At 40.8% G+C, this 144,179-nt stretch overlaps 8 protein-coding genes and 3 long non-coding RNA genes across 14 annotated transcripts in view; 6 read left to right on the top strand and 5 right to left on the bottom strand.

Moving 5' to 3' along the window:
* Positions 1-13,028, top strand: part of LOC124286784 (microspherule protein 1-like) — a 13,836-nt gene extending 808 nt beyond the window's left edge. Inside the window, exons 2-13 of the mRNA XM_046723216.1 lie at positions 81-451; positions 1,397-1,438; positions 2,614-2,694; positions 3,136-3,245; positions 3,825-3,933; positions 5,097-5,241; positions 6,869-6,944; positions 7,456-7,484; positions 7,705-7,797; positions 8,384-8,466; positions 9,027-9,242; positions 11,078-13,028. Of these exons, the coding sequence (XP_046579172.1) occupies positions 81-451; positions 1,397-1,438; positions 2,614-2,694; positions 3,136-3,245; positions 3,825-3,933; positions 5,097-5,241; positions 6,869-6,944; positions 7,456-7,484; positions 7,705-7,797; positions 8,384-8,466; positions 9,027-9,242; positions 11,078-11,170 (1,448 nt within the window). The 3' untranslated portion in view covers positions 11,171-13,028. The remainder of the gene's footprint in view (positions 1-80; positions 452-1,396; positions 1,439-2,613; positions 2,695-3,135; positions 3,246-3,824; positions 3,934-5,096; positions 5,242-6,868; positions 6,945-7,455; positions 7,485-7,704; positions 7,798-8,383; positions 8,467-9,026; positions 9,243-11,077) is intronic.
* Positions 13,029-15,475: 2,447 nt separating this feature from the next.
* On the top strand, positions 15,476-31,570 carry LOC124286783 (cytochrome P450 3A29-like). Its single transcript, XM_046723215.1, has 14 exons — positions 15,476-15,780; positions 16,557-16,653; positions 16,771-16,820; positions 17,853-17,949; positions 18,454-18,570; positions 19,248-19,336; positions 20,442-20,593; positions 23,609-23,745; positions 24,249-24,363; positions 25,095-25,252; positions 25,502-25,590; positions 26,932-27,069; positions 30,159-30,312; positions 31,183-31,570. The coding sequence occupies exons 1-14, from the start codon at positions 15,707-15,709 to the stop codon at positions 31,258-31,260; spliced, it is 1,545 nt and encodes a 514-aa protein (XP_046579171.1). The 5' UTR covers positions 15,476-15,706; the 3' UTR covers positions 31,261-31,570.
* On the top strand, positions 19,345-20,069 carry LOC124286787. Its single transcript, XR_006901117.1, has 3 exons — positions 19,345-19,617; positions 19,924-20,001; positions 20,051-20,069. It is a non-coding gene; the product is annotated as an uncharacterized LOC124286787 (long non-coding RNA).
* Positions 28,457-30,152, top strand: LOC124286788. The gene is made up of 3 exons (XR_006901118.1): positions 28,457-28,507; positions 28,652-28,751; positions 29,469-30,152. It is a non-coding gene; the product is annotated as an uncharacterized LOC124286788 (long non-coding RNA).
* Positions 31,571-33,207: 1,637 nt separating the features above from the next.
* Positions 33,208-41,128, bottom strand: LOC124286801. Its single transcript, XM_046723237.1, has 5 exons — positions 40,974-41,128; positions 37,519-37,684; positions 34,865-34,998; positions 34,250-34,382; positions 33,208-33,562 (listed from the first exon to the last, which is right to left on the bottom strand). The coding sequence occupies exons 1-5, from the start codon at positions 41,017-41,019 to the stop codon at positions 33,373-33,375; spliced, it is 669 nt and encodes a 222-aa protein (XP_046579193.1). The 5' UTR covers positions 41,020-41,128; the 3' UTR covers positions 33,208-33,372.
* Positions 41,129-43,889: 2,761 nt separating this feature from the next.
* On the top strand, positions 43,890-45,597 carry LOC124286793 (vegetative cell wall protein gp1-like). The gene is made up of 2 exons (XM_046723230.1): positions 43,890-43,968; positions 44,968-45,597. The coding sequence occupies exons 1-2, from the start codon at positions 43,932-43,934 to the stop codon at positions 45,489-45,491; spliced, it is 561 nt and encodes a 186-aa protein (XP_046579186.1). The 5' UTR covers positions 43,890-43,931; the 3' UTR covers positions 45,492-45,597.
* A 21,538-nt stretch (positions 45,598-67,135) lies between these two features.
* Positions 67,136-75,655, bottom strand: LOC124286797. The gene is made up of 4 exons (XR_006901120.1): positions 75,551-75,655; positions 75,417-75,442; positions 68,496-68,551; positions 67,136-67,874 (listed from the first exon to the last, which is right to left on the bottom strand). It is a non-coding gene; the product is annotated as an uncharacterized LOC124286797 (long non-coding RNA).
* A 1,005-nt stretch (positions 75,656-76,660) lies between these two features.
* On the top strand, positions 76,661-96,744 carry LOC124286808 (transcription initiation factor TFIID subunit 5-like). The gene is given in 20 exon segments (XM_046723241.1): positions 76,661-76,788; positions 81,169-81,281; positions 81,738-81,816; positions 82,006-82,084; positions 82,744-82,867; positions 83,547-83,585; positions 83,587-83,663; positions 84,069-84,146; positions 84,843-84,946; positions 86,014-86,105; positions 87,172-87,291; positions 89,663-89,808; positions 91,032-91,169; positions 91,610-91,691; positions 92,163-92,274; positions 93,428-93,541; positions 93,942-93,996; positions 94,265-94,373; positions 95,323-95,433; positions 96,050-96,744. Coding segments are annotated over 20 exon segments (1,989 nt in total). The 5' UTR covers positions 76,661-76,689; the 3' UTR covers positions 96,168-96,744.
* A 1,706-nt stretch (positions 96,745-98,450) lies between these two features.
* LOC124286819 lies at positions 98,451-100,707 on the bottom strand. Its single transcript, XM_046723259.1, has 4 exons — positions 100,569-100,707; positions 100,273-100,385; positions 99,849-99,897; positions 98,451-99,611 (listed from the first exon to the last, which is right to left on the bottom strand). Exons 2-4 carry the CDS (start codon positions 100,379-100,381, stop codon positions 98,981-98,983), a joined length of 789 nt encoding a protein of 262 aa, XP_046579215.1. The 5' UTR covers positions 100,382-100,385; positions 100,569-100,707; the 3' UTR covers positions 98,451-98,980.
* Positions 100,708-121,984: 21,277 nt separating this feature from the next.
* LOC124286794 (N-lysine methyltransferase KMT5A-like) lies at positions 121,985-130,668 on the bottom strand. Its single transcript, XM_046723231.1, has 6 exons — positions 130,589-130,668; positions 130,308-130,397; positions 128,731-128,839; positions 125,890-126,028; positions 123,447-123,645; positions 121,985-122,469 (listed from the first exon to the last, which is right to left on the bottom strand). The coding sequence occupies exons 2-6, from the start codon at positions 130,386-130,388 to the stop codon at positions 122,437-122,439; spliced, it is 561 nt and encodes a 186-aa protein (XP_046579187.1). The 5' UTR covers positions 130,389-130,397; positions 130,589-130,668; the 3' UTR covers positions 121,985-122,436.
* A 1,241-nt stretch (positions 130,669-131,909) lies between these two features.
* LOC124286817 (histone-lysine N-methyltransferase EZH1-like) lies at positions 131,910-141,803 on the bottom strand. 4 transcript variants are annotated; one of them, XM_046723251.1, is made up of 9 exons: positions 141,672-141,803; positions 139,997-140,087; positions 138,844-138,988; positions 137,987-138,182; positions 137,100-137,196; positions 136,541-136,685; positions 133,976-134,171; positions 133,497-133,595; positions 131,910-132,540 (listed from the first exon to the last, which is right to left on the bottom strand). In XM_046723251.1, the coding sequence occupies exons 1-9, from the start codon at positions 141,750-141,752 to the stop codon at positions 132,379-132,381; spliced, it is 1,212 nt and encodes a 403-aa protein (XP_046579207.1). In that variant the 5' UTR covers positions 141,753-141,803; the 3' UTR covers positions 131,910-132,378. The 4 variants fall into 4 exon arrangements, with proteins under 4 accessions (XP_046579207.1, XP_046579208.1, XP_046579210.1 ...); XM_046723252.1 differs by having other exon boundaries at positions 133,521-133,595; XM_046723254.1 differs by lacking the exon at positions 133,497-133,595.
* Positions 141,804-144,179: the final 2,376 nt, after the last annotated feature.

Here is a 144,179-nt window from a genome sequence, read left to right as displayed (position 1 = left end):
CTGACTTTTGGTGGGGCAGGAATGTTATGTCTAAATTTTGTCATGAATTTTGTTTTTGTGTAAGTTTATCATTTGTTTAGGTTCATCAACCCCAGTGACACCCCAGCCCTCTGCTGCACCATCACCTGTTCAAACACCAACCCAAACTCCATCGTCATCAGCAACCAACACACCTAGTCCAGCTGTGAAGTCAGGAAGAAGGATGCCTATCCTGGACCCAAGGAATCTGATTCCAATTCGGAGGAGCTCAACCAGATCAATCAAAAGGAAAAAGTTTGATGACGAGGTTGTCGAGAGTAGTCTGGTCAAATCAGATCGTGGGCGAATCAAGATAACCCCACCCCAGCCTGAAAAGCAAGAACCAGTTGTGCCAGAAGAGAAGGCACCACCTGCTCCACAACCCGAGAAGAAAAAGGAGCCACCAAAAAGACCTGTTGGAACTAAGACTATGGTATATAATCTGTTATATCTATTAAAGATCTTATTTTAAGCATGAGTTATGTTTGCACTGTATTAGTGACTAGTCACAACCATATGCCGCTGTCATGAACGACCTTCACCTTGGTGTACCGCTAAGTATTCTTACGTGAATGCTCGATTCTCTTCAAATAAATTCAAGTACTAGTTGCTTCTTTTTTAGAGTAATTTTAAGAATGACATTATATGATAAAGAGATTATTAGCCCTTGTGTTTTGTATCATTAATATCATATATTAGGAATAAAAATTATGTATTATCAGGGCTCCAGATAATTTTTCAACATGAGGAGTACATACTCCTTATTTTTTCAATACAGGAGTACGGAAAATAGTTAGAGTACATATAGAGTACTGATGGAATTTAATGGGAGTATCAGTAATCTTGTGTTTCGTTTCATGTATGCACCACAACATTGCTAGTCTTGAGTAAACAGGTCAATAAACAATAAAACAATACTTTTTCAGATAAATACGTCTGTAAATGATTCTAAGACTGTACACCATTGTTATGGTGCGTATCTGCTTCGTTTTCAAAATCCTTTCCTTCCGTATCGTGCATATTTTTTATCCGTACATATCGCCGATACGGCCCTTATCTGGAGCCCTGTATTATGCTCGCCAAAGGCTCGCATGATACAGAAACACACTCGGTTAATAATCTCTATATAATATACTGGTGAAAATAGTCAATAGAAGAGCCAATACAATTGAGCTTGTAGGAAGAACATCTAAATACATTAACCCCAGACAAAACACTATTTATCTGATCAAATGCTGAAAGTTTTGGATGACAAAATACTTCCATTATCATGATGTTTATAACAGTTACAATATGCATCTGAATTGTTTTACGAAAGGTACAAGTGTCAAATACTTTGTATGTTATAAATGATGACGATGATTATATTCTGTTTCAGCCAACAAAGTCCTCCTCCTCTAAACGAAACAAAAAACAAAAGGTAGGGAAAGTATTTTGTCTATTTTTGTGTTTGCAGATGTGGCGGCATGCTGTAACATGCCCTCACTCATTCATTATGGTTATTGCTTGGATATGTAGATTGTAGATGGAGTCATATTGCCAAATTTGATCATGTTTTTCTACCTGTCCTATCATAATGATTACTACCCAGATAGTTTTTAGGTTGTTGCAAGTAATGCTCTTAGCAGGTAGAGAGTGAAATAGATCACTCGTGAAAATTTTGCTGTTAGCTGCTGATTATGGATAGGGTGGGAATTGAAAATTTGCCCAAGCTATTGTCCTTGGTTTGTCAACATAATACACATGATTGTGGCCTTCTCTCAAATAGCATCCCCGACCGCATCATACCAAAAGACGTTAAAATATGGTACTTGTTGGTCCCTGCCTGGCGTTCAGCATTAATGGGTACAACAAGGACTGGTCGGCTCGGAGTCAGTATAATGTGTCTGAGTAGGGTATTCATGCTACACTGCGGCATGGTATCTCAGTTGGCTAGCACTATAAAACCAGCTGAAGTGTGGGCTAGTACAAGCAGCTGCGCATACACATACACGCATGCACATAGTCATATGAGCGAAATATTCTCGAGTACGACGTTAAACCCAATATCACCTCACCTCACCTCTCTCATATAGCAGATGCCTAAAAACAAAAACAGATGTATACACATGAGCTGTCATATTTGGAAAAATAAAGTTCAAAGCATATTACCTCCTTGTTCACCAAAGTTCTTGTACACAGAGTTCATACACATACTACAGGTGATATAGGTCATTGCTACTGGCCAGTGTAATATGAGTTTTGAAAATATTTCAAGTCTTGAAAATCTGAAAAGAGTTTGGTACATACAAGTTGGCAAGGAAATGATGGCAGGCTCATGAAATTCATTTTCTTAACTCCTGAAGTTGCATGTAATGAATACTGGATAATTTTGCTCTCAATTATTATGAACACAATCAAAGGTACTATGCACTGTTTCCATGTGACATGTGTCCTGGTCGATTTATGTTACACTGCTATCACTCTAAGGTGCAGTGCAGGTATATTGGCTGAATGATATCCTTAATTTTATATTTGGAGAAAATGCTCGAACTATCTAGGAGAATTTATCAAATTTATGTCAATACTGTTTAATTCAGTCTCCTTGTATTACAGACACAAGCCCCAGCTTCTACCAAAGACCTGGGACGATGGAAGGCTCAGGATGACCTGGCCTTGATAACTGCAGTTCAACAGGTATGTAAACAGAACTAAAGAATTAGAACTGAAACATCACATTCAAATAGTAATATTTTATCTATGTTTCAATAATAAGTATTTATTTTTCCTTATCCTAACTCATATACATTACTGCTTATCTCCCTTTTCAGTAAGACTACAGAATACCAGATACCTTCTGCTATCTTTGAAATCACGCGGGTTTACTTAGGGTTAGGTTAAGGTTTAGGGTTAGGGTGAGCTTTAGCATTAGCGTTATGGTTAGGGTGATGTGACACTAAACAATATGGCTGGTAAGTATCCGGTATTCTGTAGGTGTACCCCCTATCTTCAAGGTGCAGTGGAAACCTCTGTCCTATTGTTCCCAAATGAACAGTCTAACAATAGCTCAGAATAAGTATAAACTATTAATTTTAACTAAATATTATATTTCTTGTTACAAATCTTGTTTCCTTTTAGACCAATGACCTGACCGGTGTGTACCAGGGAGTGAAGTTCTCGTGTAGATTCACCCTGAAGGAAATCCAGGAGAGGTGGTATGCCCTGCTGTATGACCCAGTCATTTCAAAGTAAGTGCACTAGCAAAGCTGGCAGACAGGATATGGGATTTCTGTATCTCGAAATCAAACATAAACACAGTTTAAAATGTAAAGCTATGATATTATATTGTGGTGGATATATTTATCATCATGTCGTTTCTGAGCATCATGGCACCTTCATTCATATGGATGTACCATGAAGGGTATATTGTATGACGGGTATAATTGTGCTGTTTTCTTTGAATTGTTGTTCTTCTTTTTTAAAAGAGGTGTTATTTCTCATTCGGTTGGCCAGGCATTCATATAAGCATTTTCAATTAAATACCAATGTGACTTTGCTGTTTGGTCATGTGGAACACATAACCTGTGTACATATAAGCAGAGAGTGCAGCAGATGGCAGGGGAGGCAATTACATGTATGCCGTACAGGATGTGTGAAAAGAGAAGTGGAGAATACAGATTGGAGGGGGTGGAAGATGGAAGATTACATGTGTTCCATGTGTTGTCTATGAATTACTTTTTCTTTTTTTCAAACATTGAATTTTGAAAAAGGCATCTAGCCTAGTCTGTAACTAAAATAAGGTCACAACTCGCACCATTGTTTCACAGACTTGCTATTCAAGCCATGAAGATGTTACACCCCGATGTGGCAGGGGCAGTCCAGGCTCAAGCCCTCTACAGCACTGAGGAGGAGAAACTGCTGGGAAAAATACCATCGGTTAGTGTCATCTGTCAGCGTGGCAGTGGAGAACTTTAGTAGGGGTAAAAACAAATACAGTTAGACCTCGTTAATACGAACACTTTGTTTTTTTTAAAAAAACGTTCGGATAGTGAAACGTTCGTACTGCTGAAACCACAGTATATGCACCGAGTTACTTCCCCTTGATATCTTTCCTTACTATCGATACGTGAAGAAATCAAAACAAAACATCAAAGACAATCACTGGATTTATTACACATTGTTTCACTCAGACATTTTACTTACAAAAGTAGTCTTTAATGGTGGGCTGCTGCAAAGGTTGTTTTTTCACCAATCTGGGATTCTTGACTTCACAGAATTTCGACATGCTTGAAACAGTTCTTGATCGTCTGACAGGAATCGCAAGGCTTCTCTTAAGTTCATACACTGGGGTTTGTGCTCCCCGTCTAGCCGGCAAATTCAAGTTCTTTGACGCACTTCACTAGGCAGAGAGGCACAAGGGATTTAGGCATAAACGAGGGTAACGAGGGTAGAAACTCAACCTATTGGTAATTGTAGGATGTAGGCCTTGGCTGGAATACGAGTTTATTCACATGAACTAGAGTCGCTAAGTCGCTAAACAAACAGCGTGTCACTTTGGGTGGACCAGTCAGCAGCGCGGTCAACTTCAATCGTTCGGATTAACGCAGCTGTTTACAACTTAATTAGTCCAATCCGTTCCGACTGACCAGCGTTCGGAGGCGGAAACTGAATCATCGGACTAACGAGGTGTCAATTATATACAATATATAGGGAGATGATTTGGTGCCCAGTGATTAGGGTTCGGAAGTCGGTGGATTCGGATTAACGAGGACCGGATTACCGCGGCCTGACTGCAGATGATTATATAATGAATAAGACCAGACGATCAGTCTTTCAGCACTTAGAATGTCAGTATGTGAAAAACAAATAAAACAATGGTGTACTTTCATGGCTATACTCTAAAATCAGGAAGCATTGAAATACCAACAAACGGTGAAACCTTTTTATATCTTGTTATTTTATACATGTTACACTCATATCACAGAAATAAAAAGAAACAGATCTCGAAGAGTTGTAAACAGCAACAAGCCAGCTGAAACTAATGTTGATTTACAAATGTACCAGCATGTGACTTTGACTCCTCTCTTGTCTCTTTGAAGAACACTCAGCCCCAGCCTACGCTGGAGGTGTTTGAGGACCTGCTGGACAAAACCCCAGACATCTTCCATCCTGCAAGAACTGCAAAATCCCTGCATAGCCATTGGCTGCTAATGAAGCAGTACCACCTCCTTCCTGACCAATCAGGTGAGATCTTCCTCCCGGCGCGTGAACATACAGTATGCGCTCAAGAGACGCTTTCATCACATCATTGCAGGGATGATTTGTTCACATCATTATTCCTTTATAAAAGTAGTCTGGGGTTTGTGCTCCCGTCTAGCGGCAAATTCAAGTTCTTTGACGCACTTCACTAGGCAGAGAGGCACAAGGGATTTAGGCATAAAGCGAGGGTAGCGAGGGTAGAAACTCAACCTATTGGTAATTGTAGGATGTAGGCCTTGGCTGGAATACGAGTTTATTCACATGAACTAGAAATTAAGCTAAGTAAGCTAAACAAACGAAGCGTGTCACTTTGGGTGGACCAGTCAGCAGCGCGGTCAACTTCAATCGTTCGGATTAACGCAGCTGTTTACAACTTAATTAGTCCAATCCGTTCCGACTGACCAGCGTTCGGAGGCGGAAACTGAATCATCGGACTAACGAGGTGTCAATTATATACAATATATAGGGAGATGATTTGGTGCCCAGTGATTAGGGTTCGGAAGTCGGTGGATTCGGATTAACGAGGACCGGATTACCGCGGCCTGACTGCAGATGATTATATAATGAATAAGACCAGACGATCAGTCTTTCAGCACTTAGAATGTCAGTATGTGAAAAACAAATAAAACAATGGTGTACTTTCATGGCTATACTCTAAAATCAGGAAGCATTGAAATACCAACAAACGGTGAAACCTTTTTATATCTTGTTATTTTATACATGTTACACTCATATCACAGAAATAAAAAGAAACAGATCTCGAAGAGTTGTAAACAGCAACAAGCCAGCTGAAACTAATGTTGATTTACAAATGTACCAGCATGTGACTTTGACTCCTCTCTTGTCTCTTTGAAGAACACTCAGCCCCAGCCTACGCTGGAGGTGTTTGAGGACCTGCTGGACAAAACCCCAGACATCTTCCATCCTGCAAGAACTGCAAAATCCCTGCATAGCCATTGGCTGCTAATGAAGCAGTACCACCTCCTTCCTGACCAATCAGGTGAGATCTTCCTCCCCGGCCGTGAACATACAGTACGTTCAAGAGACGCTTTCATCACATCATTGCAGGGATGATTTGTTCACATCATTATTCCTTTATAAAAGCAGTATGGGTATTTTGTATTAAATAGTTTGTTAATGTAACACACTTGTCTAAGATCTGAAAATGGTGTGACAGTATTTCCGTGTACCTTCAGTATTTGATTTGCTAGTTGATGCTCTATACTTTACCCCATATCATCGTTTGGTGAGTATTTCATGAGGCCCTGGGTGACATGGTCGGCCCAGTCGTCTCTATGCCTATGAAGTTCTCTTTGCAGAATCCCGTCCCATATGCTCGCCAGAAACCTATTATCGAGGATTCAAATGTCTACTGGCCAACCTGACATGCAGTGATGTCACTGGAATACCACTGTTTTAAACCCACTTCACTCACTGAGTTTCTGGTTTTGTTGAGATCTGTATGTGCCTCAGAAAGTAATGATTACGTAATAAATTTATTATGGCCGTATCTGAATCTGATCACATGCAGCATTAGTCCACAAAATGTGATCTATGTGATGTTATTGTCTGTCAGAGCACACACACCAGTAACTCTCACATATGTTCACAGTTCAGCCCATGCCACGAGGGGACCATGTCCTCAACCTGTCGGATGCAGAGGACATGCTGAATGATGATGACTTGAAGTTAGTGTTGTGTCATGTCTGTACAATGAAACTTTGCTTCTCTATCTGGCAGAAATATTGCTGACTCTAGTGTAATTTAACAACCACTAGCTGAGTTTTCAGCCTGTGTACAGGTACACTATGTTAATAGTAACTGTCTTCTGGAGAAAGGAGGATAAGATCAAGTCAGTTTGATCATTCATTATTCAGTTTTGTTTGTGTATTCTTGTGAATACCTCTCCTCACTGTTGTCAACCTTGCACCGTTGAACTAGGATAAGCCTTTTCAGAAACAAGGAATACTTCTAGTATGGAAACTCTTCTTTTTAATATATAGTACTTTTGGAGGAATCCCTCACTTTTCCAAGTCACCCTGTCAAAAAAAAGCTGGTGGAAATGTCTGGGTAAATGCTGGCATAATGTTACAAGGTGAAGTGAAGTATTTAACAATGCTAAATGAGTTGCCTCCCTTTACCTATGTCTACTTGTGCATGGTAGTCTATTCTGTTACATATTTACATTGCTATTTTCAGGGATGGTAGAGATGAAATACTCGAGCATGGTAAGTGGATTCTGTCTCTTTTACAGTAAAGAATTTACTTGGAAAGCTAATTAAATAAATAACCTGTTTTTCTGTGATCTGATCTTTCAGTGGGATTATTGAAATATATAATTTGAGATGTGATCGGAGATAATATATAAACGCTTTCATATATTTGAATTGCCATGTCTATTTTATGTATACATGATATACACTGAGGAAACCTGAAATCTACCCCCAGAACTGGCAATAGCTGACAAACGGAATAAGCGTGAGATTCGTCACCTTGAGCAAGAACTGCCAAAATGGCAGGTGCAAGTTGACAGCATCACAGGTGAGAAACACATTTGTTTTTCAATGGCAAGAACTTTAATATGATGGTTATTCTTTGGTTTACAGATATTTGTTCAAATATTTTGTCTTCTAAAAAATAAAAATATCTGAATTTAAAGACAGTTGTCATATCAACCCAAATGGTCCCCAAAGCTGCATGTATGGGCCACATTCTCCGCCTGATGGCTATGACTCTTCAGACCATATTCTCACACAGAATTTTGCATGACTGACATTTATGTATTGTGTTTTCCACTTTTCATCACTTTACTATCTGTGAAACTATTCCTCCTGTGGGTACTCTTCAGCAACTGGGCTGTTCCCACTTTCATTGTTGGGATGTGGAAACATCACCTATGTGCACTCAGCCATTAATTAATGCGTCTCACAACTTGGAGGATACCTAGATACCAGTTGCATGCTGACAGTGATTGGAAAATGATTTGTAGATAAATAAGCTTCGATAATTTCAATACAAAACACATGTCAATCATTGTTGAGCCTAGTGAACTATTCTATCCCTGCCATAACAGTAGTGTGTTAAAATACCAGTAATAGCTAAAATCATCCTGTATTGCAATTTGCAGGCATCAACCCCCAGGACTTTGATAACCAGACACTGGCAGTGCTGAAGGGGAGGCTGGTACGCTATCTCATGAGGTCAAGAGAGGTGAATATCCCTTGCTGTTCTATAGCCCTTGGATATAGACCTAATGCATACACAGTTCATTAAGGTTAACTTGAAAGTTTGCTGCGTTTATTGGATTAAGATCAGTGCTTTTATCTGAGTATGTGCTTTTATGGATCTGATTTGAGTATCTTTTGATAAATTTGTAGAGCTGTAGAAGGCTTGTCGAGGAATATTTAACCTTATTGAGAAGCGTGGATATATTTCATTTCACACCTTGGTGGGATACTGTTTGTCATCCACTTTCGTTGTTGCAGTTATTTTGTTTGTAAATGGAAATAGCCAATGTGTTGAGTGTAAACAGGCAGTGGCAGAGTTTGTTTGTATATTTGTTTGTTTGTTTGTTTGTTGTTGTTTAATGTCACACTCAGCAATATTTCAGCTAAATTGTAGTGGTCTGTAAAATCAAGTCTGGTCCAAGCAATCCAGTGATTGACATAATGAACATAAATCTGTATAATTTGGATGCGATGATACAAGACCCTGACTGGTTGTTGTGGGAGCATTGTTACTTGTAAACCTCCATTATTATACCATTTTAGATCACACTTGGCCGAGCCACAAAAGACAACCAGATTGATGTGGACTTGTCATTGGAAGGTCCTGCAGCCAAAATATCTCGTCGACAGGGAGTCATTAAACTACGAAACAATGGAGATTTCTTCATTGCTAATGAAGGAAAAAGGCCTATCTACATTGATGGCAAACCAGTGTTAGCTGGGAACAAACAGAAACTGTTCAATAATTCTGTGTTAGAGGTAAATATGATTCTTAACTCAAGGTTGAAAAGGTCTTAAATTTTCCGAACCTACCTCAAAATAATATACAGTCATGCCTTGCAATAATGGTCTTCGCCATACCGCAGATTCAGTTAAATCGCGAGATAATCTGTGTACATAGAAATGGACAGTTTTTGTGTTTTAGGGTTGTTGTTTTTTATCCCCTGCCGTGCGTTTAGCGCGAAGCGGGGATATAGTATTAGGCTCCGTACGTACGTACGAATTGGAATATCTTAGAAACCGTAGACTAGATTCTTTTCATATTTGGTACCTAGGTTCATCACAGTAAAAGAAAGGTCCCAGTCAGGTTTGGTGACCTTGACCTTCATTTCAAGGTCACAATGGGACTTTAACGTTTTACCCTTGTCAGCGAGATATCTCAAGAACAGTTCAATGGAGTTTCTTCATATTCAACACCAAGCTTTTCTAGGGAATGCGCAGGGCCCAGTTGATTTTGGTGACCTTCACCTAATTTTCAAGGTCATGGCGACACTTTGAAGAATTCAGCATGTTAACCTGCTTGTAAAGATTGTCAGTGAGATATCTCAAGAACAGTTCACTGTATTTTCTTCATAGACTTTCAAGACTTCCCTTGAATGTTTTTCAATAAGCAATTTCTTTAGTACTATTTTTGCATATTTCATACACTAAGACATTCATGTCAAGGTCAAAGTGAGTCTTGAAAATATTTGTGTGTTTGAACAACTACAGAGCAAGATATCAAGAGAGGTTGACTGGTCATGTTTTTGTTGACATTTAACTTCATCTTAAATTACGACCTTCACTTTCATTACTTTTTAAGTTTGATTTGATAATTTCAGGTGGGTATTATGTCACCTTAGTGACTAAACACCCATTTGATATCTATTGAAATTGACAGCAGATTCGTGTTCCCTCCCCTGAATGGTGGTTGCTTGGTGAGAGCTCTGGCCTGGAATAAGGGGGAAGGGACATTGAAAATAAAACTGACTGAATTTAGGTACTAACCCAGTAACTTTACATTTGATGTAAGACAAAAACTATGCAGGGCCCCTGCCCCTCTTTGTAAGGGAACAGTTGGTTATAAAAAACATCATAGAGGAAATTGATGAGAAAGAACTTCTCAAGAACTTGGACAGTTATCTCCCCTGGGTTGTCCAGAGCCTCTGACAACTCAGGGACTCAGAAAGAAACCTACAAAGAAATGAAAGTTAGCAAATGATAATCATCAGTTACTTCAAAGCTGACTGGCAAAGAGAGTTTACTTTACCATATTGCCTTAGTAATGTCCACTGTATCGATATCAACAAGTTATAACACTCTGTACATGTGCTTGATGTAAACATTTTATGATTAAAAATCAACAATCGTGAAGGAAGTAGTTTGTATAGACTGATATACAAAAAGTTTGAAATTCTCATGAGTATTTTAGACTGAAAATGCTTGAAATATGCAGGATTTCTAAGTTTTGGAGCTTGTTCAAAATTGCCTCTGTCCACCCAGCAGTAAAACTGGGTACCTGGTATGATACGATGGTAGTCTGAATTTGAACCTTGAGAGCCTGACAGGCGACCAGTTGTATTCTCCACAGGGAGTGTTCTGTACTCGTTGACCAGGGGTAACATGTCAGCGCTTTGAGCATGCAATGTGCATGGATAAATGCGCAATATAAATATACTATTATTATTATTATTATTATTTTGAAGACAAAGTAGATATAGATGAAACTTGCCAGGACTAGCAGTTGGTGGGGCCTGAGCTTCCCCTAAATATATGACAGAGCTGTTTACATTGTAACCAACTGTTGACTTATGTTCTTTTGTCTCCTTTTTCAGATCTCATGTTTGCGTTTTACATTTTTGATGAACCAGGATCTGATTAATGTCATACGAGCAGAAGCTCAGAAGATCACGCCACCAACAACATGACCACGTTCAACATCAGCTTCATCCTCTTCACATTCATCATCATCTACAACATCTATACACGATGTGCAGCTCTTCCCTACCTGGAATCACCTTTACAATAGTGTGGTTATTGGAAGCATCAGAATACATATATCCCTGAAGTACTATTGCAGTGCATTTGAGATTGAAAGCTGTCATGAAGTGGCCGCAGCAATCTTTTCTGCATAGGAAAGTGAGGAGATTCTTGAGACAGCTGTTTTCACAGTGGTGGTGCTGTGATCTCAGTGAGCTCAACTGAGTTTCTTATCAGTTTTCTTATCTGGATTAAATACCAAATTTGCCATGATTGTGTTCGTTGGTGTACTTGCACCAGATCTGCAATCTTAAACCCTTCTTTCAAAATGTGTTCATGAATGTATGTAAATGGTGTGTAACATGCCTAGATTTAAGAAGAGAGAGCATTGAGAGAGTAAACATCCTCTCTACACCCAGGTGCCCTGATGGAGGAATTATACTGACTGACTGAGTTTGGTTTTACGCCGCTTTTAGCAATATTCCAGCGACATCACGGCGGGAAAAACCAGAAATGGGCTTCACACATTGTACCCATGTGGGGATTTGAACCCGGGTCTTCGGCGTGACGAGCCAACACATTAGGCTACCCCACCGCCCCGGAGGAATTATAAGTGCACATGGTGTTTTGGTGCTAGATAAGGAAAAGCTGACACACTGCCTTTGTTGACACACTTGTTATCTGTTATTGTTGAGAGTATTGTATCTGGTGTATGGAAGGGCATTTCATGCAACTGACATGGTTTAGACTACAGGGTGTCATGAATGAAAGCTGCCCTCTAAGGCAGACTGACTCATGCATGTTGTGAGCATTAAAATTGATCTTGGGAGGAATGTTTCTTTAATTTGTTGTATAAATGTCATTTTGTGGTAATGGGAAATTTGAAACTATGTTACCATATTTCCTGAGGTTTTACATCTGTGACTTCCCTGATGGAATAATGACCTGAGTGAATTGTGACACTATTTTCTTAACAGTTAAGTGGATAGAACACTCCCATATGTGTTATTGAGTAAACTCTGTGCTTTGTCAACATCAGTTCATCTAAACTGTTCATGCCTCCTTCACATTTCAGATGCTCACAGAAGTATTATATAGGCAAAAAGTGAAAAATGTTTAATGCATTGTCTTGCTTTTTATATCTTTTTTGGTCCATTTTGCAAAGGTCACAGTTCCTTGTTTACTGACAGTTCTCTAGGAAACAGTCTGCTGGGATGACTCAGGTTTTGTCAGTACACCACTATGAAATCATGTAATGGCCTAAACAAAGTTTTCACTACTACACAATTCCTTCTTTGTGAGCATTAGAACTTATTAATCAGCCCTTGTACATCCCTTAAATCTTCATTGTTACTGTTAGAATGGCGTCATCCTTGAAGCTATTTTAAGAACGATGATAAGATCAAGTAAACATCAAATTAGAGTTATTAAAAAGGTTACCATGAATGTTTTCATGACTGAAAGTCTTGGCTTGCCTCTCATGTAGTTAATGCTAAATAGCCAGATTTGGTCCCCCATTTAGGTACAGTGAGAGAAACTGTAAGTTATGTTCTCTGTTGACTAAACATTGTACACAGTAGCATAAAACATTGTTCAAACAGCATCAGGAAACTTGCCCTGGTTCGTCTCAGTGTTTGCTGTGTGGTCACATTTATGTGAAGATAAATGAAACTGGTGTAATACTATAACTGTGCTGACACCGACCTCAACATGCCGAGTGGAAGACTGTGGAATGTGTGTGGAAGAAATACTGCCTTATTGAGAAATATTGGGATATCATTTTGTAATAAACATCTTTATGATAAATTGTGATATTGTTGGTGTCTAAGAATCGATATTTCACTGTACAGTGATGAGGTTTGAATCACGGATTCATCATGACTGGCCCTAGGTTTGCCTACACCATTCCCGTGTTTGTGGTTATATAATAAGTCCTGCACAATTCTAATCCCACATCACCCTGACACACGTTGATATGACTCTCTCTGTGTGTGTGTGTGTGTGTGTGGTTGGGTGGGGACGCTATGATGAGAATGTTTAATGTTGCATTCTGCCAGATCCCTTTTTGCACAGAATCTATTTCATAACATCGCTTCTGTGCTTGGTTCCAACATTTGTGGGATATCAATTTCTTCCTTTGTAGATATCCAAACATTCTTTGACACACCTTCATCAGTTCCAAATGCCGTTCAAAGAACGTTCTTCTGTGTTCATCCAACGGTTGTTTCAAAGGAAGGAAAGAAACTGATAGAGCGTATGGTACAGCACAACCAGAAATTATTGAGAATTTAAAGATTGTAATTTTTTATTTTTTTTCACTCATTACTCACGTATTAATGTGAATATTAGCAGAACATAACTCCAGATTCAAAGACAGGTGAACAGTTAGTATTTTGTCAAGTCACCATGGACAGCAATGCAGGCTTCAATGCGGCGGGGCATACTACTGATCAAAGAAGTTAGAAAGCCGTGGTCCATGCTGTCCCAATATCGGACCACCTCTTCTTTCATTTCAGCAATATTTGTCAGATTTTTCTTATTGACACTTTCCTTCATAAATCCCCAAACATTTTCTACATGTTTTGGGTCGTTGTCCTGCTGGAAAATCCAAACATTTTCATAGAACACGTGAGCAGATGGAAGTAAATGTCCCTCGAGAATATCTGTACCGCTCACTGTTCATATTCCCTTCAAATACACAGAGGGGCGTTGCCCCTAACACAGATATGCCACCCCACACGTTAAATTTCGGACTGTATTTGGGCGCTGATACAAAGGTTTTTCAGTTGTTTGGTCCAGAATTTCAGTGTATTAGGAAACAGCCACACAGAACTTTCATCTGCGAAAATCACATTGTCCCAGTTAAAATTTCTATGCTGTAAGCACCAGTTCAACCTTCGCTCCTTTTGTTCAGGTTTCATGATCGGTGATGGAATTCCTCGACTTTTCTGCCAACCCATTGCTTGCAGCTCAGTTCTAATTGTCTCCTTACAGACAGCAACAGTTCCTCTATCAATCATATCCAGCCTTACGTTTTCTAAACTCCTTCGTTTGTTTTTAGAAACAAGAATACCAAGCCGCCTCCTGTCACCGACAGTCAATTTTCTGGGCCTACCTGCGCCTCCCTGGTGCTCAATTACATATCCATTTGCAATATTTTTCAAAACACGATAAACAGTGGACAAAGGGATGCCTGTTCTACTTCAAATCACTTTAGCTGATCTGATGTCCTTGTTATAATACTCTAAAATCAACTTCCTCTTCTCTAAATCATCCATTCTGAGGATCACTGAAAATGTCGTCTGCTAGGAAGTAAACAAAGGGGGATAACTCTTCACAAACTAATGAAAAAGGATTAACGGAGTTGTCTCTCTTGCATGAAACCAAACACTTGATAGCTGGTCAAGGTTGTTTATACTAGACATTCAATTAAACATATTCCTAAAATTCTCAATAATTTCTGGTCATACTATATAATGTGCTACATTGTGTTATGACACTGTCCCCGCCACAAACGACATAGATGACATTTTACAACATAGAATCAGATCTGCCGAGTCATAACGTAATTACATGTACACGTATGGGTTTTCAGCCGACATTAATCTTTGGACTGCTATGTTGATAATCCACGTGAAGGGCAATAAGCAGCTTAGATCGTTTGGCAGAACATTAATAAATAAACCTCAAACCAGCCATCCGTTTCTGATGTCCTTGGAAAATGTAAACATATATCAAGGTATCGTCTCAAAATAAAGCAGTGCATTATTTCGTGATATGTGCAGAGTGAGTAAGTTTAGTTTTACATCGCTTTTAGCAACATTCCAACAATATCACAGCGGGAGACACCAGAAATGGGTTTCATTCATTGTACCCATGTAGGGAATCGAACCCGGGGCTTCGGCGTGATGAGCGGATGCTTTAACCACTAGGCTACCACACCGACCCTATGGCATGTGTAGAGATACAACAGAACAGTGTAAATATACAAGTGCAACTCCATCTTTCATATACATGTGTGAAACCCTGTCCGTCAAATCGGATATTAAACACATATATATATTTAATACTGAGGCACACGTATTGAAATATATTTCAGTTCCCATAGTATGAATTTATGAACATCTTGCTAAAAATAGAACATATAGGACAGACGAAGGAAATGTCTACCAAAATAAGCATAAAATAGTTCTTAAAATTTTGACACTACCCCCCGTGTGCCCTTTGCCCTTTAACCAGTGAGTATATGGGTCAAAAAAGAAGCTTTCTAAACAATGACGCAGGAAAAGCGGCTGTCAGTCAGCGTGTTTGAAACAGCTTGAGTGGACCTTGCCTGGATCATTCACTGGACAGGTTTCACCACTTCCTTCATGGACCTTGTGCTTTAAGAAGTGTTGCAGCCGTAAAATCGACACCCAACACAGGGACTCTTGACACTGACGACAGGAACTGCAGTGTCATATTGCCTCTGGTAACCGTCAACAATGGAGTTACTTGGTTTGATAAGTATACCGCTCACGTGGACTCTCGTTGCCGGATGTGTCCTGCTGATCTACCTGTGAGTACACACCTGTCTGTTTGACGTCGATTGTCATATCTGAGTTTGATCAGTATGGTGGGTGCAAGTCGACATCTCATTGACCACAGAGAGCGGGAAGGAATATTACCGTATTTCCAGCAATACGCGCATCGCGGCCATAATGGAGTCTCGACTTTAATGTTAGTGACGGCGGTGCATGACCTTCAGTGACTAATATAACTGAAGTATATTTTCATGATACATAAAGTGTATTTAAATCTAACGTAGACGGTGCTTATTGTGGTGATTGCTGCTTTGGATTTTTGTTTTGTTTTGTTTAACGCCGCACTCAGTAATATCGCAGCTATATAGCGGCAGTCTGTAACTAATCGATTCTTGACTTGAAAATCCCGTGATCAGCATAATGATCATCCATCTAAGCGCTTGGGAAACAAAGGAATGTGTCAGCCAGGTCAACCGCCGATCGCATTATATAGTCGCCTCTTGTGTAAAGCACGTACTTAAGGCCAATTCTAACCCGGAATTTTGGAAGCAACGTGTATTAGAAACAATATGGTATATCTGTTTCTGTCATCGTGTCGAATGCATTACTTAAGAAGTACAATGTCACTTGTTAATCTTGAGTGTCTGCGCAGTATGCTTTTAATTTTTTTTAAATCAGTTAATTCCATACAAAATAAGCAAGTCAATATATTCCACATATGAAATCAGCAGCAGAAAAAAAATAAAATACTGATAGAAATGTATTGTGTCATAGTTTTACTAGCATTAGTATCTGTCTCGCACATTTTCAGGTACGGAAAGAAACGGAACCGTTTCCTCAGCGACTATGGGATACCTGGCCCAACTCCAGACATATATTTAGGAAATCTTCGTCAGGTTGTCAAAATGGTAATGAACTCGTGACCGTGTAATTTACTTAAATTTATCACTAAGATGTAAAACATTTAGATAAACAATGTTATGTATTTTTGTTATTTGATATTTCGTACTGCTATATATTTTTAGGGCGTTGACCTCGACAATAAATGGGGACAGGAATTCGGCGACGTGTACAGGTGAGGCTATTTCATATTTACGACATCGCGGACATATACAAGTGCATTATATATAAGCCACACATCATACCCGAGTTCACTAGTCAACAATTGATCAAGACGCTGTTTATATTCTCATTTGTTTTTGACTGCATATCTAGAAGAGCTAGTTCCGTGACATTATTTTTATATTTAGATATTTAATTTTCCGAGAAGATGAATATAAGATATCAATGAATAAAAATAGTGGTATCATAACATGAATTAGTGGTTAGATTGTTGTATCAGTATATCATGTTTAGATATCGTAAACGAGTTATATTTCATTCTCAGAGTTTAAAATGGAGTGTTCAAGTTCCCACGAGTTAGATGTGTGTATCCTTATCACGGTGACATGGCTAGAGTGTTACTGGAACCATACACACTCACGGTGACATGGCTAGAGTTGCTGGAACCATACACACTCACTACCTAAAGGTTCCTACCAATATGTGTTGGTCGCACGAGACGAAATAATCGATCCTGTGGCCAGCCTCTGTATCATGGCTGACTCCGAGGGTCGTTGCTCGCAGAATACCAATCACTGGATTTTCTGGTCCACTCTCGTCTATTTACTGGCCGTCTAAAGCCTGAATATATAAATGATGTGGTGGTAAACAACTCACATACAACGACAGAATGAGATGCATTTTGCAATTTGGAAAGTCTCTTTCAGGAATATATGTATATGCTGAAAATATCATCTACGAAGTTGTCATGTGATTACTTTTTATCTACCGGTCCACCCATAACATTTCTGAATGTATAAATTTAAATATACATGTAATACAACAAGGGCACACACCTACCAACTCCAACTCCGACTATAAAGCAAGTCTAGAATTCCTCAGGTTCATCGCCCATCTCACTGATGCTTCTTTTCAATTTACATGGATTCATTTGTTACTATCAAAATTATATTCAAAGACTAAGCGTTAGTCTAGAAGTTTGCTTATGTCACCCATTCACTAATAAGAAGAAATCTGATAAAGACCCCCACCTGTCGTGTTTCAGCGTCTACTTAGGTGGGTTCCCCCTCATCAACGTGCACGACCCTGAAATCATCAAGGAGATACTTGTAAAAGACTTTAATAGGTTTTCGGATAGACTAGTAAGTATTCATCAACACGATGGTGACAGGCTGAGTTCAGTCACTGCCTCACGCATGCATGTTTCTTTACTCTGGAAGGAGAAGCCTAAAATGTTGATTCCTATTTTACACTCAGTTTTGTAACAACATCCAATATGTCCAGCAAACATTAGAATTTAATCTTTCAGATCTTTGACGTAATATAACCTTTAATCAAATATTAAGGCCTGTTTCCACCTTTGTTGCATCTTATAACGAGGTAACTAGGTCGTCTTTCTTGATTTGATTTACCCTATTTTTACATGACTGGTTTATAAAGGGTGAAGCGTAATGCATGTTTTGTCGCTGGCCTACAGCTCAGGGAAAACTGATTTGGTAATATTTGGCATGAAATCGGATAATCGTAATAGAAACTTTGAATAAGTAGTGTGGAGTTTTCAGTATGGTGGTCTGTGGAACAAAAACATACGTGTGTTGGACCTCATACGTTGTATATCGTTGTTTATATCCATTGTCAACTTTCAGATTTTTAGACTCAACGACTACCCCATTGCTACTGGCATCTTCTTCGAGACGGGAGCAACATGGAAGAGACTGAGGAATATCATCAGTCCGACATTCAGTGGAAACAAGCTCAGGATTGTTAGTATATATATCAGACGAGTGAGTGAGTGGAAGGGTGGGTGGGTGAGTGAGTGAGTGAGAAATATCATCAGTCCGACATTCAGTGGAAACAAGCTCAGGATTGTTAGTATATATATCAGACGAGTGAGTGAGTGGAAGGGTGGGTGAGTGAGTGAGTGAGGAATATCATCATTCCGACATTCAGTGGAAACAAGCTCAGGATTGTTAGTATATATATCAGACGAGTGAGTGAGTGAAGTGGAAGGGTGGGTGAGTGAGTGAGTGAGGAATATCATCATCATCCGACATTCAGTGGAAACAAGCTCAGGATTGTTAGTATATATATCAGACGAGTGAGTGAGTGGAAGGGTGGGTGAGTGAGTGAGTGAGGAATATCATCATTCCGACATTCAGTGGAAACAAGCTCAGGATTGTTAGTATATATATATAACCAGAGTGAGTGAGTGGGTGGGTGGGTGAGTGAGTGGGTGGAAGGGTGGGTGAGTGAGTGAGTGGGTGGGTTGAGTGAGTGAGATTAACTACACGATTATCACATACATGTACAGTCGAACCAAGTGTCTTGAACTCGGTTGAGACGAATTCTCGGTTGTGTCCATCTCTCGGTCCCTGCCGGTTTCCTTATATTTATCATTATATACCATGTATGTTCAAACCATATTGTTTTGGTGTTTTAGATGTGTGCCAAGATCGACGAGTGCGCTGTGACTCTAACAAAGAATCTGGCACATGCTGCTGAGAATGAGGAAACCATCACAGTGAAAGAGTAGGAATATTTCTTCAATAGTAGACAAACATGTTTTAGGTTGTAGGGTGGCGTGCTATCTCACACCATCCTGCTTAATATAGCGTAAAACATCAGTTCTGATAGCTTGAGTATCGCTGAAGGGGTATTTCGGGAAGGTGTGAGTAAAGGTATTGGGGAAGGTGTGAGTAAAGGTATTGGGGAAGGTGTGAGTAAAGGTATTGGGGAAGGTGTGAGTAAAGGTATTGGGGAAGGTGTGAGTAAAGGTATTGGGGAAGGTGTGAGTAAAGGTATTGGGGAAGGTGGGAGTTAAGGTATTGGGAAGGTGTGAGTAAAGGTATTGGGGAAGGTGTGAGTAAAGGTATTGGTGAAGGTGTAAAGGTATTCGGGAAGGTGTGAAGGTAATGGGGAAGGTGTATTGGGGAAGGGTGAGTAAAAGGTATTGGGGAAGGTGTGAGTAAAGGTATTGGGAAGGGTATATTGGGGAAGGTGGGAGTAAAGGTATTGGGGAAGGTGTGAGTGAAGGTATTGGGGAAGGTGTGAGTAAAGGTATTGGTGAAGGTGTAAGTAAAGGTATTGGGTAAATATGAGTAAAGATATTGGGGAAGGTTTTGATCAAGGTATTCGGGAAGGTGTGAGAAAAGGTATTGGGCAAGGTGTAAGTAAAGGTATTGGGGAAGGTGTGAGTTAAGGTATTGGGGAAGGTGTGAGTGAAGGTATTGGGGAAGGTGTGAGTAAAGGTATTGGGGAAGGTGTAAGTAAAGGTATTGGGGAAGGTGTGAGTTAAGGTATTGGGGAAGGTGTGAGTGAAGGTATTGGGGAAGGTGTGAGTAAAGGTATTGGTGAAGGTGTAAGTAAAGGTATTGGGTAAATATGAGTAAAGATATTGGGGAAGGTTTTGATAAAGGTATTGGGGAAGGTAACAGTACATCAGGACACTAAGCGCCAGGAAATTACTGTACTACTCAATGTAGTTTATAAGCCATGTTTGTTCCAAGAACCCTTTAAAGATCTAGCTTTTACACCTGCCAAAGTCCACTAAATGTCATCGCATTGAAAATATACTGTGTATGCCTGACTATTCAGACCAGATGTGAATCATCAATATATATTTCATTATATACAGTTATTTTGGTGCTTTCACTATGGATGTGATAGCCAGCACAGCATTCGGCATTGACACAGACTCCCAAAACAACTTCGACAACATCTTCATCACTCAGGCAAAGAAAGTCTTTGACAACAACGTGCTCCAGAACCCAGTTATGTCTATGATAAGTATGTATAATCGATAACACATTCCCTGGGGCCTTCCCATCTTCTGGCATCACCGTATCTTCCCATGTCCATTCAGTCGCGTTACCATGTTTTACTTAGTGCATTACCATGCCTTCCCATGTCCATCCTAGTGTGTGACCATGCCCTCCTGTGTCCATCCTAGTGTGTCCTTTCCCTTCCCATGTCCATTCAAGTGTGTCGTCATGCCTTGTTGTGTCCATCCTACTGTATTACCATGCCTTGCCATGTCCATCCTAGTGTGTGACCATGCCCTCCCGTGTCCATCATAGTGTGTCCTCTGCCTTCCCATGTCCATTCTAGTGTGTCGTCATGACTTGTTGTGTCCATCCTAGTGTGTCACCATGCCTTCCCATGTCCATCTTAGTGTGTCCCCCTGCCTTCCTATGTCATTTCTAGTGTGTCAACATGCCTTCCCATGTCCATCATAGTGTCACCATGCCCTCCCATGTCCATCATAGTGTGTCACCATGCCCTCCCATGTCCATCATAGTGTGTCACCATGCCTTCCCATGTCCATCATAGTGTCACCATGCCCTCCCATGTCCATCCCTAGTGTGTCACTATGCCTTCCCATGTCCATCATAGTGTCACCATGCCTTCCCATGTCCATCATAGTGTCACCATGCCTTCCCATGTCTGTCTTGTGTGTCACCATGCCTTCCCATGTCCATCCTAGTGTGTCACCTGCCCTCCCATGTCCATCCTAGTGTGTCACCTGCCCTCCCATGTCCATCCTAGTGTGTCACCATGCCTTCCCATGTCCATCATAGTGTGTCACCATGCCCTCCCATGTCCATCATAGTGTGTCACCATGCCTTCCCATGTCCATCCTAGTGTGTCACCATGCCTTCCCATGTCCATCCTAGTGTCACCATGCATGCCCTCCCTTGTCCACCCTTCCCGTGTCACTATGCCTTCCCATGTCCATCATAGTGTCACCATGCCTTCCCATGTCCATCATAGTGTCACCATGCCTTCCCATGTCTGTCTTGTGTGTCACCATGCCTTCCCATGTCCATCATAGTGTGTCACCTGCCCTCCCATGTCCATCCTAGTGTGTCACCTGCCTTCCCATGTCCATCCTAGTGTGTCACCATGCCTTCCCATGTCCATCCTAGTGTGTCACCATGCCCTCCCATGTCCATCATAGTGTGTCACCATGCCTTCCCATGTCCATCCTAGTGTGTCACCATGCCTTCCCATGTCCATCATAGTGTGTCACCTGCCTCCCATGTCCATCCTAGTGTGTCACCATGCCTTCCCATGTCCATCATAGTGTGTCACCTCACCCTCCCATGTCCATCTAGTGTGTCACCATGCCCTCCCATGTCCATCCAGTGTGTCACCATGCCTTCCATCCATGTCCATCATCCTAGTGTGTCACCATGCATCCATGTCCCATGTCCATGTGTCACCATGTCCATGTCCATGTCATCAGTGTGTCACCCATGTCCATCTTCATAAGTGTACCTTCCCATGTCCATCCCAGTGTGTCACCATCCCAGTGTGCTGCCTTCCCATGTCCATCCCAGTGTGTCACCATGCCTGTCCATCCCATGTCCATCATCCCATGTCCAGTGTGTCACCATGCCTTTCCATGTCCATCCAGTGTGTCACCTGCCTTCCCATGTCCATCATAGTGTCACCATGTCTTCCCATGTCCATCTTAGTGTGTCACCATGCCTTCCCATGTCCATCCTAGTGTGTCACCTGCCTTCCCATGTCCATCATAGTGTGTCACCTGCCTTCCCATGTCCATCTTAGTGTGTCACCATGCCTTCCCATGTCCATCCTAGTGTGTCACCATGCCTTCCATGTCCATCTTGTCCAGTGTGTCACCATGCCTTTCCATGTCCATCCTAGTGTGTCACCTGCCTTCCCATGTCCATCTTAGTGTGTCACCATGCCTTCCCATGTCCATCCCAGTGTGTCACCATGACCTTCCTGTGTCCATCCAGTGTGTCAGCTGCCTTCCCATGCATCCCAGTGTGTCACCTGCCTTCCCTAGTGTGTCATCCCAGTGTGTCACCTGCCTTCCCATGTCCATCCCATGTCCATGTGTGTGCCTTCCCATGTCCATCTTAGTGTGTCACCTGCCTTCCCATGTCCATCCCAGTGTGTCACCATGACCTGCTGTGTCCATCCTAGTGTGTCACCTGCCTTCCCATGTCCATCCTAGTGTGTCACCTGCCTTCCCATGTCCATCTTAGTGTGTCACCATGCCTTCCCATGTCCATCCCAGTGTGTCACCATGACCTGCTGTGTCCATCCTAGTGTGTCACCTGCCTTCCCATGTCCATCCTAATGTGCCACCATGACCTGCTGTGTCCATCCAAGTGTGTTACCTGCCCTCCCATGCCCATCCAAGTGTGTCACCTACCTTCCCATGTCCATCCCAGTGTGTCACCTACCTTCCCATGTCCATCCAAGTGTGTCACCTACCTTCCCATGTCCATCCCAGTGTGTCACCTACCTTCCCATGTCCATCCCAGTGTGTCACCATGCATTCCCATGTCCATCCCAGTGTGTCACCATGCCTTCCCATGTCCATCCCAGTGTGTCACCTGCCTTCCCATGTCCATCCCAGTGTGTCACCTGCCTTCCCATGTCCATCCCAGTGTGTCACCATGCCTTCCCATGTCCATCCCAGTGTGTCACCATGCCTCCCTTGTCCATCCTAGTGTGGCTCCATGTTTTAGAGGACACCACATATAATCATGTAATTAATCTGAAATCCATACATCATGTTGATGACCACAATTTTCGCTGAGTAGCTCCTGTTCCCAAAATTATCCGCCATTCGATATTTCATATGTTTAAAATCATTTTGTCTGTTGTGTTATTTCTCTGAACGTGTCATAAAACTAAACTCACCATCTGTTCAGATGGAACTGTTGTTGTAGCATCCAGCAATCCACATTCTGCAGGATATGTATATTCTGGTGTTGCTGTTTGTTTGTTACCTGTTTGTATCCTGACGCTCGTCTCTTTCAGTGGTGTTCCCAAGTCTAATGGGGATCGCCAAGGCTCTGGGTTTCACCTCGTTTCCAAAGTCAACCATGAACTTCTTTGTGTCATCTCTTAAAGAAATGATCACAATGAGAAAAAGCGAACCCAAGGAAGAACAAATGGTAACACAGTTTCCTCATTTGTGAATGTGTGTCAGTGTCGTAATTCTCAGTGGGTGACAAGACGTATGCATGTCTACAGCGATAGTGCACACTCCTGACCTGGATTATCCTATCTATTATTTCTCGTGTGTAGAGACAGTTTGATGATTTTGTGATTAATATGGTCAAAGTTACCTGTGAGTCAGTGTGATTGGGTTAACACCTCAGTTTTTCAGTTGTTATCAGAAAATATATCATTAAAACCATGGACTTGTGACCGCCATGAAGCTTTTGCCATGTGTAGTATATTCGCTGACTCACCATTGGTGAACTAATACAGAGACTGTCAAAGCCGGGTGAGAATGTGTGCCGAGCAACCAACGCCTGTCTTTACAGTCAACAGTGACCTGGCTGCCTGTCCAAAGTCAATGGATGTCAGATCGCCAGATGTGGTTTGGATGTCGACATTTGCGTCTAAAGTTCAATTTATGACTTTTTGATTTCGTAACTGTTCATTTTTCCAGAGAAGAGTCGACTTCCTCCAGCTGATGCTGGATGCCGAGGATAACTCCAACCTCCAAGATGACGAGGAAGAAACGAGCCAATCGCAACCTTCAGGTTCCCAAAAGCCCAATAAAAGTATGTACTTGTCGACTGTAGAATCGATTCCACAATAATCACTTGACTCATACATCGCCCAGGACTTTTACTAATGCCATGGTGTGAAACAAACATCTTTGCTGTCCAATAAGATTGGTAGGTGTTTAACGCCACACTCAGCAATATTCCTGCAATATTGGCCGATACGGAGGACACAGTAGTGTATAGTTGGCACTGTTGGTAATTTAATTATACAAGCCGGATCCGGAAACCGGATTTCCGCTTAAATGAAGCACTTGATGTGGTATGTATTTCGTGTCACGTAGAACTGTCCGGAAAGCGAGATTTCCTTACAAGCGGGTTTCCAACCTCCTTGGCTATTAGGTACTTCTCCGGACCCAACTTAACACCAGTGATCGCTGATGCATTACCTTCGATTATCAATTCTATTATTATCTCAATTCTATTATGATAAATACCTGGACCCATTCACCACCCTTGTTTTGGAGTTGACTGAGGTTCTGGAGTAACGTGATGGAGTTCTAGGTAAGCATTATGTCATTGGACTCCAGCCGTTTTATCATCCAAGATTGAGGTTATCATCTTCACCAATCCTCAACAAAAAGTGCCAGGATTGTGAGTTGCATTCTACTTAAAAAGGAGTTGGCATTATCGCAGTTACATTTCCTGGAGTATATATGTATAGTAAGTGTAGAGGCATGATGATATTGATGATATTAAAGTCAGAATTGTCATCCCCTTATCGCCAGAAATGACGACGGACGAGGTGTTGGGGCAGGCCTTCTTGTTCTTCATCGCCGGATATGAAACTACCGCGAGCACATTGAACTTCGCTGCATATTCACTGGCAACTAACCCGGATGTTCAAGAACGGTTGACCCAGGAGGTGGACACTGTATTGGGAGAGGTATGTATGTCCACTGTGGGAACCTCGTATTTTTAAATGCCGACCTTGACATGTGTTACTTATAGGCAACGATATTACAATTCAGAGTTATAAGTTGTCGAGACCTTCATTACCTGTCTCCAATACTCTCCATCTTAGAATAATGGATGTATAATTGCTATCAATGAAAAAAACGTTCTGGCACTAAATTTTTTTGTTATCACCTGGAATGAGATCAGTCTGTGACATTAGTTGTGTTCGCATTGACAGGAAGCTGCGGACTATGATAACATTGGCAAGTTGACGTACATGGACCACGTGATTACAGAGACCCTCAGGCTGTACCCGGTTGTACCCGGGTGAGTGTAATCTTGAAGAGGTGACGGAAACCAAATTCCACAGAAATGACCTTGAATCATATCTTTATTTTAAGACGTATGATGTTGTTTATTGAAAATGTGGTCATTGATGCGCAAATGTACAGAAAATGATGAGTGAATCTGAACATTCACAATACATCCATTAACATTGAGAAGGTGGGGGCGCATTGTCTATAGACAAGTATAGACAGCTACATTTGACTGGTACATTATGTGATGACTTAAACGTACCAAAGATTTGTATTGTATTTTAGTGGAATGAATTATGTCTTAGCTGTTGGTAAACAGTACAAACAAGATCAAAATGATATTCATCTTAAACAATAGTTTGTTTAGAAATTAAATAGAATCAGTGATGTTTTGGTTCCTTTATGAATCGTCCTGTCTCCATTCGAAGCTGGGGGGAACAGTATTTCAACTGAACAAGTGCCGTCCTAAACTTACAAAGGGATGCCTTTAGCAGACAGAGTTCCAGGCCAAACTATCTCTTGAAAGATGCATATGTAGAAATATATCAAGATTTTAAACTTGATGCCAATGTATGCCAGATTTTCTCATATGGGGATGTTAATCTTAGAACAAATTCAGACATGAATTTGAGTGAATAATTTTACGCTGCTTTCAGCAATAGTCTATCGATATCAAGACGGTGACACGCCCGAAACAGGCACACACATCATACCCATTTCGGAATCGAATCGGGCCTTTAGCCTGACGATCCAACAGCTAATATTGACCCTTCCCCAATGATTGTCTCTTTCACGGATGACGTTCCGCATGTCCTTGTACGTGACTTTCTGTGAAAAGACAAAATGCAAAAGCGCTTGTATTAATTACAAACTGTCCATGTTTTCATGTTCATCCACAAATATGTGGATCTATTTGTATATAACACTAGCGTGGAGACAATCATATTTATGGGGACCCTGCCCTGATCCCCTCTGACGTGCTCAGTAATGAATGACCAGCCCCTTAGAATGTGTTAAACATGATGTACTCTTGATTTTCTCTATCGTCCAGTTTTTATTATCCAAGTGTTCCACTCTCTCCAAGAGCCAAGTCAATTAACTCCCTTTTCGTGGGATGAAGATGATGATGATGAGTGAGTGAGTGAGTCTTTTTTCGCCTTTTAGCAATATCACGGCTGGGGACACCAGCAATGGGCTTCACACATTGTACCCATGTGGGGAATCGAACCCGGGTCTTCGGCGTGACGAGCGAACGCTTTAACCACTAGGCTACTCCACCTGATGATGATGATGATGATGATGATGATGATGATGATGACGATGGTGTTTGCTAATTTAACGTCTTTTGTAGGTTAAGCCGGGCAGTCTCCAAGACAACTGTCATCAAAGGATGGACGTTCCCTAAGGGCAGCTTCATCAGCGTCCCTCTTGTGTCCCTTCACAGAAATGCAGATATGTTCCCAGAGCCAAATAAATTCAAACCAGAGAGGTATGCCCAAAACCTCCTTGCTAAAAGGGTCCAAATTGTAAGCCAAGGTTTTCTTTAGCCAAATTCTTCACGGGTCACTAAGGTTTACAACCTCCCGGAAAACAACTACTGTAGATATCTTCTATGTTATGTAGACGGAATAGAAGAAATGCCGAGAAAGTGTTTTTTGCGATAACTTCGTTTAGGTCGCTATTTTGACACTAAAATCAGTGTTCACCAGATGGACCTACCATGGTACACTGGAGGGTTTGATGGATAATTTCCACATTGTCATGCAATTCGGAAAACTTGAAAAATATTCAAAAATATTTAAGGGATCGAATGATGCTAGGATATAGACCACAGTGAAAGCACCATGACAAGTAGCCTGTGTGACACGTTCAAAATCTGGTGCACGTGATATGGAGACATTGTCATAGTGTAGTTAAGGGTAACACCAAGTGTACGTACCATGTAGACATTGTCAAAGTGTAGTTAAGGGTAACACCAGGTGTACGTACCATGTAGACATTGTCAAAGTGTAGTTAAGGGAACATTGTCAGACATTGTGTAGTTAAGGGTAACACCAGGTGTACGTACCATGTAGACATTGTCAAAGTGTAGTTAAGGGTAACACCAGGTGTACGTACCATGTAGACATTGTCAAAGTGTACGTACCAGTGTAGTTAAAGGGTAACACGTAGACACCAGGTGTAGTAGACATTGTCAAAGTGTAGTTAAGGGTAACACCAGGTGTACGTACCATGTAGACATTGTCAAAGTGTAGTTTAACAAGGGTAACACCAGGTGTACGTACCATGTAGACATTGTCAAAGTGTAGTTAAGGGTAACACCAGGTGTACGTACCATGTAGACATTGTCAAAGTGTAGTTAAGGGTAACACCAGGTGTACGTACCATGTAGACATTGTCAAAGTGTAGTTAAGGGTAACACCAGGTATGCGTACCATGTAGACATTGTCAAAGTGTAGTTAAGGGGGTAACACCAGGTGTACGTACCATGTAGACATTGTCAAAGTGTAGTTAAGGGTAACACCAGGTGTACGTACCATGTAGACATTGTCAAAGTGTAGTTAAGGGTAACACCAGGTGTACGTACCATGTAGACATTGTCAAAGTGTAGTTAAGGGTAACACCAGGTGTACGTACCATGTAGACATTGTCAAAGTGTAGTTAAGGGTAACACCAGGTGTACGTACCCATGTAGACATTGTCAAAGTGTAGTTAAGGGTAACACCAGGGTAACACCATGTAGACATTGTCAAAGTGTAGTTAAGGGTAACACCACGTACCATGTAGACACAGGGTTGTCAAAGTGTAGTTAAGGGTAACACCAGGTGTACGTACCATGTAGACATTGTCAAAGTGTAGTTAAGGGGGTAACACCAGGTGTACGTACCATGTAGACATTGTCAAAGTGTAGTTAAGGGTAACACCAGGTGTAACGCACCATGTAGACATTGTCAAAGTGTAGTTAAGGGTAACACCAGGTGTACGTACCATGTAGACATTGTCAAAGTGTAGTTAAAGGTAAGCGTTACCAGTGTGTAGCACATTCAAAGTGTAGTTAAGGGTTACACCAGGTGTACGTACCATGTAGACATTGTCAAAGTGTAGTTAAGGGTAACACCAGGTGTACGTACCATGTAGACATTGTCAAAGTGTAGTTAAGGGTAACACCAGGTGTACGTACCATGTAGACATTGTCACATTTCAAAGTGTAGTTACCGTGTAGACATTGTCAAAGTGTAAGTATGGTAGACATTGTCAAAGTGTAGTTAAGGGTAACACCGTGTACGTACCATGTAGACATTGTCAAAGTGTAGTTAAGGGTAACACCAGGTGTACGTATGCGTAGACATTGTCAAAGTGTAGACATTGTTAAAGTGTAGTTAAGGGTAACACCAGGTGTACGTACCGTGTAGACATTGTCAAAGTGTAGTTAAGGGTAACACCAGGTGTACGTACCGTGTAGACATTGTCAAAGTGTAGTTAAGGGTAACACCAGGTGTACGTACCGTGTAGACATTGTCAAAGTGTAGTTAAGGGTAACACCAGGTGTACGTACCATGTAGACATTGTCAAAGTGTAGTTAAGGGTAACACCAGGTGTACGTACCGTGTAGACATTGTCAAAGTGTAGTTAAGGGTAACACCAGGTGTACGTACCATGTAGACATTGTCAAAGTGTAGTTAAGGGTAACACCAGGTGTACGTACCATGTAGACATTGTCAAAGTGTAGTTAAGGGTAACACCAGGTGTACGTACCATGTAGACATTGTCAAAGTGTACAGGGTAACACCAGGTGTACGTAAAGACATTGTCAAAGTGTAGTTAAGGGTAACACCAGGTGTACGTACCGTGTAGACATTGTCAAAGTGTAGTTAAGGGTAACACCAGGTGTACGTACCATGTAGACATTGTCAAAGTGTAGTTAAGGGTAACACCAGGTGTATGTACCATGTAGACATTGTCAAAGTGTAGTTAAGGGTAACACCAGGTGTACGTACCATGTAGACATTGTCAAAGTTTAGTTAAGGGTAACACCAGGTGTACGTACCATGTAGACATTGTTAAAGTGTAGTTAAGGGTAACACCAGGTGTACGTACCGTGTAGACATTGTCAAAGCGTAGTTAAGGGTAACACCAGGTGTACGTACCATGTAGACATTGTGTAGTTCGATATTTCATGAAGTGAAGGTACCTCCCCAGCAATAACATTGTCGGATGGTTGGATTCAATGATGTCGGCGTTCAGGTCAGCATGGGTCGTTGCAAGTTATATCTAACTCGTCGATTCTTGGTTGACAGCATTCAGTCAGACCAGACAGCAATCGTAACCTTTCATTGGTTATCTTGACAACTGCCTACTTGCCTTGAACGTCATTCACTGAAACCATTCAGAAACATGAACTCTTTAATTTTGTAAAGACTTTCAACAGTAATAAAGCTAAACAGGCGTTCTGACGCTTTGTATATTCCAAGCTGAATGTGAATTCCCAAAAGCTTTTGTGAAAACGTTCAATGGCAGGTCCAACAACACAACAACATTGAAGGCAAAGGTTTGAAGTTTAAAAGTTTTCTGTTCAAGATGGGAAAACGCAGATTTTCATCAAATGGGTTATATCCCCTTCGGTCAAGGTCCCCGTATGTGTATCGGAATGAGGCTTGCCCAAGTTGAGATGAAGATTGGTCTGGCTCGCATCCTACAGAAGGTTCAGTTCGCCAGACTTCCAGACACGCCGGTTTGTAGACTCATGTGGTTATAAATATATGCTGTATTGTATGGACGTTCTACCCCAGAAATGTTTAAATGGCAATATGTTATATGTACTGTCAAGAAGGCAGAGAAATATGGCTACATATAATAGAATAGTTACGTATCTTTAGTCACAGTATTTGTACTGTATTTGTATGCTATGTGGTTGTGTTGATGACAACATCATGGGGATGATTGTAAGAGAATATTGAAGCAGCCACCATATCTCATGGGCTGGCAATTCGGTACACATAGACTATCCCCTGTATCAATTCTATATCTTCTCTCCATCTCAAATTACCTGCCCTTGAGTTTTCATTAAATATCTTACCTACGAATCAAACGCCGAGACAAGGAAACAAGGAAATATGTGAGGGGTGAAACCTCGTATAACCTACAAATCAAAGCTTTCTGGACACCCCTTCCGTCAAATTGATGAAAAAACGTCTCAGGCAGATTTTTAGTGTTCAATTCCTCGCAGTATATCACAATCATGTTTGGTACCACCAACCCATCACTGAGGCTGGTTTGCACCTCGCATTTTCATTGGTTGGTTAGACTGAGATACTTAGCAAATCAAATTGGGTTATGAAAATTGGCAATTTGAGTTCACGAGACCCATGGGTCCAGGGGTAAGTGTGGGCTTAAAGCAGCGAGAGCCTTCGAGTGGATGGGACTTAGGATGATCCGTTCACTAGGCTGTGTGACTTCCCGAACCATTGTAGATCATGACGTATACCAACAGTCCGACTGGTTCAGACCGAATGGAGTACAGTTGGTCGATAAATTGTAGATGAAATTTCCCCGAAACGGAAACAACCGCAATCAGCCAGATTGTCCATTTTGTTTTTTCCAGGATGAATTGAGGAACTTCGTCGCTTTAGGGACCCTCAGCATGAAGACTCCCATAAAACTGAAAGTCGTGCTCCGATGAGGGAATAGTCTGTTTGGACGGCTTTAACGTCGAAGATTTTTTCCCTTTCACTTTCTTGTGGTTGTTATCTGTAGTACCTCAGCCAGTCATTTGCCATTGTATATACACATTCAGTTGAAGGAATAGAGTTACTTGTCCAAATACAAATATAACGACTCAGGATTTTGTAATCCATTATGTATATCAAAGCTAACTATAAAACAGAACTTGGCTTCACATAAAGTTGTAAATGCTACGTTGTAAAAAACCCCGCATAATATTTGGTCGTTTGTCTGATCAGTGCTTCCTAATAAAACATTCACTGACAAAACGCGTACCTGTTGTGAGAACTAACTGAAGAAACAAAGGCATCACCAGGTGTGACCACCATTTGCCTTGGGCTTGATACAGGCAGCCACTATTCACTGCAGAAACTTGATGACGGATGTTCCAAGATTCAGCCTGAGTTGGCGTCACAGGTTGTTTTTTGTTCTGTCAAAGGTGTTCGTCCGTCTGACTCCAGACGTGTGAGACTTAATGAATCGAAATGAAGACATCTCAAATGGATTGATCATATGGGGAAAGGCAAACTTCCGGGGCAAGGGAGGTAACTGGCTATATAGCTTCAGTTCCACCCGGAATTCAGACCCCATGTCTATAAAATCCTTCACCTCAAGCTGGCAAGGATTGTGGGACTGCTGGCAGACCCGTGTACTCTGTATATACCAGTTTAAAGTATATCTACAAGCAAAACTAACAGTAGATGTTTACGTCTAAGGTTGAACACTGACAGCTACATAGCAGGCTATAGTGACGTAAGATGGACACATCCATCAAAGCCATCGCGCGCTGACTGTCTATTGCGGTATGGCGGTCGCAGTTGCATCGCCGTACAAGATATAGTTACTGTAATCGTTCCTCTTCTTATTATTAAGGTAAAAAACATTGATGCCTTGTAATTTGATACTGTTGCCTTATATATGTATGGAATAATCTAGACAGTTTATGATTTTATTGGTTGCTCACTTTCTAATATAAACCCACTTAGACACGTGCACTGTTATGCGTAATTATCCCTTGTTTGTATACATGTTATAAGTATTCATTATTTCTTACATGAATGATCATGCACAATAAGTTGTGTGTTTAATATAAGTCTTTTCCTTAATTTGTATATATATGGTTGTGTATATACAGTGAGACCTCGGATACCCGGACCCCAGATATCCGGAAACCTCGCCTTCCGGTCAATTTTTAGTAAAAACCAATCTCTTACGTTATAAAAGTGACTGTCTATAACGGATATTCGGTTTCCGTTTCCGGACGGTACATTTTACAAACAAACCGGCTAAATCAACACAAAATTGACTCACCTATCCGCACGAAGCTTTGATCTACCGCTAACCGTGTGAAGGGAAGTGCGAGAGTCCCACGTGTTTTGACACGAGACATGGTCGGCTAATCCGGATTAATGATCATCAAGGTGTATGTACATGTATCTATCATCATTTAATGAATTACGCATCTTAGTTTAAGAGGTATTAATCCAAGTATATATTTATTCATTTTCACTTACATGTCGTAATGCTCTCTCTCTAGACATGAACGTGTGCTTAGCTCTACCTACAGCTATATCCCCTATCTATCTAGCTTCCCCTTCAGTAATACAAATATTGACATTTCTAATTTAAGTTGTTTGTATATATTTCATGTATTCATTTTATTGTCAATCCATATGCCATGTATGTCTTCTTTGAGAGGCATTTTAGAAGTTGTATAGATGAAGGAAAACCAAATCCTATGGATAGTCAACTTTATTGCAATGAGTGCGACGTTTCGGTGTAGGTACTAATACCGTTATCAAGCAAGTGATAGAAAGAGAATATAAATTGGGAGAGGGCGTCATTAAGTTGAATAACTTGTGCCCAATCCTTTTTCTCAATGAATAAAACATGTTTAAATCAAAAATCACAATGATGAATTTTATTGTCGCTTTAATTACAAAAAAACAGTTCTACATACATATAAAAACGTTTGTAAAGAACACTGGACAGGAATTATTGATCACTTGGCTTTTCTTCAGATATAAAAAATCTTTATGTGCACTTGAACTTCGCTTGTGTTCGTGGTGACTTAGCGTGGCGACTTCATGTGGGTAGAAGCTAGGTCCACTCTGGGACGATCCTTCAGGATGTTGTAGAGGGTCAGATGTTGACATCTGGTCGGCATCAGCATCTCAACGAAGGAGTAGTAGCTATTCCCTGTCGATGCCGGACAGCCGGACAGCGCCGCCTTCATGCATTTCAGCTCCTCTTTCAGAAATCTACACAGAAAAAGAAACATTCTTCAATGCTTTTTGTGTTAAACAACAATCTTAATAATCAAATAGGTTGAGCAACAGACAGATTCTAGCTGGACTAGGTGCACAACTTTTCTTCAGAATTTAATTTTCTAAATAGGTTCAAGAGACCTTGTTTCGAGGTAAGTAGAAATCAACGTCAGTAACAGACGGACTTTTGAGATTCTGGGGCGGGCCTGAGATTTGATCGGAAAATATTGTTCAATGAACAACTTGCTAAATACAGTTAATCAGTTGCGGACAGTTTGCAAAAGAAACTGCCTGGTACAAAATCATTGCAACAAAAATGTTTTTGACAAGAAGAGAAATATTTAGACTCAATTTCAATTCAAAGAATACCGGGTCAAGTTAGGGGGCCGGCTTATCTACGGTAATATACGGTATGTGGATTTGAAGCTTTATTCAGTTTCCATACGAAATACCAATCCGTTTATACGACCAATTCTGCACTGGAGCCCACAAAGGACCAATTCTGCTCTGGAGTCCACAAAGGACCAATTCTGCTCTGGAGTCCATAAAGGACCAATTCTGCTCTGGAGTCCATAAAGGACCAATTCTGGCCTGGAATCCACGAAGGACCATTTCTGTCCGGAGCCCATAAAGGACCAATTTTGGCCAAGGTTCTAAAGAAGAAACGTTCTGTTCCCCTACCCGCACATCTCTTCCTCCGTGCTCTTCCTCTGAACCTCTCCTGTGATGATCTTGATAGTCCTTTCCTGCACCTTCTTCATGTAGCAAACCAAAGTCTCCTTGTCCACGTCCTTCAGACAAGAGTCAGCCAGTGCTGAAGAAGAAGAAGAAGAAACAGCCATATGACAGAGAGTGACACCTTCCGATTTTATTGATATCCAGCAAAAATTATTTATCTGCACAACAAAAGGCACACAATGCATCGTTTTTGGATTCACTCCAACAATTGACAGAAGTTATTTATAACAATCGGACACACCATACAGAACACTCCTCGCATTTTTCATGAAAAAACCCGTCTATATAGTACCCGTAGAAAACAAAACGTTGCAACAATGGTCCTTCAATTCTTAAAGTTATATGGAATGGGCTGTCTATATATCTATCTATATGAGACCCCAGGAATCGCCACTGAGTATTGGGGGCTACTGGAGCTGGCATGGCTCCAGCACGTATAGTAGAAGATCTGCAGGTTCATCACACTATAATCTATCCCACTATGGCCTCGCTTTCAGTCTGGTTCACACACACACCCTTATACGACTATATACTGTATCAGTGTACGAAGAAATTTACCATCTTTGTTTTCACAGGCGAACCTTGAGGCCTTTTGAATCTGAGGGTAACTTGCAAACATTCCTCTCATGTTCAGACAGTTTCCGTAGAAGTCAAACAAGCAGTTGATGCCGCTTGCCAAGTCGTCCTCGTGGCTGGAAGATAGAATAGACTGGTTGTTGTGATGGGATGCGAGAGCTGATTCATTCGTGATGCCCAAATGTGACATAGTGAAACATGGCGTGACAAGCAGTGGTGGACCTGAAATATTTCTAAAATTTGTTGAACGGATCCGGACTTCCGTGGTACCCTTTCAATTGGTCAGTAAAGATATCAAGAACTAGACTATTGTGTTCAGTAAAGATATCAAGAACTAGACGATTGTGTTCAGTAAGGATCTCAAGAACTAGACTATTGTGTTCTGTAAAGATATCAAGAACTAGACTATTGTGTTCAGTAAAGATATCAAGAACTAGACTTGTGTTGTAAAGATATCAAGAAAGAGATATCTGTAAAGATATCAAGAACTAGACTATTGTGTTCAGTAAAGATATCAAGAACTAGACTATTGTGTTCAGTAAAGATATCAAGAACTACACTATTGTGTTCAGTAAAGATATCAAGAACTAGACTATTGTGTTCAGTAAAGATATCAAGAACTAGACTATTGTGTTAAAGATATCAAGAAAGACTATTGTGTTCAATGAAGATATCAAGAACTAGACTATTGTGTTCAGGATCTCAAGAAACTCAAGAACTAGACTATTGTGTTCAGTAAAGTAAGGATCTCAAGAACTAGACTATTGTGTTCTGTAAAGATATCAAGAACTAGACTATTGTGTTCTGTAAAGATATCAAGAACTAGACTATTGTGTTCTGTAAGGATCTCAAGAACTAGACTATTGTGTTCAGTAAAGATATCAAGAACTAGACTATTGTGTTCTGTAAAGATATCAAGAACTAGACTATTGTGTTCTGTAAAGATATCAAGAACTAGACTATTGTGTTCAGTAAAGATATCAAGAACTAGACTATTGTGTTCAGTAAAGATATCAAGAACTAGACTATTGTGTTCAGTAAAGATATCAAGAACTAGACTATTGTGTTCAGTAAAGATATCAAGAACTAGACTATTGTGTTCTGTAAAGATATCAAGAACTAGACTATTGTGTTCAGTAAAGATATCAAGAACTAGACTATTGTGTTCTGTAAAGATATCAAGAACTAGACTATTGTGTTCAGTAAAGATATCAAGAACTAGACTATTGTGTTCTGTAAAGATATCAAGAACTAGACTATTGTGTTCAGTAAAGACTCAGACTATTGTGTTCAGTAAAGATATCAAGAACTAGACTATTGTGTTTTGTAAAGATATCAAGAACTAGACTATTGTGTTCTGTAAAGATATCAAGAACTACACTATTGTGTTCTGTAAAGATATCAAGAACTAGACTATTGTGTTCAGTAAAGATATCAAGAACTAGACTATTGTGAACTCAAGAACTACACTATTGTGTTCAGTAAAGATATCAAGAACTACACTATTGTGTTCTCAAGAACTAGACTATTGTGTTCAGTAAAGATATCAAGAACTAGACTATTGTGTTCAGTAAAGATATCAAGAACTAGACTATTGTGTTCAGTAAAGATATCAAGAACTAGACTATTGTGTTCTGTAAAGATATCAAGAACTCAAGAACTAGACTATTGTGTTCTGTAAAGATATCAAGAACTAGACTATTGTGTTCAGTATCAAGAACTAGACTATTGTGTATCAAGATATCAAGAACTAGACTATTGTGTTCAGTAAAGATATCAAGAACTAGACTATTGTGTTCAGTAAAGATATCAAGAACTAGACTATTGTGTTCTGTAAAGATATCAAGAACTAGACTATTGTGTTCTGTAAAGATATCAAGAACTAGACTAAAGATATCAAGAACTAGACTATTGTGTTCATTGTGTTCTATTGTGTTGTAAAGATATCAAGAACTAGACTATTGTGTTCAGTAAAGATATCAAGACTAGACTATTGTGTTCTGTAAAGTAAAGATATCAAGAACTAGACTATTGTGTTCAGTAAAGATATCAAGAACTAGACTATTGTGTTCAGTAAAGATATCAAGAACTAGACTATTGTGTTCTGTAAAGATATCAAGAACTAGACTATTGTGTTCAGTAAAGATATCAAGAACTAGACTATTGTGTTCAGTAAAGATATCAAGAACTAGACTATTGTGTTCTGTAAGAATCTCAAGAACTAGACTATTGTGTTCAGTAAAGATATCAAGAACTAGACTAGGGTATTCAGTGGTTAAAGTAGTAATAGTGGTGCTGGCTCGTTGACAGTTTGGTCACGGATGGCCAAGATTTCTTTGTGACTTACACAGTAGCCTCCCATGTGCTGCCATATACCTATTGTCCCGTTCGCGAGTTCCACAAATTAAGGCAGCGTAAACCACTCATCCGTTTATAGTTTATGTACAGAGAACAACATATCTATTGGATGGGTATGTAGCGACCATACAATTTGCCTTGATCGGATTTGATCCATGGACCTTATAATCTAGTCGGACGCCTTGTTGAGATGACCCGTGATAAACGCTGTTTGCAGGATCAAAAGTAAATACGTCTCTGCAGAAGATCAATCGATAATGTAACTGATTATCTCTCACCTGCATACACGTGACCCGGTGAAAAAATTTGATATTTGGCCAAGTGACCCCGGTTGCTTCGTTGGGTCGAGGTTGATCAAGTTTTCCGATCCCAAGCTGGCAAAACACTCCCTCGTCTTCTGTGCAACTACATTGGGCTGCATGCATGGCAGTCCTATTTCAGCAGCTGGAATTATGATCTAGACGTCAGCAAATTTTATTGTATAAATGGGTCTTTTAATGTCATCCATAAAACATATGCACAATATAACCCCATAGATGTGTGTATGCGCGTGCGTGTGTGCGTGCGTAGGTGCATGCGTGCGAATATTGAGTCTGGGCCAGATAATCCACTGGCTGATACTGTAAGTAACGCCACACCGACTGTAGGGTGACACGAAATCTACCAAGATAGGCTGCAGGAAAGGCAGGGGTGGGACGGGGACAAAACCTGACCCACTGTATCGATCACAGTCCCAGGTGACGTGGGGATAGTCAGATATGACTCGTACAATTTCTGTAAACTGTACACACCCTCTTCTCTCTTAATGATTCCTAACAAACAGCACGACGATTACTCTTATTAAGTGAAATACATGCCCATGTCGTGAAGGAAGGCACTGTGGGGAATTGCCGAGGTTAAACCGTTCGCATGAATCTGCCCGGGACAGGATTCCAAACAAGTTGCTGTTTTATTGCCACGTGAAACAACATTCATGTCATATCTCTCAAAGTAGTTACATCCAAAATGTTAAATACAGGCCCACTGTTCAAGAAGATGGACGGTGGTGGTGGTGTAAGTTAACGCCACTTTAACAGTATTCCAGTCAGATCCATCCCTCTGCTTAATGTGAGAGGAGGGCGGTGGGGTAGCCTTGTGGTTAAGGCGTTCGCTCGTCACGCCGAAGACCCGAGTTCGATTCATCACATGGGCACAATGTGTGAAGCCCATTTCTGGTCTCCCCGCCGTGATATTGATGGAATATTTCTAAAAGCGGCGTAAAGCTAAAAAGCTCAAAGAGGGTGCTGACAAACCTCGAAACAATCGCGGTGAACTGGGATTCGAACCCACGGTCACGGGTCATTGGCCTGGTAAGTCTGCAGAACACGTCGCTTTTAGCAGTATTACAGCCATATCACAGCGGGATACACCAAAAATGGGCTTCATTTGTACCAATGTGGGGTATCAAACCCGGGTCTACGGCGTGACGAGCGAACGCCTTAACAACTTGGCTACCCCACCGCCCCTATGACCATTGGAAGCTCGTCGGCATCTACTTTGGTGCATTGCAATATGCAGTAAATTCCCATATTCGAGCGAGGCGTGGCTGTACGTGACCGTTCACACGGTTAAAATCGACCTAAAACGTTGTTTTTTCTATGACATGTTTGCCACCTTGTTGAAACCCACAAATACGGGTATGGTGTCTATTAACCTGGCAACATAATCACAGCGAATCTGGAATTAGAAAACACGATCGTCAGCCAGCTGGTTCCCGGGGCATGCTGTGCTGAATTCCCCCCGAACCAGACTGACGCGATCATATGCACACCTCACAGAGGCAACTCTGCACGGCGAATTGCGCAACCATGACAAACGACCTGGAATAACGTCTAAAGTATTTTAGTTTCAGAAATGAAAAAAAATAATTACTAAACGCTTACAGTTGTATAGCTGTTTCGATAGCAATCGAACACAGGCGCTTCCTTCATTTCCAGGACATTCAGTAAAATACACTTGTATGGGCTTTAGGGTGTGTACAACAGGCCATCTGTCCCCATTGATTGTATTAAAATAGTACACATGTGTTGACATGTCAACGGTGTGCGTTACAACGGGGAATTATATATTTTTCAACACGGCATTATGTGGAGTCGTAATTGCGTCACGTGAACTGTTTTCGAACAAGCCTATTGTTATTGACTGAATGGTTGATGTAGATGCTCATCAAGCCGTGACAGGGAGTCTCAAACAGAACGCAGTAACTTCACTTGTTGTCGATGTTAGATTTACTGTTCTCTTAACAAGGAACTGTTGTTTCCTCAGTTCGCCCCAACAATGTTCAGCAGGAGTGCAGTTGGGTGCCTGGTTATTTTTCACGAATAATGTTGTTATAATGAAGGGTTACCATTCACATCTATCCGTGTGCGAAATACGCATTTTGTCGGAAAGCGCGGAAAGACTTCCACCCGTAACCCTGAATATATATATTCCTCATCTGGTAAGGATGAGTTCTAGCATGTTTCTTTAATTGTGTCTTAGCATACTGAAAGACATATCTAACTTTTTAATAATGCCACTCAAAGAAACTTTTCCTCATGGTTAAAATTTAGGGGGGATACGGGCGGAAGTCTTGCCGAAAGCGCACGTTACACCCCCAAACCATCATCATCATCATTATCATCTAAACATCGACTAAGGAACCTGTGACAAAAGCATGGACTAGACTATCGTGGGATTATCGCGTCTCACTGACCCTGTGCCTTAACAATACCCACTGACAAAACCCGCTTAGAAACTGACTTACACGAGGCATTCATTCACCATCGCACACGGACATTACGTAATATTTTTAATGAATCTGCGAACACTCGGCGAGCCTGACCTGTCAATCCCGTATTAGGACTCTTACGATAATCATGTGTTGCCGAAGATCAATTGTAAGCCGTATTTCCATGGGCATGATCAACTTCGAAACATTGTAGTTCGAATCTGATGTCTTTCACCAGAGACTCTATTATAAGGTCTCTGCTTTCACACTTTACAACTGTGCCGCCAACGACTGATTCTCCCATGTATTGCGGGACACCTCCATAGAGACAGTGACTGCATTGTCCTCCCCGTCCTTCTATACAACATCCGCGTTCCTCTACCACCGTGAAATGCGATAGGATCCTATTACATCGTGTATACACTTACAGCCTGTCACCAGCTGAACAATAAAGTCGGAGTAAAGAATACAATAAATACATGACGCAATAAGGTATGAGGCAAGGAACATCAGTTAACTGTGACTGAATCAATAATATTCATGTGATCGTGAAACAAACACTGGAGTATCGGCTCCTGAAGTAATAGATAAACATCAAGGTTTGTAGTAGTAAGTCCCTGGATATTCCCTGGATATATCTCACGTGTTGAAGAAACATTTTGAAGAAACTGTCACGACACCACTATTTCACACCAAACTATTATAAATCGTATTTAATGTTGATCTTAACTGACTAAAAAGCCACGATTTGTCTGGGAATGGATCGACACTGTAACCTCAGTATTATGTTCAGTTTCAATAGGTTGTATACTCCTGAACATTTTGTTTATAGTTCAGCCGAGTAGTGTGTGACTCTCCTCTACTTCACACACAGGCCTCGGTGTTTATCGTCCCCACCTAACCTGTCAGTGTCATGACTAGAACGATAAGCTCAGGTTAAACAGTAACTATGTCATAGCGAGGTACTGCCGCAGTCCAACTTACCCGCCACAGCGACTAGGAGAGCTCCAACATACACGTAAGACGCCATGTTTCTCTTCCTTGAAACGCAAAGACGCGGGATTTATGGGCCTATATTAGCCAACCACGACCTGGGTTATATAATTGTGGTGATCTACATCCGTCACCACTCGTTCCTTTCCGTAACCTACACGAAAAGATCGCTCAAGCGTGACCCACTCGTGTTATTCCGGAACAAGTCGAACAGCGTGTACACCCGAAAGAGGGATTCGCCAGAACTACTTTAAACAAGACCGATAACTCCATTTCTGTTGCACTCGCATATTGCTCTTCTTTATACGAACTAAACCTCTTTGATTTACCACTACAGATACAACTGACAATTGTAATACTATTTAGTTGAAAACATATAATGAAGTAATCATTCTCAGCCGATCATGTTGTATTTCCAAATGTTTATTTCTAAATAATGCTTTCAGGTTATAAAGAGAAAATATGTCTGTTCAGTATAAATTAACTTCTTCAAATATCCCTGAATTTAGGAATGGCAGATGTAATTTGTATCTTGAATAGACAATTACAATAAATATATTAGTCAATTATAGATATAACACACTTTGCTTATACAAGATCAAGTATTATTATCCGGTTATTGAATATCTAACGCTTATAGATACACTACATTTTACCCATAAAACAACTCTTGTATGAATATGTTCCTCAATAAATAGATTGAGTGAGTTTAGTTTTACGCCGCACTCAGCAATATTCCAGCTATATGGCGCCGTCTGTAAATAATCGAGTCTGGACCAGACAATCCAGTGATCAACAGCATGAGCGTCGATCTACGCAATTGGGAACCGATGACGTGTCAACCAAGTCAAACGAGCCTGACCACCAGATCCTGCTAAATAAATAGAGCTACCTTAAATATATATATATACTCCGAATTCTGATGTTTCATTTTCCCCTCATGGACATTCGTAAACAAGTCTGTAAAATAAGTTTGTAAGTTTTAAGGTGTAATAAGGGTGAAATGAAGTAACACACCTGTACACACTCACGTACTGCATATGTAGGTTCGATTTATGATAATATATACAATAGATGTTTACCTTACAATAATCATTGCTTGAAGTTTACCCCGTAGTTAAAGTGACAATTTTATATCTGTTTGGATAGTTTTGGTAAAACAAAGCAACTATCGGTATCCATTATTCGTTATCATAAAATCTAGATGTTTAAATTAGACAAGTCTAGAGAGGACTATTCAACATGTGAAATCGATTTAAGGAATAAAGCTATAAAACTACATGAACCTGAAGAATCGCGGAGAGCCCCGTGAAGGAGTTCTGGTACAGTTGTACAGGTGTTGTATTTTCACACATAACTTCTTCGATTTTGGGACGGGTCTTCTCGTAGTTTACGAAAAGGGTTCAGTGGTGACGGATGATACATCGATCTTCGACTCGTCAAGCAATAAAACGAGATAGTCACGACTGGGCACATAAAGGAGAGCAGATGTATACCCTTACATACAACCAGGCTTTTCTTCTCCGTGTGCAGTTTACTATACATGTACACATGTACCGATATGTGTAGAGCTGTATCTGTACATGTGAATACCTGTGTGTGTGTGTAGTGTGGTATCTGTACATGTGAATACCTGTGTGTAGTGTGGTATCTGTGAATGTGTGTATGTGTGTGTATACGTGTACATGTGAATACCTGTGTGTAGTGTGGTGTACTGAATACCTGTGTGTATGTGTACCTGTACATATACATGTGTGTAGTAGTGTGGTACCTGTACATGTGAATACCTGTGTGTGTAGTGTGGTACGTGTACATGTGTACGTGTGTGTAGTGTGGTACCTGTACATGTGAATACCTGTGTGTAGTGTGGTACCTGTACATGTGAATACCTGTGTGTAGTGTGGTACCTGTACATGTGAATACCTGTGTGTAGTGTGGTACCTGTACATGTGAATACCTGTGTGTAGTGTGGTACCTGTACATGTGAATACCTGTGTGTAGTGTGGTTCCTGTACATGTGAATACCTGTGTGTAGTGTGGTACCTGTATATGTGAATACATGTGTGTAGTGTGGTACCTGTACATGTGAATACCTGTGTGTAGTGTGGTACCTGTACATGTGAATACATGTGTGTAGTGTGGTACATGTGTACATGTGAATACATGTGTATGTGAATACTGTGTGTAGTGTGGTACCTCTACATGTGAATACATGTGTGTAGTGTGGTACCTGTACACTTGAATACCCGTGTGTGCAGTGTGGTTCCTGGACATGTGAATACCTGTGTGTATTCTCTTACCTGTACACGTGAATGCCTGTGTGTAGTGTGGTACATGTACACGTGAATACATGTGTGTAGTGTGGTACCTGTAACCGTGAATACCTGTGTGTAGTGTTGTACCTGTACCCCTGTTTCTGTGTGTAGTGTGGTTCTTGTATACACATACCCGTCTGTCTGGTGTGTAACCATCCATACACTGGTGGTATAGACATGTAACCGATGATCAGTTGATGGTGATGGGAGGAAACTCTCCTCAACGAAAATCACGCGAATTATGATAAAACGAGCTATATATTTCATTGCCACTCCCCATATACATGTCCGTGGATAGTGTAAAAGCGTAAACTTGCGGCATCGGCCGATACATATTTACGTGGCCTTCTCATGTAAATCAAGAGACAACTTCGTCCACTTTCACGAGAACTTTTCTAAAAAAATCAGAGTGACAATGAACTTGTCCCACGGGCGTACCGGAAATGGCAGCCAACAATAAGTTCGTGACTCCTGTTGAAGGATAACGCTCAAGTTTTTTTTGTTCTACACATGTTTACAGACGAGATACTTATGCCAGGTGGCTCCTACACATGTGATTATTTTGTAAACATCTTCCTGTTTGGAGCAATAAATAGAAGAACGTTTGTCCAAAACTTCAATCTCCATCAGGACCATGGACGCCTGTGCTGTGCTGGTTCTAACATTGGCTGGTAGGTGCAGGTTGTTTGTCAAATAATGCTGGTAGGTGCAGGTTGTTTGTCAAATAATGCTGGTAGGTGCAGGTTGTTTGTCAAATAATGCTGGTAGGTGCAGGTTGTTTGTCAAATAATGCTGGTAGGTGCAGGTTGTTTGTCAAATAATGCTGGTAGGTGCAGGTTGTTTGTCAAATAATGCTGGTAGGTGCAGGTTGTTTGTCAATTCATGCTTTTGCAACCTTAAGGGGGTGCTGATTTCATATTCGAAGTTTTTCCCCATTGGAGATTGGTGCATGTTGTGAAACTCATTATTAGATATGATATGATATGATATGATATGATATGATATGATATTTTATTTTATAGTATAGTATAGTTTAGTTTAGTTTAGTTTAGTTTAGTTTAGTTTAGTTTAGTTTAGTTTATTATTATTATAGGCAAGGCTAGGCTAGGCTAGGCTAGGCTAGGCTAGGCTAGGCTAGGCTAGGCTAGGCTAGGCTAGGCTATCCCCTAAGGTACTCCAAATAAGAATCAGTCGTTGGGCTACAAATGTTAGTGAGGAAGATTAAAGGTCAAAGGAAAAGCTGTTGTTGGACTATTTTGTGTACAGTGCATCGATCCAGGAATTAAAACTGATCATGACACTCACTCACTCCATACAATCTCCTGCTTCTTGGCATACTTACAGTCGGACTATTGTAGTTCTTCTCGACTCTTCCCTGGACTGACAGGTCGTTATGAATTATATTAAGATATTACTCTCCGTTCGCCTTAACACTATATCATGATCATTGTCTGCTTAAATACACAGAAAGGGTGGTATGAGGGTGGATCGGGTTCCGTGCTAACATTTGCAAGAATCTTTTACCGACGTGCGAACTTTTGTAAAATTTTGCTTCGCGTCGATTTTCGATTTCATTTCGCCATGAACCGCAAAATTACAATGTCATTCCCTAAACAGTTTGAATTCACGAGTCTTCTATAGATACCAATCTAAACTCGTTTATTCTTCAGTTTTTCAGTCATGTTCCGGGTTCCACTGTCCGATGCCTACCGGAAACTACCCCATGATAGAGTCGGAGAGCTGTGAAGTGTACTGGCAGTGCAGGAACGGCATGCTAGTGGCCGCTCAGTGCACAGGCGCGCACCAGTTCCACTACAGAGAGCGCAAGTGTCTTCATGGGAGCATCGTCAGCTGTATCATGCAGAGAAAGCATTACAAACATTCCCACATGCCACACAAAGCGATGCCACATAAACCAATGCCTATGCCCATGCCGATGACTCCAAAGCCGGCACCACCAAAACCCATCTACATTCCGTTTCCTGTACCTGTCCATCCTCAACATCCGGTTCCGCCCTGTGCAGCGCCACCATGTGGGAAACCGGTTCTGGTTCCTGGATCGCCATGTGGCACTCCACCGTGCGGGAAACCGGTTGCAATGCCGGGAGGTCCTGGATTATTTCCCTTTCCACAAAAAGGACAAATACCACCGTATATAGAGCAAATGTGGCGGAATGTGTACGGACGGGGGTGAATGTCTGAAATATATATTAACTTGAGTGAAAGTTTTTGTGATAACAGATCGTGAAGGTGCATAATATGTGTTATATCTGTACTATGATAATAAATAGTGGGACTATCAATTTTCCTGAGTTATATTAAGCCTATCTTTCAAGGTTTTTGTGACAGTCGCTGCTCAACGCCTGGATGGTACTTATATTATCGCGTTATTTATCATACTTTCTAAGTGATCGTTAACACCCTGGTGTCGTATGCAGACATTATTGCATTTTAGGTCTTCCAGAGTTATCGATCGATAACTTCCTTTAAAAGTCAACAACAGCTTTTGCTTCGAGAAAAGATACGAGTAGTGCGGAGCGTGCGCGAGTAGGCCCGGAAGTAGGACAGCCAACACAACGGGGGACGGACAAGGATGGACTACTGAAGACCAATTCTAAACAGGAGGCAGCGGAAAACATTTCCACTAAACACTTTTAAGAGATAAGAGATAAAATGGGGCACTTAACAGAGTTATTAAAACTAATCACAACAATAAGAAAACACATTAGGATATATCAAATCGTAAAATAAGCATCGGTACAAACAATTGTGTGGTAGTTCTAACTGACTTTCAGACTTTCAGTTCTTCACTCTGCATCTGCTTGTCACTTCGGTTTGTACTACTCAGAGTATTGCAATTCGAGACCAGTTGTGTGATTATTTGTGTGAATATGGATTTGTTTATGTTGGTGACGTCACTGTGCGAAGTTATGTGTTCAGTCAACCATTGCATTTTCACAGCCCCACCGTCACACTCCCTGAGCAGTTATATATTCCAGCTAGAGTAGTACAGATAAAGTTGATGGTATCGGGAGATATAGAGATGAACCCAGGCCCTAGCTCTGAGCTTAACGATTTGAAGCAGGAGATCATTAAGCACATAAACGATCTGGGAGATAGACTGTCAGGTGAAATTAAAGAAATTAGGGCGGACGTACAATCTATAAGAGCAGAGATTGTAGATGTCAGACGTGAGGTGGAAAAGGGCAAGAAAGACCGAGAGGAGATAAGATCAGATATAGATAAACTGAATGAGAAACATGACAACCTGGAGAGTTATGTTGAGCACATAGAGTTCCGGATGGAGGACCAGGAAAGACGGGGGAGGAGAAACAACATGATTCTATATCGTATTGAGGAGACGCCTAATGATACTTACACAGAGAGTAAACGTAAAGTACTGGAAGTACTTAATAACGCCAGGAAAGTGAAAGATATGTCCCCACTTGATGCACGTGACATAGAGAGAGCACATCGTTTAGGTAAGAGCTCAAATAAGACAAGACCTATGATCGTGCGCGTGTGTCACTGGGAGGACAAGTGGAGGTCAGTCAAACTGCGTGATGTCCTCAGAGACATGAAAATTGGTATTGCTAACGACCTAACCCTTTTCCAGAAACAGGAGCTTGATAGACTGAGACAGAGTGACCCTGATAACAGGTACTATTACAAGGGTAATAAACTGCTGAGTCAGCCTAGGGGTGAGTTGGAGAGTGCCCCAGGGGGTGCTCGAGGTGAGAGCGATGAGGCGCTACCCACGGGACCACAGGCTGGGGGTGGTATCTCAAGAAACCTCAGGTCTCACTCTAGACGTGGTCGGTACCAATAGGGGTGTGGCCAGGGTCTAACTACTGACACTGATTCACCCAGTGATTGTACGGCGCATCACTCACCCTCTGCTCAGTCTACCGCATCACCTGATGAGTTTTATCATCAATCATTCCTATTTTGGAATGTGTCTGGCTTATCATCTAAATTATCCGATAATGAGTTCCTTAGGTATATCAAAACATTTGAGATTATCGGACTTACCGAAACGTGGATTAATGATTGTGATGTTGATAATATATTTGATGACTATGTCACGTTCACGAAACCTGCAGATAAGTTATCTCACCGCGGCAGATTATCAGGTGGCATAGTTGTGCTAGTTAGAAAATGTCTTAAACAATATATAAAATGGTGTAAACTTACTGAAAATGCAGCTAACATTTTATTTGATAAGACATTAGGTAACGATAAAGATTTGTTGTATTCCTGTGTATATGTACACCCTGAGGGGTCAACCTGGTATGAAAAGACAAACGTACATTGTAAAAACGGGATTCAGTTGTTACAGGAAAATCTAGTGGATATATTGTCGGATCACCCAGATGCATCTGTTTTGTGTGGCGGAGATTTCAATGCGAGAACAGGAAATGATCCGGACTTTATTGAGGATGATATACTTGATTATATAGAAACAGACACGTCAAATTGGAAATTTCTAGTAGATCAATTTAACCTCGCAAGATTCTCCGTCGACAAGACTGTTAATTCATTTGGACGATCTTTGGTAGAATTATGTGCTGTTTTGAATATCCATATCATGAATGGGAGATGCGGAGCAGACAAAAATATTGGAGATTTTACATTTCTTGGGTCAATGGGGGCCAGCGTAATTGATTATATTATTGCATCATCATGTCTGTTCTCGTCTTGTACTGACTTCAATATACAATCTCGCACAGAGTCCACGCAGCTCCCAGTCACGATGAAATTGGTTACAACACACAAGCGGGAATATGATGTAATAAAAAAAGATTTGAATCATAGTTATAAGTTTGTTTGGAATGAAGAAAAATCGTATGAGTTTAGAGAAAATATGTTCTCAGATAGTGTGCAGGAATTACTGGATAAATGTTTAGATACAGCCTTTAGTGATATCAATCAGAGTATAGAATACATGTATATTGCAGATGCTTTGTGCTCTGCTGCAATAGGTATGAAACGAAAATTGACACATAGATATTATAGCAAGAACAGCCCATGGTTTGATAGTGAATGTAGGCGTTTGAAAGCCGAGCCTTGCCGGAAATTAAATCAGTTCAGAATTTATAAAGACAAACAGCACTTAGATGAGTACCATTTAGTTAGAAACCTATATAACGCTAAGTGTAAGCAGAAAAGAACAGAGTACTATAAACAAAAACAGATAAAACTAGAAAACCATATCAATTCCAAAGAGTTTTGTTCAATACTTCAAGGCTTGAATGGTAAACAGTCTACTAAACATGATATCAGTACCCGTGAGTGGTTTGAACATTTCAAACAATTGTTTACATCAACTAGCAATGATGTAACAGAGGATGTAAGTGCTGGCAACGAGAGTACAAATGTACGTACAAGCACACCAACTGACTTTGACCTATTGACTAATGATATTCTAGATCCACCTATTACCAGACAAGAAATTATAGATAGTATAAGACACTTAAAGGTAAACAAAGCAGCGGGTGTTGATGATATCTTACCTGAATTTATTAAATATTCTGAAGATATCTTATTACCTTACTTGGAGTTGATTTTTAATGTTATTTTAGAGAGCGGTAATTTTCCATCGACTTGGACTATTGGAATTATTTTCCCAATTCATAAGAGCGGGAACATTAATAATGTTGATAATTATAGAGGTATAAATCTGTTAAGTATATTGGGAAAGGTTTTTGTCTATATCATCAACAAGAGATTGACTTTTTGGGCAAATACTTTTGATAAAATAGATGAATCCCAAGCCGGCTTTAGGGCAGGATAAAGTACTGTCGATAATATCTTTATACTTAATTCAATTGTTCAGAAGTGTCTAAATACAAAGGGAAAGAAAATGTATGCTTTGTTTGTCGATTTTAAGAAAGAGTTTGATTCAATACAGAGAGAAAAACTTTGGGGGGTAATGCAAAAACATGGTATTAGCCCTAAGATGAATAGATCGCTACAGAAGATATATGATAATGTGAAAGTTTGGATACGTCTGTTATATATGCCATCTGATAGATACCCTAGACAGTGTTATGATATGATGTTTAATGTACGATAACAACGGGAAGACTAACTGGGTGACTAACATTCGAGAATTGTTAAATACAATAGGTTTTGGGGAGGTATGGCAAAGGCAAAATGTTGACTTTCATACAAATTTTGTGAATAATGTTACTCAAAGGCTCAAAGATAATTATCAAAGAGAATTATCTGCTGTCACTAAATATCAAGAAATTTCGAAAGGCTTTTGCTCGGTTTAGGTGTTCCTCACATGACTTGGCAATCGAAACAGGGAGATATTATAAAATAGAGAGGGAAAATAGAATTTGTACATTTTGTGATCTTAATTGTGTAGAAGATGAATATCACTTCCTCTTAATTTGTCCATTATATTATGAGTTAAGAAAAATAAATGTCCCAAGATATTATTCTGTATATCCTGATAGGGTGAAATTTTCTTTGTTAATGAGTACTGATGACAATGTTCTTATCCGTAAGTTGTCAACTTTTATCTATCAAGCATTGTCTCTAAGAAATAAACATAATAATTCATAGAATGTATGTACTCATATTATTTGTTACGATATGGTATGATGTGGTGCGATATGATATGATATGATATGATACATGGTATGATATGACATGATGTAATATGGGGTGTATGATATGATGTGTTACGACAAAGTATGTGTAATGCGATGTTATATGATGTGATACATTTTGATACGATATGACATATTGTGATTTGACTATTTTTATTCTTTTCTATGATATTGTGTACTATGTTCTTGTATACTATGGGCCTGTGGCCTTCAGTATGAATAAAGATTGATTGGACTTTCAGTTAGAGTGTAACGAACTGCTCACACGTTCAGTGTCCCTTCATATTTAGCTAGACCAGGAGGGGGGCAGACAAAATCCCACCCAGACAAAGTCCCATAGGACCAAATCCCACACCAAAATGACGAACATAGGACCAAATCCCATTTTTATGTGTTATTGCTACCCTTTTTGACAGTTTTAATTAGCATGTTTTCATGACAATAGCGAGTGAGATAAGTCGATTAACATGTTTTTGTATAAACTGTATATATACTATTCAAAAAAAAGAAACGCATAACCCAGAAATCTGTTGCGAAAATATTGTATTTTGTATAACTCGTCCACAAATAGACTTTAGGAAATGTATTTTTGCATCAGTTTAGAAGAAGGAAATGTCTATACAACCAAGTGGATATTTTGAGATAACGGAGACGTTGGGCGCCATGGTGACGACGTAGCACGGGCCCGACGTCGGATTTCCTGGCTCTCAGTCCAATCTGTTCCGTACAGTTTGACCTGATATCCTCCGGTGCAGGCACCCTGGCTGCTGTGCATTCATCCGTGGCAGTACGATCACACAAATGTAGTACCCGGATGTACCGATCTTGGGCTGCAGTGGTGACTCGAGGTCTGCCTGTAGTGGAAGGGGTCATTTGTTATACCTGTTTGGTTGTTACGAGCTGCAAGCCGTGATATCGTGCTCAGACTAACATTCAGACGCCTGGCAATAGAAGATTTGTAATCTCCAGCGTGCATTCTTTCAATGGCGATGTTCCGTGTCGCAGCGTCAAGACGTGGCGTAGTGATTTGACCTTGAAACTCCTTCAAAACGAATGCCGATTTCCGAAAGTAATCTGGATTGTTATAACCAGACAGTGCATGCTCTTTGCTGCACAATTTCAACTGGAAGTTGCTTTCTGTTGCGTTGTGGTGATGCCTTTTTAATCCTTGTAAGAAATCTCATCAAAATCAACATTTTCAGGTAAATTCGATTTTTTCCTTGTGCAATTGTGTAAAACCATGTTAACAATACTTCTGTTACATATTTTGACGATTGTTTGAACACAATACGTAACTGACAGATTTTGAAAATACAAAACGCCTATGCGTTTCTTTTTTGGGATAGTATATGTCTGTGATGATCACATTTTTGTCAGTGTTCCAAAATGGAAGTACTGAAGAGCAATAAGGGAGGAGTTAAAATAGCATCAGATGGATTTTTGTACACTAAGAAAGTTACAAATAAGAGCAGTATTAGGTGGGAATGTTCAAGAAAAATTGGATTAGAATATCGTGGGTCCATGAAGACATCGTTGACAATGGGGTATCCGATTCTTGTTACACCTCACTGTCATCCAGTCATCCATCAATTAAGATGTACAAAGATGACGATGTTCTAGAATGATGCTTTAGATGATTACATGTATCATGAAAATATACCAGGATGATGCATTATGTTGTGAGATTGCGTTGAATCAGGTTATCAGTGCTTATGATCAATACTGCTTATTTATGAGGGAAAATAAAAATATCTATTTCAAAATAAATTGTTTGTCATTTTTCACACTGTTGGCATTTTGTCCGCAGTGTGCACATATTTTGTCTTATGGGATTTTGTCCCAACCCTCGACCAGGAGGTTTGCTCTCGGTGAGATGTCAGTTGTGGAAGTCAGTAAGATTTTAAATAAAAACTTTGTAAGATGTGTGCAGTAATGAATTTTGATCGCACAAGATATAAAATCACCAAGATTTCGAGGGAGTGCCATATAGCTGGAATATTGCTGACTCGAGGGAGTGACAGCATTGCTAACATGTTGAATTGCTTGTTGTCCTTTATCTATGGTCCTATGTGCCCTTTGCCCTACAATGCCTATACGTGTGTATACGGGAGATTAGGCATATGGTATTACAACAATATTCCGTCAACAATAGGGGTAAATAAACCACGATAGACGTTATATGTTGTACCTATGTCGGGAATCGAACGGTGTGATGTGAGCATGTTAACTACTCAGAGACCCTATTGTCCGAAGTTCTAAAGTGAGCGTAATTTAAGCATCTATAGCTGCTATATTGGGCGGTTGACACCAGAAATGGGTTTAACACTTTGTACCGATTTGGGGGAAACGGAAAGTATTAGAAGCTGCTGAAGTATAGTTGCTGAGTCAGCATTTTTGAAGAATATAGAAGCTTGGGTCCGTGCTTGGTTTACGGTACTGTTTACCTGACACACGTTCAGCTTGTGAAGGGCGGTGGGGTAGCCTGATGGTTAAAGTGTTCGCTCGTCACGCCGAAGACCCGGGTTCGATTCCCCACATGGGTACAATGTGTGAAGCTCATTTCTGGTGTCCCCCGCCGTGATATTGCTGGAATATTGCTAAAAGCGGCGTAAAACCAAACTCACTCACTCACTCAGCTTGTGAAACGCTTACTTACATCAAACAGCTGCAGGTGGTGACGACTCCTGGATGAGAACAAAATGAATACCTTTCTCCTTGAGAAAACCTGTTGGTTCCTGTACAGTCTTGTGCAGACTGACCCTTACGTTTGACCATGAGTCTGCTGCAGGCGAATTTCATACAACAGCCCAGCGTTTTCACAGCGTCGGGTAACATCGCTTTGTGCTTTCCCACCTTCCTTCAAGTAAATGATGACATACCGAGCCAGCCTTACCCACTTTCGCAAAATCCCTCATGAAAGGTCCTTTTTAACGCACCTTTAACTCATTTACGTGGTTGTCTCACCCTTTTCTGTTCAGCGAAAGACACAACACAATTGGAATATTAATTACGAAGCAGTTTGGGTGGGTGTTCATGTTGGGTCTTTTTAATTTGTTTGTTTCCAAAGCTATACGGCGGTCTGGAAATAAAGGGCAACCTGGTCCACTTTGTAAAGCGTCACAATGGCGGTGGACTCATCCCTCACTCATCCCTCGTGTGTAGCGGAAATGGCGGTCATGTCATCAACCGTGTATCCGTGACTCCTGTCGTAAGTTAACACTTCTGTGTCAATGTGTTGGTTTTGTTCTACACATGTTTAGAGACGAGTACTTTTACTAGGCGGCTACAACGCATGTGATTACTTTATAAACATCTTCCTGTTTGGAGCAATAAATAGAAGAACGTTTGTCCAAAACACCAATCTCCATCACGATCATGGACGTCTGTGCTGTGCTGGTTCTGGCACTGGCTGGTAGGTGCAGGTTGTTTGTCAATTCATACGATTCATAGTTCTCTAAACTTAAAGTGACCACTAATTACAATATGGTCCCGAAATACAAGGGACACATAATTGTTCGGTTCGTTTTCATTTTTGGTATATAACGATATAAATGTTGCTTTAATGCGCTGGGGTTGGGATAGGCATGTGGTCACATTTCTGTATAGATTTACTGACACTTGAGTTAACACTGAGGGAACTGACCCTGGATTTAACACTGGAAGAACTATCACAGGTGTTAACATTGGAAGAAATTACACAGGTGTTAACACCGAGTGAAACTGGCACAGATGTTGACACTGGAGGAAGTGGCAGCGATGTTGACACTGGAGGAAGTGGCACGGGTGTTGACACTGGAGGAAGTGGCACGGGTGTTGACACTGGAGGAAGTGGCACGAGTGTTGACACTGGAGGAAGTGGCACGGGTGTTGACACTGGAGGAACTGGCACGAACTGGCACGGGTGTTGACACTGGAGGAACTGGGTGTTGACACTGGAGGAACTGGCACGCTTGGTAACACTGGGTGTTGACACTGGAGGAACTGGCACGGGTGTTGACACTGGCTGTTGACACTGGAGGAACTGGCACGGGGCACTGGAGAACTGGCACGGTGGCACGGTGTTGACACTGGAGGAAGTGGGCGAGGTGTTGACACTGGAGGAACTGGCACGGGTGTTGACACTGGAGGAACTGGCACGGGTGTTACCACTGGAGGAACTGGCACGGGGTGTTGACACTTGAGGTTGTTGCATCAGTACCTGCACAGTCTTGTCAGAAATATTATATGAATATGAACGGATGACACGCAACAGAGAGCGGTCACCACACGTGACAGCTGATATTGGTTGTATGATTTCTGTATGGTCCCAATGAACACATCAATCAGGCACGACTGTTTCACGTAAATATCTTCCGCTGGATGAGGCTTCAAGTGGCACTGAACAATATTCATGGTATGTTGTACCCTGGGCATGGCTTGTTTTAATTATTGTGGACATATTGTCATATATGTGCCTAGGTTTAAGTTCAGGTTATGAATATATATAGTTCAGTCGTCCCTATATTTGATAAGAATCTAAACTCGTCTATTCTTCAGTGTTTCAGTCATGTTCCGGGTTCTACTGTCCGACGCCTACCGGAAACTACCCCATGATAGAGTCGGAGAGCTGTGAAGTGTACTGGCACTGCAGGGACGGCATCCTAGTGGCTGCCCAGTGCGCAGGCGCACACCAGTTCCACTACAGAGAGCGGAAGTGTCTTCATGGGAGCATCGTCAGTTGTCTCACGCAGAGACAGAAATACGAGGCGGAAAAATTGCAACAACAGTTTGGCTCTTGAACATCATGTCGACTGTGTGCGCTGAAAACGAAATTGTTTCCCCGTCTTTCATACCGATAAATGTTAATCAGTCAGCATTCAATGTACAATCCGCTTACCTTCTCTATCAACTATCGCATAAAATATAAAACACTATGTACTGTGTTATATGTCTGCTGTTAACACTAGCAAACCCACATGCCACGCCTGGCCAAGCCACGCCAGGCCATGCCATGTAGACTAACGTTATGACAGTACCTATGCCGATGACTCCCAAACCGGCACCACCAGATCCCAGATGCATTCCGTTTCCCGTTCCTGTCCAACCTCAACATCCAGTTCCGCCCTGTGCAGTGCCACCATCTGGAAAACCGGTTTCGGTTCCTGGATCGCATAGTGACACTCGGTGCGGGAAACCGGTTGCAGTGCCGGGAGGTCCAGGACTATTTAACTTCCCCAACACGTCGTGAAGCTGCATAATGCCTGTAACATCTATACTATGGTAATAAACAAAACTTGTAATTATAAAACAATATGCTTTAAAACATTTACTCAGTCAGTTAATGATCAGACATCTCTACCTTTATAGGCAGCTATTAAAGATACGAGTGAAATACGAGTGCGATATGAGTGAGATATACGAGAGGTGCGGGGTAGTTAGGAAGTCACGTAGGCAAACACGTACCCGGCGAAGCTTGAGAACGGGACTTTGCTCTTAAATCGGTAAGATGTTTAAATTTGCCTTGCTAAACCGAGAGGGAAAATAAGGTAAACTGAGTTTGTCTTTTATGTAATTAATAATTGAAAAAAGTGTTGTTAAGTTTGACTATGTCTATTTGACCACCTGTCATCCATGCAACATACTGTGAATACAGCAATCTGCAGGATTAAAGAGTGAGATAGAAAATGAATTTGCAAACACGTGACTCCATTAACTACGTTTGAATGTCACTTTGAGATGAAAAGATGTCTATAAAACACGAACTACAGTTTGATATCATGCGATCTTTTAAAAAAACAAAAAGTTAAAATAAAATCATTCTTTAGAAAAAATAATCATGCAGAGGTATTCTTTAATTGCTCACTAAGCCCTAATACAGTTTTGGTTTTTTTATAAATTATTTCGCTAACGTAACATATTTTCACACAGATGAGTGAGTGAGTATGGTTTTACGCCGCTTTTAGCAATATTCCAGCAATATCACGGCGGGGTACACCAGAAATGGGCCAAGACTAGCATGGGTTTCGTTCTGTGATCACTGAGGCTTCTTTCAATAAAGTAATGTTTATAGTTTAGATTAATCCAATTTTCCTTAAAGCAAAGGCTTCCCTAGAAATGATTCTTCCTTAGAGCACAGGCTTCCTTAGAAATGCCATAAAATGCAAGTATTTTCTTATTAGACTTGACATTCATTCTTGTTGTCACCATGGAGTCTGCATTTGGTGAACATCTCCTGAGTAGCCAACAGTTCGATTCAAAGTCTTGTTGACTGAAGAAGAGTACTTTAATTTGAGGTCCAACATGCCAATATCCTGTCATGTCGGAAGAGAGCTGCTGATGGTGTACTATCACAAGCTGAGAGAATGATCAAGCGTAGCCGTATCATCAATGTTGCTGCTAACCCTGGGGACCATGTGACTGTCCCTATTCCCATGGTAATAGTGGAAAAGGTGATCCACGTAACATTCTGGGTGTGATTCTAGACAGGAGTGAAAATGACCTCTATAATATGGTGTCCAGGTGCCACAAATAAGTGTCAATGTTACAAGTTGGGTTTGTTGTGTAACAGCAGTTGCCGCAACAGTGTCAGTTGTCAAAACAAAACTTGCTGATGTCTTTTATGTCTGTAATTTACTTTGAACAATGTTTGTTACTGTTCTAAAAGTGGGAAGCAGTGTGCCACACGTGTTACAAGTTGGGTTTATTGTGTAACAGCAGATGCTACTATTTCATGTCTGTAATTTACTTCAATATTGATTTGTATTTAATAAAGTAATAAAGTTTTTGTGCTTCAATTAATGAATGTGTTAGATATTCGCCACTTATTCATTCAAATAGAACGAAGTCCTTGCTAATCTTGTCTTCTCAATAATCCCTGTTCAACAATCAGTCAATCTGTACAATAACTGGACTAATTAATCAGGCAATGTACACAATGCCTGTACACATTGACTGGTTATTTCAGTAACATATACACGCGAGAGTAAGTTTATCAACAGCAACATTCCGTCAACAAGAGTTCATAAGAAACCACAATAGCCATTGAAACCTGCGTTTGGAATCGAACGGCGAGATGAGAAAGCGTTTCAGCTATGCACCTACCATATTGTCCTCAAAAGTATCAGAAGCTGTTCAAGTAGAATCAATTTATCGAGACATCAATACTTACGAATTTTAAAGAGAGGGCTTCTTGAATGAGGTTTACAGCAATGTTTACCCGATACATTTACCTTATTATACATCTACTTACATCCCACACATATACGCAGGTGACATCATGGCAGCGACTAACGGCCTCCTGGTGAAAACGTACCGCTGCACCGATGTAGTGCCTAGCTGTCCTGTCTTCTCAGATTGACGCTCCGTTTGGCTATGTGCCTGCTGCAGGCGTGTTTAACCGCCGGAATTGGATTATTACGTCCGTTTGTACTTCACAGCACGGTTCTGATTACGTCATTATAATCCACTTTGTTTCCTCGATAATCGTCTCGTGATACATGACATATCGCTGTATTGCAACGTTGAGAAAAATGTAGGTTTCCTACTTGCACTAGAAATATATATTTTCGTAACTTTTGAACAGGATAACGCCTACTTCGATTGCTCAGTTTCCTTGATACAACACGAGGAAATGCTACAGATGTACGGAAGAGCCTGATGCATCACACGACGTTCTCCAGGTGCAGTCATGGTTGTGGTTTGTGAAGTATTCAATTCCGTGTTCACTTTTTATATCCAGCTGAGTATATATACAAGCAAACTTTGACGGCAAGGCAATATTACCTGACCAGTGGCAGTGACGCATAGCAAAGTTGATCATGATTGCTAAAGTTCTCTTTAACAGGTACGGTACACAGTTTATATGAATTGTTACTTATGTTGTCTATATAGTTAGAGAAATTTCCTTTGAACTTAAGATTAATGACACAACGGTGTTCCTGGTTTATGTGGCCATGAAGCAAATCGTTAGGCACTCTATACATGTCACGGAGCGCAATTTAAGATCACAGAATTTGAATAGACAAATAACTGTATATAAATTATAATTAAATAATAAAGGCGTAGTGGATATGAATTTTACTTATCCATTGATGAATGTTGCCTGATATGACTTATCACATCTGCAGAATAGTATGAGCTAGAGGTCTGGTGCTAGGAATTGTTAAATCAAACTTGAATACGCGCTATTTGATTGCAAACATGTTTGTACTTTTCCCTTTCTAAATATGCTGTAATTTGGGGGGTTTCGTAAAGCAAACTTAATTTACAACTTGTTGTATCTCTGTGTATGTACCACGCGATAGTACCCCAAGACGGGTTAAGATGTAACATTACAAGCATGTGCATACAAATATTCATATTGCCTGTTGAACACACATGATTGTACATGTCTTAAAGTATCGTGAATAAGCTCTGCTGTCTAGTAACTAACTTCGACCCCTTCTGAATATGGCTTCTTTATATAACAAGTGTCGAGGTTTCATGTCTGGTACTGCCACACTTCCTAAATGCAGTCATCAGAAAGATCAAAATATACCCTTTCTTATCCAGTCGGCGTAATGGCCTCTTTCGCTTATGGACAAAACATCACCAGCAGTCCATACGTGTGTACAACAGCCAACGGCACCGCCCCTGACATCACCGACGCCGACTGTCAACGTTATTGGTCATGCCTTGACTTTAACATCACGCTACTCACGTGCCCGGATGGCGAGGCTTACAGCTGGTTCAACGGCACATGCGTCGAAGAGAGTCGGGTACCGTGCGAGGCTCAGAACGAGGCTTTCAACGAGACGTTGGCCAATCAAACACAGGCTGGACGACAGAAGAGAGCTGCCCCTTATGGTGTCCCAGAGCTTCTTGCCCAGTCGTCTGGCAACGCGACCAGCAACAGCTCAAACACCTCAGAAGTTAAGATTGGCACTCTAGGTAAGCAGACACACAATCGGCAAAATTTAAAACACAGGGCCACATTTAATTTCATCTAACATAGAATTCGCACACTTCATGTTCACCCGTTTCGCGAGTTTCAATGCGGGTCTTCATTTAATAAACTTTCAGGACAATTGATGTCATGGTGAAGTGTCAAATATAATCAGGGCGAATCTGCGACTAGTGAACATGGTCATAGAACAACTGCACACCAGGGGGCGCAGCTATGAAAGGAGTTAGATCCACCCCGTGATCCACATCCCATTCTCCAATAGACTGCGGATTCAGTATAACATAGGGGGCGGTGGGGTAGCCTAGTGGTTAAAGCGTTGGCTCATGTTGGCACAATGTGTTAAGCCCATGATATTGCTGGAATATTGCTAAAAGTGGTGTAAAACTAAACTCAGTCAGTCAGTATAACATACATTGTTATGTGTCTTCTTCTGTATTAATGTTTGGTTTTTTTCCCCACAGAGCCAGTAACTGTGACCCTTGGCAAGGAAACCTGCAGCCACATCGGTAAAAACATCCGTGCCGCTGAGCGGGTGGTGAACAACGCCCTTCATTTGTTTACCCATTGTGTATTCGACCGCTGCAACATTGAACCGCTCAAGCTTGTATGCCCCTAGGTGCTAAATATACAGTGATCCAGCATCTGTACCATCATAAAACAGTATTATCTTTAGCTGTACATTATATAAATGCTTAAAAGATGCTGATTTCTGCTGTGACAGATCTGCTTGTTACTTCTTTGCTGCTTCTTCCTGCCTGCTTGTGCTCGGTTTCTTGGTGTTCACCTGTCGAGCTTGTGCTCGGTTTCTTGGTGTTCACCTGTCGAGCTTGTGCTCGGTTTCTTGATGTTCACCTGTCGAGCCTGTCCAGACTTGCAATGCCTATGGCTGATAACGATACACCTATGTAGGACCGTCTTTCATGTCCTTTGTATGTTCACTGTATTTTTATAGAAAAGCAAATAAATCCGACCTGGACTAAAGTGTTGTTGCTGTTTCTCTGGGAACATGGTGGAGACAGGTTTCTGTTTTTTCTTTCTTCTAAGGGTGCGGGGGCATAGGGGCGTGTCTCGCTTAGAAACAGCGTTAGAAAGACATATAGGCGATTAAAGCGTTCGATCGTCCCGGGTTCCATTCCCCACATGAACCCATTTCTGATGTCCCCTGACACAAGATCACTAAATGCGGGGTAAAAACATACTCACCCAGTCCCTGTGTCCGAGAGACTTACGAGTGATGTCAACCCTTTGGTTCCCAATATCCACCTGTCCATGATATTGATGATTGGCCGCCACAATATGTGGCATTGCTGACTAATGTGCTACATATATAATGAGCGCACCAGATATATTGCTGGCATACTGTTAAAAGCGTCATAAAACTATTCTCGTTCACAAGCATGTTGTGCTAGACCTCGGAAATAGAGCAGGATGCACTGATATTGATGTGACCTGCTGCCGTGCTGTTGTATATAGATGATGTGACCTGCTGCCGTGCTGTTGTATATACTTGATGCGACCTGCTGCCGTGCTGTTGTATATACTTGATGCGATCTGCTGCCGTGTTGTTGTATATATACTAGCCACATAAAGAAACTGTGCATTGTCAAAATATTATCCCAGTTGAAAGTACGATAACAATGTCAAAGGTACATATAAACTTTAATGGAGGGATCATGAGACCATAACAAGTCGGGAGAATTTCAATTGAAAAGTCAATCACAATGACGTCACGAGTCCACAAGCGGGACAGGGGTCAAACGACCATGTCACAAGCTCAATAACGGGTATGTCCACCATCGGCATTGAGAACAGCAGTGCATCGACGAAGCATAGAGCTTATCAAACGTGCAAGGAAGGCTTGTGGTATGTCACGCCAGATTCTCTCAAGTTCTGTTGCAAGGTCAAGGACGTTATCTGGCGGATGAGGAAGACGGCGTAGACGTCGATCCATCTCGTCCCAAACATGCTCTATCGGGGAGAGATCCGGTGAATTTGCAGGCCAAGGCAGTAAGTCAACGTTGTGGTGTTGCAAGAAATCCATAGCAACCCTTGCCGTACGAGGGCGGGCATTGTCCTGTTGGAATGTTAACCCAGGGCCATGACGTTGCAGAAAAGGAATTGCCACAGGTCGAAGAATCTGATCCCTGTAGCCCACACCAGTTAAATTGCCCTGAACAATCACCAAAGGAGTTCTTTGGCGTGCTGTTATTCCACCCCAAATCATCACGGAACCACCACCAAAGCGATTCCTCTCCAAGACACAGGCCTGTACATAACGTTCGCACGTATAGGCACGTTGACGTCCATCACTATGGGAAATGTTAAACCTGGACTCATCTGTAAAAACAACATTTCTCCACCAAAACAAGGGTCTGCGGACATGATTTTGTCACCACTTTCGGCGAGCTTGTCGATGACGTTGTGTCAGGATAGGCCGTATGGCGGGACGTCGTGGTCTGATCCCGTGATGACGTAAACGTTGTCGAACTGTGTTGGGGTGGATACGGCGAAGTCCTGGGATGGTTCGGGCAGTCATCACTGCAGTCTGAAACCTGTGGCGAAGATGGGTCACCCTTATCCATATGTCCTGTCTTGGCGTTGTTACACGTGGACGTCCAGAACGTGGCCGATCGATGACGTCATTTGTGTTCTGGTAGCGTCTCACCAGTGCAGAAATGGTGTTCCGGTGGCAGTGGAAATGTGCAGCCACTTGTCGTTGAGACATTCCCCCACGGACCATCCCAATGGCCTCATGACGTTGTGCAGATTTGAGCCTTGGCATGCTATGCGTTTCAATAGCCGTTTAATTTTTTGAACGATCGCAAGGGCAGGGGTTGAGCTTTCCAAAGTGACAGTATTGTGTGGCATTCATTTGCTGTTTCTCTTTCCCGGAATGCACGTGCAACAACGTATTGCACGTCTCAAGGACGAACCCACTGACGTCACGGAACGTGGCACGTGCATGCATGTTGGATACATGTCACTAATCTCTGAGTTTAAATCCTTATGTGTCTACACAGGTTTGATAAATTTAGATTTTAACTTTTTGTATGCACAGTTTCTTTATGTGCCAAGTATACTTGATAAGATCTGCTGCCATGCTGTTGTATTTTATAGATGATGTGACCTGCTTCCGTGATGTTGTATATAGATGATGTGACCTGCTTCCGTGATGTTGTATATAGATGATGCGACCTGCTGCCGTGATGTTGTATATACTTGATGCGACCTACTGCCGTGCTGTTGTATATACTTGTGACCTGCTGCCGTGCTGTTGTATATACTTGATGCGACCTACTGCCGTGCTGTTGTATATATATGATGTGACCTGCTGCCGTGCTGTTGTATGTATACCTACCGCCGTTGATGTATATACTTGATGCGACCTGCTGCCTTGCTGTTGTATATAGATGATGTGACTTGTTGCCGTGCTGTTGTATATAGATGATGTGACCTGCTGCCGTGCTGTTGTATATACTTGATTCGACCTGCTGCCGTGCTGTTATAGATGATGTGACCTGCTGCCGTGCTGTTGTATATACTTGATGCGACCTGCTGCCGTGCTGTTGTATATACTTGATGCGACCTGCTGCCGTGCTGTTGTATATAGATGATGTGACCTGCTGCCGTGCTGTTGTATATACTTGATGCGACCTGCTGCCGTGCTGTTGTATATAAATGATGCGACCTGCTGCCGTGCTGTTGTATATACTTGATGCGACCTGCTGCCGTGCTGTTGTATATACTGCCGTGCTGTTGTATATACTTGATGCGACCTGCTGCCGTGCTGTTGTATATAGATGTGACCTGTTGCTGTTGTATATATGATGACCTGCTGCCGTGCTGTTGTATATATACTTGATGTGACCTGACCTGCTGCCGTGTGCTGTTGTATATACTTGATGCGACCTGCTGCCGTGCTGTTGTATATACTTGATGCGACCTGCTGCCGTGCTGTTGTATATAGATGATGTGACCTGCTGCCGTGCTGTTGTATATACTTGATGCGACCTGCTGCCGTGCTGTTGTATATAGATGATGCGACCTGCTGCCGTGCTGTTGTATATAGATGATGCGACCTGCTGCCGTGCTGTTGTATATACTTGATGTGACCTGCTGCCGTGCTGTTGTATATAGATGATGACCTGCTGCCGTGCTGTTGTATATACTTTTGATGTGACCTGCTGCCGTGCTGTTGTATATAGATGATGCGACCTGCTGCCGTGCTGTTGTATATACTTGATGCGACCTGCTGCCGTGCTGTTGTATATAGATGATGTGACCTGCTGCCGTGCTGTTGTATATACTTGATGCGACCTGCTGCCGTGCTGTTGTATATAGATGATGCGACCTGCTGCCGTGCTGTTGTATATACTTGATGCGACCTACTGCCGTGCTGTTGTATATACTTGATGCGACCTGCTGCCGTGCTGTTGTATATAGATGATGTGACCTGCTGCCGTGCTGTTGTATATAGATGATGTGACCTGCTGCCGTGCTGTTGTATATATAATGATGCGACCTGCTGCCGTGCTGTTGTATATAGATGATGACCTGCTGCCGTGCTGTTGTATATACCTGATGCGACCTGCTGCCGTGCTGTTGTATATACTTGATGCGACCTGCTGCCGTGCTGTTGTATATAGATGATGTGACCTGCTGCCGTGCTGTTGTATATACATGATGACCTGCTGCCGTGCTGTTGTATATACTTGATGCGACCTGCTGCCGTGCTGTTGTATATAGATGATGCGACCTGCTGTTGCTGTTGTATATAGATGATGCGACCTGCTGCCGTGCTGCCCTGTATATACTTGATGCGACCTGCTGCCGTGCTGTTGTATATACTTGATGCGACCTGCTGCCGTGCTGTTGTATATACTTGATGCGACCTGCTGCCGTGCTGTTGTATATACTTGATGCGACCTGCTGCCGTGCTGTTGTATATACTTGATGCGACCTGCTGCCGTGCTGTTGTATATACTTGATGCGACCTGCTGCCGTGCTGTTGTATATACTGATGACCTGCTGCCGTTGCTGATTGATATATAGATGATGCGACCTGCTGCCGTGCTGTTGTATATACTTGATGCGACCTGCTGCCGTGCTGTTATATATGCGACCTGCTTTGATGTGACCTGATGCCCTGCTGTTGTATATACTTGATGCGACCTGCTGCCGTGCTGTTGCATATACTTGATACCTGCTGCCGTCTGTTGATGCGACCTGCTGCCGTGCTGTTGTATATACTTGATGCGACCTGCTGCCGTGCTGTTGTATATACTTGATGCGACCTGCTGCCGTGCTGTTGTATATACTTGATGCGACCTGCTGCCGTGCTGTTGTATATACTTGATGCGACCTGCTGCCGTGCTGTTGTATATACTTGATGCGACCTGCTGCCGTGCTGTTGTATATACTTGATGCGACCTGCTGCCGTGCTGTTGTATATACTTGATGCGACCTGCTGCCGTGCTGTTGTATATAGATGATGTGACCTGCTGTTGTATATAGATGATGTGACCTGCTGCCGTGCTGTTGTATATACTTGATGCGACCTGCTGCCGTGCTGTTGTATATACTTAATGCGATCCGCTGCCGTGCTGTTGGTTATAGATGTGACCTGCTGTTGTATATACCTGATGTGACCTGCTGTCGTATATAGATGATGTGACCTGCTGCCGTGCTGTTGTATGTACTTGATGCGACCTGCTGCCTTGCTGTTGTATATACTTGATGCGACCTGCTGCCGTGCTGTTGTATATACTTGATGCGACCTGCTGCCGTGATGTTGTATATACTTGATGCAACCTGCTGCCGTGCTGTTGTATTGTATATTGATGTGACCTGTTGCCTTGCTGTTGTATATAGATGTGACCTGCTGCCGTGCTGTTGTATATACTTGATGACCTGCTGCCGTGCTGTTGTATATAGATGTGACCTGCTGCCGTGCTGTTGTATAGATGATGTGACCTGCTGTTGTATATAGATGATGTGACCTGCTGCGGTTGTTGTATATACTTGATCGCGACCTGCTGCCGTTGCTGTTGTATATATGATGTGACCTGATGCCGTATATAGATGTGACCTGCTGCCGTGCTGTTGTATATACTTGATGCGACCTGCTGCCTTGCTGTTGTATATACTTGATGCGACCTGCTGCCTTGCTGTTGTATATACTTGATGTGACCTGCTGCCGTGATATTGTATATGCTGTTGTATGATGTGATCTGCTGCCGTGCTGTTGTATATAGATGTGACCTGCTGTTGTATATACTTGATGCGACCTGCTGCCGTGCTGTTGTATATAGATGATGTGACCATTAGTGAAAGTTTAAAACACCACAAGTGTGTCAATGATAGGACGACTTAAACCCAAGAGGGTGAGTTTAGTTTTACGCTGCTTTTGGCAATATCAATATCATTACACCAGTAATTGGCTTCACACATTGTACCCATGTGGGGAATCAAACCCGGGTCTTCAGCGTGATGAGCGAACGCTTTAACCGCTAGGCTACCCACTGCCCCTAAACCCAAGAGAAAAGGTTCTAGTCGAGTGCATACATGTAGAACTAATATGCACTTCTGTGAGTGAGTATGGCTTTAGGATGCTTTTAGCAATATCACCGCAGGGGACACCAGAAATAGGTTTCACACATTGTACCCATATGGGGAATCGAACTGAGTCTTCAGCGTGACAAGCGTTAGATCACTTTAACCACTAGACTACCCCTCCGCCCCTATACACTTCAACCTGTCCATATAAAGCGGCCTCCACACGTTAAACCTAAGTTTGACAACAGAAGATGAAAGTTTAAAAGTTGTCAAGCTCGCGTTTCACACGGCAAACACGTTGTCAAACTTTCGCGTCATATGAGCGCCATGTCTCCATCGGTGCGGACGTGACAATTTTGTTGACTGCGATTGGGGTTTCTGAACACGAATTTGACAACACTTCAGATATCAAACTAGAGTTAGACAACACCGAAAGTTTGATGGAAAAGTTGGTGAGAATGGAGACCAATCCTATTTCTCGACAACAGTTCGAAAATCTCTGAAATTGGTGTTGATGGTGAATTGTTGGAATGTTAACTCTCAAACTCGAGTTTGACGTGTGAAGGCCGCTTTAAACTTTATCTTGTGTTAGCCTTGACGAAACACATTAGCGATTATTTCATAACAAGACAAAGTCATCAATATCCCCCGCAATGGCAAAATACTCTTCATGATTATGTCTACGAGTTATGATTATGTCAAATACTTAGGTGTGTACATAGAAAAGTGGAAGGAGAGTGTGAAAGGTTTTTAAAGTTCTGCTCCAGAAAGGAGCACTATCACCAATTTCAGTCTATGTCAAAGTTGTTGCCATGGAAATGCCAAAAATATTTTATTCAGAAATCCAAAACTACCAAAAGGCACCAGTACACCACCAGATCTATCTATGTGCCAAGTTTGGTGAAGAAACATTGAATGGTTTTAGAGTTCTGCTCCGGAACAGTCACACCACTAAATTCTGTTTTAGTCAAACTTGTTTTCATGGAAACGCCAAAATTATTTTATTCAGAATTCCAAAACTACCAAAAGGCACAAGTACACCACCAGATCTATCTATGTGCCAAGTTTGGTGAAGAAATAGTGAACGGTTTTAGAGTTCAGCTCGGAAAAGACAAATGTGCATGGACGCAAGGAGTCCATTTTAATACCCCCCGCAAAACGTGTTGCCGGGGGATAACAAGCATCTAACTGATCCATGGTAACAGACTTCCATCCCTGGTGGGCTACAGTATTCATCACCAGTCTTTTGTAACCAGATAAGTATATTGTTTGTGTCAATTCAACCTTTGGTTCAATGCAATATATTTTGAAAACCTTAAACGTATGTCAAATTTCGAAGGCCAAATACCACCCAAAACTAAACACAAGTCTCCTAACATTCAAAAGAAAAGGTTGGCCGAGGACCACACATTTAAGCTTTCAGTATAGTCCATGTACATGGGGTGTTAAGGTGCTCATCAAATGGTGTTCGAGTCAAACAGGCAACTGCATTAACTCTACAGACTCCAGCCAGGTAAACTTAAATGGCTGATACACCAACTGATTTCTGAAACACCTTGCACAACTCCTGGCAGGGTGGGGTACAAAACCCTGCTTAAGGTCGAACCTTTCCTTTAATTTTAGAAATGGGTCATTTGAGCCAGAATAAAAAACAAACTGTATCTATAATCTGTCACTAAAGCTCTTATGTACCTTGACAAACCATATCAACTAGTCAAGTAAACAGAACAAGAGAAACTGCACAGATTTAACATTTATTTTAGTTGGTATCTGTACATGTTTTTTTTTCCCTGATGCAACCATACAAACTCCCTACAGTGAGAATAATCACACAACTGAGTTCCAAACAGTGAACAGAGGGGGGTGCCGTGCCTGCCAGTCACACAACCTACACGCACTGACATTCATCATCATCATCATCATCATCATCGGAGTACCCCTCTATCCACCAAGCCCCTGGCCTACAAGCTAAAGTGTCTCCTTGGCAACTGGGGCCTATGCAGAACCTGGGGAGTCACCCCCCATGCTCTAACACCTGGGACTGATGGTACTGTCCTTCACAAGCATAATCAAGCCATGCTCCTTCAGAGCCCATCTTCCTCCGTTGACAATCTCATTTCTCTGGCCCCGTACCTACAGAGACGTGTTGCTGTTGCTGTTGCTGATGCTGTTGTGGTGAGGGAAGTCACTTGCAGAACAGGGGCCAGTGCTGGACCTGTGCAATATCTGCACACGCCACAACACCAAGATGCAAAACCTGGAGAATGTCCACGCTTTTACATAATCTTCGTCCTCTTATTCTCTTCTTCTCTTCTTGCCCTGCTCCATTCAAGCTGGAGTCAGAAGCTGATATGATAGTCTGGTGGTGTTAGTCTGGAACCCAGTGGTGCGACTTGCCATGAATGATGGTTGATGCTGGATGAGATACTGACGCAAGTCTGTACAGTCATCAGGGCAGGATGTGGGCATCTACTTTGATCTGAAACAATGAGAAATCCAATACTGAGCTGTTGAAACAATAGATAAATCCAGCTAAACGCTTAAATGCAATGGCCAACCTACAACAACCTTTGACAATACTTGGGTTTGCATACACTGTTCGTCAATCCCAGTTAAATAGATGGTTGGTTTGTACTGCAACCACTACCTACATATCTAGCAAGTGGGAAGATATGACTTCAGACAAGTAACAATTTTGATCGATATGTCATGTTCATTTCTGTCAACTGTGCAAACATCAGGCAATGGGAATGCTTCTAGCAGTAAAATCATCCTCATACAGCTTTCTAAAAATGAACTCTCCTCACCAATATGACATTGTAGTAACAGGCCCACAGAGGTCCATTTGGTGAATTAAACAAAGATAGCCTTGACAATGTCAGCATCCCAGCTTTATGATTCCAGATTGTCAACCGTTTTGACAAACTGGTGGATAGAATCAACAATTTAAGCCAAAACAACACAGAGCGAGCTAAAACAGACAACTAATTGAACTTAATTGTCTCAACACATATACTCTATTTCTGTTACATGTGGGCCAATTCTTATCCTGAAATCCCCCATAAGATCTCAAACTCTTCAAAACACATAAAGTACATACCTTGCCCTCATCTTTCTCCTTTTACGCTTGAGCCTTCGCATACGCTTCTTTCTCCACTGCAATTGGAAGTGAGAAACATAAAACAGTGTAAGACGCCCAATGCAAACCATCCTAATTTACTAGCTAACAGGTTTGTAGACATGACATCTCAGTTAAGTTTTGAGATCACAGAAAATCATTCCGCTGAATTGCCATCATCGATGTCATTTTATTTCTTAGAAAAAGCCTTGAACTTTTAATATTTCACAAGACCAAAAATGTCTTATTTCAAGGTATCAGTGTTGAATGATCTATTGTTATATACAAGATGTTATTAGAATACATACAGCTCATTTAGATATTGAACGTTTTTGAAAGTTGTTAGTGCAGGAAAACCTGCAAGGCAGAAACCTGTCTACAGTTTCAAGTGTACTAAAGCTGGGCCTTGCAGTGTGGGTATTGTAGATAGTGAAAGAGGTGAAATTGGGTTCACGTCGTGCTTGAGAATATTTCGCTCATTTGACGACGTGCATGCGTGTGTATGTGTATGTGCAGCTGCTTGTACTAGCCCAGACTTAAGCTGGTTTTATAGTGCTAGCCCACTGAGATGCCATGCCGCAGTGACTCAGACATTATACTGACTCCGAGCCGACCAGTCCTTGTTGTTCCCATTAATTCCGAGCGCCAGGCAGGGACCAACAAGTACCCTATTTTAACGTCTTTTGGTATGACACGGTCGGGGATCGAAACAGCGACCTTCCGCTCTCCGGGGCGGACGCTCTAACCATACCACCACAGAGGCGGTCAGATAGTGAAAGAATTTGGCAGTACACTGTTTCAGTTGTCAAAGCATCCCAGCCTAATATTTGACACTGATAGTGAAGCTCTTTTATGAATCTCATGAACAATTCCTATGCATCACCCCATACTATTGGGTCATAGATTATACATAAAGAGCCTGCAGCAAGAACTTCACATAAAGCTACACGCAGGGATGAGAATGGGTATAAGTGAAAAAAGATGAAAATGAGCCAAGGTTCTTTCTCCTCAGATTTAAATTCACAAGAATCACCCCCAGCGTGATCAAATCTGCAGAAAACTCTTCCCTTAACGTGCAAATGGATAGGAATGGGTCCTAGTTATCTTGAAAACAGTTCAAAATCAATATAATCCTTGAGATAAATCTATATATACAGGTACAGTTAAACTACTCAGCCAAGATGCCAACCTTGAAATAAGATCTCGACAACCAATTACTTGACAGTATTGGGACATTCACTAACATATGAAACAGGTTAAGACTGCAGCTACTTTACTTTGATCAGTTACTTCAGTATTTTACTTCAGATTAAAAAGGATCCAGGACTGAAGGGGTCGTATGCTGGGGTACTACAGATGTGTACCCCTGAAAAGAGAAACATACCCCAAGAGGAGCCAATTCCACATGGTGGGTTTTCTTCATCAAAACTGTCATAGTTGTATCAGATGCATTTAATTGTATTATACAAGAAACTAGCAAACAGTAATGAATATTGCTCGATGAACACTGTATATTTGTGTATTGTGATTTTGGCTAGAGTGCATCAGCACAACTAGGGTCTTATAGTTTATAGTTGCCTATATATGCTTATAGTTTTGCTTCAACACAAAGTTGGTTGTAGTTATGAAAACTATTGAAAACTTAAGAATGACAAGTGTTCATGGAGCGAGAGTTTTGTTTTACCCCGCTTTTAGCAATATTCCAGCAATATCACAGCGGGGCACACCAGAAATGGACTTCACACATTGTACCCATGTGGGGAATTGAAGCAAGGTCTTCGGCGTGATGAGCGAACACTTTAACCTCTAGGCTACCCCACCACCCAAGAGAAAAGGTTCTAGTCGAGTGCATACATGTAGAACTAATATGCACTTCTGTGAGTGAGTATGGTTTTAGGATGCTTTTAGCAATATCACCACAGGGCACACCAGAAATAGGTTTCACACATTGTACCCATGTGGGGAATCAAACCGAGTCTTCCGCATGACAAGCGTTATATCACTTTAACCAGAAATTTCTAGTCTAGTGTAAACATGTAGAATTAATATGCACTTCAGTGAGAGTATGGTTTTATGCTGCTTTTAGCATTCCCACTGCTTACGACTTCTAGGATGCCTCTCAAACAGTTTATTGAATCATGCATGCATGGCACATGTTCAGCATAACATTCATCAGTAACTAATCTTAGGTACTGTTTTTTCCTATAAGTAAACTCAAATTAACCAGTACAAAGATCTCAGCAATTAGGTTGGATTTCATTGGAAATCATAACGAGGAGATACCATCATAGATCTTCAGCATGGCCAATCAGTTTACAAGTATATTTGACTGGGTTGTGGCCCATGCCATTACCCTGAGAAAGTGTGCTGTTGAACAATTCTTTACATTCCAATATCACTGCATTAAGAGTCGAAATTGGCCACATAACCGGCATTAACAAAAACATTTAGTGCTTATTTACAAAGTTACCAGCAAACGTTTTTAAGCGAAAGTGCAACAGCCGATTCCTCTGCGAAACTATGTTAAAAATTATTTTTCCTCAAACTTACATTACAAAGGATAGTAACAGGATTCTTGGTCGGAAATGAGATCTACGGACTAAGGAGTAACACAACTAACACTAAGGATTGAAGACGGATGGAGACGGCACAGCACAGGTTAACCCTTTCAACACCGCAGGCCGAATAATCGGCCACAACGTTATGAGTCCCCAGACACCGGAGGCCGATTAATCGGCCAGGCAGTAGTCACGTCAAAATGAGACATAATTTTAGGAACCTACCTGACTTTTGATTCATATATCAAATCTATCACATTTCACAATGTCTGAAAACACTTATTAAATTTCAATTTATCATATATTATCAGCAGAATTAAAATTATAAACTATTTTTCGCAATGTTATTGAAAACAACGATTCTCGGACACATGCTTCGGCAGCGGGTCCACAATAACATTGTCAAAGAGCAAAGTAACGATGTTTCGAGGAAATTATTAAATAAATTGAATAAACTAATGAATAAAATCAACAACAGCATTCATAAAAGTTGTCAAACGTACATATAAAATTACTATTTCCATCGTTTTGTGCGATCATGTAATGCAAGTCAAGTCACTGACAAGTGACATCTCGGCTCTCGCCGCCTCAATCTTCACGCTCGGACACGATGTTTAATGCGAAAATACATACATGAAGCATTTTTGTCACAGGTCATAACCTAGCACGATACGCCCAATAAGTTCCATAATTTACGTATAGGTAGCGATTTCTTGCTTAATATGTTCAGAATAGCATTATTTTACCCAAAACATTTGTCAAAATCTAAAAGTTTTCGTTTACGAGACCGGTATCCATTGGCGTAATATGATTGGCTGCCTTAGGTCACGTGTCTGATTTAAACCAATCACGACCCTTATAGCAGACTGTGGCGAAAAAGCGTCATTAGAAACCAATCTTTATCCAATAAAATCGCTTCTTACAACTGTGAAAATACTCTTGGCAAGGGTACAGTGATATTGTTGATGTTCAGAGCTTTCGAACGATGCCCAACATCAAACGATTTGCCGCGCATGTTATTCATACGAAGCTTCGAAAACGGAGGTATTTTCCGTTATGTCATTTTACCGAGCGGAAAGCCACAGATATCGGGAAATAGGCGACCGTACATATTGTTTAAGAAATCTTTTTATAATAATTTTCTGATTACGTAAAAATGAAAATATAAAAGGAAAAGGCACGGCCATGTTATGACATGTCACAAATGGAAAAAATCGCCATAGTTTTTGCTCCTTTCGTGGTTTATCTGGACGTTATAAATGTAAGCTTGCATTTTCATTCAAATATAGATTTATTTAAGTTTTAGTTGTATTATTTGAATAATATTATAAAAATAAACTTCATATTTATCAACAGTAGGATTAGATCTTTTAAATGGTGTATGGGATGTAGTAGCAATAACGTTTACAAGCTTATAATTTCCTTCACAAACATAGGCTTCATCTATGACCTCAGAGTCTCTGGGAACTCGGTGTCATGGCAGTAAATGCCTCTGGTTGACTGGTGTTGAAAGAGTTAATGAATAAATAACTTTGTCTGTGAACGTGCTTCTCGAACACCTGGCTGCCCCTTTCTCTGCACTCCTCCCTCGTAACAAACAGTGAACTGTCAATATTTTAATGATAGTTTGTTAAACAACTTTATTATTTTTAGGACAAAACTTCTGCAAAAACCTCAGAGTGGGTATGATGTTTTGATTATGATCAGCGTTTCATTGAGTATGTTACGTTTAGTAGTTTAAGAGTAAGATTGCAATTCATCGGTTTGCTTTTGAGCCAAACGGACTATAGCTAACAGGTTTGTAGACATGACATCTCAGTTTAGTTTCGAGATCACAGAAAATCATTCCGCTGAATTGCCATCATCGATGTCATTTTATTTCTTAGAAAAAGCCTTGAACTTTTAATATTTCACAAGACCAAAAATGTCTTATTTCAAGGTATCAGTGTTGAATGATCTATTATTATCTACAAGATCTTATTAGAATAAATACAGCTCATTTAGATATTGAACGTTTTTGAAAGTTGTTAGTGAATACCCCACTCAGACACATTATACTGACTCCGAGCCGACCAGTCCTTGTTGTACCCATTAATGCAGAGCGTCAGGCAGGGATCAACAAGTACCATATTTTAACGTCTTTTGGTATGATGCTGTCGGGGATCGAACCAGCGACCTTCCGCTCTCCTGGGCGGACGCCCTAACCACACCACCGCGGAGGCGGTCAGATAGTGAAAGAATTTGGCAGTACACTGTTTCAGTTGTCAAAGCATCCCAGCCTAACATTTGACACTGATAGTGAAGCACTTTTATGAACCTCATGAACACTTCCTATGCATCACCCCATACTATTGGGTCATAGATTATACATAAAGAGCCTGCAGCAAGAACTTCACATAAAGCTACACGCAGGGATGAGAATGGGTACAAGTAAAAAAAGATGAAAATGAGCCAAGGTTCTTCCTCATAAGATATAGAATCACAAGAATGACCCCAGCGTTATAAAATCTGCAGAAAACTCTTCCCTTAACATACAAATGGATAGGAATGGGTCCTAGTTATCTTGAAAACAGTTCAAAATCAATATAATCCTTGAGATAAATCTATATATACATGTAAAGTTAAATTACTCAGCCAAGATGCCAACGTTGAAACAAGATCTCAACAACCATAACTTGACAGTATTGGGACATTCACTAACTCATGAAACAGGTTAAGACTGCAGCTACTTTACTTTGATCAGTTACTTCAGTATTTTACTTCAGATTAAAAAGGATCCAGGACTAAAGGGGTCGTACGCAGGGGTACTACAGATGTGTACCCCTGAAAAGAGAAACGTACCCCCAAGAGGAGCCAATTCCACATGGTGGGTTTCTTCATCAAAACTGTCATAGCTGTATCAGACGCATTTAATTGTGTTATACAAGAAACTAGCAAACAGTAATGAATAATGAATGAACACTGTATATTTGTGTATTCTAATTTTGGATAGAGTGCATCAGCACAACTAGGGTCTTATAGTTTGTAGTTGCCTATATATGCTTATAGTTTTGCTTCAACACAAAGTTGGTTGTAGTTATGAAAACTATTGAAAACTTAGGATTGACAAGTGTTCATGGAGCGAGCGAGTTTCGTTTTACCCCGCTTTTAGCAATATTCCAGCAATATCACGGTTGGGGACACCAGAAATGGACTTCACACATCGTACCCATGTGGGGAATCAAACCCAGGTCTTCAGCGTGATGAGCGAACACTTTAACCTCTAGGCTACCCCACCACCCCTAAACCCAAGAGAAAAGGTTCTAGTCGAGTGCATACATGTAGAACTAATATGCACTTCTGTGAGTGAGTATGGCTTTAGGATGCTTTTAGCAATATCACCACAGGGGACACCAGAAATAGGTTTCACACATTGTACCCATGTTGGGAATCGAACCGAGTCTTCCGCATGACAAACGTTATATCACTTGAACCAGAAATTTCTAGTCAAGTGTAAAAATGTAGAATTAATATGCACTTCAGTGAGAGTATGGTTTTATGCTGCTTTTAGCATTCCCACTTCTAGAATGCCTCTCAAACAGTTTATTGAATCATGCATGCGTAGTACATGTTCAGTATAACATTCATTAGTAACTAATCTTAGGTACTGTTTTTACCTACAAGTAAACTCAAATTAACCAGTACAAAGATCTCAGCAATTAGGTTGGATTTCATTGGAAATCATAACGAGGAGATACCATCATAGATCTTCAGCATGGCCAATCAGTTTACAAGTATATTTGACTGGGTTGTGGCGTATGCCATTACCCCGAGAAAGTGTGCTGTTGAACAATTCTTTACATTTCAATATCATTGCACTAAGAGTCGAAATTGACCACAGAACCGGCATTAACAAAATCATTTAGTGCTTATTTACAAAGTTATCAGCAAACGTTAGTTTGCCTTTAAGCGAAAGTGCAACAGCCGATTCCTCTGCGAAACTATGTTAAAAATCATTTTTCCTCAAACTTAGATTACAAAGGATAGTAACAGGATTCTTGGTCGGAAATGATATCTACGGACTAAGGAGTAACACAACACTAAGGATTGAAGAGGCATGTGATATTCAGAGTAGGCAGTCGAGACCAACAAATGCTTTACAAGCTGTTCCCGGTATACAGCAATGTTGTTCAGAAAACAGTGCAACAAAGTAATTGCTTCGTGATCTAATTAACTAACTGACCCTAGTTCACAAGTTTAATTGCGTTACAGCAGATCACATAGGACAACTGCGAATCCTGTAACCTCGTGTTGACAATTTTCCAAAAGTACATCATTTATCTCATATGATTAAAAATAAAATTACCTTGGCTCTCATCGTGGAAGAGAAGTCTGAAAAGACATAAAATATTGACTTTATTCACATGTCACAACAATATAATGCAAGATTGACAAGATATTGAACGGATTGTTCGACGAAAATACTCTAGGACATGCTACCTTCTCAGATGCTGCTAAGGAAAGAGGAAGTGACGTAGCGGATTTTCTCCGCGTGCGGGATATATACTGCATTCGACACAACTACTACTATATGTTCATGACAACTGAATCTAATAAAGGACGCGGCAAGATGCGGCGAGAACGGCACTTAGCCAGAAATGTAGACTAACGTTGAGTCCCTGAATATATATAATTGTGATAGTAGCAAATAAACCCATTTAAATTGAAAAGGAGCCCCAGTGAGACCAGAGATTTAGGCCTGAACCTGAGGGAAATCTAGACTTGCTTCATTTAGGGCTTTAGCATTGCAGGGAGGGCTAAGCATTGGGGAAAATAATATGGTTCAGGGACTGTGAGACGGACTACCAGAAATGTTAAGGAAGCATATATACAAAATGTGTTATTTTACTGTTTCTTGCCTATTTTATGACAATTTATTGACATCGCTCAGTAGATTGTGATTGACAATGTAACATAAAGCTGGTGATACTAGTTGAATTATTTTATACATAATCACCAAATTGAATTTCAGGTATAATGTATTTACTAATGTCAATGTATGGAGATTTATCATAAGTATAGTATGCAAATAAAACAATATTCATTTCTATTCTGCAAATAAGCATTTTTCCTTCACAGGAGCTTGTAACGCAAAAATCTGGCATCAAGGTAAATACTGTCACTAACGGGGTCTTAACACAAATACATACATGGTGTTGAGACCCCTTTAGTGAAAGTAAATACCTTCATGCCAGATTGTTGCGTTACAAGCCCCTGTTTTCCTCTATATTTATAAACGTAACTATATAAGAATAAATGAAAAAAACCCACATAAACACGTATGTTGTTTTTGCCCCAGGTGTAATACTTTTGACGTGTGATATTTGTACTTAGTGACCATTCCCCATGCCATTGCCTCAACTTATAATACTATAATACTATGCGTTTCGAAAATAGCATATCCATTATCAAATGTTCATGTTAGGAATTACAAAAACTTGAAATAATCACAACGTCCATTCACTGTAAAAAGTAAGTGTGATTAATATTCGGATGAAAAGTCTTGATTCGTTTCAAACAAAAATACGCACGTTTCTATTTACTCCGTACCGACCGGATATAGGAGAGTGCTTGCCAAAATGGCGGACCCGCCAAGTATGGAGGACGCCAAAGTTGATATATCTGAAAAACAGACGTTACTTGCAGTGTTGCAATTTCTTAAGAAACATAACCTAAAGGTATATATTATCCTTCAAATATGAGTTATTTTTGGATGCTCTGTTTACCGTTGTGTCTTCGTAAGAGCAAGTTGCACCCGCTAGTTTGCTAAAAACAACCAGTTTGACTTTTTGTCAGCGTTGACCACAACGGTAAACTAACATTTCCGAGATTGATCCATACTTACACCCAAATAAAGATTGATATCGAGCATGAAATCTTCGTTAACTGTCACACTGCCTATCTGACTCGTTTAGTTGTTATTTGGTCCCGTCTTGTGACTGTATTTGCTATCATCATAATGAGGTCCCCTCGCATCACTACTGAGTAGTCGTCACTAGATTATACAGCGCACGCAATTTCAATGCCAGATTACTTGACTTTGTCATCCGGACACTGCTGTCTTCGGCAAGAGTGTTGTTTACTGAACACTGTTTACTGTTACGCTAATTGGTTCTTGTTTGACAGATCTCATTTGCATCTTTGATCGTTTGATTAGTTGTGTTCGGGTAGTTACACCCAACTGTATTCGTAGCCCTTGGATCCCCTCTATTATGTCCTGAGTGCAGTTTACAGGGCGCAGCAGGCAAGGGCCTCTTTCCCTGGGTCTTAGGGAGCTGACGTCGCTTTACAAGCAAACGCCCCTTTATGTCCTTAGGTAGCTGACATGTCTCTACCAGAAAATACCCTTTTAGGATCCTTAGGGTGGGAGACGGTGTTTTCGTAGGCTGAACCAGTTCGTAGGCGCGGTGGATTCGTAGCCCAGACTGGTTCGTAGACGGTGATTTCGTAGACGTGTATAAATAATTGAATAATAGTATTTTGTAAGCATATTAATTTTGATAATGATTTCTTTTTCTTAATCCTTTTAAATTTGTCTACTCATCATAATTTTCCGACAACAAGAAAATAATGAAATTGTTAAACAGTTTTCACTGTCGTTTAAGTTTTCAGTGGATTAAATTAAATTAGTCTACTCATCGAAAACAGGTTGCACTGAGTTGTTGTGAATGTTATTTAGGAAGTGGTGAGTTGTTTTGATTGTCAAATACTGTGTGTATATTGAAGTGTTTTGTTAGTTGTTTTGATTGTCAAATACTGTGTGTATATTGAAGTGTTTTGTTAGTTGTTTTGATTGTCAAATACCGTGTGTATATTAAAGTGTTTTGTTAGTTGTTTTGATGGTCAAATACCGTGTGTATATTGAAGTGTTTTGTTAATTACCTTGTCGGTGACCCACCTTATCCTTCTTCTCTACTGCTACTTCTCTGCTGGTCTGCGTAGTTGAATGTTGATAATTGATGTTTTTTTCATCACTGATCATACTTACCTAATATATTTTTGTTTATTTCTCAAAACTCAAACACTTTTCGTTTACACTAAAGTCATAATATCGATTTTCATCATCAATGATGTTGAAGTTTCCCCATTTTACTAACGTCGACGAATCCACCGGATTTCCACGTCTACAAACCAGTCTGGTCTACGAATTCACCTACAGCCCTTAGAGTGAGTCTCTAATAAATTGACCTGAGAAGATCCGGGTTAGAATTGGTCTTCAGTAGCCCATGCTTGTCGTAAGAGGCGACTAACGGGATCAGGTAGTCAGGCTCGCTGACTTGGTTGACAAATGTCATCGGTTCCCAATTGCGTTGATTGATGTTTATTATGTTGATCACTGGATTGTCTGATCCAGACTCGATTATTTACAGAGCCGCCATATAACTGGAATATTGCTGAGTGCGTCGTTAAACAACAAACCAACCAACCAAACTTTAATGAATTGGAAAAGAGATGGTAGAATTATGGTTTGATGGAAAGTTTTTAGGTTTTTGAATACTGATAATTCACATCGCAGGATCTTGTGATCGTGACTGAATCTAGTTGACTAAATACAGTCAAACACTATACAGTGGAAGCTGTCTAAACTGACACCCACCTGATTGTAGAGCTGACACGATTATTTACGACTAGGACTGAGCTTCATTTCTGTGCACATTTTGAGGAAGTCTCTTCTCAGGGCTCCAGATAAGGGCCGTATCGGCGTATGTGAACGGATAAAAAATATGCCCGATACGGTAGGAAATAATTTAGAAAACGTAGCAGATACGCACCACAGCAATGGTGTACGGTCGTAAAATCATTTACAGACGTATTTATCTGAAAAAGTATTGTTTTATTGTTTATTGACCTGTTTACACAAGAGTAGCAATGTTGTGGTGCTTATGAAACGAAACACAATACTACTGATACGCCTTTAAATTCCATTCAGTACTCTAAATGTACTCTTAAGTTTTTTCCAGTACTCCTATATTGAAAACATAAGGAGTACGTAGTCCTGATGTTGAAAAATTATCTGGAGCCCTGTCTTCTGTCTGTTTATCTGCTCCAGCCAATTGCAATACAGAACACTGATCATCCATGCATCTTAATGGCACTAACTCACTAATTACATGTACAAGTATACCCGTACTGAACTAAGTTTAAACTGTCATTGTCAGCAACCATGTAATTACTTAAAGATGTGATGGCTGCCACACACTCAAAATACCCTGTTATTTCAATGCAGGATTAATTGGTGATAGAACACATCCGACTGACTCCTTGCCACTAGCGGGATTAGACAGCGCTGATTACTGTATAAACACATATTCGGGCAAGTCATTTCATGCCAATATCCGGAATCGACAGCTGCCAGATTGCAGAGCTTTTAAATGATGATAAAATGTCCTAGCCACAGATAGTACTGAGACTTTATGCCAGTGTTGACAACTTGGCAGATTGGACAGCTGCTGGTTTTGACAGCTTTCACTGTATGTCAAATTTACAGGATCTCTCAAAAAGTAAATGTTTGGTCTCTGCGCTTCTTTATTCATCATTGTTTAACCTCTGATTGTCAAAGTTATGATTGTTATTTTCTAGACCCAAACATGTATTTCAAGCACAAATTTACTTTGGTATCACAAATCTTGGCACAACTTATTGGTCATCACATTTCTTCTAACAGGCAGGAAATCTGTATTGAGTTCAGCGTTTCAACATTTTCAAGGGCATATTGTCTTGTTAGGTAAACTCAGTCACAACTTCAAAGAAATGTTTAATTGATGTGTCTTCTTGGTAAATAACATGGAATTTGATCAATCCCTAACGTGAGTCCAAATTATGGAATGTTTTATGGATTTTGATCGTGTTTAGAATGTGTTACAAATTAAGATTGTTGTGATTATGGCGTTAAACAACTAACAATGTGATCATTGATACACAGGAATATATATCACCACAATTTCTGCTGTTCTTCCAAAAGCTTACATTAGATTAATCATTAATGGCTTTTTGGCCTGATGAACTTATCATTACTAATCATGCTAAAGGGTGGGATATCTGATTCATTACAGACAAGTGAAATTTGTGAAGATATTAGTGTTCTACTTTGCACTGATGCACTCATTGTTAAGAACATATTTTATCTTCAGATGGAACTGCTTTGATTCTTGTGTGCTGTAACTGTTTACTTTTCAATGTCATTATCATATTCATATAGCTACTTGAGCGTAAAGCATGCACAGTACAGTATGTGCTGATGAGGGATACAATGTCTTTATATTTATAGTCAAGGGTTCCCCATTGCATTTAAGTTACAGTTTCATATTCTGCCGTAAATGCACCTTCTTGCAACTTGAAGTAGTTCACCTTCTGCCATGTTTGGGGCGGTGGGGTAGTCTAGTGGTTAAAGTGTTGGCTCGTCACCCCGAAGACCCGGGTTCGAATCCCCACATGGGTACAATGAGTGAAGCCCATTTCTGGTGTCCCCTGCCGTGATGTTGCTGGAATATTGCTAAAAGCAGCGTAAAACCAAACTCAGTCAGTCAGTCAGTCTGCCATGTTCTCGTGTGTTTAGGTTGTTTCAATGATAAAGCAGTATTATACAGTGATCACAGTAATATGATTGTCATGACTGATACCCTAAATAGAGCTACTATAGTCATAGAGCTGCTGCTGCTGTTATTGCCACTTTGTGACGCAGATCTAGTTCTACATGTGAAAGTTGTCTTTATGCAAAGTAAATGTGAAGATCCGGGTTTGAATTGATCTTCATTAACCCATGCTTGTCATAAGAGGTGAATATCGGGATCGGGTGGTCAGGCTTGCTGACTTGGTTGACACATGTCATCGTATCCCAACTGCGTAGATCGATGCTCATGCTGTTGATCACTGGATTGTCTGGCCCAGACTTTGTTATTTACAGTCCACCGCCATATAGCTGGAATATTGCTGAGTGCAAAGAGTACTTCATAATAATATGTAAAATAACTTCACTTTTATAAACATGTAGTGTAAGTATTATATTATACCACTAATTACCAGAGATATGGACCTGATAATTAATTTTCTTGTTCTAGGAAACTGAGACTTTGCTGAAGAAAGAGGCTAAAGTCAGTGATGAAGAGTTCAAGACAGAAGACAGTGGGCCCAGTGCTTCAGAAGTCTCTCATGCTTTAGCAGCTTACAAGAGGTTATTTCATGCATTCATTTCAGATCTTTAAGTGCTTCACCACTACACATGATATATGTTCATTCTCTCTTGAAACATGTCAACATGCTACATAAGATCAGTTTCATCATTGTTTATGTCTTAGCCATATACATGCTGCTGCTGCTGCTAAAAGTAACTGTAAACATCCATAGGACTTGGTAATATCTCATGTACATCACATGTGCTCCTTGTTTCAGCGATGATGATAACAGCAACTATGAAAGCCTGTACACTGATATTATATGCGATGATGTGTATGACTTGTTTCAGTGATGACGATGATATGTATGATCCAAGTTTCAGTGATATATGAAGATCTGTACACTGATATTACATGCGATGATATGTATGACTTGTTTCAGTGATGACGATCCAAGCATCTATGAAGATCTGTACACTGATATTACATGCGATGATATGTATGACTTGTTTCAGTGATGACGATCCAAGCATCTATGAAGATCTGTACACTGACATCAAAGCCTTCATTGATTCCTGTCTTGATGTACATAAGGTAATAATGTTAGTTTCATGGTTACACCTGTTTCATCTCAGTCATTGATACAAATAGGAGTGTCATGATTTACTGATGTGTCCATGCATCACAAAGTATACAGTGTATAATATGTTTCTTGTGTGATAAATACCCTGGAACCATTATTCATCATGTCCATGATATTCAGGAATATGTTTCTGTTTTCAGGTGGAGCTGGCTACCATCTTGTATCCAGTATTTGTGCACATGTATCTGGAGCTTGTCTACAATGACCATGAACGCCTGGGTAGGCTTGTGGTTATCTCCCCTTAGTTTAACTGTTCATGTTTCTTCTGTAGTGGCTGCAGCTGTGCATTAATACAGCACTCAAACCTGATCACGAAACATCAAAACAATGAATATTGTGTGTGGTTACATTCTTTCCATAGAATTGGCTTGCTAATGAGTAATGTCTCTGCTTGTGACCTCAGAGTGTAGTGATGGGCTATAGCTCAGAGGTTGTGGGTGTACTACTCTTGTATGGAAGTACTCTCTAAACAGTAATTCTTGTATGTCCCACAAGGTACATTGTGTTGGGTTGAGATACAACCACTGAACCAGTACTGTACTGTTTGACAAGTTATAACAAACTGGAGGTGTTGGGTGCGAAAGCTACTTGATTCTTATGAAATACTGCTCGAAGCAGTGTTGTATCTGTTAAAAACTAAAACCTTATTGTTCACAAGTTCACTCAGCAGTGTATGTTCATTTAACTTACAGTAATTATTAATTATTGATTCTCATGTTGATATATAATATCAATCCTTGCTGCTACACATGCTGTGGGGATAGTTGTAATGAACTGTAATTTGCATCCCTTAGACCTGCTGACCAGCGGCTGGTATACGAACCAACGCATGATCTATACCTGTGTCTTAACCTAATCAGGTTTTGTTTGTAATTCAGCAAAGCACTTCTTTGGCAAGTTCTCCCTCGACCAAGAGGAGTATTATAAAGAGGACTTGATGAAGCTGTCCACTGTATACAAGAAGGAACACATGGCTGGCAACCAGCTGATGGATAACTTTAAGTAGGTTGCCAGCCTCCTGAGTTTGTTTTGTAATTGTCACTATATGCCGGGGTTATTTGAGAACTTGCGGTTGTTCGTATCCTTGTTAGATTAGGCCCAAGCAACCTATGCTGATCATAAGAGACAATTCTCCCAAGATGGGCACATTTGCGTAGTATCCTTGGACAAGATACTTAGATCCACATTGTCTCAGTTCACCCAGCTGTAAAATGGGTACCCGTGAGGATGTGCTGGCAATGTGAGTGTTTAGTTCATTGCGCCTGACAGGCAGCATGGCTGTATGATCCGCAGGGAGATGAAAAAAGTATTGGAAAGTACGATAGTGTCCTATGACAGGGGATAGTACATAGCGCCGTGAGCAGGCAATGTGCCTGGATATGAGCGCCATATAAGCGGGTTATTACAATGCAAAGAATCAAATGGTCATACTTAGAAATGTAATTGATGGTGCACATTGTACACTGCTTTGCATAGATTGCTGCTTGTCATTCACTGGAGTGTTTTACTAAGGCTTGATTATTGACTAGTGTGATGTTCAACAACATGTAAAGAGTGTCTACAGATGTGTCCACACCAAATGTTTGACACAGTCTTGCTTCATTATTTGTTTCATTAATTATGTTAACCCAAAATGCAAATTCAGTTGTAAGTTAGATATTATTGCATATGTGTGACACAGATCAAGCAAGTTTGTCATCCGGATGTCACGTGACTCCTACACACCTCAAGCGCCACCTGCAGGAGAAACAGCTCTCACGGCTTCTAAACATCATCCAGGAGCATCTCTTCATAGACGGTCAGTTACCTACCTAGTGGTGTGACTAAATATCTAACAAAATAAACATTTAAGGTACAAGTTAGTGTGTCAATCCTGGCAAGATTCATTGAGTATGAGTTCTTTATACATTAATGTCTTTGTCAGTTATCATAAATATTTTAAAATTTAGGATTTAAATCAATCTAGCTGAATCTAATTACCTCAGAGTAATGATCTTGAGTCCGCTGGAGATTTAGAACAGGTATTGTATCTCCCTTCTGAAGGTTTCGAAAGGGAGACAACTCATGCTGTCTTAGTTGAAAGTTTTCATCCTTCATGACTTGATCTGTTCACAAGACTATGTGGCAGCTTTCAGAGAAGTACTGAAAATCATCTCCATAGTCTTTTATGTACGCAGTATGTGATTGAAGTACCTTGTTTCAGTGTTTGATGGAATCCCCCGCAACAAGCAGCAGATTGATGCATCCAGTGGGGGCCTCCTTGGGGAGTCGGACAGGGAAGGTACGTCACTCTCACTCCACTGATAATCAATGGGATGAATCTAGTGTTGGGAATTGGTTGAAATCTCACAATTGATGATTGCTTCATTACCAACGAACAATCTTCGGGGAAAAAATTGGTTAGCGTCATTTTTCAGATTTTCCTACCAAGGTTGTTATTGTAGATATGTATAACATGATGCAACTTGCTACTTTAAAGTGATGAGTAATTCATGAACATAAACTTTCTGGAGTCTTCAAGAAATATTCAGTCATGACTTTTCAGTTAGTGAAGTGAGTTTTCTAAGAATTAAACAAGTTTTCAGGCCCTGACAACTTCGAAGATATGTTCAATCGTCAAATGTTTCAAACACTAAAACAGCAGTTCCAAAATCGTTTGTGTTCGATTATGAGAAAATGTGATCGATTGCTTGGTCGTTTGGTCACTTCGACCAATCTTCGATTATTTCAATTAATCGGAACACCACTAGATGAATCCAACAAGTATTAGACCTGTGTCAGATGAAATTGGCTGTATCATCATGTTAACACCATCTGTTGACCTTAACACTATCATGTTAACACTGTCTCTTGATCTTAACAGTGCATCATGATGTTAACACTGTCTCTTGATCTTGACACCATCATGTTAACACTGTTTCCTGATGTTACCAGTGTTTTAATGTTAACACTGTATCATTAGCCCCCTTTACTTCAGCCAACAAGGTGAAGGTGTACTACGGGCTACTGAAGGAGCCAGATCTCAACATCCCCCTGGAAGAGGATGACGACACTACTGAGGGGGAGGGGGACAAGCCAAAGGTAAGCCATTACGATAGAACCACCTTTTCTATCCATCTCCAACCAGGTTTTCATACATGTTGTTTTTGTTGTTATTTTTCTAGCATAAATATGACAAATCTGCATCCCTATTTATAAGACAAGTAACTTCTTCTTTATTGCATCCCTATTGTTTTCTTGTAAATTTCATTCAATATAGGAAAACCTGATCCATTAAACCCGGTAGTTTGTACTGTATGTACAGTGTACATTGATTCCTCAAATGTGGCAGAATTCATTAATCATGGTCTTCAATTCAAGATTTGCCATCATTCTGCTTTCTCTCAGTAAGATCTAGTCTGCCTGATACCATACCTCTCAGCATGATGACCCTGGCGTCTGTAGAAGGTTGTGACAGGTGCACCTTCTGATCCAGGGATCAGCATCAAGTCTTCTAAGTTCTGGATACTGTTCAGCAAAGTTTTTAGAGCTGTATATCCAGTTTCATTATCTTGGAAAAGCAGTTTATGGATTGGTTCCTAATGTACTTGTTAAAGGCTGGGTCATGTATTGTTTTATGCATCCTGTCATTTCACAGCACCTTGGAATACAACCAAATTTAGTACTATCAAAGGGATAATTGTGTTCTCTGTTGGCTTTCCTTTGTTCAGTAAAATTTTAGAATTTGGGTGGTAAAGAAATTATGCCTAATCACTTTTACAATTGATTCATCATTTCCTATCAACTCTCGTAATTTCTTAAATTCACAGGCATATGACTTACAATTATGCCTCTTTGTCCCATATGGACCTGTTATCAATGAATTGCAAGTCACCTCTACAAAGCAGTGGTATTAGTTGTAACTATTTTAACATGAATATTCAGGGCATTTCTTAATCCAGTTTGGGAATTATCAATGAGATGTACTACAGTCTTGTGGCTGCTTAGCATGTTAACTCAAATTGCTGTCAGATTCACATCCAAGAAGGGACCTTGATTGTGATAACGAACAACACTGACATTAAATGTTACCATTTATTTCAGATTTTCATTTCTATTCTTTATTTAATTCAAGATATGCGTCTCAAAGGAAATTCTTGATTTTTCAGAAAAAGAAGCCGAAGAAAGACCCTCTATTGATGAAAAAATCCAAAAATGATCCCAATGCTCCATCCAACACAAGAATTCCACTGCCAGAACTGTAAGATTTTAAACAGGGTTTTCCTATTTGCATTTCTTTGCTGAAAGAGTATGAACCTTATTTACAGTTCAAATATTTGTTTAGTTTGATTTGCTTATTTCCCCCTGCCGTGCGTTTAGTGTGAGTGAGTTTGGTTTTACGCCGCTTTTAGCAATATTCCAGCAATATCATGGCAGGGGACACCAGAAATGGGCTCCACACATTGTACCCATGTGGGGATTCGAACCCGGGTCTTTGGTGACGAGCGGACGCTTTAACCACTAGGCTATTTAGCCCCGTTTAGTGTGAAACTGGGGATATAGTATTAGGCTCTGTCCATCCATCCGTACGTACGTATGAATTGGAATATCTGTAGGACTGTTAACTAAATTCTTTTCATACTTGGTACCTAGGTTCATCACAGTATGCGAAAGGTCCCAGTCATGTGTGGTGACCTTGACCTTCATTTCAAGGTCACAAGGGGACTTTAATATTTTACCCTTGCAGCGAGAACTGTCACTGGATTTTCCTAATATTCGACACCAAGCTTCATCTAGGGGAGGCGCTGAGCCCAGTCGATTTTGGTGACCTTCACATAATTTTCAAGGTCACGGCGACACTTTGAAGATTTCAGCATGTTAACCTGCATGTTAAGATTGTCAGCAAGATTTCTCAAGAACGGTTCACTGGATTTTCTTCATAGACTTTCAAGACTTCTCTTGAATGTTTTTTGATAAGCAATTTAGTTATTACTTTGTTTGCATATTTCATACACCATGTCATTCATGTCAAGGTCATAGTGAGTCTTGAAAATATTTGTGTGTTTGAACAACTACAGAGCAAGATATCAAGAGAGGTTGACTGGTCATGTTTTTGTTGACATTCAACTTCATCTTAAACTACGACCTTCACTTTCATTACTTTTTAAGTTTGATTTGATAATTTGCGGCTGGGGATTATGGGATTATGTCACTTTAGTGACAATGCTTGTTTGGTGGAGGTTTTTCATGGCATGTATGTATCTGGTTTAGATTGGGTTAAGAATAAGGAGAAGACAGAAAGATAGCTTTGTTTTTATTTATTTTAGAAAAGACATGGATAAGATAGAGAAAATCAACGCATTCAGAGAAGCCATGAAGAGAGTGAAAGTAGATCGGGAGCACATGCCATCTGTGTGTTTCTATACACTGCTCAACTCCTGTCAGGGGTAAGTGATGTCCTGGCTTAGTAGTAGAGATGGAGACTAGGGAATGGATCCAAACTATGTCGGTGTTGTGAACAATGTAATAATACAGAAAAATTCATCTGAGTATCCTTTGATATCAAATATGTTAATGCTTTTGATAACGTTGTTAATGCTTGCTTAGGAATTTTAAATATTTGTTCACCAGTGTTGATAGATTTTATTACAAAAGACACCTGGGTAAGATTCTGTTAATTACCCAGTATGATTCTTCAACTTTCTCAGTTTGTAAACATTATTAACAAGTGTTTTGATTGTAAAACGTGCAGCTAACCAAATTCTGTGGCTTGGGAAGAAGTGATGTTATTTGATCATGGACGATGATTGATGACATCACAATGGCCTTTTAAAACAGTGTAATACAATTTCATTGTTGTTATGTCTTCTAGGAGAGGTCTGGATAATTAAGAATAGTACTCCTCATCCATAGATGTGGAAGCGAGTAGGGGTTGGTGATGTGACATATTTGATTGTAATGTGTGATGGCTTGGTTCCAGTACATGGTTGGCCTTGTCCATTTGCAGACAGTAGTGATATGTCTGATAGACACCTGACTGTTGTTTTCAACAGTACTCACAAACATACACCTAAAAGACTGTTGACTAATAAACACACTCTTTGCTATTTGTAACATAAGGGAAGTCAGTGGGTGCTTGAGAATAGACTCATGGTATGAAAACAAGATTCAGGAGTTTGTAGATTCACATGTAGCAGGAATGTTCAAGGTCCCCAGAACCCCCTTTTGAATTTTCTGCTTTACAGATTCCAGGTTAGGATGCTATTTTGTACACTATGAATGTTCGGGGATTCCTAGGTTCATGTAAAGCAGGAATGTTCAGTAATGTCAGAACCTGCTTTGAATTCATTCTTGTATATTCAAGGTGAGGACATTATGTAATCAGCAACTGGTTGTACAATGTGACTGAGTAGATCAGGTTGTCAGCATGATGACTGAGTTGATTGCATGTCATCGTGCCTACACAGTGTAGGATCATTGCTCATTAAGTCAACCAAGTATAATTTTACAGACAAGGCTGATCTTCCTTCCAGTGCTGCTGACCGCCTCCGTGGTGTAGTGGTTAGAGCGTCCGCCCGGAGAGCGGAAGGTCGCGGGTTCAATCCCCGACCGCGTCATACCAAAAGACGTTTAAATATGGTACTTGTTGGTCCCTGCCTGGCGCTCAGCATTAAAGGGTACAACAAGGACTGGTCGGCTCGGAGTCAGTATAATGTGTCTGAGTGGGGTATTCATGCTTCACTGCGGCATGGTATCTCAGTGGGCTAGCACTATAAAACCAGCTTCAGTCTGGGCTAGTACAAGCAGCCGCACCTACACATACACACGCATGCACGTCATCATATGAGCGAAATATTCTCAAGCACGACGTTAAACCCAATTTCACCTCACCTCACCTCCAGTGCTGCTTTGTGATCTGACATTGGTTACACATAGCAGTACCAGACATATACAAACTGATTACCATGTACAACCACATCAAATATCTAGGCAAACATTATACACTCTCATGATTATTTGTTGTTTATGTATTCTCAAATATGTTCGTAATAACATCAGATTTTACTGTATGGGTCAACACCTTCCATTTAAATGAGAATATGTCGTTTTGTGTCAGCAGCATTGGCTACTAATAACACACTGAAATCCTCTCATCACAGTTCTGATTATGTTAGTTCGAGCACCGAATGTACAACACAAGGTGTTTGAATGATAGGTTGGATTTGAATGTTACTTATTGGGTATTATAACATATGTCTGATACACATCGGTTCCGATAATGACCAGTACTGTGTCCATATGGTTGAACAATTCTCTTAAGAAATTCAATTCAGCTGCGTCACTTCAGGCATGTCCCAGTGTGTAATAATCATGTTGTTTGTAAGTTGAACTGGTCCTACTATAGACAACTCATATAGGTAGACAGGATCCCAGTAACTGTACAATAGAAATAGACACTGAGACATATCTACATGTAACTGTTTGTTGTACAGTAGAAAGCTGATCTACATGGCAAAATTGAGGGTTTACCCAACACTTGAATGTTTTGTTGTCCAGTCTCATCTTATAGAAATCAGCCAGTATTTTTCTACTATAGACAACTGACATAGGTAGACAGGATCCCAGTCAGTGTACAGCCTGTGTATGCTTGTCCATCTTTGTGTTGTGCAGCGTGACCTGCATTGAGGTGTCGGAAGACTCCAGTCTCATCTTATAGAAATTGGCCAGTATTTTTCTACTATAGACAACTCATATAGGTAGACAGGATCCCAGTCAGTGTACAGCCTGTGTATGCTTGTCCATCTTTGTGTTGTGCAGCGTGACGTGCATTGAGGTGTCGGAAGACTCCAGTCTCATCAGTGTGGGATTCAATGATTCCTTCATCCGTGTCTGGTCCATCACTCCTGACAGACTCCGCTCTCTCAAGTCTCCAACGGAACTCGAGATCATAGACAAGGAGGCTGGTAAGTTGGGAGTTGACTTGTTTAGATTAAGTTGAAATCTGTCTGGTTTGGCTCCTAGACATGTTGAGAACATGAAATCCAGTGTGATGTAGTATTGTTTGACAGTGTATACGACATAAGTGGATAGTAAATGGACAATGGACAGAAGACTTGTGTAAGACATTTGTAGTGCTGGTATTGATTCAAGGTCACCTGACTAAATGTGTTTGTATGTGATTCATGGAATTATCTAATGCCACTGAACACTCTGTAAGTCAAGGATCGATTTATAATAGCAATGATTTAATAATCATGATTGCAAGATTGTTATTCTCCCTCTTCTCCTGCTGTCTTTTTGTACATCAGCACCTTCCATAGTAATGGTTTTTCCTTAGTAATGTTTAATAGCAGCTGTTTTTAACTGTCCTGCTTTATAACCCACTGCCAAAATGAAGGTTTCTAGATGGTCTACAAACAGGCTTTCATTCTGTTCATCATGTTCATATCCGGAGCTTAACTTGTAAACTGTTCATATTTCTTAGTAAACCTTCTGTACACACATGCTAGATTGATGCCATTTGTTATCCAAAATGTTCCTGAATGATTATTTGTGTATTTCCAAAGAAACAAATTAGACGTCAAATTAAGGTAGAATTTTATACAATGCTATGTCTCTTGTAAAGTGCAATATGTATTGATGAAACATATTTACATCTGTTATACATCATGCTTTACTCTGGGAATTGGCAGTCATCTCTGCTTGTTGTAAGAGGCAAACATATGAATTTGGTGGTCCAACTCAGTGACCTGGTTCATTGTGTGACAGTTTGCCCTGAAACTATGCTCACTCAGTAGATTGACTTCCCAGACTCTTTCAGGTAGCCATAATGTATTGAAAATATTGCTTAGTGCACACAATGTATTAAAAAGAGGGTTGATATCAGTGACTTGTGATTTTTTTCCCTTTTGGTTTGCAGTGGTTTAGATAAATGCCATTGTCATATCCAAAATGTACAAAAATCATCAGTCATTGTTGAAATTCTCTCCTCATCTTCAGAGGATGTTGATGTATTTTTAAAAAACTAATAGCCTTAATGTCTGAGGTTTAGTCAGTTTGATCAGATGAAGGTTATAGCCAAACTTCAACTACGACAAGCAGAATCTGACAAACATGGTGGATAGGTTTCTGGTTAAATGAATGTTGACTTTGAAGTCTTGTGTGACAACGCTGTGTGTCTGTACAGATGATGTACTGGAACGTATGATGGACGAGCGGTCAGCGACAGAGATCAAGACCCTCTGTGGTCACAATGGCCCAGTGTACTCGGTCAGCTTCAGCCCAGACAAACACAACCTGGTCTCCGCCTCTGCTGATGGAACCAGTAAGTATCACCAGCCACTACTAACTATGCTAGCAGACACTTGCCACTGATGGCAGCAGGAACTTCCAGGAAGTAAGACAAGTACTGAAATCCCACACAGCTCCTGTACTTCAAAGTTTATTATGTAGATTCAGTTTGTTTCCAAATTTGTGTCCATTGCTTCTCTTTGTTATTATGTCTGCTGGTCTGCTACTTACTACACCCTGTTCTTGGAATCTTATTTTGTAATTTGCCTGAAGTTACTTCATACTTACTGTCCATGTGAAAGCAATTTTGTGTTGAGCTCGACCTCGTGTCCCAATTGCCAACATCAATGCTATGATGTCAATTACCTGCAGCAAAGTAGGAGTTGCCATCTTCTGAAATATATATGTGACATGTTATACTTGAACCATGATTGTTTTCCATAAACTGAACTTTGTTTTCACTTCCAATTCCAGTTCGTCTGTGGAGCTTACAGACGTGGACCAACCTGGTGTGTTACAAGGGCCACAACTACCCTGTCTGGGATGTGAAGTTTAGGTAGAACATCAACTCATATTTTGGTTAACTACAAGCACATCAAATACGTCTAGTTAGTGCTAAGTCTGGACCTAACTATATTACATGTTATAGTTGTCCTCAACACCCTTTGCTGCTCATAACATTAGACTTTATAAACTGAGTGATGAGACTTGGTAACTGATGGTGTGCCTAGTACCCCTTCAGAGGGAAATGTTGTTCATATTATCAATCACTGGATTGTCTGGACCACACAGACCATTGTCAAATTGCTAAAATATTGCTTAGTGCAGATTAAAGCGCACACACACACGCACGCACGCACACACACACACACACACACACACACACACACACACACACAAAAGAGCCCATATACAGTTTTAGGTGTACTAATGTCATCCTGCAAGTCAACAGTGAGCCTAGTTATAACAGATCCTTTATGCTTCTTTCATTGTGTTTTGTCTGACAGTGTTGTATCTTGATTTCCAGTCCTCATGGGCACTACTTTGTGTCGTGTGGACATGACCGGACAGCCAGACTGTGGTCAACTGATCACTACCAGCCTCTCAGGGTATTTGCAGGTCATCTCTCTGATGTGGATGTAAGATCATCTTTGTTGATTATAAGCAATTAATATGAGTGCTTGAACAGGCAGCGATGAGCTAAGGTCATGGAGTCATAGTGATATTACAGATGGCATTCTAAAATGGCACCGATCATATTTTGCACATCTGTTATGGATAATAGAATCAATCATTCTGGGCAAAGCTTCAAAATTTCTGATTTTCATTGGTTTTAGACAAATCTTGATCAAAACAATTTCATTTCATAGTGAAGAATGTCCAATTGGTAACATTGGTGCATCACTGTAATATAAAGGTGTCATTGTCATTAACCATAAACCCCAACGACCCTCCTTTGTTCAAACACTGACCAGGGCTACAGATAAGGGGCATACAGGCATAATGTACGCCTAAAAATCAATTAAAGTACAACATAATATAAGATTTCAAGTGTATCATGTACGCACATAAATACCTTTGTACATCTAACATATATGAAGTTTAATTGCTGAAAAATTGTTTTATATTATAAATAACAAACCAAACAAAAATATGTCAGTACTCCTTCAAAATTCTCAGTACACCTCCACTTGCATATGAGGTGTAAGTACACCCACATCCCCCAAAGTTATCTGGAGCCCTGCTGACTGTTGACATAATTGTTTCCCCATGTGTTATTTTAATATCTAGTTACATAACTGACCTCATAAACACTTGGTCTGCAATAGTTCACTCCATGAATATATTTTTCATTCTGTTCAAGTCACTATATCGGGCATATGCAAGTTGTGCTATGCATACTTTGTTAGCTGGCAATTTCTTTACATAAGCGGCACGGTGGTGTAGCCTAGTGGTTAAAGCGTTTGCTCATCACGCCAAAGACCCGGGTTTGATTCCCCATGTGGGTACACAATGTGAAGCCCATTTCTGGTGTTCCCTGCAGTGATATTGCTGGAATATTGCTAAAAGCGGCTTAAGACCATTCTCGCTCACTCACTCACTTTAAGTAAGCTTGACTCCTGACTGCAGAAGTTCCACTATGTTAGTTCCAATATCAAGTTGGTCCCCAGTACCCAGTAGTTGTCTAAAGTTGTCTTCCACTGGCAACCAAACCTTAATGAAGTATAGGCCAGCTTGCTATAGGTGTATTATTGATAACACATTCCCTCACTTATCCACCTGTGATTACAGAGTATCCAGTTTCACCCCAACTCCAACTACGTTGCCACAGGCAGCAGCGACAAGATGGTGAGACTCTGGGATGTGCAGAATGGAAACTGTGTGCGAGTCATGTCAGGACATAAGGTATGCTTAATGGAGGTCAAATTCTAATTTATTACTGTTGACTTGCTAAAGCATCACAGAATATAGTTTAGAAAATGTTTGCTGTTTTGATGTTCTTTTCAGGTGGGAGACTTAACTCAGCATGTAGGAGTGTGCAGCACCTTTACCTGTGTTAATTTACTATCAGTACTACATTAATTCATAGTGCACATATGAAAGGTTTGAGTTTACAAGTTCCCATGCTCTCTGTTTCGGGGCGGTGGGGTAGCCTAGTGGTTAAAGAGTTTGCTCCTCATGCCAAAGACCCGGGTTCGATTCCCCACATGGGTATAATGTGTGAAGCCTGTGATATTGCTGGAATATGGCTAAAAGTGGTGTATTAAACTATATTCACTCACTCACTACTGTTTCCTTCTTCCAGGGAGCAGTGCATTGCCTTTCTTTCTCTCCAGATGGTCGTACTGTCGCTTCATCAGGTAGGCCAAAGTTACAGCAAAAGTCCTTTTTGGTAAACTTCTGCATTTTCTGACTATAGCTTGTTACCAAATCTGTTCTTGCTTGTTATGCGGCTTGATGCTTCCTTCATTTTAAGCGTTATTGTGAAGCAACCATGCCCAACATTGCAATCTTACAAATTTCATGTGTCGTCCCACATGAGGAGAATGGCGTTGACATACTGATTGGAAGGTTATTGGACCTACTCAGTGGGTGATTACACCTGGCCTTCTGCATGTTGTGTTGTAGGTGTGGACCAGGTGGTGATACTGTGGGAGCTGGCTAGTGGCACCATGCTGGCACAGATGAAGGGGCACACGGACACTGTGTACTGTCTCTGCTTCAGTCGGGACGGGGCATCCTCTCATCAGGTCAGTCATGCAGGAAATGTCCTGTATCAGGAACTTCCCTGCCTGCTACTGTTGTTTGCATTGTTGAGTTTGTTTGTTGTTTGACATTGTAACCTGCACTTTTGTCTGTACATAATTGGGTTTGGACTAGACAGTCAAGTGAGTGACATCATGAGCACCAAGCTACGCATTTGGGATACAATGACATGCATCAACTAATTAAGTAAACCTGACAGACTGATCCTGTTAGTTGGTGCTTAAGACAAGCATATATACTAGCACTGGCTATTGATATAGATTGTAACTGAACATTGTCAATAAACATTGGAGAAGTATAACAAAATGCTCCCCCCCCCCCCCATCTGAAAGAAATGGAGAGTGGCTACATATTTAGGCTTTGATTATTAACACAACACCCTGCTTAACATATTAAGCAGCTCATGAATCATGAATAAAGAACTAGTATGTGTATTGTCTAAGTAGATAAAAACTTTATTTCATCACAATAGTCTATGTACAATATTATATTTTCATATCTATAATCATTGATATTTTTTCCAAATTGGTTATATTTCTGATTATCAATAGTTTTTAGTCAGCCCTGAAATTTACTTCATACAACAATCATTGATTGCTGAAGACCAACTCTAACCTGGGTCTTTGTTTTGCATTGTTCAGAGCACTGGCAGCCATAGCTCCGTAGAACAAACATGATCTGTCTTTGTTTTGCCATCTTTCGAATGATAAACGTGGTTATCCAGAAGGAAATATCATTTGTCCTCACAGAATGTATTGTATCAGACAAAATTTATGTTAGTTTCAACATTGAACACAACATATAAATTCATCATATTATGCACAGTAACAGTTTTTGACATTAAACACACTTTCTCTTCCCACTAAGGTGCTCCTGTTGGTATTCTGGGCCAGATTCGGAAAGTTCCATGGTAACATGATGATGTTATTTTCAGGTGGTTTGGACAATACTGTACGAATATGGGACATCAAGAAGATCTACGAGGAGCTGGACTCTGACTCAGATGCTAACATTCCAAGCACATTGCATGTGTACGTCTTACTGCAACAGTATCAGTTTAACCATATAGAATATCTATACATATATACACACATTACTTTGTGAATAGAATTGAATTTACTTGTCCTCTTAGCTGTGCAACATGTTTAAGTTATAATAGATTATTTCATCAACTGTGACAGTCCCCACAAAAAATAAGGCAGATTTGAAACAAGTTACAAGTGTAAAGAAATCATGTTCACATTCACTTCAATTATTTATAGAACTAAAGTGAGCCTCAAGGTCTGATTACTTTGACAAATGTTTAACCTCGATAAATACAGTTTAATGTGTTGTATGTGAGCACAGGTCAATGTTAATGACCTAATCACCAAATGAATATTCAGTATTGGGACCAAGTTACTGTCAAACCAAACCAAACCTTGTTGCTGCAGGGATGTCTAAGCCCTGAGTATAAAACTTTCAGGATAGTGGGGTGAGCAAGTGACCAAAGAGTTCGGTAGTCACCTTGAAAAAACATCAGATTCTTCTCATGGGAACAATGTGTGAAGCCCCATCATGTCATCACCTGCTATGATATTGATAGAGTATTACTGAAAGCAATGAGGGCCCACACAGTCACTCACTCACTCTCTCTTATTGTTTCAGCAATGACAGCCCTAACCTACTGATAACCACCTACAAGACAAAGAGCACACCGGTGCTGCTCCTCCACTTCACTCGACGCAACCTGCTGCTGGGCAGTGGAGCATTCTCCATCACTTGAACCTGTGCACACGAGGATCAACTGATGTCTCATTATAGAGGAAGGGTCTGATTGCTACTGTGAATGGTCTAGGTAGAATATGGTCTTGTAAGAGACTCCTCCATGGACTGGGTCAGAATCAATGCCTTGTTCCATCCAGTGTCATTATACTCACAATATTACTCACTTGATTGTCTGCTCTAGTCTGTTTTCACCGGCTACATTGAACAACAAGTCAGCGTTGAGCAGAAATGTCTTGAGTCAGAATGATCACAAAAGTGAAGGTATCATCACAAGATTTGATGCCTGAACAGTCAACTGGACATGTGGGTCATCCCTTGCATAGTAAAATGTAAGGTCTGAAGGTGTGAATGGTTAGGCATGTGAAGTGTTCATGTCTCCTGTAGATGAACTGGAAGAATACAAGAAGAGCTCTATGTGAGGTCTTATTTGAAGTGTTGATCTAGGTTGTACTTCCTGGTACATTTTTCAACAAGGAACATGGAAGAATGGCTAATGCTGCTTCACCATCAACAAAGATTATTGTCAGTAGTTTGAAAATGTCTGAAGTTCTGACATCTCTGACATCTGCCACTTCAACAGACGCCCTAAGATGATCATAAATCCGTATTTTGCAGGGGATCTGCCACTTCAACAGAGGGTCTTAGCCCTGACATGGGAATCATGAAATTTCTGGTCCCATATTTTGCACGGGGGATCATTCCAGGATCGTCATATGAAACAAGATTCTGGAATATGTTTCAGCATTTGTCATCTTGGCAATATTGTAATGCATTAGGAAATCAAAGTATCTCCTTACGACTGCCATCAGTATGTTTATCTACGTTACAGCTTGTTGTAGAATATCTGGGAGGTATTACCATATAAATAAATATTTATTATATACTATCTTGTTTTGTATGATTGACACCAGAATGTGTTTGTGATGTATGGGAAGAATATTGTCTATTTAGACATTCAGGGCCCCATTCCTCAAAGTGATTGTAGCGCTATGACAGTTGTAAGTTGTTTTAAAGTATGGGAGTTCGATCACTTTGTGGAACAGAACCCTGGCCTATAACCCAGACCAGGTGGCCACAGCGACTGGTGAATGTGTATACTACTTCACCCATGGAAGTTCCTGTGGATCCTAATTCACTGGGTAAGATCCTGTGGTTGTTACTTCACTGGGGATGAATCCTGTTGCTAGGTCTTCAGACTTCATTTGAGAAGATTCTGTGGTTACTGCTTAGGTTGGGATGATTCTGTGGCTAGTTCTTCATTTGGGAAGATCCAGTTGATATGACTTCACTTGCGAAGGTTGATTTTATATTCTACCTCACCACTGAAGATCTTATGGATATAAATGTAGGTGGGAAGACTGTTTTGATAATACTCGAGTAGTGAAACTCATAGGACGCTACTTCTCTCATGGTCTCTTGGCTCCTTTTGAAGTATGTAACCTGAGAAAGTGAGTATACTTTTACGCAGCTCATAGCAATATTATCGCCGGGTCTTCTCTTATAAATTTCTCTGTCTTGAGTTCTTTTTATGTATTGGAGGGAGAACCGTCTTGGAACCGAGACGTTGTCCGCTCAGGTGTATCTCAAACTCTCAACACTCCAACGTCTTGAAAGTGGCCTTCAAGTGATATCCGAAAGGCTTGAATACCTAAAGTATTATGTTACTTCAACTATCACAAAAGATTGCTCATTAAACACCTGTCACCATCTGCCTCTACAACAATTTGATTTCATTAAGATCTCACAAAAACCTTTGACACTAAAAATAGTACAGAAAAATATTTATGGATACGATATTTTTATTGCTGAGGCTACATGTAGGTCTGAAGCTGTGGTTAAACAATCATCTAAGGGCACGCTGAAATGCTCACTCCAAGAACATTACGTAGTGTATTTGACCGCCTCCGTGGTGTAGTGGTTAGAGCGTCCGCCCGGAGAGCCCCGACCGCATCATACCAAAAGACGTTAAAATATGGTACTTGTTGGTCCCTGCCTGGCGCTCGGCATTAACGGGTACAACAAGGACTGGTCGGCTCGGAGTCAGTATAATGTGTCTGAGTAGGGTATTCATGCTTAACTGCGGCATGGTATCTCAGTGAGCTAGCACTATAAAACAGCTTCTGTCTGGGCTAGTACAAGCAGCCGCACATACACATACACACGCATGCACGTCGTCATATGAGCGAAATATTCTCAAGCACGACGTTAAACCCAATTTCGCCTCACCTCACTTAGTGTATTTGAAGCTCTAGTGTCTTGTTAGTGAGGCGACAGATTTTACCTGTCTAAAGGCCTGGTCGAACAATGTAGCTTTAGTCCGTCCTGTCCATAGAGTTAGTGAAAATGAAATACTGGTATGGGAAGCCGGGTGGATCAGTTGTCTTTAACCTTCGTAACCAGTACGTTAAGAGCGACATGATCCCTTTGTTCCTAGTTTCGAATCCCAATTTTTCCTTGATTATTATAATGTTTGCGGGAAAATAACTGTCATTACAGTATACTTAACATTTTATTTCGCAAATTGGTTTACAAATGTTTTTAGAGGCTCTATATTACACTTAATCATGGTTTTGAAATTGCAACGAATTATTGTCTGTAATGGCAACTTTCAATGGTATCTGTAGGGAGAGGGTTGATGTCCACATCATGCATTCAGTTAGCACACAGAGGGGCTATCGCACAGACCTGCCTTCCACAGACCTGCACTCCACAGACCTGCCTTCCACAGACCTGCCTTCCACAGGCCTGCATTCCACAGACCTGTACTCCACGCTCGGAAGAATTCAGTCCTCAGCCCCTGCGTTTCTTCTCTTATAGCTTTCTCTGTCTTGAGTTCTTTTTATGTATTGGAGGGAGAACCGTCTTGGAACCGAGACGTTGTCCGCTCAGGTGTATCTCAACCTCAGACGCCCCCATTGCCCAGACATGTTCACCATTGGAAATACCCGACCCTGTGGAAATCACTGGAAGTGTGATCGGTGCAGGTTTCTTTGCCTTGTAGACCTGACGAGCTCTTGTTGGAGGTTCCGCTGAGGGGATGACTACAGGCGCTCTCTTCGACTTGAACACAATCTCCTTCCTGTGATGGCTGACAGCTGGACACACCGCCCTCTGTTGCCTGGCAACACTGTGTTTCTTTTGAACAAGCTGAACCTTCCTTAGCTCTTCCTCTTTCTTCCTCTCCAGTTCCTCTATGGTTTGCCTCTGTTCTTCCAGATGTCTCTTCAGACGATCTTGATACCTAGTTAGGTACTGTGGGACTGGGCGGTCTTCCGTTAGATCGGCTATCACGTCGCTGAACCAGTCCATCCTGTTGCAGTCCCCATCTCTACTGTGTCCACCAGGCTTCCGTCTTCGCATTGTTTCCTGGCGATGCGTCAGAATCTTGTCCCGACTGGTCTTACTGAGTTGGTAGTATTCTATAGGCAGTCTCTCCAACACCCTACAAGGAAAATGCACGCTGCAGTCTGCATTTGTGTGCACATTAAATGTTTCTTTGTCAGTTTCCACAAAATGAACCAGCATCTATGAGGACACAACTGGCAATCAGTTTCGATTTAATTTCGATTGTCGCTGAATTATAACAAATATACTGATAACATACACACTGATGAAGAAAGTGTATTAAGCGATACACGTCAAGGTTATTATACAGAGACATATAGAATATGTTATGTACCTCACTTGGTTGCCCTTCGAATCAGATTTGAATTCTTGGAACTGATCATCTGAAAAGTAGAATGACTAAAGATAGAACACACAATTTGATACGTTCAGACTAAAACAAGATCATCTTGTCTCAGACAAGATTAAAGGATATTGTACTATGTACATTCCATTTGGACTATTTGTTGCAGTCCACGAAACTTCCACTGGAAAGTATTGTAATTTCCTTCATCACACAAACCTATTTTTAAAAGCATTTAGTTTTAATCATGAAATGCGTTTCCCACATGTCAACTTCAGGGATTGGGATAGAAAACTTTGACAATGGGCCATTTTCAGGATTATTAGCCATTTTCTGAATTTAGAATGGGCCATTTTTTTATTCTAAAGTGCAAAATGGCCCAGGGCCCCTGCCTTTCCCAATCCCTGCAACTTACACTGCCTCCTTCTCGGGGGCAAGCGATCACGAGGCCATTTCTGTCTGCAGATGTCTTGGCCGAGCAAATCATTTCTCCCTTCTGTTGGCTGCTTCGTCCTTCGTGACATTATTCTGTGAAGATGATCTCATGTCAATACCAGGAACGAAAGTGTGTTCTTGAAACGATTTGGGTCACAGTTAATTTCTACGACCTTTCATTCATTTTAAATGTCAACAATAATTCTATGGTAATTATTCACGTTAATTCTGTACACTGCAAGTACAGCAGTAAAACATTTTGGGGGAACCACATACCTTGATATATCTTGACACTGAAAGTTTTACTTTGTATCGTTGATGACGCTCTGAATGTAAGTACACAACAGCGCACAACAACGTGTAGCTATCGACTGCGGCGAAACTTCAGAGTCTCGTCATGGCCCATTCTATGACGTCATAGGCATTGTTCCTGTCTGTGACGTCATGCACTTACCTTGTGTGACGTGGCGCTCCTGACCCAATCGCATTACTCGGGTCCGCTCGGTACATTCCGGGACCGGGAAGGAACCAAAAGTATCTGCATATATTAAGCTGATTGTCTTTCTTCATTGTGTCTTTCAGAAAATGCATTCATAAGTATCAATAATTAAAAGTAATTATCGAGAGGTCTGTTGCTGAATGCACTCGAGGACGCTGCAATGTAACTGCCAAATAATATCGTCGATGACAGATCGTCCGCTCAGGCTCACTGACAGCATTTTATCCTACTCCGACGACATGGCACAGTGCTCATAATATCGTCCTCTGGTTTGTCGGCCCTGACTAGATCAACTACCTGCCCCGATGATATGGCATAACAATATATTGTCATAATATACCCAACAAATCAAAATAAACATGGACACAATCACCGAGACCCAACAGCCAAACAGTACAAGGGCCTATCACCGAGACCCAACAGTCAAACAGTACAAGGGCCTTATTTTAGAAAATCTCCTTTATACCTTTTATGACTCGTGTAAAAATTGTTTTGTTTCGGTTTTGTTTTGTTTTGTTTGTTTTTATAATACAACTGAAAAGTTGTCTGTTATATATTAGGACGATATATATTATACGAGAACATGTTTTGAGAGTCTTCAACTCTTAAATACAAGCGTACAACGTGTGAAGCCCATTTCTGGTGTCCCCCGTCGTGATAGTGCTGAAATATTGCTAAAAGCGTCGTAAAACCCAACTCACTCACTCACTTAAATACAGGCAACATCTGTGGAGCCCTTAAACCTAAACTAAGCTTAATTGTAAGAATTTGTTTCATATTCGAAATACAATGACAGCTGTATCTGTGAGTTTCGCAAGACATAAAATGTCAAACTGGACAAAGTATCGCCGTATTCTTCACTTTTAAGAAAATACAACACTAAGCAGACTGATATTCATATTGAGGGGTGCATACTGATATTAATGTATGATTGCGGACACCATGTCTTTGGCTCATTGTCTCATATTGAAACAAAATAAAAGGTGAAATGTCACTCATTCATATTAAAAAACCTCGAAGATTTACAATGTAGTGTCACAGGTATATGTTCTCTAACCTCGTGATAATACAGTTGAGGGTCATCTGGTTCGCGAGGTTCTGATGCTAGTAGGCGCGTCTCTGTTTCCTGTGGATGAAGCGGTGCAACATACAGGGACACTGTGACGGGGATCTAGGTAGCAACAGCACACGCGGTCTCACACTTACACTGGCGTGTCTCACATTCAGGTGTACCACCATGCAGCTCGACAGGTCCCCAGGATCTCTGGAAACGCTTTGTTGAAGTGTCTGACAAGATTGACACATTCTCCTGTGTTTAGGAAAGACTCGTGGTATTGCCACAACCCTTACTTTACAGAGGTTATACAGACTGGGGAGAGTGAAAAAAAGTACAATATTTGCACCTGCAGGAATGAACGAGATGAGTAGAAGGACGACTAAAGACATGAAAGGTGATGATGATGTGGGCGAGGCAACCCTGCAGCCCTAGAAAACACTCGATCTCTTTCACCAGCATCTGCAGAATTGTAATATATTTCCTATATGTACACTGTTTTACAGGCTGATGTTTATAACGGTCAGATCAAAAATACAGGTAAATACCTAGATTGAGATGTTTATCCCCACCAAGATACAGTCAAACCACGTTAATCCGAATAATGTGGTTCACGGACTGTGAGTCAGACTAATATACCTCCTAGTTACCAAACACATCACCTTTCTTACAGGAAGCGCTGATTAAATCTACTTACATTAAAGACGGAACAGTCCAGTAAGATAATAATATGCCCAGTAGAAACTAAAGAAAAAACTAGATACCGGAATGCGATAGAAGTCCTTTACTTCTTATCATTTGATTCCTGGTACCTGTTACTTAAAGGTATGAATACCTGGATTGACATATTAGATCATGTGGGGAAGTTGATCTGTTATTGTAACTATGTAATGGGAATAACGTATTGCGTGCTTTTGAATTTAATGCTCTGACATTTTCTGTTTTTGAATGACAGTGTAATGAATATATGTGCTTTTAAAATAAAACTCATTTGGACTTTGTACTTAAAATGCGTATTATTTCAGACTTGATCTCGTCACTATATGGCTGGAATAATGCCGATGTGACGTAAAACTCAACTCAGCTCAACTATTAGATCATGTTAACATGCATATAAGACGTACTTTTAGCGGTTTGCTTGGTATTGTAAATATCTTCCGTTGGACTGGATATAGTTGATCATCACTGGGTTCCTCCGTTGTGGTGAATGTGCTCGCTCGTCACGCCGGCGGTCCGAGTTTTGTCACGTGAGTAATTGTAGCGCTTATTGCGTGTTCCGCACGATCGAGGAGGACCGTTGCTGCACGCGTCAAACTCCTCTCGCTCACTTACTCTGAATATACCGTGAGCTATAGACTACATATATTACAAACAATGACTATTTCCTTTAGCGACCCTCACAAAGGATCGTGGGTTACAATTGGCCCCGAAACATAAACTCGTAAGAAGCGTCTGAATGGATGAGTGGTCAGACACAGGGCTGCACACCATGACGACATGGATCCTTGCTCTTAATGTCAATCACTGGTTTGTGTGGCCCAGACTCGATTATTCCTCAATTACATATCTGTAATAGTTGGTCGTAAAACAAAACAAAGGAAACAAACAAACAAACAACCATCTCGTACATGGGTACAAACACTTGAGTCCCTATCATTATCCATGTATGGCTCTACAAAGGATGACCAATACGGAACACTGTGACCTTTCGTCTCCGTACTCAGGAACAACGACTGTCAATGTTCTCTGTGTAGACGGAATCCGTCGTTAACAAGAAGATCCACACCTCCCTGTAACCGCATTGATTCCGCGGAGCCCCAAGTGTTTAACAGAATAATGCGAATCCTAACAACGAAACGATATGCGCAAATATTATCTGGAGTTGTTGCAATGGGATGTGATGCACATCCATGTCGACTAAGCTCTGTGAGTGTTTCAAGAATGTCCAGGAGATGGTACTTCACAGACATCTGATGAAAGACACATACAAGTGATATTTTAATCTCGCCCCACAGCTACAGGATGCGTCTTATATGTTCCGGTAGATGGCGCAGTCCCCGATCTGTCACCCCGATGCACTTAAGGGATGTACATATCCACATACTCTCCTCGTTGGCTCTGACGAATGGTCGGCATTTACCGTTGGATATATGTACTTAAAAAAGGACATGCTCCGATATCAACAAAGTACTTCAATAAATTGCAAGGAATTCCATTGCAGTTTGTTTCTATAAGCCAATAAACGCCCACTAACGGATAACTGTGTCCTTAATAGGCTCATAACAGAATAGGCGGATCGTGTGTTCGACTATAACGCTGAACTATACTAAGCAGCAAAAGAAACGTCAGTTTGGAATTTTCTTTCACAGAAACGGATAACTGTAAACTCATTTAATGTTTTGATTGTATATTTTTGACAACGTCTCTAACTTTACCTGAACAAGGACATTCCTTCCCAAACTCAGAATTGAACCCAAAAATGGTCTCAAAAACGCATCCTGATCTCGGAGATGGTACGGTGTTCTCTTGTTTTTCATGCAAGTCATGCTGCACGTGCTGTTCACAAGGACCTGCCCTAAAAAATGCACCTCCAAACCTGGTTGAAAATTTACATTACAACGTCAGCAGCTAGGATGCCGAGACTCACGACAGCTCAGAGGAACCAGGCGCTAGGAAGACTTGAAGCTGGCCACACTGCACAAGCCGTTGCCAATCACTTCCAGGTCAACGTTCGGACCATCTACAGGCTGCAGCAACGTTTCCGGGCCACCAGCACCACAAATGATCGCCCCCGTACTGGCAGACCAAGGGTGACCACAAGACGACAAGACTGACTGACTGAGTTTGATTTTACGCCGCTTTTAGCAATATTCCAGCAACATCACGGCGGGGGACACCAGAAATGGGCTTCACACATTGTACCCATGTGGGGATTCGAACCCGGGTCTTCGGCGTGACGAGCCAACGCTTTAACCATTAGGCTACCCCACCGCCCCAAGACGACAAGACATGTTGTTCGACAGCATGTACAGAATCCCTTCATGCAGGCATCCGAAACAGCACGCCAGACAGTGGGAACACACCGAAGACCAATCAGTACTGATACAGTACGCCGACGTCTTAACCATAGGGGCGTGTCTCGCTTAGAAACAGGGATGTAACGACGAAACCACCCTGTCCTCAATCAAAGTTAGATTTCACAACGTAAAATAGTTTTTAAGGCCCCGCCGAGGCCTACGAATCGAAAGCTAGATGATTTCCCTACCAAATGAGCTATAAATGGTCACAATCGGATAATTATTTCAAAAGTTATACGCCAGAACTCACCGAAAACATCTACCTCCACAATTCCAAGCCAAAATCATGGATCAGCCAAGACAGCAAAAACTCACCTTTTAAATTCGTTTATTAATTCCAACCACGTTGACAGCACCTATATTGCGCTGGATTCGACCGGTGGTCATATTCCACGGGTCTAAAAACTGATTGCAACATCTACATATCATTTCCTCGACAGTAAGCAGGCATTTTCTCCAAAATCATCGGCAATCATACTCACTTGTCGGCCATAGATGACCTTGACATTGCAAGTGACCTGAGTAGATCCGCACAAACTGACTCGGGCCCGCCGATTGTTGGAAAATAAATATCCTGTAATATTTTGTCAGTTTGCTAATGGGCGCGAAATATGAACTTTGCAATATTCCTTCTATCTTGGATGATGTACGGAACAATAAATTGGTAAGAATAATTTTAGCGGTTATAAAGATGCATTTAATATTGATTCATTTTTAGTAAATTATGTTTATAAATATTTAACCTCTAACATTATTTTTACCAATTTACTGCTCATGTCACTTGAATGTCAAGGTCATCTATGGCCGACAAGTGAGTATGATTGCCGATGATTTTGATTGAGGAGAGGTGGTTTCGTCGTTACATCCCTTTCCTTTTATATAGTAATAGGGTTGGGTCTATACACCTATATGTCTTTCTAACGCTGTTTCTAAGCGAGACACGCCCGTATGGTCATAACAGCGAGAACCTCCATTGCCGTAGACCTTACCGTCGACCTTTCCTCACCCCTCGTCATCGGCGTGAACGTCTACAGTTTGCCCTACAACACCAAAACTGGCGATACAGGCAATGGAGAACTGTTCTGTTTACAGATGAGAGTCGGTACTGCGTATCAACTGCAGATGGCAGAACAAGAATAAGGCGACGACGTGGCCAGCGTTACTCAGACCAATGTGTTATGGAAAGAGACTCATGGGGAGGTGCAAGCATCATGGTATGGGGTGGAATAGGCCTGAACCAGAGAGTGGGTCCTGTGGTGTTCCAGAACTTTGGTCCAGGGAGAGCAGGAGGCGGCATCACAGCGGTGCGCTACCTCGACCAAGCTCTCAGACCCCACGTCATACCACATTCCAGCATGATAACGCCCCGGCCCATACTACCAGAGCTGCACGGGACTTCCTACAGCAGAACGGTGTCAACATTATGCAGTGGCCAGCCCTTAGTTCTGATTTAAAACCAATTGAACATCTTTGGGCTGAAATTCAGAGAAGACAGAATAACGTCATACCAAGGCCGAACTTTTATTGCGCCAGGCCTTTCTCAGAGTGTGGTTCCAGGTGCCAATGACCTTCATCAGTCGATTGGTGCACTCCATGCATAGACGCTGTGCTGCAGTTATTGCCACTCGTGGTGGTCACACTAGATACTAAAGTCAATAGTCTGAATGGACTGCAAACCTTAACGTAAAGTTATTCATTGATGTGTCAAGATATTGTAAAAAAAAAAGGTTTTGATCCGCTTATTATGTCCATTTCTGTAATGATATGATTACAGTGCCTATCTAAATTTGAATTCGTACTGACGTTTTTTTGCTGCTGAGTATGTATTACTCATTTCGAACTGTCTACAATATGTGTTAATAATTAGATATGCAGTCTGTGAATTTATGGTTGACATATTTATTCATAACGTTTGACTTCAATATGTTTATGTGTTTAAGGAGGTCCCTTTGGGGGGTTTACACTGTGGACAGCGGTTTGTACCTCCATAAACGCAATATACGTCGACCCTTCAGCACATATATACTGGCAAAGTATAGTCGCTACATGGTCGATATATTGGGCACGTTAGCTGATACATGAATCAATATGAGTGAATATAGTAAACCCTGCATATTACATGGTGGAACATCACTTTAATAATGTATTGGTATAGTCGTCCAGGTAATATATGTTTTGACATAAGCGGGCGAGTTGAACTAACTCATTATAGGGTAAAAGGCCGTTCTGCCACCGTGTGGAACTTATATCGTGGAGTGGTAGCAAGATATGGAATGGATGTGATGCAGGTGAGGAATGGTGCTGACAAACCGATAAACCCAGTCAGGGCGATACGGGGTTCGAATCCATGATCGGGGGGCATAAATAGACATATATTTCGTTTAAGATCTATTACGTCACTACACGTGTGTGTGTGTGTGTGCGTGCGTGTGTGCGTGTGTGCGTGCGTGCCTGCTCTCAAAAAAATTTACTCTAGGCCATGTGGCCATACTACAGAATACACGATTGATTGACAAAAGAATGGACAGGGAATTCCGACACCCTTGACCACTGGGCCACTGTGTTACCCACATCCTATGAACAGAACTCAGATTTGGCGAAATGAATATAAAATGAGGCAGAAGAGTATACAAATTCTGATGAAAAAAGATAAAATATGAATTCAACTAAACCACCATATGAAATGAAATACATTATTAATGTTGCCCTTTGCGTGATAACACCCGTGTACAGATCAGTCTTAAACGGTTCACGACCGAAATAATTACAAACAGATACACAATGTATAAAGGGTAACCACCGCTCAGGTAGAAAGACAGTGAACAGAACCCCTTACCTGTATAATATTGGAGGTTAAGGCTTAAAAGACAAAATAACATGTATGTCGACCGGATTTAAATTCTTGAAATTCTTCATAAAACACGGAAATCCTGTCAATGCGTCGGGCATGCAAGGACAGTGAAAGTACACATGCACTGTCAAATCAATTTGGGGTTTTAGCCAAATGTTCAAACAAAACTAAGACAGCGAATTAACTGACACATTGAGAAGCCTTTTCAAACCCAGACTCACATATATTCTTTACCGCTATGAAAAATCTCAATCTTTATGAAGCCAATTGGATGTTTATGTTAACAAGTTGAGGTAAATAGGAAGGGGAAAGTGTGTTATCAAGGCAATAAAATATTAGATTTTTCCAAAATTCAAGATCAGGTTTGTTGAGCTGTATACGGGTATATTCCAAATAGTTATATAATCAGCATTCTCTGCATATTGTGGGCAGCACCATGGATCGACCTTTGAGTCCAAACCACAAGCATGGCTGAGGCGGTCATAATAGAACCAAGCCACACCAACCTGTCGCTTGTGATGCTGGTTTGTGCCAGTGCTGAGAATCCACTCATGACAAGGTGTTGAGACAGTGTCATGATATTTACTGCATTATCTACATTTCTAGTTTTAAATTACATTCTGATACAAAATCACACATTGACGATGCTGCAACCAGCAGAAACCTTATTGTTTCACCTTTCAGGCCAGTCGACTTCATCTAAACTAAGATCTCTGTAGGGTTGCTGTTGTTCTCTGCATACTGCAAATATACCCGATACAGTGGTTGTTCAGAAAGCCTGTCCTTGAAAATCTTAGCCTCTTTCGTTTTGATACAAGACTTCGCTGAAATAAAGCAGTACCGCACCATCATAAATAACAAACAGAGCATTGAGATTATGTCATATGTTTTGGCTGGTTTAAGAAAACTTAATGCGGTATATTCATCTTGAGTTTTCCAATGAAACACTACCTAAACAAATAAGAAAATACTAATACAGCAGAAGTATTTGTGGCCTTGACTTCTTTCGCGAGCGATCATCTCCAGATATTCCAAAGTCTACATTTGTATTCTGCCCGAAGTCTGTCCTTTGCATGGACATTCTGGAGTTTGTCTCTTCTTCATCCTTATGTACGTATAGACCCGACCTTCAACGACATGGTCGATAACTGCTCCTCAAAAAACCAGATTCTCTGATCCTCTTGTACGTTGCCACATTTCTGGGGAAGAATGCTACAGAATCGAAAATCAGAATCGTTTTTTTTTTCAGTGTGGATTTTCTGCTGTCAATACGTTCGGGATCAACCATGTAAAGGAGGTGAGTCAGCGGTTTGGGAAATCCGTTCTGAGGGGGACCAGGGTGATAACTGACAACTTTGTTCATCCAAGAGCTTAAAGGAGAATGAATTCGTCTGAAAGGTTCCTTTTCCAACAGAAATGGTACCCGCAGTCAGCGTCTGTCCCTGCGAATACAATTCAGATGAGTTGACCAACAATTCATTAGAAACATAAAAGAAATAGTTGCTGGTCAATCGTCAAATCCCCAGCGACTTCAAAATCATTTCCTGTGTCACAGAATCGTGAATCTTTCTAGTCTATCCAATATGTTGAGAAGTTAACGTTTTACCACACATCCCTATCATCATCATCATCATCATCATCATCACCATGCAGGACGGTTTCGAAAGTATTAACGGTGTTTATCACTAAAGAGCCCTTCTGCACCTGGTTCTTTAATTAGTACGCAAGCACTTTGTGACAGTAACAATTTTCACAATCTCGTTGGCGGAACTACCGCATTCACCAACATCCTGAAAGTTCATCCCATACACCATCATCGGTTTTTCTACCTATGGTGTTAAGATATATCCTGTTGCATGTTTGTCACCATTCTCATCGTGATTAATCTCTTAGTTAACACAGTTCGACCAAATACAAAAATCTGACCGGGAAGTCTTCGCAAGATTGTTCGTGTTTACACCGCTCGGAGGCTGAGCGAAAATGTCCTCCCCCTAACCTTTAATTGATCTGAGTCAACACAGTTCAGTTGCATCCAAACATACGTTCACGTGTCTACAAATCTCAGTGGTGATTCGATGTGGGCTTAAAACTTGAGATGTTTGCATCAAACAGGGGCTTGTGTCGTCGTATCGCTACTCACGTTGCCGCTGGTGTGGACACTGTCGTTGTCAGTGAACGATACAAAATATCTTAACGTGGTTTGGATCAGTTGTTTGTGACACGGCGCTGAACGGTGCGGATCTGTAGCAACCTGCCGACAACAGGTGAAGGCGACTAGTCACCGAGAACCATTTAACACCACATCATCGCAGAATGGCCTGTTCAGTGTGGAGAGTGTTTCAGCTTCAACTGGTTCTGTGTTTGAAGCTAATTGTTCAGGGCATCAGTCTTCAGAATCAAGAACTTTGCACGAAGGCGTTTCGTCAGGACAAGGCAGATCTCGATCCGTACCGTTTCCAAGGTTACTGGTTCGCCACGCACTTTTTCTGGAGTGGTCTGCAGTGGGTGCATGTGTTTGACGTGCAGTCCATGTATATCTACACACCTGGGACGCCCAGCACGTGGACGGTGGCAGTAGGTAAGTGTGACAGTGTGTGTATATTCTCACTGATCAAAGGGAGAATTTTGGTTATATCATGGTGTATCAGCGAGTGGCGAGATTTTCGGTGGGCGAGCTGTCTAAAGCGCCAGGCTAGTGATCCAGCGAGATTGAGGTGTCGGGATCGAGCCCACCTGTGACCGGGTGTAAAAACCTTGGAGTCAACTTTGTGTGCAGACACTTTCAGTAGTGTCACAACCCCTAGTGTACAGTACACAACCCTGTGCATTAGATAGAACCCTCGAATCCGTTGGTATATGACCAGATGGTGGCCCGATGAATACGTGCAAACACCTAGTTGCGGGTACAGCAACGTGCAGTGAACTTGGACAAAGTACTGTGACTATATGTCCCAGTCCACCCAGCTGTGAAATGGGTACCTTGTAAGAATGGGAAAGCCGCAATAACTCGGTGCGCCTAGTGATTGCAAGAGTTGTATGATCCCCAGGGAGTTGAGATTGATAATACGATGTGCCGTTGAGATTGACATCCAATGCTCGAGGGGAAAGTACCTGCTTTTCATAACAGATACCTTTTTACATGTAAAGAGTGATTTAAATTTTAACATATTTAGAGAATATCTTTGACCTTTTTTGGATTTTTTCACCTCTAAGCTCCAGATTTGAAATGAGTGAGCTGTATTTTTCATCAAGGAAGATGAAATAGGAGACTGTGAAAGCCATACATAACTTAAACCAATGTTATTAAAAATATTCTCTGTACATGAAATCCAGCTACAGCTGTGAATACCTTCATTATGAAGATTATATACAACAGAACAAAAGATTGAAATTGTTTGTAAATAATTTAGACAGAAAGGTTAACATAAGGGTTTTAACATCAACAGAAAGTGGGCCTCTACCTAATTCACCATAAAGCATATACAATGGGGTCCTTTTCTTTACAGGTAATACCTTTCTCATAAAACATATATGTAATTTTCAAGTTGCTTTCAATTAACATATCCCCAAATTTCGCAACGATACAACAAAATTGGTTTCCCCATTGAATCAAAGAGATATAGTTGACATTGTATTGATAAGTTTAACTTTCGACTTCTGCGTAAAACAAAATACATAGCTGTAGAAGCTTGTTGACAAAGATTTGATATAGATAATTTGAAAGAACATTTTCTATCAAAAATAACTCCAAGATACACAATAACAGTTTTCCTTAGCTTCAACTAACTGGTTGAAATATCCAGTTGGGATATTCCCATTTATATTTGGGTGTTGCCCTAATTAATCTCTAGTCCAGTGTCTGACAAGTGGGATGTCTAACTATTGGGATATCTACCTAATGGGAGTAAACCAACTATATATCTTGAGATTAAAGGTTTTTGCGTTCGAGATTGTCCTGCCATAGAGGCAACTTCGGTTCAAAATATGGGACTCATTCTTTTGCTGTGATCTTGATGGAATATCAGTTGGGGCGGCTAACACTTATTCTCACCCATATTGCTATATTAGCCACGCAGTGCTTGATAACCAACACTAACATTTCTCGTTCTGGTGTGGGAATGTAGCCTAGTGGTTCAAGTATTTCACTCGTCACGCCGAACACCCATGCTCATTTACCAACATGGTGTCCCCGGCCATGATATTATTTCAATATTGCAAGGTGTTCACATTACCAACTATACAACTTGATTCTACGCAAGGTGTTCACATTACCAACTATACAACTTGATTCTACGCAAAGTGTTGACATTACCAAATATTCAACTTGATTCTACGCAAGGTGTTCACATTACCAAATATACAACTTGATTCTACGCAAGGTGCTCACATTACCATACATACATACGTTCTTTTAAGTGCCAACTTTAGCTAGTGCCCTTCATAAAACTGTGAGAGAGAGCGAGAGAGAGAGAGAGAGAGAGAGAGAGAGAGAGAGAGAGAGAGAGAGAGAGAGAGAGAGAGAGAGAGAGAGAGTGTGTGTGTGTGCAGGGGTTGGCACTCCCACCTTTTGTCCTGAAAGTTTATTAAATGACCATTGAAACTCTCGAGAAAATGGGTGAAAATGATCTGCGCACCCCCACCATCCCCGTCATAATTACTCTGTTTTTAAAACGACACCTACTTACTATGCTGTAAGATATCATGACGTAATTAGTACAGTGGGTAACTATGACATTGTACTTAGAGACGTTTGTTAAAAGGAGACATTGTTTTGGTTCATGGGATAGTCACTAATTTACATTAATAATATATTTGATTCATAATACCCGAAGTTGCAAACAAAACGTGGTCCAAGAAACTTGAGCCATGTCTACTGAGATAGCCACATATACAGAACTACCCTAAAAAATAGAGAGATGTTCTTATATAAATATGAAAGATGGGGAAAGACTATGTTAGAAGGGACTCACTCACTAACTCACTCACTCACTCACTCACTCACTCACTCTTTTCAGGAGTTCACAGAAACGAAGATCAGTGCATCCGCCGACTCTTTAACATCAGCGTCCCTTCAACTGGAAGTAACGTGTTCCGCGATGCCGGCTACTACCACCACGTGATCGACACCGACTACCTCAACTACGCCGTTGTGCTGTTCTGCTACAACGTCAGGAAGGGCGGAAGGTGCGACTTCTCCAACATACAGACGGTCATACTCAGTCGGACACCAGACGGACTGGAGGACCAGGACGTCTGGAGGGCGGTCAGGGAGAAGGTCCGACTGTGTACAGATCCCTGGAGGCTCAAGGTCATCAAGCAACGCAAAAGGTGTGTGTGTTCTCTGGAAGACTTTGAAGATGGGACGGGTCCGGTGTGCGACTGAAGATTTCGTCCAAATTTTAAAGCGTGTGTTTGTATATGCGTGTATATATGTATAAATATGTAAAAATAACTTTGTACATTCGTAATAAAATTACTGTATTTATAATATATATATACTTATATTTTTCTGTCCGTTTAACACTGATCGCGAGACACCGAATTAATATTGTCATACTCCTATGGAAAATTGGCTTTTAAGATGATTTAATGTATAGGGTGGTCAAACGATTGCCTCAGATGGTTGCAAGTCTATCTACCCCAATGAAGTGTTGAGGATCTGCTGATTGCGGGTTCGTATCCTAACATGACCCTGAATATAATCTATATTGTGTGCTGGGCTGACAGGCTGTACAATATCTGACTCACTGTATTGAGAGTGTCATCCCTACCGTTACAATATCTGACGCTCTGTATTGAGAGTGCCATCCCTACCGTTACAATATCTGACACACTGTATTGAGAGTGCCATCCCTACCGTTACAATATCTGACTCACTGTATTGAGAGTGCCATCCTTACCGTTACAATATCTGATTCACTGTATTGACAGTGCCACCCCTACCGTTACAATATCTGACTCACAGTATTGAGAGTGCCATCCCTACCGTTACAATATCTGATTCACTGTATTGAGAGTGCCATCCCTACCGTTACAATATCTGACACAGTATTGAGAGTGCCATCCCTACCGTTACAATATCTGATTCACTGTATTGAGAGTGCCATCCCTACCGTTACAATATCTGACTCACTGTATTGAGAGTACAATCCGTACCGTTACAATATCTAACTCACTGTATTGAGAGTGCCATCCCTACCGTTACAATATCTGACTCACTGTATTGAGAGCGTCATCCCTACCGTTACAATATCTGACTCACTGTATTGAGAGCGTCATCCTTACCGTTACAATATCTGACTCACTGTATTGAGAGCGTCATCCCTACCGTTACAATATCTGACTCACTGTACTGAGAGCGTCATCCCTACCGTTACAATATCTGACTCACTGTATTGACAGTGCCATCCCTACTGTTACAATATCTGACTCACTGTATTGAGAGTGCCATCCCTACCGTTACAATATCTGACTCACAATATTGAGAGTGCCATCCCTACCGTTACAATATCTGACTCACAATATTGAGAGTGCCATCCCTACCGTTACAATATCTGACTCACTGTATTGAGAGCGCCATCCCTACCGCTGCCTGATATTGGAGGTGTGTATACAATCCATGGCCACAAGCCTGATGCAGGAGCTGCACTAGAAATACTCCCGTTTGAGCCCTTTTGTCGGTGCACACGCTAGTTCTCTTGTGGATCCAACCAGGGCTTGATTCGTTGGTTATAATATAGTGAGTGTGTCTTAAGGTGTCCTTATGTACTGTATACTGTAAGGGACATTCTACTCAACTCGCATTCTTGCACTTTTGGCATATTAATCTCGTTTCCAGATGTCGAGATCGCGAGAAGGCGAGTTCACGATAATGTATTACATATGTATGCCTTCACCGTAAAGGGAGCACCGTGGCGCGTCTGTGAAGTATTCACTATAATCGTACATCATTATAATGCATCAGTTTATTATGGGTACAATGTGAGTATGAATACACCTCACTGGTTGCTAATTATAGAGATCCTGATTACATCTGTAGAGAAGCATGCACACCACACACTACCTGCCATTTGTTAATCATGAACTATGTATATACAGTGCAACCTGATATCATGATGCTGATTATAATCAAATAGACACGTTTTGTGATTCCAAAAATGAATAGACTGACTGACTGAGTTTGGTTTTTACGCCGATTTTAGCAATATTTCAGCAACATCACGGCGGGGGGACACCAGAAATGGGCTTCACACATTGTGCCCATGTGGGGATTCGAACCCGGGTCATCGGCGTGACGAGCCAACGCTTTAAGCATTAGGCTACCCCACCGCCCCTCAAAAATGAATAGAAGCAACACAATCATTTTTGTAATTATAACATTGTACGATTACGACTAAATCATAAGCATATGCCAAAAGTATGATAAATGTTATCGTGTATTTAGGTCACAAACACAGGCAATGGCAAGTGAGTGGTTCCGCTGTGAAAACAACATCCACTGTTACACACAGGGATGTCACTGATGTGTCATATTTACGTCACTGATGCGTCATATTTGCGTCACTGTTTTCCCCATGTCAACCATAAACATTTAGAAATGTTTACTCAACCCATCGCTGTTGACCTTGATCAAACAATATTTGAGCATGAATGGGGCTTTCTTAGTGTTTATGCTTGTTTATGACAGTTTGGGAGTAGACCACTCTAAATATTAAATGACCATTTCCCTTGATCTCTTGAAGTGATACCACCCTTTAACGTCTGTTTAAAGTACACATTCACTTTAAACATACGATTGTTACTTTCATAATCTCAGTAGACAAGATCTCTGACTGAAAGTAAGACAGTGTAAGGGAATGTCTTTTGCTTTTTGTTTGCAGTCAGTATAGGTACACATCGATAAGTAAATGACCAAGCCTTACAAGTTATTGGTTTTTATGTTGTTATCACTACCCTAGACAAATATATAGAGATCCTTACTTTGAATACTCCAGATGTTTTCACGACACTGACAATGAAGGCGTATGTCTTCTAAATGGGACCTTGCCAAAGCAGCCCTACAGAGACTACACCTAATCCACAACGAGCATGAAACAAATGTTTAAACAGATACGCTTCTGGCGCACGCTGTTAAAAACGATTCGAAAACTATGCATTCACTCCCAAATAATCTGACTTGGTTATCAAGAAACGTGAAGAAACTGTGTGTGTGTATGACTGTGCGTGCGTGTGTGTGTGTGCGCGCGCCCGCGTGTGTGTGTGTTTTGGGATGGGGATACATGTCTGTGTGCGCGCGTGTGTGATTAAGTAATATATATAATACACGCACTGCCTCTTCAAGAACGAGGACAAGGGTTCCAGCTACGGGAGGCAGAGAGTTGCAGAGGTCGATGTGTTGATATCTTGTATTGCGTTACAAAAATTGTGTTGAGAGACCAATCTCCTGAACGAACGTACAGTTTAAAGACGGAAAGCAAACCGACTTGGACTTGTGTGAGTGTGAAGTATATTCGGGCAATAGTCAGTAGTGTTACAGATGCACCGCAACAGTCGAGGTTACAAATGCTAACAACATCAGCAACATCATCGATGGAATGAGCAACGCTGATGCCATATTCCTATCTCAACCGACGTCATGTTTCTATCTAGGACAACCGTGGCGTACTGTGACCTTGACCCACAGCTGTAGAGTCATTACGGAAGATGTGCCGACTACGCATCTGTCGCATTACATTAGAAAAAACCCTAAATTAAAACAAATTATAAATCCGAGATATATTTGCATTTCCTCTTTCCTGCTGCTCCGAATGTATAAATCCTGCCTGGAAGCATTCAAATAGTTTTTAGCAAAGTTTAAACGTTATCTTTTAGGACACAGGTCCACACTATTGTTTCCTCGTGTGATCAGCCACGTCTCAGAGACCAAGCATGTCTAGGCTTAAAAAATACACACCCTTTCGTAACATCAAATGCTATACATTAGAAAGTGCAGATTTGTTAAATTGTGTAAGAGTCCGGTGACATTTTCTACTGTAGGAAACCTTCGATTGAACCCAACTCTGAGTTTCCTCAATACATTGTGACGTAAATGACGCAATCTTAAATGTATGGGAGACCTATAGTATGTTATCAACGGTATACCTTCTTCATGGTATTGATCCTGTGAATCATACATAACTACCAGACGCTGGGAATGACAGTGTCTCAAGGTGTCATCGGAAATCGATTCCCTGCAATACCGAGGCTGGTGTTGTTCTCCGTTGTCCTTAATACATTACACATCGTGTTGGGACAACAAACATTCTCTTGACCCTGATCCGAGCAATGATTGCTTGTGTTTGGCATAAATGTTTGTCTTGGCCGGGGAAACACATTGTGCTTTGATCAGCAATTTAAGCCGATCTTTGCAGTTCTCATCAGCATTTACCTTCCTGCGTATGTCTTCAGTGCACATTCACTTGAAATGGGTTTTGTCTGAGTTATTCTGATGTGTTGTTAGAGCCATCATGACAAGAGACATTTTTCACTAGAAGACATGTGATTTTGTTCCTCATAGCTCTCTTTAGAATGGTTCTGTACATTTTACTCTTTGAATGTTTGTAAATACAATTTGTATATACAGAAGTGAGACGTAAATAAACAATTGTCCGTCTGTCTGTCTGTTGATTACATGACAAGCTGATATTTCCACTTCCACTCGTCGACAATCCAACGATGAAGGTAAAAACCTAAACAATCAGATTTGCCACTAACGAATGAAGTGCTGCCATTGTGTGATAGAAACATGTCTTGACGCTTTAAAGAAGTCCAGCAGTAACAGCGCAAGGGGTTTTAGTTGGAGAGATTTCGGGTTACTAGTTCACAACTATTTTCTCGGGGAGGAACAGCAAAACTGTGCTTTTCTGACATCACAACTAATTTCAAGACATCATGTGCAGCTTGTTTAACGGTCAATGTTTTGTGTGCGGAATGACTAGGGTTCACCTACACCCTGCCCCCACACACACACACACACACACCCACACCCACACCGTGTAACCCACCTGACTGGTCTCCATGCCCAGTAATCCAAGGTAATAACAATCCTCTCTCGACTTTGTTCAAACACGTACTTTCAAGACTAATAGACACAAACTTATAGTGGTGGTCCGTTTAATTGAAATAATCGAAGATTGGTCGCAGTGACAAAACGACCAAGCAATCGATCATGTTTTCAAATAATCGAACGCAATCAATTTTGGAACACTTGATTGCATTAACAATATTTTTCACAATGTTGGTTTTGTCTGTTAGATTTCATTAGCACTACAAGCTCTTCCAATTCATGATTGAATTTATTTTAAAGACTCCATGAAATTCATGTTCCTAACATGCTAGTCATCCTTTAAAGTTGTGCAATTTGCAAAGAAAACGAAAGAACTACATGTTTTTTTCTTTACCTTTTATGCATTAACAAACATAACCAGGAAAATTTGATAAATGACGCTAACCAATTATTTTCGATGATTGATCGGTTGTAATGAACCAATCATCAATTATGAGATTGAAACCAATTCCCAACACTACAAACTATACACAGCAACTGTGTATCCCATCTTTGCGACCAGTTAAGCTGGTTGAGAATCAATCTCTAGTGCACATTGATCCAGTGACAGGGGTAATGATAATATAGCGCTTTGAACAATCACTGAGGGGAACTTGTACCTAAACATTGACCTAAATGTAACAAACACGTACATGGGAAAACACAAGGTACTGTTGTTTCCCAACAAGTGTCAACTCGGCGAACAGCGGTTTCCACAGTGTTCAATTCATTTATCATTCATTCATTAAAGCACTGACGGACTGTGTGATGTCTTGTACGTTAGGAACGTGGTGAACGGGTCAGATAGATTACATGACTGCTTGACTCAGTGATGTTGGCTGTGTTTCAAAACAATGACATCATTTTCCAACATAGTGTGAATGTTCAACCGAAACAGTAGCTGTTCCATATTTGACTGTTTGCCTTAAGTACTGACTCAACGGATCGGGTGGTTAGGTTCTGTATCTTGGTTCACTGCATCCTTTACTTGGTTGTCTTCGTAGTCCACATGGGGGCGGTTGGGTAGCCTAGTGGTTAAAGCGTTCGCTCCTCACGCCAAAAATCCGTGTTCGATTCCCAACATGGGTACAATGTGTGAAGCCCCGCCGCTATATTGCTGGAACATTGCTTAAAGTTGTGTAAAGCAATACTCACCCACCCACTCACACACACGCTCACTCACTCACTCACTCACACACTCACTCACATTCCACTTAGGTGGAATGGTGGTCCAGATTCGATTCGATCTACTATATCATGTACAATATTCAGTATGTAAGTACATATTGCGTCTTTGTATCGGCTGAGGCCAACATGACGTAATGTGAAGCAACATCGGTAAATACATACAATAGTCTAATGCCTATATTGAACCAATTATCGAAATTGTAAACAGCCACAAAGGCATATCTATAGTATTTATCGAAATCGGAAATTCCGCTGTAGCCCATCAAACACAAACCGTGAACCTATTTAACATGAGTAGTCTGTCTGAGCTGATCTAAATCTCTAACAGAAGTGCAGTAAAATCCACTGCACATCTCTGGGCTATATGCACTCGGCTTTATAAGTTATGCTAGTATCTCTTTGTCAAGGCTGTTTTGTACATTACCTACTGAATATGTCAACAAAGTTTCGGTGCGTTTAGTTTTCTGAAATGCTACGCGAATTCGAACATAAAACTCACAACTGAATCTTTTTGTGGTTCTCAAGGCTTGGATGACCATGTAGTCAGAAGGATTGAAAGTCTCTTTGCAAAGATAAGATGTTTCCCTTGGCTGTGTCAGGATCAGATGATCGCAGGTTTTCAGATTGTATGTTCCAGCTTCATACTGGGGCTTGGTCCTGGTGGAACAACACACGCTTTAGGACTTTACCTCCATGTCTAGCATTGATATTCTCACACAGATGTCTGGCCAGATCGGCATAACACTGGCCATGACTGCCATTTCTGGAGGAAGTGCTCGTAAAATCATAGAAACCGACGCCATCACATTATAAACTGACGAAACAGACCTCACCTTTAGAGGAGTAGACAGTACATATGTCCCTTGAGGCATGATACTGTGACTGAGATTTATGAAACCAATGCCAGGAGCGTAGCTACCGTTATGAAATAGCTCGGGCTTACGCATGATTTTTGCTAAAAAATATCTAATTCTTGCCAAAAATACCAATGGTGGTGGTAGTACTGGTAATAGTGGCAACAATATGTATGATACAGATGATGATGTGTTTTTAAATGTGAGATATCTAAAAATATTCAAAAGATGTCTACCTTATTACAAACAGATGGACAAAAAGTGTCTACACATGGTAATGCGTGATTCGATGACTGCAAGATCAATATTATAGCTTTATCTGGCCGAAGACATTTTTAAAAACAGGACAGAATTAATTTGAAGACTGGGCAGGTCTGCTGTGCAAACATTCGTGTAATCTCAATCAATATGTCTATGACGCTGAGTACCTTAATACGCTCAATGTAGTTTAGTTTTAATAGCATATTCTACAGCTGTAAATAAAGTCTTAACAAATGAGCATATATATATATTGTTAAATAATAATGTATTTACGACAAGATATATTGTTTCTCAGCTATTTGCGACTTGTCAAGACTTAACGTATGTTATTAATGAATATCAGGAGTGCGTATTATTAAGGAATATCAGGAGTGTGATTCTGACTGAAATGAAAATATAAATCTTGTTAATCCTGCAGATATTTGAAGCTAAACCGCCTTTATCCTAACGGGACACATCACAAGGAAATAATTCCTATTTAACCCATGTTCAGCTGACAACGAATCAGGGATACGTGTGATGGTCATGTAGTTGGATATAGACACAGTAAACGTTCAGAAGGTCGGGTGTCCAGACTGACAGGGTTTCACTGTAGTCAGGCTTAAAGATGGTCGGGGATCAGGGAGCCGAGCTGCTTGCAATAGGTAGAATGAGAGATTGTCACCCCAGGCAGGCATTCCATATCTGTCCTTGAAATGTCTGTATGTATGTCGCTGACAGTACATACGAAATAAAATGATGGTTTAATTGGTCGGTGCTCTGAACAACAAAATTAGATACCAGGAGCCGTATTTGGTCTGTATAGAATATTAGATTAGGTTTTTTATCATGGGGTTAAATTGTATACCTGCTTCAGTTTGTAGTCAACCATTAAAGCCAGAACTTAGACTCGTCACTTATTGTAGGGTATAAGGCTTTCGGAAAATGTATACACATTCTAGATTTTTAAATATTGATGCCTTCAGTCCTTTCCACGAGTCCTTTCCACGGTACAAGGACAACATAAAGTGTAAGTTCCAAGCTGGCACAGAACAAAGGTGTACAGCTGGCTTGAGGCGTACTGGGGCACGGTAACATCTGAATGTGGTTTCAAAAGGTGCGTCTTTCAAGCAGCACGTACTGCGTCAGCTGAGGTTTTTCTGTGGGGAAATATGTACACATCTTACCACTGACTAGCGAATCGATGCAGGCCATGTTGAAGTAGTCAGAACCGCTGATGTCCTCACACATTTGTTAGGAACCACGTGTTCGTTACAAAGCGAGCAATCACTGTTGATATGGTCATCGCTACATTTGTTGTTATATAATGACAATGGCAGTTTGGAACAGATTCCATTCGGTACAACAAGTTACATAGCGGCGGCGTTAATGATATGAATGAATACCTGAAAATAAGTGATGCCAACAATAGTAAAATACCCGGCATTTATAATACATTGTGTAACAGGGGCCCTCATATACACATATTGCTATTTTCTTTTTCTTCGCAGGAACCACGTTTCTTGGAGTCTGAACACAGCTGGACATGACAGCTGTTTCAGGTCTTGGGATTGGAAGGACATTTCACTGACAAACGAAACATTGTCTTAATAGCGTATTGTCTTACTGTGCCTGTTTCTAAAAACAATCGGGTTCTGGAGGCGAACGGTCTTAAATAAGCCCTTCACTGACTTCAGTGTTTCATTTAACCAACTCCACTATTTTTACGACTGTTTTGAACGTTCAATTCTAAATGGAACATGTTTCGGCGTATTATTTTTATTCTGTGGCGATGATGTCTCATGCATATCTACACAAAACATGAAAAACTCCATAACCAGGTAGTTTCTCTTTCAACCAACTTTAATTTAATCGTCTACTGTTTCTTTACAAAAGTGGTCTTAATTCCTGTGTTCTTGGATTTTAATGTGTACAGCACCTCAAAGCCAGTGTCATAGAATCTGCCGGTGACATTCTTATTATTCTTATTGCATGCCTCTGCAATGAGTTTTGAGAATAAACACAAAGTAGAAGGTAAAGTGTATCCTCTTGAAGGTACCTCACGAGTCTTTCATCCCAACTTGTAAGAAGAGCATGAACATTGCATGAAGGACACGAAACTTGTAATGTAGATTACGCTGTCGTTAAAACAATTAAACTCCATTTGGATTGTTTGATTGTTGTGATGCATTATGTCTGGTCTATGTCGAGACTTGTGATAACATAAATTCACGATGGACAGCTAACAACGTGAGACGGGTACATTGTTAGCCAAGCTGGAAGTTGACCTGGAGACTCTACGGAGAAAGCGGGATGTAACTTCTGTTCTCCTGAAACAGTGAATAACGCTTAAGGTACAAATCACGTACATTGCGACAAAACCCTGTGTATGGAATCTATGAAGTTTATACTGAACAGCTTTGTTTCTCATGTTGACTATATCACACACAATCATTGTATAGGAGAAGAAGCTTTGAAGACTGATTCATGTAGGTTCTTTTTTCGAAATTCCTTTTGAAACATTTGTCTTTAACTTAAAAATAGCAATGTCGCCGCTGAGAAGACGCGTCGGATTATCTTTAGCTCCATGTACATGAGGCAACCCGGACATATACTGCTTCCAACACTAGCATATATATTGCTGAGGTAATCTAAATTATATCACATGGGAAAAACCGGCGAGTTTGTTGTTAAACTCTGCACATAGCAACATTGCAAATGTATAGGACTGAGCCAAATTGATTTGGTCTTAGGTTCGACCCCCCAGTTTGTGTTTCTACCTATCTCTAAGGCTTCGCATTTCTCTGGACATGACAGAAACTGGGTTTCATGGGTTCGAGTCCCGCATATATTGTACCCCGTTTGTGTTTGTGACCTCATTACCAGCCTCTTTCACTAAGGTTATCCACGTGGTGTCCCTCGTGAGGTTGATGTGAAATTCTTAGGTACTTTTGAAAGTGGACTTCTCAAACGCATTCAGTATAATGGTTATTGTTTTACGCCGCACTCAGCAGTATTCAAGCTATATGGCGGCGGTCTGTAAATAATCGAGTCTGAAACAGACAATCCTGTGATCAACAGCATGAGCATCGATGTACACTATTGGGATACGATGACATATGTCAACCAAGTCAGCGAGTCTGACCACCGGAGTCGCCTCTTAAAACAAGCATGGATAACTGAAGATCAAGTCTAACTATGATCTTCATGACATAAGCGATAATTAGCAAACAAATGCTTCAGATTGTCAACAGTCGTCGGTCCATATCGTGAACGTCAAAAGTTAATAGGAGCAACAACTACCTACCAGTTTTCTCCACGGAAGGAATTCCTCACTGCCACCATAATCGTAATGGATCTCTTCACCCTCCAATATTTGTCTCAGTGCGAAATAACTAACATGGGGCTCCCCGTCTACAAACATCATCCTTGACCTTAAATTAGGGTGTCTCCATTCATCGTTGATAAGTCTCGCGTAGGAACCATCTTCCTCTGACCCATCAACCCTTTGAATAATAATAATAATTATCTTTATTTCGTACTGAAGAGGCCACATGCCTATAGTACATATACATATATAATGGGGAATTACATAAATAAATTACAGTGATAAAACTTTTGTTCTATACAACATTGCAATGTGGATGAACATGGCAAGATTTTGTAATATATTTTGATTTTTACTGCTTATAAGGGTAGAGAATTTTATGATGCTTGGATGGATATAGTAATATCTTTTAATGTATTTACAACGTATTGAATTAAATGATGGACAGATGAGGAGAAAGTGATATTCATCTTCAATTTCATTTAAACGACAAAGTGTACATATTCTCTCTTCTCTTTTAACATTTTTATATCTGCCGCTTTCAATCAACAAATTGTGAGATGAACATCGGAATCTTGCTAGTGATCGCCTAAATTTCTTTATATTAACACATGATAAGTATACTTCATTGAATAGATCTTTTTTAAATTTTGAATAGTAAAAACATTTACTTGACAAAGATATTTTCTCACACCATGTTTGAAGATATATATCTTTAAGTCTTATGGTTAACGACTGAATGAATGACGTATGTGATTCTACATATTGTGCATTCCAAACGTTTCCGAAGCCAATAGAGAATAAGAAATTCTTAACATGAGATGTCCAATTTCTTTGTCCATTTTCATCATACAATAACATCATATTATAACATTTTTTCGGTAACCGATATGGAGGCATATTTAACAGTTTTAACCAATATTTGACAACTTTTATGCTTGTAAACAAGTGCATTGGATATCTGCCACATTCACCGTAAACTACTGCATTAACTATATTCAATTTAACACCAAGATATTTCTTGCATGCATACAAGTGTATTCTTTCTATTTGATGAAAGTCTGCTAATCCCCAGAGTTCTGCTCCGTACGTCAAAATTGGGTTTATCTTTGCATCAAAAATCTTAAAAAAGGTTTTGTAACTAATATCTCCAAGTGTACTTATTGTCTTCATAATACCGATAAGTGCCTTTTGCGCTTGGAGCGAAGCATATTTGGCATGCATGTTCCAAGACAAACCATTGGTAAAATACAATCCCAAATATTTATAATAGCTAACACAGTCTAGATGTATACCCTTAAACAACCCCTTTTCTTTTTTTAGAAAGTTTACCTCCCTTTTTAAAGACTAAGATCTTTGTTTTCTCTCTGTTTACTGTTAATTTCCATTTATCGCAGTAATGTTCAAGTTCATTTATTTGATTTTGGAGGCCACTAACGGTGCTTGAAAACAACACAACGTCGTCTGCAAACAACAGAAGGAAGATTTTAACTATTTCTGGATGAAGTTGTATGCCACTTGAACAATTAGTTTCGATTTGAACAGCAAGCTCATTGATGAAAAATGAAAACAGGAACGGACTAAGTATACATCCTTGCCTTACACCAAGTTGTAATTCGAACGTTTCCGAAAATTCTTGATTAATTTTAACACATGCCTTGAATATGAATTAAAGTGGAACAATAAGAAATGACTCTCACTCCATGTATGTACATTGGAGTGTGGAATAGGTTGAGGGAGAAATTGTATGAACGTCGGAAGATTTTGACTGCATGATGGTACGCCATTCACAGAGTTCAAATATATTAACTTCCATTCTGTTAGCACATATAATTGTTCACACTCGGTTCACAGATGTTTTCAATGGGTATTGTTCAATGAAAACCTCTCATATATATTCACGCAGAGGGTATATTATTTCCTGTTTCATTTGAGAATTTTGGTCGAGAGCCATATGGGCTCATTCTGCAAAACTTCAAGAGTCAAAACTGTAAACGTCATGATATTGATAAAAAGAGTACTTTTATAGCGCCTCCTCCACATCACTCAGGGACGTGCTCTAGTCGCATGACATATACACAGGTTCTATGTACAGGAAGGTCGCTGTTCTTACATACTTCTTGAAGAGAAAGGTGTTGAGCTCATAGTAATTATAATTCAGGTCATGGTGGGTCGTTATGTCAGTCAGAGAAGGAGGATCATGGAATCCATACCAACTTGCAATGCTTCCAACCAGAACAGGGGGCGGTGGGGTAGCCTAGTGGGTAAAGCGTTCGCTCGTCACGCCGAAGACCCGGGTTCGATTCCCACATGGTACAATGTGTGAAGCCCATTTCTGGTGTCCCCGCCGTGATATTGCTGGAATATTGCTAAAAGCGGCGTAAAACCATACTCACTCACTCACTCTAACCAGAGGACTTACCAGAACCGTGTATTGCGGTAGGCTATATGAAATGTGTAGGTGTTGTCCGCTACATCAGGTTCCATAACGTCCCGGATTCCATGGTAATACGTTACGTAGTCCCCTCGTCCAATGTTAGTATTTGCAACCATTCCCCGCCCTGAAACGTTACAGATGAAATTAACATGACAAAACGTAAAGCCTGACGGTAAGTTTAGGAAGATGTCATCGTTTGCATTCACTGTAAACTCCAGCATATGTGTGAGTGTACAGGGGCTCGTAACGCTAAAAACTGCCATCATGTGCAAGGTATGTTCTGCCACTGATGGGGTCTTAGCACTATATAAAAGGAAAGGGATGTAACGAGGTCAGCATTCCAAGTTCGTTTCAAGTCGAATTTAACCATGCTCACTGTATTTATCTCATTTAAAGTATGCACACATTTCAAGGCAATAGATTTACCTACAAAATAAGACATACAGCACAAAAATCGAAGCGGTACCGTGGGAGCTAGGGTATTCGGAAGCTCGAAAAATCGTGATTCCTCGATTCCGAGCCAAACTCCCTGCTCAGAATGTGAAGCGGTAACTCACCAGTTTTCTTGTTTATTTCACAGTGTACACAAACGACGTGCACCAAAACATGTTGAACTGATGGCACCTGTCAGCGCGCTAGTCGCAATTCTTTCACCAGATAGCATTCGGTCATTGGCCCAACGTTGGCATTGTTGGCAAAACCAACGTCTGAATGCTATCTGGGTGGGAGACACTTACACCTCACGGTCATAATAAGTTTACGTACATTTATTCATCGCAAATAGAACTGTGTCGTGCCCGTTCGCCATTGACGACCTTGGCCTTAACCTGCCCCGCACTGAAAAGAGTCAGCGATCTGGTGGGACATATTTTATTTATAGCCAACTTTTGTCTTCCTTGGATATAACACCCTAATCATTACAACCAGGGTAGACTGTATATCACGGCGTGGAAGTGAGGCCGTGCAGTTATAATATAGCAAACACCTGTATGGATGATGACTTCTTGTGTACTGCATAGCGCGACGTTTCGGTGTAGATTCTTACTCCGTTATCAAGCTAGACGTGCAGTTATATACGTGTCCTTACTACCTACTCATACTAGGTGCATCCCAACTACTTGAGCGACTGTCGGTGTAGATTCTCACTCCGTTATCAAGCTAGACGTGCAGTTATATACGTGTCCTTACTACCAACTCATACTTGGTGCATCCCAACTACTTGAGCGACTGTCGGTGTAGATTCTTACTCCGTTATCAAGCTAGACGTGCAGTTATATACGTGTCCTTACTACCAACTCATACTAGGTGCATCCCAACTACTTGAGCGACTGTCGGTGTAGATTCTCACTCCGTTATCAAGCTAGACGTGCAGTTATATACGTGTCCTTACTACCTACTCATACTAGGTGCATCCCAACTACTTGAGCGACTGTCGGTGTAGATTCTCACCCGTTATCAAGCTAGACGTGCAGTTATATAAGTGTCCTTACTACCTACTCATACTAGGTGCATCCCCACTACTTGAGCGACTGTCGGTGTAGATTCTCACTCCGTTATCAAGCTAGACGTGCAGTGATATAAGTGTCCTTACTACCTACTCATACTAGGTGCATCCCCACTACTTGAGCGACTGTCGGTGTAGATTCTCACTCCGTTATCAAGCTAGACGTGCAGTTATATACGTGTCCTTACTACCTACTCATACTTGGTGCATCCCAACTACTTGAGCGACTGTCGGTGTAGATTCTTACTCCGTTATCAAGCTAGACGTGCAGTTATATACGTCCTTACTACCTACTCATACTTGGTGCATCCAACCACTACTTGAGCGACTGTCGGTGTAGATTCTCACTCCGTTATCAAGCTAGACGTGCAGTTATATACGTGTCCTTACTACCTACTCATACTTGGTGCATCCCAACTACTTGAGCGACTGTCGGTGTAGATTCTCACTCCGTTATCAAGCTAGACGTGCAGTTATATACGTGTCCTTACTACCTACTCATACTTGGTGCATCCCAACTACTTGAGCGACTGTCGGTGTAGATTCTCACCCGTTATCAAGCTAGACGTGCAGTTATATACGTGTCCTTACTACCTACTCATACTAGGTGCATCCCAACTACTTGAGCGACTGTCGGTGTAGATTCTCACTCCGTTATCAAGCTAGACGTGCAGTTATATACGTGTCCTTTCTACCTACTCATACTTGGTGCATCCCAACTACTTGAGCGACTGTCGGTGTAGATTCTCACTCCGTTATCAAGCTAGACGTGCAGTTATATACGTGTCCTTACTACCTACTCATACTAGGTGCATCCCCACTACTTGAGCGACTGTCGGTGTAGATTCTCACTCCGTTATCAAGCTAGACGTGCAGTTATATACGTGTCCTTACTACCTACTCATACTAGGTGCATCCCAACTACTTGAGCGACTGTCGGTGTAGATTCTCACTCCGTTATCAAGCTAGACGTGCAGTTATATACGTGTCCTTACTACCTACTCATACTTGGTGCATCCCCACTACTTGAGCGACTGTCCATTGTTCTTTGTGCTCCAGGTTTGGTACCTCCTAATCTTTTCCCAGACACTGGAAGAGTAGCCGGGTTTGCTGCCAGGAACACAGCCCTTCTGACACTCCAGACAATACAGGCGGCTGCTGAGCTGGGGATTCTACACATTCTCCGAAAGGTTCTTACACGGGGCCAAGGGATGTGAGTTAAAGATGAACCTAACCATGCTGACTGTGCAATAATCACCCGAGTCCTCTTTTCTGTATATATTTGTTTTAATCTGTGAATAACAATGATAATAAACCCAAACCTTTGGGATGTCCAAAATCAACGATGCGGAGATAATCTGGAGACATGTCAGAACGTCGGATGGCTGCCTTTGCCGCTGTTAGTTGTAGCTGCCATGGGCATAGGTTTTCCTGAGAGCAAAAAAGGTTCAAACTTGACGTTGACCGAAAATCCGTTCTTGAAAGAACTTGGTGTGAAACTAACAAACAACAAAGCAATGTGATAGAACTGACAAATGTAATCTTCAACTAAGTCTACAAATTACTTACAAATCACTATTACGGTGGCACGGCAGTACAAAACCAAAAGCAGTATAATACGAGAGCAGTGCACTTGGTAAAAGCAATGAAGACAATAAGGGTAATATTCATCTCACTGCAACATTGGTCAGGTTTCAAACTCGAGTATCCAGGGTAAGAATGATCTCCTCCTAGTCGCTGGTAACTTGAGCTGTAATGTGTGATGATAGGCTATAGCCATCTCTTCTTATCTACACATTTCTACAGTGCCCTCTAAAGCTGTGGACTTCGGAACCAGCACCCTACAGTACTTTACAGATCTTTCTGTCTAAATATAGCACAAGTCTAAAGTATAGTTTACCAATGCCCCATACTGAATTCCTATAGGTACAATGTATTACACATGGAACACTGTTACACACTGAATAACACTGCCGCGTAATATATTGAAGGCCTATTTTGTTATGTTGAGCTCTTGAGTAGGCAACAGGTAGAGGACCAACTTGATCTGCACAGCTCGTGAAAGGGTGTGCAGACAGAAGGTGTAGGCTGTGAGAACACGTCTTTAACTGCAACGACCTTGCGTGGGACACGAATACGTAGTAAGAATAGGCATATAAATGCAAGACGTTTTACAAGGAAACGTGTAGATAGTGGTGACTCCCCTTTAACTGCGGTGACCTTGAGAAGGAAGGGGAACCGTCTGTAAGAGGGGGAGCAGGAGCGATAGTGCCAGTGTAACGACGCTGCTGCTGCTGATAGCCGCCTGATTATAAAATCCAGGGTCAGTTCCATCCTGTGATGCGGATGAAGAAAACATCATCATATACATTTTGAGGATCTGCCATTTAAATCTGGTCCCTTCAGACACAAACACTGTGGGTCCTGAGCACACATTTTGTCAATAGAGGTAACAAAATCGTTTCCATAATTAAAACGAAGTGTTCATTGTACGATTCCGAATACATTCCAAAGGTGAGCGTGTCGCCAATTAATCAACCGTCCCAGTTGCAGAGGCAGTGTCCAATAATACTATAGTCTACCTTTTTCTTTTCAACAGTAACGATACTAGTTTAATCTACAAACGAAGGTGTATTGCGCTAATTCAGTCGTCCTCGCGAGAATGTCTACTTATTCTACAGTGAACATGAATTATATTAGATTATACCATAAAAGTGACAAAAATATTTCTATGGCTATAAGAAATGTGTGTAAGAGGCAGTGGAAATTGACTAATTGTACAATCTCGGCAATGTGTACCACGAGTCCACAGGTGTAATAATCAGATGACATTTAGTTAATTGTAGCCAGGTTACATCCGAAACAATCAATCAAAAACAAATAGCGTGTAAAGTCAAACCTTAAAATGATTCCTCCCTTGGCATCTAGCAAGTTCCAGACTCATCCAGAACATGATTAGATAAATGGGTAGTCTTCTCATTTCCCAGAACTGGAAGGCACAAACAGTCTTTTACATCAAACATATACACTGTTACTTAATGATAATGCAGCATTACATTTCTCGTGACTATGGAGCTCTCAAATATCACAACTTCAATATCCGTATCAGTTTAAGTTATTTGCTTTCAGAATTATTGGCATTGCAAAATCATTATCGTTCTGATCTTGTCGTCTACTCACTGTTCACTCGCTGGGTTATACATGATCTGGAATGCGACACCAAAGAAGACATTCGATTTGTTTATTGATATCGTTCAAGCTGGTACTTTTCCACAATGGAGTTATTGAAAGTCGAGCTCTACAATAGTGCAGATGTTGCTCTACGGTATACGCTTTAATCAGTGTATGTCTGGGTTGTTGCTTGTTCAATACAGATATTATACATACGTTATTTCTATTGCTATACATGTGTACACTATAGTGTAATCAAAACACCAATAACTATCGGTTAATACAGAGGATGCCTTGTCCTGATCTCGACTAACGTAACTAAGAAACAAATTCAAAATGTCTTTCTCTTCAACAATCTGTTTTCTGTTTCTGTTTTCTCATATACACTGCTGGAGGAAACAAAGTATACACTAAACACATGGTTTGACCATACGATTGGAAACGTTTTTGAATAGTAAACAGGACGAAAACTGTCGTCGAAACACTCAGAACTAAAGGTCCAATATGCAACTATGATATGAAATGCATTAAAATCTCCTGCTTTCTTGTCAGTTGCACTTTCAGCAATAATATAACATTACTGGTCTGCCAGATTGGATGACAGCATGACATTGCGGTGGAACGATACAGATTCCATTTATGGCATATATCTCGATTGTCTTGCATTTGTAAATTTTAAGTGTTGAGAATGTATTGAATCCTAAACGATTCCTATGTTTTCATTAATGTGTAGAATACACTATTGCTATTAGTATTGTATGTCAAACGCGCATCGTCCTCATTCGCAGCCAAACGGACTGTATCCACATTGGCTGAGTTGTCATTGTCGCCGAGAAGATCGTGAAATGTATTGCAGCATAAGATGTGTGCCAGACCAAGGTAGGGAGGTCCGCAAGTGCTTATCCACGTGTACAATACTGACAAGCTAACATTATTCGAGCGAATTTGAGCGGACACTGAACTATATTTTCTGAATATAATCTTTTACCTTCAGGCCGCCGATACCAAATGCCCCGTTTTAAAACAAAAAGAGTTCAAAATGCTTTTATTCCTTTTAAATGACTGTTAACTTTCTATTGTGTTGTGTTGTGTTTTCGTAACTTTTATGTCATTTTTAATAATTATGTGATCACTTTCAAATGTAAAAAGAATTACCCTAGGGGTAAAAAGTAGTGTCATTATCATTGTCACAGTCGGAACACAAAACACTCAACCGTGGCACCAAGCATTGACTGCGAATGTACATACACATGTACAGGAACAAGGTAACCATGTCGATACACGTCTCACTATTGCCCACGTTTACTTGGGTTGAGTAAATATAAAGAAATCATAAACATATTCTTTGTTTATTTACTTGATGTGTGTCGATGGGGCCTGTGTACATTATCATATCCTTGACTTCGTAGACCTTGAAGATACATTATTGGAAGGTACACAAATAAGCTTCTTCAGAATCTGTTATTCACATCTGACATGGCAAGGTATATTATAAAAGGCGAACATTTATTCAGGAATATCCTCAAATGTTTAATTACATCAACACATCAACATTTAGGGCGAATTTCAGTCTCTAGGTTTCATAAAGAAAGTAGAATATGAGATTTGCCAGTGCAATCTTCTTCCTTGCCAGCATCACACGGAGACACAGAATGCTCACAGACATCACACTGACAAATTTGACATTATGCCATGTTTTAGACTCAAACACCGTCTACTGATTACGCCACGGCCTGCTCGACTTCCTTATTCATGTAACGGAAATGAAAGAGCCTAATGGATCCGACTTCCGGGAGACTTTAAGAGAGATGCCACCGTTGACAGTCCTGTATAGAAGAACTCCGGGAGCAAGAGGATTGAAGGTTGTCTCCAACGTTTTCCAACATGCATGTCGGCATAAATATTGTCTTGAGAAGATCTAGCCACGTCTCTGTCTGATGATGTGTCCATTGTGTCTGTGACTGGAATAAATAATGGAATAATTTACTTATTTGAACCCCTAAAAGAAGGGACTGAAAGCGACAAAAACATTTAAATTAACATAAGAAATATGTAAGATTCTGAGATTCATGAGAATTGTTTTATGAATCACAATGAAAAAAAGGATGATACCAGGTATCATCTTATCCTGCCCCACCATTGACATACATACATACATACATACATACATACATACATACATACATACATACATACATACATACATACATACATACATACATACATACATACATACATACATACATACATACATACATACATACATTACATACATACATACATACATACATACATACATACATACATACATACACATACATACGACCAGTACAAATGTTACTTGATACATACATACATACATACATAATACATACATACATCATACATACATATACATACATACATACATACATACACATACATACATACATACATAAGCATACATGCCTTATACATACTTTACATACATACATTACTGGACCACACATACACACACACACAACGGACAGTCAAATGTTCACTTGAAAAACATAACATAGGGTACAAGTGAAAATACGGAATTGCATCAGTACAAGTACAGTACAAGTCGATGACACACATATACATCAAAAGCTCTGCCTTATAGTATACTTTGTATATATATATATATATATATATATACATAAGTATATATATATATACATCATGTCTCATTTGTACTTCAGAACGAGGCACTAAAATAATAATGCATAAATGTTTAAAATCTTAATCGATGACACCTAATTCGAACAGTATGAACTTAGTTAGGCCCTTGGCTGGATTTGATGGTAATATTGGTGATGCTTTTGACTGCGTGTTATCATATCCTAACAGCATTAGGTATTTCTTACAATGACCCAATCACTTACAGGACACACGGATACTAAACACAACAAACCTTATGAAATATATGTTCAGGTACTTTTTCCTGTAGGTCTAAACTGGATTCGTCAGAACTTCGGCTGCCTTCACCACCCCCCGTTGCCGCTTTCTTCAGCTGATGTAGGAAAGACATTTTAAAAATAAATTGCTGAATAATAATAAATGCAAGATACGTTATGGGTAACAACGTCTTGCTTGTCAAAGGTACATGAATCTACACCGAAACGTTGCATCATAATAAGTAGTATAGACAATGATGGTACGGGACCAGGCCCCTCCAAGGGCTCAATTAATAAAGAACTTCATCCATGAAGTATCTTATCTCGTTATTACTAATCAACTACTTCTAAAATGCTAATCAAAGATATACACTGTAACGAAATTCGACCAAATTCAGAGATATATTTCAATACCAAAGATGAGTCTGAAATGGCTGTCAATCACGCTACGTCTATTTCGATACATAATCAACAATTGGCCATTTTTATAACCAACCTGTCTCCATGGGAAGTGAGTAGCCCCATGGTTGTAGTCAAAACGGATCTCTTCTCCAGTCTTTATTGATCTGCGAGCAAGAAAGGCTACGTGTGCCTGACCATCAACAAATATAACTCTCGCTCTTGCATTGGGATTCTTCCAGTCATCATTAAAAAGTCGCCCATAAGACCCATCCTCTTCGGAAGCATCGATCCTTTAAGAATTAGATATTTTTTTTGCTATTTGATCAATCACGATTACATAGGATAACATATTGTAATGATGGTCATTACATCTCGATATCTATATGTGGGTGATAAATACCCTTTATATGAATAACCATTGTACTTAGTTCGCTAAACCCATAAAACAGTGTTTAGTCTTTTACAGGATATGCAGGATATTTACTATTCCAGAAGGTACAAAAATGACAACCTTTTCATCTTACAAACTTTACATAATCGTTTTAACGTACACACATGCCAAATGAATTGCAACACCTATAGTTTTTAACCTCCAAATAGCTATATATATTCATATCATATTGTGTTTCTTTTATGGGATTAGTTTCACACTTCGGGCACAGAATACGTTGATTTTAGATATACACATGCTACGATCAACGGCGAGCATAACGTGCAATACGTGTACCCTACATCAAATAAATATAAAGTTTCAGTAAACTCTTCTTACGCTTCGATGACTTAAGAAATTTCTTTGCTGAAATTTAGATATGGGGACTCCTCAACTAAAAACTGCCCAAAGATGGAAAGTTATTTGTATGTGGAATGCTGGTAAGTCATTGAGAGTTATCAAAAGAGTTTGGTTGTCATCCATCGACTATCATCCAATGGGCCAGGAAACATCAGCAAACTAATAACGTTAGGCACTGCCAGCGTTCAGGTCGACCACGACAGACAGAGGGGAGGGGGGGGGATAGAGAGCTTTCTCAGAATCACAAGGATCCGTGAAGGTCCGTGTTAGCATTGATCTCCAATAACCCATGCTTGTCGCAGGAGGCTACTAATGGGATTGGGTGGTCAGGCTCTCCAACTTGGTTAACACATGTCATCGTTTCCCAACTGCGTAGATCGATGCTCATGGTGTTGATCACAGGATTGTCTGGTCCAGACTTGATTATTTACAGACCGCCGCCATATAGCTGGAATACTGCAACACACTCATAATCACAAGACATCATCCATTCATGTCCAGTGCCATGTGTGTTAAAACAGAGTGACTTCAACATCGTTGTTTGTCCAACGGAACAGTCTGATATCGGCTAAAATCGGTCGGGTATAAAGCCAGACGAACTATAACACGTCCGTTGATGTCCCTGGAGCACAAAGCAGCACGACAAGCTTGATGTAAATCTCGACGTCACTGCAATCGAGAAAGGTCTACTGGTCGGACGAAAGTCGATTTGTTTTGTTCATTGTCTTGGGAGCAAGCATCGTTTGGTTCGGGTTCATTGATGGCGTGGCGGTGAATCTCACATGACTGTAAACCTGACCTGAACATATATCGGTACATCACTGACATCTTAGACTGGGTTGTTGTACCACATTTCGAAGACCATCCCCTGAACATTTGGTTAGTCTTTATGGATGACACATTGCTAAGCCACATTGTGCACGTGCCACTGGTGAATTCGTTACGTCAAGAGGCGCTAGCAACTCTACCTTGGCCCGCCAGGAGTCCAGATCTCAATCCCATACAGCCTGTCAAGAATGGAACGCTACGCTCAACGTCAAATTCAACGTCTGATAGTCAATGGGGAGGGTCGGGGATGTAACTGCAGTAGGTTGAGGTTACACCAGATATTTATATTGTACTTAGATATTGATACCTATTTCATGAGGACTGTATGCCAGAATATTAAAAATGTGCGCACTTGTTAACGTCATACGACCATAGTTATCAGCAGTGCGTAATGAGCCATTTTTTTTTTCTTTAGATATTGCCATTGAATTATTCCTCGAGGGTAAATGTATCCAAAATGTGAGTTAAATTGAGGTTTGGATGAATTCCTTTGCTATGATTAATAGTAACATATTGATACAATGAACAATAATTAGCGTTGCTATACTTTTTTCAATGTGGATATATTACGTCAAAAGGTTGGTGAATTGTCTAACCCATTCAGCCACCGCGGTTTTTCCAAAAAGGACAGTTGATACTCTAGATGACGTACTGACATATATATGTTTGTAAACACTGAAAGTAGTACCTACATGACCTTTCATTTCTGAATATTTATCCGTGTATGACCGCAACGGATACCATTTGTATCCACTGGCTGTATCCTGGCGAGAACCTATCCATTATATGATAAAAACAAGTGTTCGTGATCACTAAATTATGAAACGTCACCAATTGTATGAAACGCATCCTTTGGAGGAATCAATCTTACGCTTAAACATGCTTCTGCAGAATAATTACAGCATTTTAAAATTTGTTTTTATTAAATTTTATTCTCTAAAGGAACGGGGTTATGTATATCCTATACTGTCCTGCTGAAATAAAGAATACTTCTTAAAGCACTTACTGTGAGCATATATGGTCAATACAGGGATAACTTACCAAAAACTTTTGAAATAATGGTTCAATTTAAACAGATAATCGTGTTCCTCATTAGTCAGATCTGGTTCCTCTGGACTGTGTTTTCCGTGGTAATAGGTTATAAAATCTCCATGAGAGAAATATTTGCCTGCTACTATTCCCCTTCCTGAAATTGAGACGGAAACACAGTACTTATCAGTGAAATCAGAGGATTCCATTTTTCCAAAATGTGTCCAAACCAAAAACAAACCACACTGAAGGACTGATATGATTTATAATCCTGTCTAATCTCAATCACAGTAGTTGACACAGTGTATTATAAGTGAGAAACATGCTGATATAGTAGTACCATTACATTGAGGTATATACGTTGCAGGTAATTATGGGGTAATTTCCATTTACAAAATGCTACCAAACCCAGCAACCGACGTATGTCTATAGAAAGCATGTTCCAAGGCCCTCATGTGTGGATACACAACAGCGCTCATTGACGTTTCCTTTCAGCAATCTTGCCCCTGTCCACCTTTTCAACAGATTACTTTTTTATGCACAATTCCAACAACATGCATGAAGCTGCTACCTTTGTGAGTTCCGAAGTATTCTATGTGGAGGTATGAAGGTGACGCGTCTGTATTGCGGATGGCTTCTCTTGCTTCTGCAAACGGATGCTTCTTCGGCTGGAACAAATAGACAACGTCAACCGCGCAGAATAATTACAGTCCGTTTGAGTCAGAAACGGACCGGCGAGATAGTGGCTGTTCCGTTTCTGTGGTTTCACCCCGCCGCGACAGATAACAACTTTTGCGTTTTCAATGATGATAGTTTCTTAAACAACTTTTTTGGTGGAGTCCGGAACATTTTCAAATATAAGAAAGCTGTTGGGTATTAGTAAATGATCAACATGTGTACTATTTATATTTATGTGGCAATTTTGTACAATGATAAAATTTGCAATTCATCGGTCCGTTTCTGACTCAAACGGACTGATGGTTGTTTTTTTTGTAGCATCCAACTGCGTAAAAGGCGGTGAAATAAATTTATGTTAAGTGAAAGGTTAGTAATGCTCAGACAATAACTACAACAGATTTGTATTATTGTAAGAATAAAATACACTTTCAACTGTTTGTTGCGCTGTCCGTATTTAGTATTTATCTCCCGTCCGGCCTATATATTTATTCCTAGCTCAATTTCCCCCGCTAATGTGGAAATTTCAATACACCAAGTCAGCAGGATTGGTTTTACCATCTACATTTATTAACAAACCTTTTCAGAAGCAACTCGACTCGATCTGTATCTTGAAAATAATTCAAGAACTATTACCAAGTGGTCTTAATTTTACAATTTCGTAGGTTTTTAGTAAAAAGTTTTTCTATTTTTTTTATGTATGTCATTTCGCCCTCCCGCTCACTTGCCCTGAAAGGTTGGAGAAGAGAAACACATAACAAAATACCAATACTTATAACTCACCTGCCGCCAAGGGAAGTCTGTGGCTCCGTGTTTGTAGTTGTAACGGATCTCTTCTCCAGCTTTAATTGATCTGCGGGCAAGAAAGGCTACGTGTGCCTGACCATCAACAAATATAACTCTCGCTCTTGCATTGGGATTCTTCCAGTCATCATTAAAAAGTCGCCCATAAGACCCATCCTCTTCGGAAGCATCGATCCTTTAAGAATTGGATATGCTTTTGCTATTTAATGATTCAAAAATACAGTTTATTTTCTTATGGAATATAACCCAGCGATTCATGGAAATATTTCGTATGTGTCTTTCATTTGACTTGATAGTGGTCGTCATTGGGACCGAGATGCAGAGTTTAATGGTCTTCGTGGCGGTATAGGTCTCTATATGATTAGTAACGTACGATATTTACAGGAATAAATGACACTTACGCCAATACGGGGCGGTGGGGTAGCCTAGTGGGTAAAGCGTTCGCTCGTCACGCCGAAGGACCGGGTTCGATTCCCCACATGGTTACAATGTGTGAAGCCCATTTCTGGTGTCCCCCGCCGTGATATTGCTGGAATATTGCAAAAGCGGCGTAAAATCAAACTCACTCACTCACTCCAATACAAGGGAATAACCAGTCTGATTATCTGCAGGAACCGATGCCATTGGGCGTGAAAGGCAAATTAGAGGTGAACATTATGTGAATGGACCAGTGAAATCAGTGATATCACCAGGTGTTCGCCAATACATTACAAAAGCAGGACATACACTGGACAAAGGTATTGATGATTCTCTATATACTGTAGTTTATGCTGCCGTAAACTTTGGCAAGAGACTCCCATGATTTGATTCCTAGAAACGAAATCGAAATAACTTACCAGAAACTTTTGTGGTAATGATTCAGCTTGAACAGAAATTCATATTCGTGATCATCCAGGTCTGGTCTCTCTGAACTGTGTTTGCCGTGGTAGTAGGTGATGAAATCAGAGGGAGAAAAGTCTTTCCCAGCTACTACCCCCGTTCCTGTTAATCAAGAAGGACATTGTTTCGTTATATTGGTTCTATTGGCACTGATCAGTGAGGAAGATACTATTTCTTCACTTCTCTGATAGAGCAGCTGTCATACAAAGGGAATTTAGTTTCTATATTTGTATTTTACAAAACTATATCTTGGTCTTCAGGAAAAACTTTCAGTTGTTAGGAAGGCCCGTATGCAATAGACCGCCTCCGTGGTGTAGTGGTTAGAGGTGAGGTGAGATGAAATTGGGTTTAACGTCGTGCTTGAGAATATTTCGCTCATATGACGACGTGCATGCGTGTGTATGTGTATGTGCGGCTGCTTGTACTAGCCCAGACTGAAGATGGGTTTATAGTGCTAGCCCACTGAGATATCATGCTGCAGTGAAGCATGAATACCCCACTCAGACACATTATACTGACTCCGAGCCGACCAGTCCTTGTTGAACCCATTAATGCCGAGCGCCAGGCAGGGACCAACAAGTTAGTGGTTAGAGCGTCCGCCTGGAGAGCGGAAGGTCGCGGGTTCGATCCCCGACCGCGTCATACCAAAAGACGTCAAAATATGGTACTTGTTGGTCCTGCCTGGCGCTCGGCATTAATGGGTTCAACAAGGACTGGTCGGCTCGGAGTCAGTATAATGTGTCTGAGTGGGGTATTCATGCTTCACTGCGGCATGGTATCTCAGTGGGCTAGCACTATAAAACCAGCTTAAGTCTCGGCTAGTACAAGCAGCCGCAGATACACATACACACGCATGCACGTCGTCATATGAGCGAAATATTCTCAAGCACGACCTAAAACCCAATTTCACCTCACCTCACCTCACCTCACCTCACCTCACCTCACCTCACCGTATGTGATACTGACATCCATGAATTATATATTTTTTACTATGCCCGCTTTGTTACAATATATGAGCTATGTTTAGTTTACTTTGTAGTAAGTGATTATGACGGCAGTGTTCGTGTTATATCACAAGGTACTTCAGGAGTTGTACCACTAAAGTACCACCTTGAGGTCCAAAATCCACTATGTGGAGGTATGAAGGCGACTTGTCCTCATTGCGGATAGCTTCCCTGGCCACTGTAAATGGGTGTTTCGGCTGTGGAAGACAGAATAACTGAGTGAGTGGGTGAGTGAGTGGGTGAGTGGGTAGGTGAATTTGAGTGTGTGAGTGAGTGGGTCAGTTAAGGAGTTGTGTTTAACGATGGAGTAAGGAGTTCATGTATTATAGGCATGAGATTATGGTAATTGCTACAATAATAGATATACAATTGACGTTATAAATAACAGGTGTCGGTGATAAAGATGTAATGGGAGACAAATTATGATAGGATTTAATAATATATTTAAGATATGAAGTGATTAATAATGTTTGCGAGGTAGGAATTCAGTAGCGGAGGTAATAAACATGACAGTAGGTCGTTAGAGCTGATGGGGCAAGATGAGGTGACTCATAACTTAGGTAAGGGGAAAACTGCTGAGCTAGCAAGATGGAGAAACGTGTCCGGGGATCTTGGTACCAGTTCTTGGTATTCTACGAGTCATATATGGTTAGGGGAGAGAAACTCTGAGATTCCTGGAATCCACCTCAAAGTCTTACAAATAAGGTATTGGGGGTACGAAATAGAAGGGGGGAGAGTAATAGATAGTCAGGTTATGGGTTATTGACCAATGGAAAATATGGAGAAGGGTGTTGGCTGTGACGTACGAACCCAGTTTTAAGGTGAAGCAAAGCTCAGAGACGGGAGTCTGGTGCGCTCCTACTCTTGATGTTTGGTCACTAGGAATCGTCTCAGAAATTATCTTGCAGCACCATGGTCAGCATTTGGCTTAAGACAGAAGCTTTGCGGCTGAAGTCTTATAGGGTGACCATAGAGTGGGTTGACCAGCAACACAGTGTTAATAAAACTATTGAACGAAGATTATTGTGATTGCTGGAGGAACTACGGTCAAGTTCCAAGGGCCCCCGGGTACTGACTCTGTACCTCTCGCACATCTCCTATCGTCAGGACCGAAGTACGGGGGTATACCGTAGTTCAGGTAAAGACACGCCATCCCAGGTGTGGGATACTGACAGGTAAATACCATCTACCTGCCAGGTAACGGCGCTGTCGGAACGCCTTGGAAACTTGCTTTAAAAGCAACCAATTCCAAGACGAATCTTGAGACGAAATCAGACGGACAAAAAGTGTACTCACCTGTAAAATACACGCATGAACATCAACCCCTGTCAGCTGCTGACATTTGCTTTGAGAGTGTCATAGTACATACTTGTGTCAGGTATTATCAAACAGGACCCTGGTGTTCATATTGGTGTATACCACCGTCCTGTATATGAAATAGTAAACGGTTTGTCATGTCTAGTGTTTGTCAAATGTCAGTCAGAAACAGCTGACGATTTGCCTGAACTGTTGAATAGTACATACCTGAATCAGGTATCAGATAGTCTGTGTATATGTCACAGTCAAGTAAAGACAGTAGACAGTGTCTCATGCCTGTTTGTACATCGCATGCCAGTCAGTAACAGTTATGAGAGAACGAAGACACAGTTGACACACTGATCACACGGAGGCGGTTGTCCTTTATACGATCACTGTCGCCCCACGGCCCCCACGGAGGCCTTGACCCCACAATACTTACAATAGGATAGCTCAAAGACCTACTGCTAAACAGTAACACAAACCTTTGCAGCATCGACTGTCAGACAGTCGTCCTGAATCCATACCGCAAGGTAAACCACCACGAAAAGAGATACATTCTGCATCTCTGGCCAAATGAGAACCACTATCAACTCGAATAAAAGACATACATGGCTTTATGTATAGAACTGATAATTCCACTAAAGCTACCGTATTTCCTATATTTATGGAGCTACGTGGCTTGTGTTCTTAGATATTTTTGCACATCTCAAGCACAACATCAAAGACATATTAAGTGTTTTGTGTGAGTAATCCACTTGTGACGACCTTGTGTATATTTATATGAGTAAAGTGTCTTGTTTGTATTTACACGTGCAACATCCCAAGTGGATATGTACACGTGCAACATCCTTTGTAAGTATGTACAAGTGTATCGTCTTTTTATGTTTGTTCATGTGTGACGTCCCTCGTAACAATCAAGGAAGGATTTTCTTTTTGACATCACAAAGAGAGAAATGTGGATTTTATGTTATGTGGAATAAATAAACCTTTAAGGATATGCTTGATTTTGTACAATCTCGGAAAGAAACCTTCTTTTAACAAATCTATTTTCCAAAAGTCCACTTTACTTTTATGTCGAGCAATACTACTGTGTCAGAATCTCACAACCTTTGAGGTACAATCTGCAAATCTTTCAAAGGTCGTCGTACGAATGACTCTTACAAAGAGATAATATCGACAAAACCCTTTCCACAACCACAGGAAATCTCAATATTCAATTCCGACTACATTATTAGTATGTTTTGTTCAACGCCACACTCACCAATTTAACAGCTGTATGAATGCGGTCTGTGAATAATAGAGTCTGGACTTGACAATCAAGTGATTGACAAAATAAGATACGGAGCATGTGTTTACGAATCTCTATCAATTAGTGATGACATCTTGTGTTCGCGAAAAGACGGTTGCACCCACCATGCACATATGCAAAGGCTAGTCGCTTGTTCACCTCAAAATAATTGGGAAGGTGTGGAACAAGTCAAAATAGGGAATTGCGTCAGATATCGGTTTTGGTCACTGATGAGTCAGGTTTTGATAATTCCTCCACATGTCTACCATAAAACCTTTTGAAAGCTTTACTGAGGCCTTCGATGTTGTAACCTTGCTCAAATAACCTCTGAGCAAGAACCGTATGACGTTCCTTGGAATCTAGGTACGAAGAGCATGTTGGACTGTACCTCAAAGGTTGTACCTACATAGGCTGGAGCTGTTAATAATACATTGCTCGACAGGAAGGGAAACTTGACTTTTGAAAAGTTGAAATCATCACTTTTTTGTTCAGTCTCTTGGATAGTGTTGTGTCACTCTGAATCGGTACAAAATGTTCATAACATGAAATTCATAAAATCAATAAAGCTTAATCAGGCGTGCGATTGGTAGAAATGTAGATGTCGAAATAGCAGCAGGAGGAACGTCCACACATGTACTTCACTTAGGTAAACAATGTTTAAATATTCACAGAAACGAAGTGTATATAAATGTAACAGCCACCCCAAACGCACACACGCACGCACGCACACCACCAACACCATCACCACCAGGGAAACCTTTATCAAACGTTTTAAATAATATTTTCATGTGCTGTTGATCATTATAATGTGAGTTATACGGTATTGATGGGACATTTTATATACAGATTCATTGCTGTACAACGACCAGTTATTATTCAGGGTAACGTTGGACCGCGCCCTAGATTCTACCGACCTGTACCGTTTCAAGTAGTCTCTTTGCCTTTGTGCTTCTTGTTTGTCGAGTTTGTATGCACGGCGTGTCGGTAGGTGAACATGCCTAAGTTGATAGTGTATAGCATGGAGCCATTCAGAACCCGATCAAATCTACAGCTGGTTGTTCGCATTGCCTTGTCCTAACTTGTTATCGGTGAAGCGTTTTAGCAAGTAAACATGATAGAATTATGTCTATGGGGGCACCACTTACGAGAGGTCGTAGTCGTGTCAATATTCCTGACTGAAATAAAGCGAATTAAATTGCATAGATGAAATACGAGTGAGTGAGTGAAGGGCGTGTGACGCCGCAATGACACAAGTAGGCCAGACTTGCAACTTATAGTTGTCACGAACAGTCGACTCTTACCAGGGACAGTAAACATGAGCCGTGATCCCCGACGGGGTATAGCGACACGGAAGTAGGCACGTAGCTGAGCCCGAACATCGTGTTCTGTTTACTCAACCATGACGACACAATGCAAATTGCGGGTGACCCTTTATCCTACGATAATAACATTGACTTTGAAGGACCATTTTAGTTTTCAAGTAAACAAATTACAAATGACACGTACCTTATCATTAAGGATGATGGCATTTTGTATATCGTTCCATCTATGTTCAGTTCAAACCTGTTAATATTTAAATATGAAGAGTTTTAGATCGTATAGCGAAATACATACTGTTGTAGAGGTTAATGATATCTCAAGGCAAGAAGCAGGGGAACAAATAACTTTGCCCCAGACTTAACACTTTGCGCGAACACCTGGT

Source organism: Haliotis rubra, unplaced genomic scaffold (genome assembly GCF_003918875.1).
Source record: "Haliotis rubra isolate DU_JTF1 unplaced genomic scaffold, ASM391887v1 Scf391, whole genome shotgun sequence".
Lineage (NCBI taxonomy): Eukaryota > Metazoa > Mollusca > Gastropoda > Lepetellida > Haliotidae > Haliotis > Haliotis rubra.
This window is presented reverse-complemented; position numbering and strand designations above follow the sequence as displayed.

Bases quoted from the DNA above. Each gene is read 5' to 3' on its own strand.
- LOC124286783 (XM_046723215.1), top strand. From the start codon at position 15,707: ATGGAGTTACTTGGTTTGATAAGTATACCGCTCACGTGGACTCTCGTT. The intron at 18,571-19,247 runs GTTAGTATATAT...TTGGTGTTTTAG, and splicing joins GTGGAAACAAGCTCAGGATT to ATGTGTGCCAAGATCGACGA. The intron at 25,591-26,931 runs GTGAGTGTAATC...CGTCTTTTGTAG, and splicing joins CTGTACCCGGTTGTACCCGG to GTTAAGCCGGGCAGTCTCCA.
- LOC124286801 (XM_046723237.1), bottom strand. From the start codon at position 41,019: ATGGCGTCTTACGTGTATGTTGGAGCTCTCCTAGTCGCTGTGGCGG. The intron at 37,685-40,973 runs GTAAGTTGGACT...TCATAATTCCAG, and splicing joins TCTCCTAGTCGCTGTGGCGG to CTGCTGAAATAGGACTGCCA. The intron at 34,999-37,518 runs GTGAGAGATAAT...TCTATCTTCCAG, and splicing joins ACCGGGTCACGTGTATGCAG to CCACGAGGACGACTTGGCAA.
- LOC124286793 (XM_046723230.1), top strand. From the start codon at position 43,932: ATGGACGCCTGTGCTGTGCTGGTTCTAACATTGGCTG. The intron at 43,969-44,967 runs GTAGGTGCAGGT...TTTATTCTTCAG, and splicing joins GCTGGTTCTAACATTGGCTG to TTTTTCAGTCATGTTCCGGG.
- LOC124286819 (XM_046723259.1), bottom strand. From the start codon at position 100,381: ATGTCACGAAGGACGAAGCAGCCAACAGAAGGGAGAAATGATTTGCTC. The intron at 99,898-100,272 runs GTAAGTTGCAGG...TCTACTTTTCAG, and splicing joins GCCCCCGAGAAGGAGGCAGT to ATGATCAGTTCCAAGAATTC. The intron at 99,612-99,848 runs GTACATAACATA...TTTTCCTTGTAG, and splicing joins TCGAAGGGCAACCAAGTGAG to GGTGTTGGAGAGACTGCCTA.
- LOC124286794 (XM_046723231.1), bottom strand. From the start codon at position 130,388: ATGAGAAGACTACCCATTTATCTAATCATGTTCTGGATGAGTCTGGAA. The intron at 128,840-130,307 runs GTTTGACTTTAC...TTTTGCTCTCAG, and splicing joins AAGGGAGGAATCATTTTAAG to GAAAACCTATGCCCATGGCA. The intron at 122,470-123,446 runs GTAGGTAGTTGT...TCACTGTTTCAG, and splicing joins TCCTTCCGTGGAGAAAACTG to GAGAACAGAAGTTACATCCC.
- LOC124286817 (XM_046723251.1), bottom strand. From the start codon at position 141,752: ATGCAGAATGTATCTCTTTTCGTGGTGGTTTACCTTGCGGTATGGATT. The intron at 140,088-141,671 runs GTTTGTGTTACT...TGTCTTCCACAG, and splicing joins TGACAGTCGATGCTGCAAAG to CCGAAACACCCATTTACAGT. The intron at 132,541-133,496 runs GTTTGTTGTGTT...TATTTATTCCAG, and splicing joins CTGAACATATATTTCATAAG to TCACAGACACAATGGACACA.